The sequence below is a fragment of the Lonchura striata genome, chromosome 10, assembly GCF_046129695.1.
Source record: "Lonchura striata isolate bLonStr1 chromosome 10, bLonStr1.mat, whole genome shotgun sequence".
Lineage (NCBI taxonomy): Eukaryota > Metazoa > Chordata > Aves > Passeriformes > Estrildidae > Lonchura > Lonchura striata.
In genome coordinates this window covers 26,922,906-27,044,550 of record NC_134612.1, presented here as the reverse complement: position 1 = coordinate 27,044,550, position 121,645 = coordinate 26,922,906, and the positions used below count along the sequence as shown (strand labels likewise).

The 121,645-nt window shown below is 42.8% G+C and overlaps 4 protein-coding genes and 1 long non-coding RNA gene across 6 annotated transcripts; 2 read left to right on the top strand and 3 right to left on the bottom strand.

Annotated features, from left to right (window-relative positions):
- Positions 1–661: 661 nt before the first annotated feature.
- On the bottom strand, positions 662–44,160 carry WWTR1 (WW domain containing transcription regulator 1). Of its 2 annotated transcripts, none has more exons than XM_021544926.2 (6): positions 43,718–44,160; positions 21,497–21,633; positions 10,690–10,886; positions 5,954–6,087; positions 5,289–5,401; positions 662–4,221 (listed from the first exon to the last, which is right to left on the bottom strand). In XM_021544926.2, exons 1-6 carry the CDS (start codon positions 44,104–44,106, stop codon positions 4,037–4,039), a joined length of 1,155 nt encoding a protein of 384 aa, XP_021400601.1. In that variant the 5' UTR covers positions 44,107–44,160; the 3' UTR covers positions 662–4,036. The 2 variants fall into 2 exon arrangements, with proteins under 2 accessions (XP_021400601.1, XP_077641904.1); XM_077785778.1 differs by having other exon boundaries at positions 662–4,143.
- Positions 44,161–46,708: 2,548 nt separating this feature from the next.
- On the bottom strand, positions 46,709–51,831 carry COMMD2 (COMM domain containing 2). The gene is made up of 5 exons (XM_021544935.3): positions 51,732–51,831; positions 51,569–51,646; positions 50,902–50,984; positions 49,482–49,655; positions 46,709–48,996 (listed from the first exon to the last, which is right to left on the bottom strand). The coding sequence occupies exons 1-5, from the start codon at positions 51,796–51,798 to the stop codon at positions 48,799–48,801; spliced, it is 600 nt and encodes a 199-aa protein (XP_021400610.1). The 5' UTR covers positions 51,799–51,831; the 3' UTR covers positions 46,709–48,798.
- A 416-nt stretch (positions 51,832–52,247) lies between these two features.
- RNF13 (ring finger protein 13) lies at positions 52,248–72,419 on the top strand. The gene is made up of 10 exons (XM_021544936.3): positions 52,248–52,350; positions 55,793–55,920; positions 58,711–58,791; positions 62,923–63,048; positions 65,405–65,492; positions 67,231–67,321; positions 67,820–67,925; positions 69,951–70,044; positions 70,396–70,476; positions 71,750–72,419. The coding sequence occupies exons 2-10, from the start codon at positions 55,807–55,809 to the stop codon at positions 72,112–72,114; spliced, it is 1,146 nt and encodes a 381-aa protein (XP_021400611.1). The 5' UTR covers positions 52,248–52,350; positions 55,793–55,806; the 3' UTR covers positions 72,115–72,419.
- Positions 72,420–75,262: 2,843 nt separating this feature from the next.
- PFN2 (profilin 2) lies at positions 75,263–80,464 on the bottom strand. The gene is made up of 3 exons (XM_021544937.2): positions 80,281–80,464; positions 79,110–79,302; positions 75,263–77,295 (listed from the first exon to the last, which is right to left on the bottom strand). The coding sequence occupies exons 1-3, from the start codon at positions 80,410–80,412 to the stop codon at positions 77,198–77,200; spliced, it is 423 nt and encodes a 140-aa protein (XP_021400612.1). The 5' UTR covers positions 80,413–80,464; the 3' UTR covers positions 75,263–77,197.
- A 328-nt stretch (positions 80,465–80,792) lies between these two features.
- On the top strand, positions 80,793–116,218 carry LOC110478368 (uncharacterized). The gene is made up of 5 exons (XR_013340538.1): positions 80,793–80,892; positions 102,715–102,798; positions 108,813–108,967; positions 114,570–115,175; positions 115,958–116,218. It is a non-coding gene; the product is annotated as an uncharacterized LOC110478368 (long non-coding RNA).
- Positions 116,219–121,645: the final 5,427 nt, after the last annotated feature.

The window sequence follows — 121,645 nt, the reverse complement described above, 5'->3', positions numbered from 1 at the left end:
ACAAGGGATGTTTTCTCACATCATTCCAGTCTTGAATGTTCATCACCTGTCCAGTTCAACTTTAGCTCCCTCTTCATGGATTGTACATCACTCATAGTATAACCAGCTGCAAGGCAAACAATGTCAAACCCTGGAGCCATTCCAGCTGTCAGAGGGTGGGAAGGCTGGCTTCTTCCACTACACTGACATCGGTGGGGTCTTTGCCTCCATATTCTAATTCAAATGTATATTGAATTGAATATACATATTGAATATGTATAGACATATGAATAATTGACTATGCAATATAAAATTGAATATTTTAATACAAAATGTATACCTTTTTCACAAAATAATATGTCCTCACCTTTATTCTAAGCAGTTTTTTACAGTTCCCTGGAAAGCCCATACTAAAATCCTCAAACCCACCACCTCCCCTAAAGAAATTATTTTAAAAAAACAATATACATCCAAAATCTTTCAAGTTCATTTGTATTTTTTCATGTAAAATATCAAAGAAATAATTAAAAAAAAAAAAACAAAACAGAATCAAACCCAGGATATAACAGTTTGATCTGATTGCCTCTAGTACAATCTATTACAAGGTACTAAAAATTAAAAATAAATGCTCACACAAGTCATATAAAAAATGAAAAAAGTAAATAGATAAAGAACTAACATGTACATGGATGTATGTATTAGGAAACAAGTTTATTTGGACAACCACCCACATCTTTCTGTAACTAAAATAGAGATTTAAATCCTTCCCTTCCCCTAAACAGTATTTGTTGACAAAAAGTCAAACCCAATCCCTCCCCAGATTACATTCTAACAGTATTACCAGAATACAAACTGTAATTAACCATGTCCCATTACTTCTGTATCACCAAGACTTACATATGCCCCCTCAGGGATAGTCACAGCAAAATTGTCCAGCTGGCACATTGGTTGTATTTATACTACAAATAGACAGTGTACAATTTAGTGCAGTAAATGCTCAAAACCTGAAATAGTACAGTGAAACACTGTCAACAATAAATTTATTTTCATATTACATATACTTTGAATACTGAAAAGTTCTGCCATAAGCCTGTTTAAAGCCAGAAACTTTTTTTAAAGGTAACTTTGAAAAATAGATTTTATTGTCATTGCACTTCATCGGATACATTATCTCCATAACAAAAATTAAAAGCTGACAGTGTAAAGAATCACTTTAAATTTAACCAAGATTTGTTTCATGACTGAGTAAAGATCTAACCTATGATTCTGGCAGCTGTTTCAGCCTGAAGTGCTACCCCACACAGTACCTTCCTGTTTCAGAGCTGCTGCTGGTTTACTATGGAAGTAACACAGAAACACAATTTATGATTGCTTTATCCTTTTAAGGTCTTTGCACCAAGACACTCAACCACCAGAAACACAAATAAAAAAGGAATTGAGCTTGCAGCTTCACAATTCTGATAAATGCCAGCTGTGATTTCACTAGAAAATTGCATTAGTTTTCCCCATACCAAAACAGCCTTTGGCTGACAACAATGCACGTGGCTGGGCAGGAATCAGCGCTAGCTCTCTCACAGAGCTGCGAGCCAACCTGCCCGGAATATCTTCTGTTACGACAAACGTACGCGTTCAATGGTGCAGAGTTGTTAGCCAATGTACAAACTGCACTCTCTAAACACAACCTGTGGATAGGCACTCCCACCTGGATCACACCAGCACCCAGGTACACAGGTGCTGTGGCTCATTCCAGCACCAATTGCTGTCAGCTCCTTATGCCAAATGAACAGTGATGGTGACGTGGCCTTGAAAGTTGGCCAGAAAATCTCTAATTCTTTACCAACATCAGTCATGGTACTAAAGGACAAAGCCTTAGGACCATCTATTTTTCTTTTAGGCTGACAACCCGAAGAAATTCTTAAAAGAAAGAGATTAAAACTAATTACAGTAATATTGGTCAGCCCTGCCCGGTCCCCTGTTTATTGAAAAGAAGTTTATGCTATCTGAACAGTTAGCAAAACTAGCAAGAATAAAAAAAATACCCAACTAATAACGCCTCAAAAGAATAAAAGAAACACAATGCCCATTCAGCAATTAAATTCTGTGCAGACACAACTCTGCTGTTATATCTCTTTTTCTATTAATAAAAAAAAACCCCAAAAACATTTTTAAAAAGCTACTTTTTACTATGTCATCAAGCGTCACAACTGTAGGTCTTTGCATAATATCTCTTTGTTCAAAATTTCAGTGTGTGTGCTTTTTATTTTCCATCCTGTGACACCACGTACACTTAGAAGTTCATCACAGACATGGTAATTTCCTTTACTGAGTGCTTCTCTTCTGTTTTTCATTGAACACCGGAGATTCATTTGCTATGTATCCCTGTCTGCAGTCATCCTTTCCAGCAAGGATCTACATTTATTACCTCATCATTCATCTTCCAAATCTACTCTGTATTCCCACCACTTCATCACTGACCTTTTCACCTACCTTCACCCAACCAGATGGAAAAAAAAGTCTTTAAGGGTCAATATTCTGATGCATCAGTAAGGTCTTGCTAAGTGTTATCAGACCTGGCAAACACACATTTACACTTAGTGCTACATCTCTTCTTCTCTTTACACAGCCTGGATTAAGCTTATAGAAAAGTTATAATGCCTTTCATAAAATGACCTATTCTTCAATACAAAATGCTTAAATCCATTAATTATAAATAAGATAATTTCAAAACATTTAAGAATATTCGGGACTTCATTTGCATTTCAGGGGAACTGCAGGCTTAATGTCTTGATGTCTTCTCAGTCCCAAACCTCTGATAAGGAAGTTTTGTAGGATATATAACAGATAAAAACACACAGCACATGCCTCATGTCCTGTGCACCAGTTATGGTAAGTGAAAGACATAAAAACTAAGCAGCTTTACCAGGTGAGTCCCAATGCTGCTTTAGCAGTGCCCTGAAAAAGTTCCTGGTTCTTTTTCATGTATAGAACTACATGTAGTTTTACATTGTCAGTTAAAAACATCACTGAAAACAGTATGAGGAAGATTTTTCTCCCTCTATGTATGACATTAACAAGTTGTGCCACATTTTCCAGAACTGATTTTAAAAGAATATTTTTGCACTTAAGATACTTGCCATAGATTTTATACATTAAAAAAATTGTTTGTTCATGTGTTAAGTTAAAAAACTGTAGTGCTTAATATAATAAACTAAAAAAAACTAAGAAGTTTTTAAAAATGCTTGTTTATAATACATTTCTTTGTTTCTAAAAGGCAACAGTCAGTACCAGCCTGGTTTATTTTGTAACAATATTGTAGTGTAAAAATGTTGCTAAATAATTCTGGTACTTTGAGACTAGAAGTAATTATTTTCTGAAAACTATACAGTAATTTACTGAAAAAAATAAACTGCTATAGTATTGTTTGTGCCTTCACAAATATATAATGGGAATTGTTATGCTTGATATGGATCATATTTGAACTGTATTCTATACAGAACAGTTAGTCACTAAGAACTAAAAAAGCTTTTTAAGGCTTAAGTAAGTTGATTTAAAAAAAGCTTCTGATACTATTGTCATAAACATAATAATAAAACTACTCTCATGCCCTGATGCTTTGCACTTTTTTTCAACCAAGTGACCTTTCCTGATTCACAAAGGGTCTCTGATGTCAATCAGTACCCAGGACATCAGTCAGGGATATGCAAAAACATCAGCCACTTTCTGTCCTAAAACTGAAGCATTTCTGCCTGGTTTGAAAACGTAAAAAAGTACACAGATGTGTAAAGTGGTGTGGGTTTTTTTTAAGAAATATATATCCATGTATGTATTTTTTTTATATATATATATATACACATATATATATATATATATAATGTATTTCATACTTAAATTAGTATCAATCAAATTCAGATAGATATTGAACTGACCATAAAGATGATGTAACAAAAGTCAATAAGGCAGTATGTTGTATCTCTTGAGGATATTCAGATATTCTATGCCTACCTCAAGAGGAAAAAGAAATCAGAATTGCACTGTAGGCCCAACAAGCATTGCTTGATTACAGCCAGGTAAGGAAGGGCTCATTTTTGTTAAGCACTGACTCCACGTCGTTGAGAATAGGGATCAAGTCTTCTGACTCTAGAGTCCCAAGATCAACGTTTGTCCCTGGAAGACAGTCGAGGAAATCAGGGAAACGTGTTTGTTGTGGATTTATGTTCATTGTTGTCTGTGCTATAGTTTCTCCTAGGAAAAGTAAAGAAGAACTTTTGAAGTACCAAAGTCTTATTGTGGGTAATTTAAAACAACAGAATTGACATAAAAATTTATTCCCCCTTTCTCACAGGCACTTGTGAGCACTCCTACTCAACACAAATGCTATCTCAAAACTGCATTTAGGTACAGAGTACATATTCTCCTAAGAATACATTTCACATCCTTGCTTTGATCTCAAAAGCACAAAAGATCCTTTCCAGCATTGCCCAAAGCATCCAGCTCTAGTCTTCCACTTGGGAAGCATGACAATTTCAAGTTTGTTTCCTGGTGTGCCCAGAAAGCAGCAAAGGACCCTCAGGTACATCTCCATCCTGATCCCTGTACCAGGGGTAATGCTGTCTGTAGGAAATAACTGAAAAAAGTGCTTTACAGCAATTTCGTTCTGTAATATTACTATTTCCCCCCCCCCCATAAATTAATAAGAACAAGCATGAAAACCTTTCATAGATAAATCTTTCATTCTCTGCATAATACTGAATTTCTAATGACTTGAAAAGGAAGTTTAGGTGAGGAAGTGCTGAGAATATCACTCTCTGAAAAAAACCCTTGATTTTCTAGTAAATTATTTCAGTATTTCAAACATCATGAGGACACTAACATAAAATAAATATCTATCAAAAAGTAAGCTAGCTAAATACATTCTGTTTGAAGGCAAATGCAACTTTGCCAATGTAAGAGACTTAAAAGCAAGACTGATTTCTCAGAGTTAGGAAATGTATTGATTTTTACATGTAACCCATAGCAAGCTTTTTAGTCCCCCTACCATAGACAATAGTATGAAAAAGAAATTAAGGCTTGCATTTTCCAGGTTTTATTTATTCTGTTTAATATCAGTCTGATGTGAAAGGGCAGAATCTGGATCTAAGTTAAAGCTGAGAACCTTCTGGGCACTAAACACCCTCTAGGCATTTTCTCCCACAGTGTTGGTCTGTTCTCTTGATTAGGAAAGTTGAAGATTATCATTCAGTTATGCAATTATAAAACATTACTAGTCATAATATATGAACTATACTTTAAGCTAAATCCAAGTATTCTACCTGTATCCATCTCATCTACGTTGCTGAGGAAATCTTCAGGTGTCGTTGGTATACTGTAGCATCCTAATCCCAAGCCACTGTCTGTACTCTGCTCCCTGGAGTGGTAAGGCCCACTACAAATTGAAACATGAGAAAGACTCAATAAAGAGGCTCTGATAGACACAGTTCCTGACCACAGTGTTAGAAGAGAACACAGGAGGTTACATATCAGAAATAGATACTGAGTCATTAAGCCTCATCCTGTAACTGTTGGCCACTGGTCAGCCAACATCATATTTGGGTCACATCAGCCCAAAAAACAATTAATTTAAGTAAGGTCGCTCTTAAATTTTGAAATACACACATGCATATATAACTCTTCAGCTGAAATCAGTTCTGACAGCCTAAAAAGATGAATGTATTTATACTTAGGTAACTTACCTATTCTACCTAGTCTTCTACATACACTAACAATAGAATTTAAACCACCTGTTACAATTTATTGCTTTTGTTAAGATTCCTCCTTGAAGCATAAACTGAAAGAATTCAGGGCAGCCACTCAGCCATACCCCCTGTTTACAATAAGTAAAAAAAGAAGATGGTATAGGGACTATTGTAGAGAGATAGCTGCAACAGTCTAGAGAAGGCAACAGAAGCAATTGCCTAATGAAGAAGAATGAACTTACCTGTTCAAGAAAGGATCAGATCCGTTATTTGTAATAGGCCTCATGTCCTGTGTCATAGCAGGGGTGTTCACAGCTGTCTGAACTGGGACCATGTTTTCTGAGTCCATAGGAAGTTGTCTGCAAAGAGCAGCTTCCTGAAAAGACAAATAAATACATGGGAAGGGTTATTCCAACAGCTCAGAAATACCGTATTCTTGTAACAAGTGAACACATAACATATACACTGAAGGAAAGTAATTCTGAGTGATGTCACTGATTAGTGTTTACACTGATATGAAGAAAACTATGATGCAGACAGACAGTGTCTTTCATGCCCACCTGCGCTGGCTTAAAGCACCACAGAATCTAGCTGCCAGTTCTACCATATCTGGAAGCCAGGCTGTAATTCAGCTACCACAAGGTACTTAGCATGTTACAAGAAAACCACTGGAACCAAGACTGTGATTCAATAATTTTTAGAATGAACAGTCTGCCTAATAATAAGTAATTGCTTAATGACCGGTCTCATGTCTGCTATCTGCAGGATGACGAACAACTAATCAGAGCCAAAGGAAACTTATTTTACAACTCTTCCTGAAAATAAATTCTTCCAGCATTATCTCTGTGAAACACACATGACATCTAGTGGTACAGAGTTCAGTATAGATGTTGTCTTGACTCCAATTGGATGTTCCAAACAAAAATCCTAAGACCTTAAAATAATAAATCTCTGTCTATTTTTATCCTAATTAACTCAACCTACGTTTTTTTTTAAAGAAACAAGCAAAGTAAATATTTCATTTAAATCCCAGTAGAAAACTTCTCTCCACTGATTCAATCATTCAGTCTCCCCAGTACAGAAAGGACTAACAGGTTTTCAAGGCTAGAACATGATGTTTTACTATGTTTTCAATTATTTGTTTCATTGAGGAGGAAGGTCTGGTCTCTTTGTGAATAATGTTACACATGTTGGTGCCCATAAAAACAATGCTTCCTTTATAACAAAATTATCAATATATTCATTGATAAATTATAATTTACATTAGATGGTATCTGTATTTAGCAAGTGTTAAGAACAAACATTCTTGAGATTCTTAGTAGCTTATGTATAATAGATTTATGATTAAATTAGTCAAGTAACAATTTTAATGGTGATATTTCTACTTCAAATTTAATTAACTGGAATCTGAAAATGTACAAACCTTAGAGAAGGGGAAGGTGTCTACATGCAAATATATTTTTAAGCTGTCTACATGCAGATATTTTCAGTACTTTGTTTTTAAATATAAGAATGAGATTTAGACAGGCCTTCCAAAGCAAAAGATCTGTAAGCTGAAAAGCCTGCAGCACCATGAAATAAAACTCCCTCTATCAGTTACATTATCTACTTTCCTATCTCTTCTTTGTTGCAAAAACCACCATATTTATTATAGAGTTATTTGATTGACTCTCCCTTGGGGAATGGCTCACTTCCCATTATTTATTTCAACATATTGCCTGTTGCTTGCAGTATTAACTCCATGTGAACTTTTAAAATGTGGAACAACAGACTCTTGCACACTGGATTCAGATTTGGCTGGGGAAGCAGAGTACTGGCTCCACCATACCTGACATATGTTCTTCTGCTGTAGGTCATTAGTTCAGAAGTCACATTGCAATTTTAGTACTGCTACAGATGTCATATTCCTTTGCTCCTTTGACATTATTACAGCAATGGTAATGGAGAAAAGGATCAACTACACAATACCCAAAGCTTTATGATACCCTATTACATCTTGTTCTCCATTCTAAGCATGACTACAAGGTTTTTAAAAAGAATATTTGTAAATCTCCTTCCTTAGGATGAAAGTCTGGCAAAAAATGGCAGAGATGTCTCACAGCCCTGTGAGCAGCAATATCAGTCTCAGCCACATCAGTGAGCTCTCAGTCTTTGAGAGTAGGAAGGTGCCTCTACTTTGGCTGGCAGAGACCATCTCTGGCATTCAGCTAAGAAAGGGCCAAATGCCTTTAATGATCTGATTGGCACTATGACACACATAAACCCAAAGAAGACTTTCAAAATAAGTAACAAAATAAAACAAATTAAAAAACCCCATAGTATTCTGACATCACAAAGTCATGTAAAAATCTTCATGTGTCAAAAATGTCAAAACACTTTAAAGCTTCACAGCATTACAGTGAGATGAATGATTCATTGCCTCAGAATACAGTTCTGATGTAAACCCTTTTTTAGCAGTATGCCAGACAAGCACAGAAATTTCTTGTCACATTTCCTGGAACTCTTCTCAGCAGAACTGACCTGAGGTCCACCCTTAGTTGCCAAACTCTCATTTCCAGCTGGGGGAGATGAGAGAGAGAATTTTTATAGTGCATTTACGTTGCTGGTAGATGCAATTCCTCTTCTGCCGGTCCTCATACTTAGGGTGGAAAGCAAGAGACGTAGACATTGCCTGTGCCACCAGTAAAGCACACCCTCGGCCAGTCTGTGCTGTGGAAGGAGCACAGTGGGGCATTTTTCTCTTCAGGTTGTAGCAGGCCAGTAAAGGCCTATTCTGCGAGGACAAAACAGTGATAAATGTTCCTCTGCATGCTCCTCCACCTCTTCTTCAGCCTCTTCTAAGCCTCTGTAACCTGTGGACAACTTATGCAATAGCAGCCCTGGACCAGAAAGAAGCCTCTGAGAAGTGTTGCCTTTTTGGGACTATTTGTACCCTTCAAATGTATGCACACAGTGCATAACAACCCTGGTTCACACACAGGAGTGCTGGGGCACCTTTTCTGCAGGACTGTTCAGAGATTTCTGACTGACATTACCTCTACCAACTTCCATTTCCAATAAGCTTTTAAGTAGCAAGCAGATGCTCTCTTCTCCTTTGGAAATCTTGCAAAACCAAATTAGCATAAAAGAACATTAACTCCTTATAGAATGATAAAACTGAGTACAGAAACCTTTAAATAGATGCTATCATGCTGGTTTTCTGAAATGCTGCCCTTCTGGCATGTACTCAGTCTAGAGTTCTAGGGTTTTATCAACTACATGAAGAGGAGGAAAAAGAAGGAAAGAAATTCCCCAACCCAAGAGCTTCCAGAGCTATGACCTCTTCCTGGCTGGGCATGCTGCTCCACCCCAGCAGCTGCTGCCAGGAATGGCTGTGGGAAGCCAGCAGCTGCTACTGGGCTGAAAGGCTTGTGACCCTCCAAAGAATGCTCCCCCTCTCACTCAAATGCTCTGCACCTCCTCACAGCTGCTACAGCAGCATACACCCTTACTCAGCATTTTCCCCTTAGATAGGTTACACTAGAAAAGCAAAAACAGCAAGGGAGGGTCAGGACAGCAGTAACTGTACTTGGACACTGATGACCCAAGAGGATAATTGCACCCTCAGCTGCCAGGGTTCAGGATTCTGAGGTTACTGGAAGGAAGTTCCAACATTCTGTTAGGAAGAAGATTTTGCATCTTGCTTTCCTCCCTAAGAGTTACACCAGTTGTAAAAACTTCAGTAATGTGAAGTGATGCTGTACTGCTTCATGCAATGCAGAGCTTCCAAAAACACTACAAGGGCAGGGTGGTACTGGGCACAGTAAGTGGAAGTCTTGACAGAGTATGGCACAGCTGCAGTGTGTGAATGTATTGGTTTCAAAGGCAGCAAAGCAGCAAAAAACCCTCCCTTGTGTTAATGGTACAACTGTTTTGAAGCCTAATTTGCTTGATTTGAATCAAGAATAGAGCCAAAGAGTAAAAATAGCTAAACATGTTGCTGGCATGATGACAATCATGACTAAGCGCGTACTAAATACTTTCACTCTCCTCTCACATCCATCTCTGTCATGAGCTCCTGATGGGAAAAGAGAAGCCACACAAAAGACTTGAGACCATTGTCCATGTCAGAGACCACCACCTTAACCTTGTGGAAGTTTTTAAAGGTATTTAGAACTGGTAACTGCAGCATCTGCAAGGCCACAGTAATGGTATGTTTCTTGATAAAGTGGACTTCTTTCATGCTGTTTCTGAGAGAAACAGATTATCTTTTTTTTCCACTAAGGAATCTGATTAATACCCCATACAAACACAACACCACTTCAATTCAAGTCCACTGGTGGACTTGTCTGTAACAAATGAAATACAATTTTTAAAACTTTGTTTTCTTAAGGGAGCATAAAGGAAATCACATATCTATTTTGTACAGTATGAGTCATTATATAGAGCTGAAATGTAAGAAATAGAACAATAAGCAAAACATCCATAAATAACCAACTCTGAAAAGGCTTCAGATCAGAGGTATTAATGTAACATGTGAATATGATTTTATTTTAACTAAAAGGCAAATGGTGAAAATTAAGAGAGTACAGACTGTAGTCAAGAACAATTCCATGTGTTCTTCCTTTATCTTCAGTGAAGTATGAACATGGTCTCCTATGCAAACCAAGTTAAACTGCACCTGAATCAGTGTTAGATACCCTAGTTGCTTACAGACAGTCACAGAACAGAATTTGGCCCTTACATGACTATTAAGGAGGACTGGTAAGAAAGATGGCAGGTCTGTAACTTCTGACTGATGGCAATCCTATGTTCTGTTCAGTGCTAGTTTTGAGGAAAAAAAATGAAATTATCTGTTTACATTAGCTTTTTGGTTACCCTTCTGTAAACCCATAGTTAGTCTTGACATAAAGTAACAGAGCTACTAAGTGTACTTGTTAAAAATTTGGGTGCATTGAGCTAAAAACTCTTGAACAAACGAAAGTATCTTTGGTGTTACCTGTCGCAGTAACTCCTCCTGACGCATCCGAATTCGCTCCCTCTCCATCTGGATTCTCTGGAGCCTCAGCTTCTGCTGCTGCTGCTGCTGCTGCGTGGTCAGAGCGCTGGGCAGGGTCAGCAGCGCCGGGGGCTGCGGGGGGCGGCTCTGCTGCAGCAGGGCTGTGCTGGGGGGCAGCTGCGGCTGGGCATTCATCACTGCGGGAAAGACAGAGCTCATGGAGCTTGGGCAGAGCTGGATTTTCAGATTACACAGGGCACAGGACACATGCTGCTCACTCACAGGAATGCATTATTAGAATTACTGTATTTCAAGTGATTGAGAGAAACTACTCCATCTGGCAAGATCTGCATTAGCAATTGCTTAATAAATGATTTTTAATGTTCTGATTGTATCAAACAGGAATACTTACAATACAACAAGTATTTCTATTTACCCTGGTATGTTCAAATATTTACCTAATTAACTAGTAGAAAACATTTTTTAAAATTGAAAATTCCTAAATATGTGCGCCTATAATAGATAATCAGCTAGTAAAAATATTTCAACTTAACATTTTCTTTATTGACAGATTTAAATCAATTATTATTATTACCAGAAGTAATTTCCAATTAACAACTGAATTTTCTTCTGTTAGGATATGACCCATCAGTCCTCCACCTTTGGTAGGAAATTCTCAAGGTTGCCAGGGGAAGAACATCGTAGATGGCAGGGTTAGAAACAGGACCTTTAATAAGCAAACCTGAGTTATACCCAGGCAAACCCCTTCACTTGCTGACAGAAGGCTGTTGCTGAGGAAGTTAATGCTGCCTAGATTGTTAATGTTTCTTAAATCAGCATAATCCTTTCTGTTTAAATTCAGAAACTATAAATCAGAGCAGAATTCTCTGTGAGATAGACATTTTTATTCATAGAACTGCTATGAAAGAAACTGTATGTCTGAGTAGCTCTCCGTGTGTCACTCTGGTGCCAACATGTCACAAAGCTAATAGAATGCCCTGTCATCTCAGACAGGAGGTATCTTACCAAGATAAATTAGCATAAAAGAACATTATAACTTACCAAGACAAATTTCTTCTGTTTATGGTGCTAAGAATAGCGTCCAGCATTGAAATCCTTCAGACAAGCCAGGAGTGAAACATAGTGAATTTTCGACATTTTAACTCTATGGTTTGTTCAGGACCCACGTTAGATTTATTACTGAGGCAGATCAGGCCCAGCTGCATGGACCAGGTGAGAATTAATCCTGGGCTATCTCCAGGGCCAGTCTGGATCTAAGGGCAACTTTACTACCTGTAGGTGGTGCAAAGCCCACTCTAATAAATCCTTCTGGACCTTGTGAAAAGCATCCAGGCAGATCTAAACCATCTTTGCAACTTGCTTCCAGAAGCAGGTGTTCTGGAGAGTACTGCAGATTGATGCCAGTGTGCCATCCCATGGGAAGTTTAGACTGGATATTAGGAACAATTTCTTTGCCAAAAGGTTTGTCCAGCTCTGGCACAGGCTGATCAGGACAGTGATTCCTCCTTGAGGAAATTAAAAGCTGTGTGGTTGTAGCACTTGAGGATTTGGGTCAGTGGTGGCCTTGGTAGTGCTGGGTTAATGGTTAGACTCACTCCTCTGAGCTTTTCCAACCCAAATGATTTGATGATTCTAATTCTGTCAGATCTGGGCTAGATCTTAATACAATTTCATATGCAACACTATAGGTAATGTCAGGTAGATTTTGTCCTGAAACACTACCTATTTGGGCAAGCCCCAGCACCCAGGCAGAACACTAGCCTCTTCAAAAGAAGTGTGGAAAAGTGTGATGATACAGTTATTACAGGACTAAGACTTTTTACTGCTTTACCAATTTTTACTGTGTCAATTTTTCAAACAACTAGAAAAAAAATTGAATAAACTAAGTTGCTCTTCTTAATGGTAGAGTTACAATGATATGTATAGGGAAAATGGAAAAATATTGTATCTGCAATACTTTTAAGCATGCTTGATAGATCTGATGCTATCTAGACTTCAGTGAATCTTTAAATGCACTGGTAGAATAAAAAGAATCCCAACAATGGACAAATTACCCTTGTGGTATATACTTGAGCTTAGTTTGTGAAAAATATTTTACCTAAGTAAATATTTTACCTAAGTGCTTTTCCTGAGGCTGCTCAACTGAACCAGAACTGAACCAAGGCAGTAAAAGTGGGTAGGTATACAGCTGGTAACTTCTTGTCACTATGGTCCGAACAAGCCCAATTAAAGTCTTGTGTCAGCCCCAGTGAGCAAACAGTGACATCCCACAAAAGTCTGTTCCTCGTGATATAATCATATGGCACATCTGTTGTGCTATTTATGAGGTTTTAGTAATGCATGCTTTAATTTATGTTTCAGCTCTGAATTTGTATTTGAATGTTATGAGGAACACAATGGCATTTGGATTAAAAAAGAAAAACCTGCAGTTCACATTCCAGCTAGACTGCCCAACACAGACCCTACTCTGACACCATCAGACACACCAGGGACCCTTGACAGCTCATCTCAGCCAGAGCTCTGCAGAGCCTTGGGATCATTGGGCTGGTTTTGAGAAGTCAAAAAGTTACTAAAAGAAAAAACAATTGGTCTTCAGTAAGCTTCAATTCACTAGGCAGGGTCTGGGACTCCAGTGTAACATTTCTAAAGTTCTGCAAAGAAAAAAAATATTCAAAAGCTCAAATCTACCACTCTGTGGTAAAGGAGACTTGCTCTAACATAAGAGGAGAAAAGTATCATCATTACAGCAGACAGACTCAGGGTGGCCTTAAATTCACTTATCTTGGGGAAAACTTAATTTATTTTGCAAAATGAAGTAATGCTTTCAGTAAACAGCCATTATGCAATTGAATGAAAACAATTAAAAACATGGAGCTAAGTTCTAAACCTGAACTATGTGACCACACTTCCATTGCAGCCCATGAAATTGCAACTATTTAGTTTACATCATTAGATCTATGTGGTTTTATTTTTCCAGTTAGAAAAAAAATAAAATAATTCTTTTATTGCTTTTGTTTGCCTTTAAATTAATAATGATATCCTAGTGAATTAGGCTTTCTGACATTGTAGGAAACCTTTCTGTTTATGACTTTGCTCGCTATATACTAGGCAAGGATCATTTTGTGGACAAGAGACACTGCAAGTTGCAGAAGCCAAAACATGCAAGTGTCAATCATTTTTGACATATGCATTGAACTGATTGCACCTACTTTTATTATTTGTCAGAAGTGTCTGGATGCAACTGTGGGTCTTTCTGCTCTGTTTATAGGCAGCCCAGAACCAAATTCAGATGAACTAGCCAAAGCCAGGTCTCATGCAACACAGTCTGATGAAAAAAAAAAGTCTACAAAGGTTAAAAAAAAACCAAAAACTGAAAAACCAGCCATACTACAGTTCTGACTTAGTCACGACACTGTAAAGAAAAAAAGACTGGGCTCCCCTCCTTTTCTCACTCCACTTCAGCCAACAAAGAAATGCTTGTTTCATTTATTTCCCAGAAAGAAGCATTAGCCTTCTAACAAGGTCAGCAAAAAATGCTGCTTTTCAGTTCGGGTGCATTTTGTTCCAAAAATCTGTAAAGTATTAAAGCAAAAAGTTGCACTATTCCAGTGCACAGAGACTCCTTTATTCAGATTTCGGAGCTGAAAATAGCTATATAGAAATTTCTCAAGTTTCAACTGTTAAGGTCTGTGATGCCCACATTTAATTAATCTTTCCCATCTTCAGTGATTTAAGACTAAAAAAACCAATACAAACAACCTGCAGGTGCAACATCAAAGCTATGATTTAGCAGGAAGTAATTTAAAAGATTGGAGATTTACTCTGCAAGCACTTCTAAGAGTAAATCAGTAACAAAAAGTGATGATGGGAGCTACTTCAGTGGACAGATAGCTTTAATACTAATGATTAATTTCTGATGACCGTTAGATTTAAAATATTTAATAAATTATTTTTACTTTTGCTTCATGCAATCTTCAGCTTTTACATTTCATCATCTTTGAAACTGTGGAAATGACCCTCTACTCTTGCACTGGTACATGTTAGGACTACTAACCTTGAGGGGAAATGCTTACACCAACAGGAACTTCTTTGTTTCAAAATTAAAAATTACTAGAATTTGAAAAAATGCCAACATCTCTCTTGAATACATCAAACTTTAGCATTTCAGATTTACTAGTTGGTCAGTTGCTCGTTTAAAGGCATATGTCCTTTGATTTAATTTATCTGATACTGAAGTTAATTCCTATTAGACTCTGTACCTATTAACCACTGTCCTTAAATATAAATAAATTACTCCATTTGAAATCTGTGTGATAAATTACTTGTTAGAGGCTTTAATTGCAAACTACCAAAATCCCCTCATTCTTTTGAGAGCTGCATCACAAAACACTCATTCCCACAGATGAATGTGCAAGTCCTCTATATTGCTTTCAGGACTCAGAAAGCAGTTATCAGAAACAGGTGCCAAGATTATTCACGCTGACCACAAATGAATTGTGTTTGCTTCTTTCAGGATATCCAGTAATTAAAAATGATCTGGAACAGGAAGCCTTTCCACCACGCAGGTGATATGAGGGCATAGACTAGAGAGGGAAAAACATGTTCCTCTCAGTGTCACACATTTCTAGCCAAGTCAAGCCAAGACTTGAGGAATCCTGGACATTAGTGAACACTCTTCATGGACATCAGTGAACACTAAAATACATATCATCTGGTTTTGAACACTTTGAGAGTTTCTGTGTTCTTATCTCCAGAGACTGCTTTGACATAGTTACCAAAACTGCCTTTTATCATCCTTAAACAATAGTAGCTACACCTCTTTTATCATGGCAGGATATGGAAACTTTGGTTCACATGTTTATTGTTCCTAGACAGGATTTTGGCTCTGGCTTTTTGATTGGATTTCCTGGCTAGTTAAAAAAAATGAGAGCAGAGGTAAAGTGCTATAACTCCCAGTTGTCCAGACCCATTTGCAATACCATTACCAATACAGCTGAAAGCTAAACTTAGATTCATGGATGATTTTCTATTAAACAACAAGTGTCAGAGGCTCTTCACAATAAAAAATTCTAATCTGTAATATCCAATGTCCTACATCTTAGGGAACCAGTAGATTAATAGTGAAAGCCATCCTGCTTGTATCACTTGGGTCATGCCTGCTTGTGGGTCTTGACAGAGTACCTTCTGAAGTAAGGTTCTCTTCTTCAGAAGGGAAAACCAAAAATTAAATAGTTCTTCACCTGGAGTTTGACACAAGAAGTAAGCATGGTTGAATTCTCAGGATCAATGCATACAGGGACCCTAAACAAATTAACATCAGGCTTTCCACTGCTTCCTGTCCGAACTGGTTGATTTCTAATATGAAGATAAATATTACCAGATTCTGCCAGAGATGAGCCATGTTATTTTTCTGATAGTTAGTATTTACATAAAATCTGATCAGGTGAAAGTGGAGATATCAAGAACAAACTAAAATACATGTGGCACCCTTCTCCCTCTGCCAGAAATTCTTCTCCATTCTTAAGTGTTTGTGTGTGTGTGGGGGTGTGGGACATGTTCTGACACTGCTCTACTCAGTGCTGATGATAGAACATCCATTTCCTTCGTGGTGCCAGCCCCTTTCCTGATGAACACATGAGAACTGCACCAGGACCTTCTTCTCTGTCACAAAGGATTTCTACACTTGTGTAAAGAAAGTCCCGAGCTTTTGCTCTGGTGCCACCACTGATCCTGCTTTCAGCAGAGGCTAGGTAAGAGCCCTTGCAAGGCCCCTTCCCACCTAAACTATTCTGTGATGGACACAACCATAACTTGTGCAAGGCCTCAGCCGTATATGGAAATCATCCAGGAAAGACGTCCTTACCTCAGAACAGGCATCTGAACCTTTGTGAGCTCACAACATCAATGCTGTTCTCCCAGCAACTGTGTTCCCATTTAGTACACCTGAATGAGTCCACTAATGAGGTTCTTATCAAACCTCCTTGAGGATGTGACTAGCAGACAGCTGATAAACCAGTATCACAGAGAAAAAGTAATACAATCTGCTCCAGATATAGATAGACTACAGGAACACTGAAAATCTCAGGAACTGTAACAATATTTTTTATTTTTTTCCCTGCAAACATGCATATTAATGGCAGAAGCTAAGAGAATATATATTTATAAGTTACTTTGTCAGTGTACAGAATTAAAAGTGATCCAGGTACATTTTCTGAAGGCAGCCTTATCTGGGCCAACAGATACTATATATTAATCATCGTTGCAGAACAGCCCCAGTCAGCAGGGACCTTGAAAGACCATCTTGTAAAAGCTTACATGGAAAATAAGATATTGCAAGGGAGAAAACAGAGAGGGTAATAGAAGATGGCTCAGCTCTAAGCAGAAGATTCACATGAACACAGCTTGCTCCTGAGCTCCAGACCTTGTCACTCCCTCCCTGACAGCCAGGTCATAAGTAACTACAGCATTTAAAACCATTTCTGCCCATCAGTCCCATCCCTGTGCACAGTCTGATGAATCACACAAGTTCCCTTTTACCAGAAGGGGTAAAACCAGATACACCTTTCTGTAATTGCTGCTGCTGGAGTGTCCACCGTGAAGAAAGGCAAGGGGACAGTAGCAAGCACCAGGGACACCCCACCTGGCTGGGCTTTGGCAGCATGAGTTAGACCAAACACCAATTTTAACCACAGCTAGATAAATTGAAAGCCCCTATCCACACCCAAACAAACTCAGGGACTTTTCACATAGTGGCAGTGTCCAAAACTCACAAACCAGCAAACTCTGGGCACTGCTTAACACACATTTCTGTCACTCACATGGCACATAGAGTAACTGCACCTCGCAGCCTGCAACTGCTGTTTGCTCCAAATCCCACATCCAGCTGTGCCACAGGGTGGGCAAGAATTCTTCTCAGTTTTTTTGCAGATAGTATGTTCTTTTTGTATGAGCTTTTTAAGGAGTTCACATATAAATTCAAGCTAAATTATACAGAAAACATAAATGCTAATAGAGGGGTTCATTATTTTATGGCAAAGTAAATTGCAAATTGTTAAATTTGGAAAATATTTAAATGAAGACCAGATTGCGTATGCCCACTGGATGAAGAGTAAAATCACAAAAGAAATCTGTTTAGAACACTTTGAAGGGAGAAGGATGGAAATAACAATGGCTTTGAGTGTTGCTTAATGTAGAATAGAGAAAGACTACAAAACAAAGTAGCATTTAATTTAAGAAATCTTGCAAAAAAACTCCTGTAAGGACCTAATTTTTCCTCTAAATCTTGCTACATGTAGTCCAAAATCATCCTCCACAATATGTTTACAGCAGGGAATGCCATGAAGGCAGAAGGGCATATGCAGCCCAGGCTGAGGCAGCAGCGTGACCCTCAGCACTGCGGCTGCTCTTGCCTTCCTCGGGGCACAGGATCCCTCTCCTTCTACAGGGACCTCGGCCTGACAACTGGGACTGAGTAAACCTCCTTCCACAAATGGCCCTTGATTCTACTGCATTCATTGATTGGCACGAGATAGGTAATACCTCATCCATCAGCAGGAAAATACTCTTTTAAAATGGGTGCAAAATTAGGATCTCTGCAGAATCAGCATCACGGAAAATGAAGTTTCTGAAGATGCAAGAAATACACTGTTTCTGCTTGTTTTCAGTCTGAGGCTGATCACTTTCCCTTTGCTTCCAACAACAAAACATACACAAACATTCCTATTAATGCTGTGCTTTCCTTAGTATATACATCTACAAATCATCTTAGAAGAACAACAATGGTAAAATGTTAAGAAAAAACAAATTGAACAAGTCTAAATATATGCTAACCTGCAAGAACATGTTTTCAATCTATGTGACAAATTTTCCTTTTCCTTCGTGAAATGTCACTGAATATAGTTGTGGTGTATAAATGAGTACAGAAACTTGCCTAGCATGTATTACTTTCCTGTAAATTCAACAAGATACAGCAAAGGGAAAAACACCCAGTGGCTTTGTTCTGTAACATTTAAAAGGCAGTGCTTTTAATGTTAGTGTGAAAACTAACTAATGAAGTGTTCACCTCTAGGCATCATAAAACCATAGTAAGAGAAAAGCTAGAAAAATACAGCAGATTTTTTTAAACTATGACTACTAACTTCAACCAGCTTTCACTACATGCTTTTGTATGCCTCTAACACAGGCATACTATGATTTGGTATCACTTGGTCACACTCTGTGCTTTGATAAAATGTTTAGAAGTGCCTTTGTACAATTCCCAGCAAATATTGCTGAAAGTTTATAAACCAAAGCAACAAGCTGTACAAAACAAACCATATTTTCCTCCTCTTCATAAGTACAAGGAAAACACATGTGCTAGTAATTGGAAGTGCAGACCAGTGTGCAGACCTGAAATACTTAAATCCTTTTAAGTGGCACATCTTCAAAAGAAAAACTTCTTTTAGTTCCTAGTGTACAAAACAAAAAAAAACCAACAAAAAAAAAAAAAAAAAAAAAAAAAAAAAAAAAAGCTAAGGCAAAAGACAGATGCACAGCCTCATTTGCTGCAGGGTCACAAAATTAGGGCCATAAGAGCAGTATGGATGCAGCTCCCACTGTTCCTGTCATGTTTGCGAGCCATGGGCTCCTTCCCCTCTCCAGCCGACGGAGCAGAGCCAGGAACATGGGGCTGAGCAGCTGCACTGCCAGCACAGGGGAGCACAAAGGCTCTTCCTTTTGGCCACGGCATTTTAAAAATAGAGACATTCTACTTTAGCACTGAAAACGACAGTCACATATATTTTAAACTGCCATGTGAAGTGTTCAGAGGCTGCAGTGTTCTGTGTGGATTACTGCAATCTTTCTGTGTAATTACTCTATGTGTATATACATGCATATACACACAGTTTATAGATTAAATCTTACAAGATATATGTTTTAATAAAATAGTGTCACATTCAGTGTGCCTTTGAAAGCCATCAAAATAAGATAAAGCTCACCAAGACATATTGGTGGAATGTTTTTCTGGATTAAATAAATACGGATACTGTGCAGATTTTTACATACTATTTCTAGTGGGAAATTCAATCACATATCTGAACCACTATGCCAAGAACTGGATATAAATCTACACAAAAAGTAGAACCTCATATTATATATATATATATATATATATATATATATATATATATATGAAGGATACTGAATGAAATACAGACTGTATTTAATAGGAGAAATTTTGAAGTCTGTGGAAATACCCTTACTAGGCACATGAAATACCTTCAAGAACAGACTTTTCATTAGGTATAAACTTTTCTTTCTAATCCTTTGAATCTCAAGAAAGACCCTCCTCTAAAATTCAGTATACATGGTTTTTAGTCCAAGATTTGGCTTTCATTCACTTCCACTAATAAACTGAGGGGAAAAATATTCTGTACAGTGTCCTGACTTATAGCACTGCTGTTTTTTAACTAGGGACAATGCAACAAATGTTAAAATAAGTGGAGGAGTTGGTATGAACAAAACCCTGTTGTCCTATTCTTACCTCTCAGGCATTCCAGCACTGCTATAAACAGACTGACCCACACGCAGCTGTGGTTTGAAGCCACAGCAGAGCAATTGTTAGGTTCACCATGTGCTACGACACTGCAGATACCCGAACCTTTCAGATTTTATTCAGGCTTCTGCAGATATCCACTCTCACATTATGGTTTGCTACTGCCCACTAAATCTTGTAATGTAACCAACACTCTTACTGCACGTATCCAAGCAAAGTAGTTGAGACAAAGGTAGAAAAAAGAATGGAAGCTAATTATCTCAGAGATCCTAGGTGTTTCTTATAAATTTACGACCGAAGTAAATATTGCACTACTTCTATTGGTGATCACTAGCAGACAAATGTTCAGTGTTTTCTTGGCATGTGAAGAGACAGCATTCATGAAAAAGTGGACAATCAAGAAATCATGAGATCAACTTATCAAAAATTAACCAGAAAAAGAAGCTGCTATGTGTTTTTAAGTCTCCTTTTTTGACATCTTGAGCCTGTAAGCTCATCTTTTTGAGTAGCAGGAAAGTTAAAGCTCCAGAAGTGAAACATCAGGGATTATCAGTAATTGTCAATTACACATGGAAATGTTTTCTTCAATTTACAAATTTGCTTTAAAATTTCCAAGTTTTAATGGCTTTATTTTCACTAAGGCTTAAATCTGGCAATATCAGATGTATGTAAGTTGACAATTAAATTTACACTTGAAGTGCTAAACAGAAACAGCAAGGGAACCACACCCGTTAGAAGAATTTTGTGGGTAATTCATACTGCTAAGACTTTTTAGTAGTTTGCAAGTTGCTTCCAGTGCAGAACCTCACTATACAAAAGCCCCACCACCATAAACAAACTAACAAGCAAACCAGCTACACCTTCTGACCTGAAAAAACACAGGACTAACCATGGACAAGTTATCCAACAGTTGGACATAATATGGAGGGCTTGTGGGGGTTTTATACCACCTCAGAACAGAAAAGCACAGACAGAACTTATTTTTCTATGTCTAACACTACGCCAAAAAGCCATGGAGGCTCTAAAATATACCACAAGATGTTAGAAAATCACCTCAAACAGTACAAATTCACTTGCTGCCAAGTCTACAGAGGGGGAAATTAAGTAAATGAAGGGGAGAACACACTGTTAGGTCTGATAACAGAATCAGTGCTGCCTTCTTGAACCAAAAATTATTTTGACAAACAAATCAAGTGGCGTCTCTCGTATCTCTTCTGTGTTTTCACCAGAGAGATGCCATCCGATACTCACTGAGATTTGGCTGAGACATTGCCATGGTCCTCTGCGGTGCTGGTGTGGACATGGCTGCAGGATGGTGGCTAAGGTGATTCAGTGCCTGGTTCATAGGTTTTCGAGGATCTTGCCATGTTGTAATTTTTTCTATATGACTGAGAAAGAAAAGATACAAGTTTAACAAAAAATACCAGGTATATTATATAGACAGTTAAGCATAATGTCATGAAAGTCCTATTTATTTTTCTTATTCCACATCTGCCCTTGTCATCTCACCCTCACCCACTTCAAATTATCTATTCTCTGGTTGCTCACTTTTTCTTCTGATCTTTTGCCCCTGCTGTTCTAATTTCTTTTTGCTCTACTCCTGAATAATTACTTTTACTTGAACAATTCTATTGTCATACTGAAAATATGTAATACACACTCATCTTCAGATTATTTAATTGTCTGAAAGTTGTTTACTCTTGTCCTACTAGTCTTTTCCTACATATTCAATATATGGCCATTCCTCATCAGCAGTGGTAATTTTCCCGAGTACTGAAAAGACAAGTATTTGTCTTGCCAAATCCAACTGCTTTCTTGCTTTCCACATTATGAAAACTAGTCTTGCTATATGTTTCCAAGAATACCAGCATATAATCCCACTACCAAACCAGGCAGATTACAGCCTCATGACTCATGTGTAATCACCAATATCTCTTCATTTATTCAATGCAGTTAACAACATACCTACCATTTCAGTATGTAAACTCTCATATACTTGCATTCCCCTGAAAACAGTGGAGTCATGCACAAATCCACATCAATTTTACAGTGAAGTAACAATAACAATGGTCACTGTAAAGTATTTTTGGCCACACAATTCAGCGGTGAAAGAATTATGGTTTTGCTGCAGCTGAAAGTTTACACTGAAGTACATCTGTTTTGTAAGAAATTTAATAGGAGAAGCACTTTAAGGATGAGCAATTATTAGTCTAGTAACTCTCAAGGGATTGTCTGGCTCCAAGCCCAACCACCTAACCAGGTTACTGTCTGTACTTGAGTGGGTACTCCTCTATTAGCTTTTTTGTTACAAAAAGGTAAGTCTTTAAGAAGCACATGTCAAGAGGCATAAAAATTTAAACATTCTGTGTCTGGAAAACCATTTTGATCCAACTTTCATAAAAGAACAGCCTAAAATTTTTACTGAGCTCCACCTTAAACTTGCCATTGCTTCTGCAGACCCCAGTGGCATGGCCACCACGGCCACTCAGTCTATATTGTGATGTACATCTCAGGTATCACCAAAAATAGTGTGAATTACAAGAGAAAAAAGAAAATAGCCTAGATAATTTTTTAAAGAACAGAAAAATGTGACATCTTTATGCAGCCTGTAGCCATTTTCTTCTCCTAATATTTTGCATTTAATGTACAGTTCTCAAACAGATCACACTTTTACATGAATGTTACTCGGCCTCAAACTGCTGAGTCACTTCCTTTCTTCACAGCTTCTAGAGTATTTGTTATTATTCACAATGCTTCTCTCTAGATTAAAACACTTTATTATCCCATCACTGTAGCTTTTTATTACATTTTAGCTTTTATTCTCTTTACTCTTACATTTCAAGTATAATGATTCTTGCATACAGTGCATGAAGTCACAGAGCCTCAAACTTTAACAATATCTTGCCTCATCTATAATATTGAAATAGAACTATGTAGAGAAGTAAAGAACTTCTATGATTTATTCTATAACTTTTGTAAGATTCTTGAGGCATATTCAAACATATGACAAGGCAGCCACAAAAATCCATACTAAAATTCTCACTTTCAAGTTTTTCTTATGCAATTTTTGCATCTCTTATTATTATAAATCCTAATATCAGAAGTGGCCATTTTTCAACAAGGTCTTCATTCATAAACAAGCAGAACAGAAAAGTAGAGATGTCAATTTTAGCTTCTGTTTCTGCATCATGAGTGAGACTGATGAGGGTTTCCATACACCAACAAGAACTTTACATGTTCCAATAAAATCAGAGAAAGTTAAATATTTACAAACTCAATGATAAAAAAACTTAAATGAGATACACAAGAATCTGACAAATAGGACAGAGAACATGCTACCATAACTGCTTCTCCAACGTGTTCAGATCATGGCATTCCCACCCATAAAGTCCTGCAGTGCTCCAATTCAGCAAGTGGCAAATTGTATCCCATTAAAGAAAAATTTAAAAATCCTCATTAAAGAAAAATTAAACCAAAGCTCAGATCTAAACTGAGTATTTTACTCGGACTTCAGGATTCTGTTCCACCTGTTGTATTTATAGGCTTTTGTTAAATGTCTCCTGTTTGGGTGTCAGCCTCCTGCTTTGAAATGTCAGTGTTCCTCCGAATTTGTGCTGCTGCTTTGTCCTATTTTGTAACTGCAAGGCTCTAATCCTTGACTTCCACTGCAGTCTTGCCAAGACATACCAGTGATTTTAAATCAGCAAGCAGCAGCATGAGGAACACCAATTCTCTTTCTGCTTGTATGCACTCCACTAACCAATGTATCTCAATGGGTTCTATTTCCAGACCTTTTTTGAGGTTTTTTTTTTTTTGGTTGGGGTTTTTTTGTTTGGTTTTTTGTTTGTTTGTTTGTTTTTGTGGGTTTTTTGTTTTGTTTTTTGTAGTTTTAATTTTTTTTCTGGTATTAGGAAATTCAGAGTAACTAATGTAAAAAGGGGAATTGAAAAAGACAAACTAATTATTCTGTAAGTGTACCATCATCAGAAATAACACAGAGTTTGACCAACAGTGTTGAGCTTTTTTGGGGTACTTTATCAGGGCTTAAACATAGGGCTGAGTTTTGTGACTAAGCCACATCAAAGTGAAGCTGCTGCTGAGTGGGAAGCTGGTGACTCACCACAGCACAGCTCTGACTCAGAGCCCCTGCGAGGGAGCCACACTCACTCTGCCTTGGAGCACCTCCAGCCATCCAGAGACAAACATTGGGAAATCTGTTTACATCTCCCAGAGCAGAGCCAAGGCATTGCCCAACCTTCTCTTTGTCCCTCTGCTCCCTGTAAACAAAAACAACACAGAAAGAAAGTGTATTGGAAGTCAGAGGCATTCATACTGCTCTGACACTGTGTGATGTGGCAGATACGCCTTTACACAGATGGGAAGATTTTTAAATTTAAGAAAATTACCTCAGGGACACAACATTGCAGTCCATTGTCTGAGCTTGCTCAGGGTACTGCAGTTCAATTTCTGGTAAAACTACAGCCAAAGTCAAGCCCGACATATTCCAGTAACCACCACCATGCAAGATGCAGCAGCAAAAGGGGAACTGTGTTCAAACTCTCAGAATATTGGGCATCTGTAAAAGTCTAGTGTCATCTACTTAAAAACCTCACCTTTAGTATTCTTTTTTATGCTTTCTTTTATCTCTTACAGTCACAGGTGAAGAAAACACAAGATGTGAATGGGAATGATTTTTTGCTTCAGAAACAATTACCCTATGTGCACACGTCCAATTCTCCCAGAAACAAATGGAATTTTGTGTACATATGACACTGCACTATGAAACTGGTCTGAATGCTTAGCAGTTACACTTATTGGGACATTTAGAGACCTCCAAACCCCCTGCTCACCACAGAAACCACCTCCTCCCTAAGGATGGCAGCAGCAGTGGTGCCACTCTCATACCTCCAGGAGTGCCTTGCCTTTAGGTGCTGAGTTTGGCCAAGGGCAGGGCCAGGAATCTCTGAGGGGGATCAAGAGGATCAAGAAAATGCTATAATTAGGCGGTACTTCACAGCAGCTTATGGCAGCTGTTGGAACTGGTGGGAGGACTGGCTGGGGGTGCCACAACAACTGCTGCCAGAGCGAACACAGCCTGTCACCCTCAGCACTGCCCTGCGCCTGTCCCACCAAGGTCACCTTGTGCCAGCACCTGCTGGCTCTGCAGACCTGGGGATGCACTTCTGTTACTGCCATCCTTCCAGTCCAAAAGCAGGAGGAATTTATTGTTCACTAGAATCAATAGGTGAGAAACATTTTAGATTACCTCTTATCAAAAAACCTGTACATAGGCTACGTATTTTCCTGAAAGAGAATTTGTGAATGCTTCTTGCTGGGAAAGGCAGGACGTGATCCAACAACTGCATAAGAATACACTGTTCTGTCCTTAGATGCAGTTGGATGTCTTCCTTTGCCGTGCTGCTTTTCACCTTCTCTCACCATAGACTGGAAAATTTCAAGACCCAAGTTCTGCTCTCATTGTAACATGAAAAGACTTCACAGAAAGCACAGCACCATGTCCTAATGCCATGCATTCACCTGTACATTCATTAACTGTAATTCTTTAAGCAGACTGCAGCAGTCCCTGTGATGTAGAAGCTACTTTCAAACACGTAAGAGACAGTCACTTCTCCTACAAGCCTATTCTTCAGGCACTTCCAGAGCACTTGCTGGCACTTCAGAGTAACCTGGTGTGGCCACTGTGTGTCCACAGTTGCTGCAAAGCACTCAAGGTGCCCTCACAGACAACTCAAAACAACCAGTGGCTCAGCCCAAACAGCTGCCTCGGCAATTTAATCTTATGCCAATATTACTCACTGTTAACAAGGAATGGACAAAATTTTGCCTTATTCAAAGCCAAAATGTTAATACTATTTTGCAAAAATCGTGTACCCAGTATGTACATATGAAACTTAGCTATTAGTTGGAAGAGCTTAGAGATGCATGCTCCTGATTCCGTTTCTGCTGTTTAACACTTGGAAAGAATGAGACTATATCATTCCTTGCATCACTAAAAGCACACAAATATAAAATCGAGTATTTCTCAATCACTTTCCTTTAGAGGGTAGAAATTAGTAACACAATAGTTCAGCCACTTGCAGTGTGGGAGCTCAAGCGACGCTCTGCAGTACTCTAGCTCACAAGTTTGAGCTAATCAAATTCATGGCACTTGCTTTTTTAGAACCAATAATGTTTCATGAAAATTACATGAAGATTTAACAAGGAGCCACAATGTAATTATTAAACTGATTGAACCATGGACTTTGTTTTCCTGCTGTGTATTCATCATCATCTCTGATCTTGAAGCTGGAACATTACATCTGTATTTGAATATTTATTACACTATGCTAAGTAACTCCTTCAGTGAAGAGAGTTGCTCTTTTCCTGAATTAGTTTCAGCATAATTTGCTGTGAAGAGAACTTCGAGAATGTCCTGCTCAGCTCCCCTGTAATTGACTGATTCCATTGTTGGTGTACAGGGAGACCTTAAAAAACATTAAACTAGTTATACAAACGGAAACAAAACATCCTTTGAGTTCTATTGACAACTTAACCTTCAGAATTTGGATGAAATCCCAATTCTTGAGAGAAAGAAAAAAAAGGTACTGAATGAAGCTATTATATAGAACATTCATTGGGTTTTTTTAAGTATACAGTATATAATAGCATTAATACATTTGTTTACTTGATGAGTGCCTGTGGCACTCATATTTAAAGAGACATATAATGATTTTATTAAAACCATTTATTTTATTTATGGGAATATATATCAATTTCAAGACAAAGTATTCTTTTATGAGCGATACATGACATTTTCAGATGTGTGCAGTTTCTGAAATTGTTTAACAGGTTATAGAATGAAAGACTCTATCTGTTCTCTACTTGAGCTAGAGGGCTATCACCAGGTCTTGCTGCAAATGTCTCACTTTACTAGTATAAAAGCCATGTCAAAAGGGACCATATTTATGAACAATCAGGGCTTGCATACATGAAATATAAATTGGTGCTGTCTTGCAACAAGAATGGGAGAAGTGGACCAACCTAATAAACATTCTTTGACTACCAAGGTGGCATTTCTAGACAAGCTGTTATTACTTTAACATATTCTGCATTCTAGTAGAAATTAATACATAAACAAGATCTCCCCCTTCAACTACGCAGAGGGCCCTTATAAGGACACATTGAAAATCTTCCCCAGGCAAGAATAGATGGTAGGATAGAAAAACAACCCAGAGCAAACAGGACACAAAATACTTTTGAAGTTATAGAAAAAACACCTAATGTTATATTCTACTGCACTGGCCAGAGGCAGAGAAATGTGTGACTCCACAGAATTTAGTCTCAGAATTCTCCTCTGTAATCAAAACTTTTATTTCGTGTTTTGCTTTCTGAGTCTCTCAGAAAATGACTGCTAATCTTTCCAGAGCATAGTGCATTTTGGCATGTTCACTAACATAAAAAAATTAAATTAATTTTTTAAAAAATCAATTTTTTTTTTTCTAGCACTGGTGCCTTTTTAATCACAGAATTTAGAGGATTAAATTAATTGTCGTAGGCCCATCTGCAATCCTGCCTACCTTCTGATTTTGAAATCATACAGAGAACAGCATTTCTTCAAAAGACAAAAAAATATTGTTACCACAGTCTCTAGAATTTCTTTCCACAAATGCACAGCAGTTGTTCTAACTTTTTCCTATGACAAGCTTTTGAACTACTTGATCAAGATTTCTGAACAATAACACAGATTGGTTTGAGGAATACCTTTCCCAAACAGACAACCCTCCTTCAGTAGAAACTGAACACTGGTCAAAATACCAACATTTCTGCAAAGCAGTTCCTGGTACTGCAGCTCTCAGTCAGAGATCATTCTCACAACCTCATCTTTCAGATCAGTACATTTATTAAGCTCCAAAAAAGCTAAAATAACTTCTGTTCATTGAACTTCACAGACAGCAATATTTATATTTTAATATGAATGCCAGTATCTACAGCACAACAGATATTTATAGCCAAACTAGATACTATTTTTTTTTACTCCATGACCCAAATCCCTAACTCTTCAGATCAAAATTTACATCTTGTAAATAAGACCTTGGTCTGCCAAGAAGCAAATGCAAAAGCATTTTCTCCTATGATTTAGTTACAACAAAACCAACTAATAATATTGTTTAAGCATAAAATTTAATTCAATATATCAATGACATAACTATTTAGATGAATAAAATTATTTTGGGTCTATATTTATCTACCTCAATAGTGGTTATGAGGTAGATAGAATTATTTAAAATATCAAGCCACTCAAATCTTTCAGTATTGCAGAAAATAATTTGTTATTGAAATATCATCAGGAACAACTTTGTGACTGGTACCTGTAAACACTGAAGTTTTATTCACTTGCTCATGATTCATCACACTTCTATTTTTATCCAACCACAAATTCTGGTTCTTGGTCCCTGCTACCCTTTCAAGTGTTATTAGGTGCAGATTAATCACAGAATTATAAGAACCATTGTTTCAAAGCTACATGTTTAAAGTTAAATAAACACTACAAATTTCTTTTCCATGTGCACTATGTAAATAAGGACATGAACACATGGTTATTTGATGGAGTTGTACTGCCCAAGCATTTCTGCAAGGTCTAAAAAACCTTCACCCAGGTCTCTACTGACCGCCCTGCGAGTCAGTGGCACTGGTGACATTCTTGCAGACACAGAGGGGGTGAGAATCCAGACCTATCTAAAAAACCACCAACAAAACTGCTTGTTGTTCCCCTCCAGCCCCAACCCTTACAGACCCAAAACTTTCAGATCTCATTCCTATAGCAGAAAAAGGCTCCAGACACCACAGGCAGAGAAAGCAGTTATCAGGATGTCTTTGGCATTTCCTCTGCAAAATAAATTCAATAGGAAAAAGACTGCTTCACTTAAATGAATGCTGAGACAACCATGACCTTGAATGCATCAGGACTTATCTTACTTCCTCCATTTGGGCCATTTAATCGCTACTGAGAACACAGTAAGGGAAACAGACAATTCAGGAGATACATAATTCTTTAACAGACAAAAGGTAGAAAATAATGTTTCCCTCTTTGTAAGTCCTCAGAAGATGAGGAAAAGGAAAGCAATCAGCCAAACTCAACTGCTGGAGCTAAGGGATGTGGAGCATGGCTCTTTCCTCTTCCCTGAAAGATTAAGAAATCTATTAGGACTTCTGATACTCAAACACATCCCTCACTTTCAGGGCCTGAAGAAATGCCTGATGAATTCTATGCAAATAATGACAAAACCCTGTCTTTTATCAACATCAGCATCTTCTCTACTACTCCCTACTGCTCATTTAGAGGGTTTCCTCACAACATGGGAAAATTTCTACAGCTTCAATCTCTTACATGGCATATGCACATGAAGGAAATCCCATCACTTCTTTCAGTGGAGTCACAACAAACAAACTAAAATTGGCCAAATTTCTATAAACATCTGTTGGTTTAACTGTTTTTATTACCCTCTTAATTTTGAAGATCAGCTTAGAATATTTAAAAAAAGGTCTAAAAGAAATGGTTCTTTTCAGTCAGCACTAGTTATCCACTTCTTTCTGTTCACACAGCTTAGAGTTATGTGCTGTGAGGGTCTCAATACCTCACTCTAAGAGACAAAAATTGGATCAGGTTATGAATAACTTTTTCAGAAGCTTCTTACAAAACTCTGACTCCAAACATATTGGTTCCAGCTGTTCAAAAAGTTTTACTATAGAAAGGTCAGGAGATGTTCTACTTGGATTATTTTTTTCAATATGATTCATGGTGGAGGTGATTAGCTAGCAGATGAATTTTTCTTGGACACTATTTCTACCTTCCATATGAGCTGATTAGTTCCCATGGAAGAAAAGGCAGGACAAATAACCACACTAATCGCCAGAGTTCAGAAAGTTGACCTTTTACTCAAATCTCAAAACTAATGTGTATCCAGGAAATCCTGCCAGACAGTCACTGTTTGCAAATGGTTGGGAAATGTGATCATTTGCCATGAAAAGCAGATGAAAAGCAGGAGCTGGTTAAAAGACCAAGTCTTTTCTCAAACAAAACATTTCCAAAATAAAGAAACAATGTCTGAAAACTGATAGTTGACCTGAGCTTAGGAAAGGTGACAGCTCTGCACTGGTGTTCTCTGTACATGAGAATTTAAAAATGAGACCAGAATTTCAAATAAGATTTAGCTGAACATAAGGAATTTCTATCATTTCTGACACTGCAGTAATTCCAATCAAACACAGTCTGTTTGAAAAGAAATATTTTTAAGTACAAATGTTGACAAGCAAGGCTTCCCTTAAGCTCCGAATAATTTATAAAAATAACAGATATTTATCAATGTAGGTGCACCTTACTGATTTCTAATGAGGTGCAAGGAACATGTGCCTGAAGATTACTGATATAAGATGGGCACATGTCACAAGAATACACTGTGCTGTATTCAAAAGAAATAATGCCAAGAAATGGAGGCAGCACAGATTACACATATTATTAGCAAGTCAGATGCAGCCCCTAAGTCTGCTTATTTAGGAGTGCAAGAGAATGATTGATCATGCAATGTTTAGCCTAGACATTTAACTGGGCTAACAAATACACTTTTGACTGGGGAGTAGAGTGGGGGGGTGTGTCTGTATATGGAGTGGTTGGAGAAAAATGTTAGCTACCCTCAGAAAAGGAGTGATTTTTTTAAATACTAAAATGTTGCATCATAGCTATAAAAAATGCTGACACTGACTGAAAAATATAATTTAAAAGGCAGTGTCCTAGGTGCTGTAAGATTTCCTAATACACCATTTAAAACCTGGTACCTAACAACTGGGTTTTAAAATCTAGTAGGAATGAAATATTTCAGACCAGTTTCTTACCTGAAAAAGTCTCCCTGTATTTCAACTGGACTTCTTATTAAATAAATGCAGAATTATTTAATAGAAACATATAATACCCTGATCTGGAAGGGACCCATGAGGATTATCCAGTCCAACTCCTGCCTCCACGAAGGGCAGCCTAAAAGTTAAACCAGCTGAGAGTCATCCAAAAACTTTTTGACCAACAATGGGCTTGGGGCCACTTCCCTGGGGAGCTTGTTCCAGTGTCTGACTGTCCTCTCAGTGAAGAGCTTTAGATTGATGTCTAGTTTGAGCTTCCCCAACACAGCTTTCAGCCAACTGTTGTGTCCTATCCCTAGGGATGGGGAGAAGCGCCCAGCACCTCCCTCTGCTCCCCCCATGAAGAACTCACAGGCAGCAGAAGGTCACCCCTAAGCCTCCTCCTCTCCAAGCTGCACAAATCCAGTATGTTTGCCCTCCTTTACAATTTCACATCAGGAATATTTTGCTGGACTGTATTTTATTATTATTCAAAGACTTAAAATCCTTAATGGTTTTTCAAAAGAGGCCAAAGACTTTGTAATATTCAAAGTCAAAAAGTAAGTGAAAATGAACCTCTGACCAAAAATAAACAATAGGAGGCAAAGGAAACTTAGTGAGAATGCAAATTAAGATATGACCTGCAAGGTGTTCTCTCATCTTAATGAGTATCTGTGATGTTTTATTGGTATGCTGAGTTAAGGGAAGAGTAAAAAACCAATCCTATTAAAAATTTAGCTCGTAAAATGTAACTACATGTTGACAGTTTCATAATTCACAATAATAAAAATAATCAGATTGTTACCTGAGCAGTAAGAGCAATAGTCTATTTTCATTTTCAGCTCAGCTTACAACAGCCAAAACAAAATCAGTCTTTTTTCTTGGATACAACTGAATTGGGACTCAAGGCACACGTCAGGTTGGTGCTAAAGCCACAGCCCCAGTTCAGGTGAAGCCAGAGGCTGCTGCCGCTGCTGCTGTGACAGAGCTCTGTGCAGCTGTCTCTGTTCTTGCACACAGAGAACAGACAGAGAACAGACAGAGAACGGGACAGAGAGCGGGACACAGAATGGGACAGAGAGCGGGACAGAGAACGGGACACAGAGCGGGGCAGAGAACGGGACACAGAGCGGGGCAGAGAACAGACAGAAAACAGACAGAGAACAGACAGAGAACAGACAGAGAACGGGACACAGAGCGAGGCAAAGAACAGAGAACAGACAGAGAACAGGACACAGAGCGGGGCAGAGAACAGACAGAGAACGGGACACAGAGCGGGATAGAGAACAGACAGAGAACAGAGAATGGGACACAGAGTGGGACAGAGAACAGACAGAGAACGGGACAGAGAACGGGACAGAGAACGGGACAGAGAACGGGACACAGAGCGGGACAGAGAACAGACAGAGAACAGAGAATGGGACACAGAGCGGGACAGAGAACAGACAGAGAAGGGGACAGAGAGCGGGACAGAGAACGGGACACAGAGCGGGACAGAGAACAGAGAATGGGACACAGAGCGGGACAGAGAACAGACAGAGAACGGGACAGAGAGCGAGACACAGAATGGGACAGAGAGCGGGCCAGAGAACGGGACACAGAGCGGGGCAGAGAACAGACAGAAAACAGACAGAGAACGGGACAGAGAACAGACAGAGAACGGGACAGAGAACGGGACACAGAGCGGGACAGAGAACAGAGAACAGACAGAGAACGGGACACAGAATGGGACAGAGAGCAGACAGAGAATGGGGCAGAGAACGGGACACAGAGCGGGGCAGAGAACAGACAGAGAACGGGACAGAGAACGGGACACAGAGCGGGACAGAGAACAGAGAACAGACAGAGAACAGACAGAGAACGGGACACAGAATGGGACAGAGAGCAGACAGAGAATGGGGCAGAGAACGGGACACAGAGCGGGGCAGAGAACAGACAGAGAACGGGACACAGAGCAGGGCAGAGAACGGGACAGAGAATGGGACACAGAGCGGGACACAGAAGAGGCAGAGCTGCTTCCCTGCCTCACTGACAGGGCCAGAGCAGAGCAAGAACAGCAGGAGCTGCTCTCCAGCCCCTGCTCTGCAGCAGAAGCAGGAATGGAGATCGAGCAGGGATCTCTCTGCTCCACCCAGGGAGGAACTGAGCAAAAGCCAAGTGAGAGCCAGAGCATCAGGAGCCCAAGTACAGCCCTTGGGCCCCTGCCAAGTGAACCCCCAAGAGGAGGGGGGAAATTATCTTCTACATTTCCCTTAAAATCTGCTCTCATCTTATTCATCCACTGGGTTCAACCACTATACCTGATTTGGTATCATTTATTTCCCATGTCACAGTATTTTCCAATACCTAAGATGTCGTTTACCTGTTATTTTTATAGAAGGCTCTGTCTGTCAGTGCTTACACTAAGTCCTATCAAAACAAAGGTGTCAAAATAAAAGTTGCACAGGGAACTAAAACCTGCACCAAATTAAGAGCAGGAGGCATGTCATTTATCAACCCTAGATTTAAATTTGTAGTCCTTTTCATGGCACAGTTAACCCAGATATCTGAGGTTTGACCTCATGCAGAAAAGCTGTGTGAACTGAGGAACAGCTATGCGTGCCTCACCTATGTTTAAAGTGATCATCCTCTTGTTTTAGATTACTTTAAATAATAAGGATGAAGTGAAAGCACAATTAAATATTTTCAAGATTTATTTAGGCCTAGCAGAGATGATCTGGCAGGTCAAGACTCTTGCATATGCCACCTAGAATAACACTATCAAAAGAATAGTTAGTCAAATGTCTCAAAAAAATAATTCAGTTGTAAACTTCAAACTCTCAGGAGCTAACATTAAATACATTTTTTAAAAAGTTGTGGTTTATGTAAAATGTCACATATAAATTAAATTTTAGAAACTGACATAGCTTTGTCTTAAAGACCCTATGGTGAAACAGCTTTGCAACTTTTCTTTTTGATAAAACCACCTGGAAACTGAATGACTAGAAAATATTTCCCTTCTGCCAGTATCTAAAATGCAAGCTGCAATAGGGACCTGCCCAACAGAGTCAGGAAAAATTCAGGTCTGTTTCAGATGGGATTCTTGCTGTGATATGCTCTTTCTATATGGCCCCAAGAGGAATTTTAGTTCAGAGTTTTCTTCTTTTCTGTTGTTCCTAGTACAGCCATCAAGAAAAAAAAAAATAAAATGAGACAGAGGCATTGCTGATGGTTCTGCACTTCACAGGTGCCTTATAAATAGAGTCAAGATAATTCTTCCACACAGTATTTTACTTATCTGCAGAAGACAAAACTGAAATTAACATATTTTCAACAGAACGATTTCATTACAGTACTGAGGAAGTTCATCTCCTATCTGTCAGTGTACAGAAGTGTGAGAATAACAGAAGTCTTTTAGCTTGACTTCCTTAGGATGCATCCCTCTATCGTGAGGATTAAAACATGAAGGATAAATCTTTAAATTTTCACAGTGCTTGTGTTAAGGGAATAATTTTTCAATAATTTCTAATTTTTCTATTTACAGTGAAGACTACAGCCCCCAAGAAGAAAAGAATAGTAACAAAGGTACAGGGATGAAGGACCAGATTATTCACAGCAAGGACAAGACCAGAACCAGTGATACAGCACAGCATCAACACCTCACCCTCACTTAATACTTGGGATTGCATGCATTTAGAACCATAATCCTAATGCAGTGATTACTGTGGTATGGGATTTGTAATGCTCCACTTCCCTTTTAACTTAGTCATTTGGCTTTTTACAGGTGCAAAATGTCTGTGGATATTTCCAGCACCTAAGAAGGTCATAATAACAGATCTGCATGCAAATCTGAGAATAATCTGCCTCTACGATCAATCATTTCTACAGGGAAGAAAAAAAAAAAAAAAAAAAAAAGCCATGCTTAGTAACCTGATTATGAATATGCAGAGCTTTTCAGTTTATTAAAATTAATTGGAATATTTTATCCATTAATCATGTCATTCCATTTAAAAAATATTTCAACCTCATATATGCCAGAAAAAACTCCCAACTTAATTTCCCCATTTGGTCTTTTCTCTTGCTTTGGAAAGTAGTTGTGGTCAAAATCCATCAGACTCAGAGCAGCAATAATGAACAAGGGCACAGGAAACTCACAAAGGTGCAGAGTCTGCATGCTTTCAAAATACATGCTTGTTGTGCTGAAACTGCTTTCATCTGAAATTTTCATATGAGTAGGTGTATTTTGGGTCTTAGGGTTTTTTTAACAAAATAATCTTAAACTGTTCATCAAATGAGGTTCAGATAATAGAAGAAAAAACAGTGAAACTGTAATATCCCCTTAGAATCTAACAAAGAGTTACTTCCAGTTTGCTTTATACCTTTAGAAATTACATTTTAGGTAACAGCATGTATTTCTTTTCCAGTCTGTCTACTTAACAGCTTCCTGTTTTTTCTAGAAAAATGAATCAGACATTTGTTTCTCTAAGATAAAAAAAAGACCACTGGAAATATTGTTCTAGTAAAAGCCATCCTGACAGAAAAAGGAAATGTTCATGAGACAATATCCTCAGTAGAAGGCATGCTTTTAGTAAAGCAAACCAGGCAGTATCACAAAACGACTCATATAAATTGAAATAAATATGTCAGTATCTGCAGGAAAAGTAGCACAAAATGGAAGCTGACAGTGGTCCTGTGTTTTAACTGCATCCCAGTTTGTTTTATCTGCAAACTTACGGTCTTTTGCCCTTTATTGTCCAACTCTTTTTTACAAGAAAGATCTGTCATGATTGCTAAAAAAAGACCATGTAAAAAGCTTAAAATTTAATGAATGTCTTGAGCAGTATTTGACCATAAATATACAGCATAAACACCAGGATCATTCCAGTGCCTAAGTTTTGGCAATTATTTGACAAGAGAATCAACACAGGAGTTGCTTTTTGGAATGTACAGCACCTGAAAGCACTTCTGTTGCAACAGCCTGCTCACTCATTTCCACGCTGCAACGCAAAACAGGGACCTGCCATGGCAGCACAACACTTCAGCCAGATGTTTGGCAATGGAGCATCAGAGCAAATCTGCCAAATAATTCCCAAGATATATATATAGCTACACAGAGTTTATGGAATCAAAGTTAGATCTTCCCTCTGTCATCAAAGAAAGACTACCACAAAAAGAAAACAAACATAATAAAGTAAATTATCTAGTCACGGCAAATGACCGCTTAAAATAATATTTCTTCATATATTTGGGTGAGCATTAGCATAATGCTCACTCTTGGTTAATACCAAGAGCTATTTTTTCACTTACAACTTATGGACTAAAATTGCTAAGGTTTTTATAAAGTTACAAATCTCAAACCAGGACCTCTCCTAGCTTTGAAAATGTACGTTTTACAACATACATACCTTTACTGACTAGTCTCACTGCTGAATCTTTAACAAAACCTTATTTTCTTTTACATATCAATGATTTACTATTGCCCTTTCAGTAAGTTGTAAAAAGTCTCACTAGAAATCTCATTTACTCTAGTTATTAAGTTTTACATTGTCTGCTCTCTTGCAGTAGCATAATTTCATTGATTTTCTATTTCCACAAAGTCTTCCAGTAACAGACAAATATCAAAGTGCTAACTATAGAACATGAATGAAGTAGTAGAGCCCCCCACCACGTCTAATAAAAATTAAGCTTTATCTAATATTTTAACCTACTATTGATAATGTCAGAGCTGAAAGACAGTGATGGCAGCATCTGTGAAAATACCATCCCATGATTGGAAAAGTCTTCATCAAAGAAATGGCTGTCAAAACATTATGCCAGGTATATCCTCTGCAGTGTGAAGGGATGGCAAGGATCACTGGCATCACTGTACCCCTCCTGCTGGCAAGGCTGCCCTGTCAGCTAGAGCTGTAGGTTGCAGAGACACACATTTATTCAAAATGAAAATGTGGTCCACAATTTTCACATTACTCACATCAAACCATCGGTTTTGACATGTGGATGCAATTCAGCCTGCTTTGTAGCTTTAGAAATTACAGTTTAAGTAACTGTAGGCATTTCTTTTCATCATCTTTTCTTCATCATTTATTTTCCTTCATTTGCAAAAAGTAGTTTTCCCAATCTCTGAAGCAAAAGCACTTACATTGCTGTTTAAACATATGCAATAGAATGAGTAAAACATGAAATAGAAAATGCAGTATCAAAACCAAATGTGAAATAAAAAAACCTTCTGTGAAGAATTCCTACACAAAATTCTGGTTGTCAGCTCCAAAAGGCTGACCTTTTCTACATTCCCCACAGAGCTGCACGACAATGCCCACACAGCACAGGCTGCAATTATTTACTGCTTTGTTTGAGCCCAGAGACACCTAATGTAGGTAAGGGCACTGGCAGGAGGCTGCAAAGACAGGCATCCACATGACAGACCTGCCTGTGTGCTCTGAGATAAACCATATGGAGCACATTTCAAAACTAGAAAAGCTGCTTTTGTCCAAACAGTCTAACTAAGCAGACAATCCAAAGCCTTTCTCATATGGCAATCACTTCTATTCCTGAAGCACTTGAAAATACACGATTTTAACAAACTTCTGAAAACAACTTTGGCATTTTTATCTTAAGAATACAAAAGGCTGCTTAGGCAAACAAACAATACCCAACAATTCCATTTTGTTCTTTTTTTCTCTCATTATTTTTAAAAAAGGTGACTAACAACCTACATTGGTCAGATGATTTTATCAGGTGAAGAGACCTTGGGAAATATGGTCTGAAAATCTAACAAACTCCAGCTGGGTAAGGTGCCTTCATTGTACATACCCCTTGTATATATATATATATGTGTGTGTGTGTGTGTGTGTGTGTGTGTGTTCTATCTCCAGAAGTCTCAAAAGTTGCTGTAGTTTGTACAAACTATAGCTAGCTTTTGTAAACAAGCTGGCAGCAGAAGTGTATCCAAAGAGCAATCTGTACTCTTTTCAAGGATTTTGAACTCCTGTTCCTGGCAGCAATCAATCAGGAATCACCAGCCACTGCCTGTGATATTTTGGTGATAAAGCCTGAGCTGATTCATGGGAACACAAAAGGATGTAAACTTGCATGGTAAGAAACAACTTCCATGAAGCAATATTTAAGTTTTATTGCTGTACACTGTCTGTTTCAATACACAGAAGTCTTTTCATGGAGAAGAACAGATGCTGAAATGAAGCCCAGAAAAGAAGGCACACAGAAATGACGTGATTCCAAAGAGACACTCTTGGCAGCACAACAGGAACTGCGTTTCCTTCAGCCTGGGTCTGCTTCCCAAGGATTCCTACTTCCTTCTGCTCAGATGCTGCTGTACTCAGGGGCCTCAGAGTGCCAGTGAAGACTAAGAAAACACATCAATCAAGAAGTTTTGAGAACTTTTTTAAAAGCACACACAAAATTTAAGGCTCACAGTTCAAACACTACTTTTAAGACACTTTAGTACAACTTCAATAATTGCTTGTCTGAGGACTATTACTGCATTTTGTAATGCTTACACCTTTGCTCACCAATCCATCATCAAAAAACAGGAATACAGAAAATTTAATTAAAGAAAACAGTAGACAGACAAGGAAAATTGATAACAGGTAGGAAAAAATGATTACTTGTGGTACAAGAAAAATCTCAAAAGTACCATGGAAGCATCCTGCTATTCTCAAACCTGGAAGACTGTCAGAATAATGCATCCAAAAATTACCAGGGACAGATCAATACTTAATAAATAAAAAGGAACATTTTGATCATGCAAACAGAGAGGGGTCAGCAGACATATGATCAGAGAAACAAATCACTGCAGGAAAAGCTGTGTCTGAGCTTGCAGCTCTGCCACTGCTGTGCTTGTGCTGCGACAGCTGATGCACATGCTGCGAACCACAAGGACATGTGAGCAGCCAACTCCTCCTTCACATTCCCTTTATACTACATTATTTTCTAGTAGTAGTCTAAGCAATTATTTCAGTTTTAACACAATACATTCTGCTCAATTCTCTTAGCAAGTCTGTATCTGCCTCTGTAGTGCAGCTTCCATCACATCTGCCTTTAAAATAGTGATAGGCAGGGAAAACTGCAGGTCAGTACAGTGTTCCCAAGTTCTCCATTCTTGAAGAGTTCTCTAGGTCTGGACTTTGAGTTAATCAAAGAAAATAAAAAGATACACGAACAATCCCCAAATACATCCACCCTACATCATGCTGACCTCTCCTTCCCTAAATTACGACGGAAAATGCCAAAAGTCTCTATGTTGAAATTCAGCCCACATGACATTTCCTTTGGATTTAATTGTTTTGATACAATTTGTATCTGCCAATCAAGCAAAGCCCCTGAGCACTGAAAATTCTGTTACAAAGAAACTCTTGTCCTGTAATAGGCCCCAACATCAAAAAGACAGAATTTTCAACTTCAGCCAAAGCATCCAAAAGGAAACAAGTCAAAGCCCAACCACTGACTCTTCCAACACTATCTGAAGGCGTGAACAGCAAAAAGCTTGAGAGTAAGACTTTACAGATTATATATTGTCAAGCCTGTTCAAAATTGAACACATCCATAATCTTCAGAAGCAGACAGATCTCCACAATGTCATCTACTAATTATGGAGTAAAGATGGTCAGGCAGACCAGCTTTTAGATGTTGAATATAGCAGCTCACAAACATGATAAAAATAAATCTACTATTAATTTTCTTTCTTTGTGCAACTCAAACCATTTGTAAAGACAAAACCCTTTCAGATGGTTTCAGAGAAATTATCTAGTTTTCATGGTAGCATTCTTAATTAACACTTGTATCAATTCTATAGATATCTTTCTAAGAATATGCTAATTGTTACTATTTCCTAATCATTAATGCATAAAGTTTTGATGTGTGCATTCCAATCTCAGAACTTCCTAAGTATCTCTAAAAGGAGTTATAAATGTGAGTTATAGTTGAATTTCTGACAATTAAACTTCAGTGGTGTATCACAGCTTTCTTGCCTGTTAAGAACTCTTTAAAGCACGCAACAATTTTGGATAAAAGCCATTGGCAGTAATACGTCTTGGTACTGTCTAGCACGTTACAATTTATTTTAAATAAAGGGATGCTGGCAAGGTGAACAGTTCAGGCTCTAAGTCCCACAGCAGTAACTACTGGAAACAGGGAACAAAAAGAATTCCCTTAAGGTGTGGACTAAATGCTCCAAAAGCTCCTTGAATCTGTGAAGTGTCTCTCTCTAGTGCCCGACAAAGCCAGCAGGGATGCAGAGCCTCTTGCCTTGCACCGCTCTTCTACAAGGACCAAGGAAAGCCAAAGTCACAGGAGCCCCCCTCGCAGGACACTCATCCTGCCCACGAGTGACTGAGCTCACACCTGTGGCACAGCACTGCAGGGGCATCAGTGCCTTCCACATTCTCACCAGAACCTGAGTTACCTCCTCAAGCACTGTCTATCTCCTCCCCTCCTCCCAGCTGTGTAACTACATTTCGAAGATGGAAAGGTTTCTCTAGGATGAATGCTCTACAGGACCAAGCACAATGTAAATTACCAATGTAAAATAACAACAGTCTCTACAGAATTAACACAAATGCTTTTCAAGGTAAGTCAGTATTAGAAAATCACTTCAGCGGTTCACCTTAGTACTATTTGTTTTGTCATTCTCAGGAAAAAGTTTTTCATTGAATTTGTATTATTTTTATAGTATTTATATTGTTTATATTACTCTTCTGCTGTCCTGCTGAATACACTTAGTTATAAAAAACTGATCCTGTGTTAAATCAAACTCTATTCCAACAGAAAGCAATAAGAAAAAATCTGAACATTTTGAGTAAACTAAATATTGTAAGTAATTAGCCTCCTTATCCCCGAGAAGAACTTACTGGCAAATATGTCCTGGTATAGCAAATGTTTAGGGTAACATTTTAAAAATAAAAGTGATAAAGGTAACAGTGGCAAAAGTTTTACAAATCTGTTCATGAGAGTCTGACCAAGAAGATCTCTACACACACTGAGAAAACATGAAACCCTCAGTCTTCATTTGAAATATGAGGCTGTACCACCTATACCCAAACTGGTATAAAGTAATACTTGAAACATTTTTTTTACAAAATATGTATACGTAGCCCAGCATGTACTTCAATATGCAACTGACAGTCCCCACTCACAGGCATAAAAGCAGGCAGTAGGCCTGTCTCTACAGAAATATTTTTTATCAGAAATAAATCACATTTTTTTTCACACATGCTCACACAGAAAAATGCTTTAGATAACATTGCTGCAAGTGTGTGTTCATTAGTCTGTTTTCCAGCCCCCACTTATGCGGTTTGGTATTTAATTACAGGGTGGAGTGGTCCCCAGGCTACTTATGTTTCTTCCAGTCACAGCCAGAAAATTTCTGCAGGAGCTGACATGCGGGACTGCAACTGCTTCAAGTTGTAGCTGGTTCCCTGTCAACAAGGTTAGCTCACTGTTCATTGAAACTTACTCTAATACTTCTGTTAAATAATTATTGAAAATATGTTTTAATACAACAAATTGCATTCCAAACTTCAACAGATAATAAAGGCTTTAATAGGATCCAATTTGGCTATTTACTTTTAATTGGTTTCTCAATTTTTTTTTTTGCTAATGCCAAGAAACAAATCTTTATAATTATGCTGGAAAACACTGGCTTTTCTTTTTTTTCTTGAATATAGGGAAACGTAACCTTGTATGCCTAGCTTAATCAAATATGATTTTTAGCACATCACCTGATTCAAATTCTCTATTATTTTATTGCACACAGCTTTAAATGCTGCTTTCCATAATCAATCTTAAATTATATTTTCACCTGAAGAATATTACACCATTTGTAACATACTATAAATCATGTGCGAGCATTTTATAGCTAAATATTACTCCCCAAAGCACTGGGGTATAACAAAATACATTAAAGGTATAAAGAAATGCATTATTCCAATTAATTTTTATATAAACAAGAGAAGTTCTATTGGGCAGATAAAACTGGGGAAACAAAACAAATATTAATTTAGGTAACAAATTACAAGCACAATGCATATTGTATTTTATATTAAAAAGGATGCTGTTAATCAGAGTATTACTGTTGACAGGATTTGGAAAAAAAATTAAAACCACTTGAAGTTTTTACCTACGCTTTTCATTTACTGAAGGCTTTGTATTTTTGGCCTAAGCAACAAGAACCTAATGACTTGGAAAACTCTACCTCTGGGTCAGAAATGCATGACAGGAAGGTGAAACCACATGAGCTCATTTTGATATCAGTCAAAAAACACAGAGCATACAAGGATTATATTATGGAATTTTTAGCCAGAAGCAGCTGAAAACACGCCCTGGCCAAACCCTAGCAAGAATTTATATTGAATAATTATTTATGAATGGCCTGTGACAGTGTTCCTGTCACTCAGCTACTTCTCTGTAGCTTGTTCTATTAAGAAAAATACATGCAAAGTGCAGACACAAAATCTTCTCATTTAGGTGATAAACCAGATAAATAAAAAACGTCTATGTTTGAACCCTGGGACATATGCACACAGTATCATAAAAAGCATGCAGTGACATACAGAAAGGTATTTACATGCTTTGCTGGTAGCTCAGAAATGTGACAAAAGGCAAAAAATCTAAACTCTGCAGAGTTATTCAGACACTGGGCTCTTGAGTAATCCATTAGAGATTCCAAACCCACAAGGCAAAGAAGTCATTATACAATCAAGTAAATTTTTTTTTCACTTTTCTAAACAGTTTTATCTCATTTTCCCCTCACACATTGTTTATATGACATTTATGATGTCTGAATACCCACACATGGGTGAACATATGTGATTTCAAGATTTTAACTCTTCTGATCAAGAAGGCTGTAGTGAGCAAGTAAAGGACATCCTGGAGCCCTGGCAGTTTAACTCCCTCAATATCCTCAGGTAGATACTTCATTAGTAAATGTTTTATTTTATTAACAAACATTTTATCTTATTTACCAAGTTAATGCAGTATGACTCAGTTTGCAATGAATCTCTAGCTGGCGTACAGAATCTACGAAAATAAGGCACTGTTGCCTTACTGCTTATTACAGCTATTATGTATTTTCAGGCCTATTAAACGGCTTTGAATCAAATGTCAATTGTCATAAATAAAACACTCTGGCGAAAATGACCGTGCAGAGGAGATATCGGCAGTCGTGTTACCACAGTTCTGAGAACCAGTCGCTAAACAAGGCGAGCTCCTGCTGCGTCCCCGCAGACGGGGATGCTTCAGGCACGCCGCGGCCGGAGCCGGGCCGGGCAGCTCCCAGCCTTCCACAGCCCTTTCTGGGTCACGGACATGCAGAGCTCTGCTCTCACCTTCCAGAAACTACTTGGACTAACTGTTTCTGAACTTGAAAAAAAAAAAAAAAAAAAAAAAATCAGAATCTTGGACGTGTGGCCAAACAGGAAAGAAATGCGACTTCTCCCTCGCCTCCCTCCTGCCACCGGGAAGGGATTTTCCCCCCAGAATGCCGCATACGCCTCGGAGCCGGAGGCCACCCCGCCGCCTCACGGCGCAGCTCCCTCCCGGCGAGCGCCCCGCGAACGCTGCGGGGCCCGGCCGCCTCCCCGCCGCACTCACTTGAGGAAGTAGCGCTGCCCGGTCTGCGTGAGCGCCATCTCCCAGCCCGGCGGCAGCGGCCGCTCGTCCGCCACATCGCAGGAGCGCTGCCGGAGGTGCCCGTGCTGCGGCGCCGCGCCCGCGCCGGGCAGCGAGGCGGGCGAGGAGTGCGAGCGGACGTGCACGGGCGCCAGGCGCGGCGGGGGCCCGCCCGAGTCGGTGCTCGACTGCCGCGAGTGCGAGCCCGAGTCGGGCTCCCTGAAGAAGGACTCGGGCAGGATCTTCTTCCGCCAGGAGCTGGGCCTGGGGTTCATCACCGCGTTGAAAAGCGCCTCCAGCTCCGTGTCCAGGTCCTGCGTGACGTGGATTACCTGCTGCCCCGGCGGCGGGGCCGCGGCCGCGGGGTTCATTGTCCGCCCCTCCGGCCCGGCGGCGGGCGCAGCCGTCCCGGGACGGGCGGTGGCCGGGGCCGGCCCCGCTGCCGGGCCGCCGCCAAGGACGCGCCCTCCGGAGCGGGCGGGCTCGCCGGGAGCAGAGCGGACGAGGCGGGCGGACGGTGCCTCTGCGCCCCCGCCAGCCGCGCCGGTGTCCCGGGCGGGCGGGGCGGCCCCGGGTAGCGCGGCGCCCTCCCCGCGGCGGGCAGCGCCGGGACGGGGCAGCGCCGGGCCGGGGCAGCGCCGGGCCGGGGCAGCTCCGGGACGGGGCAGTGCCGGGACGGGGCAGTGCCGGGACGGGGCAGCTCCGGGACGGGGCAGTGCCGGCGGCTCCAGCCCGGCCCCGGCGGCTCCAGCCCGGCCCCGGCGCCGCCCCGCCCGCAGTTATGCAACTGCCGCGGAAACTTTGGCACGGGACGGCGTCGAGGCCGGGCCATGGGAGCTCTCCCGCCCTCGCCCCCTGTCGCACCGTGCTCGCTGTGCCGCTCCCAGCCGGGGCATCGGCTGCTCCGTTCGCCGCTGGGACTCCGCGGGGAGCCGTTGCCCCCGTCCAGCCCCAGCTCGTGGTGCCCAGGGAGCCTTCGGACCCCTTTGTCTCTGCCGAGCTAAGGAGCTTTGCTCCAAAACCGTTGTTCAGAAAGTTAATGGGCGATACTAATTTCTGGAAGCAAAATAATGCTTAAATTGGTTCCCGTACAAGTTTAATTGCATGATTTAATAATGCTGTGGGGAGGAATGAAGCATTCGTAGTGACACGGACAGCAACCACTTCGCTGTGATTTCGAAAAGGTTTGGCCCTTTGCTCTCAAGTAGGAGTCCTGTGCAGAGCTGTTATCGTAGGTCCTTCCAGCTCACTGTCCATAGGGGTAGTTCAAATGCAGGCGTCAAGCTTTGTGGATCTCTGCTGACCGCCCATTCAGTCACTTATCTTTGATTTAGCCTATACTAGAAACGAAAGCTGTTGTCAAAATACAAACCTGAGGTTTCCTATAATTAATAAATACAATTGTTTTTTTAATCTTGTCTAATTTTTTGGTGAACTTGGAGTAACTTTTGAATGGCAGTGTGACCAAAAATTGTTTAAATTCAGAAGCTGTGTCTATAAAGATTAATATTGTTTTCCAACTTAAGTGTTGGCTTTTACAGAGGGAAGCATTCACTCTTTTTATGACTACACACGGAGATATCACACACTGGCAAAACAAATGCATTTTGTTATTTTATTTCTGTGTTTTGGACAGACTCCAGGCTATGCTGATTGATAAGAATACACCCTCCTCAGTAATCAGAATCTACACTAAAAAAGTCTTAAGGATGTAATTTTTTCCTGAACTTTATTCCTTATTTCTTTAAAAGAAGCATGAACTTCTCTAAACTTAATTTGGCTTCTCTAGTGGAGAATGTGGGCCTGACTGAACAATCCTTGTCCCTCAAATCAATGTTACATATAATGATGGTTATGTAGATTCTCAGAGTTGCAGTTTAAAGCTGTACACAAACTACAGCTAGCTCTGTGAAACAGATCGTGTGCATTTCATGATGGCTTTGCTTCAACAAATATTCCTTGTCAGTTATGTTTCATCACATTTCCTGTTCATATTTCCATTGGCTTGGCAGATCTCCTCGAGGTTTATTTTATTGTTCTTTGTTTTTGTGAGGGTCTGGGGGTTTTGTTGTTATTGAGGGTTTTTGGGGTTTTTTTGGTTGTTGTTATTTTTCCTGACATCTGCTGTTTCTGATCAGGAAAACCAGTACTCCTGAGACTTGTTTGCATTTCCCTTCCCAAAGAATTTTTGTACCATTCTTCTACTGCTTCATACTGGGCTCCTTGCTGCAACAAGCTCAAAGAGCACTGCTAATCACAGCACCTGCTCCAGGACTAGGCGGGCATCACGTATCTTTTTTTCTTTCCAGCAATATCCTTATTTAAATCCTTTGCATATGAGATTCTGGGTATGTGTGCATATGGTTGTTGCACAGATAATGATCTGAACATGAGTGATTTTTCATACAGCCTTTAAAAGGGTGTTTTTAGTTTTCAGGGCTCTCTATCTTTGAGTAAAGACAAACCACACACTCTCTACCTGTTCCATTCCCTTCCAGGTGACAGGTCGATTCCAGGGAAGGCTTTGACAATCTCATGCAACGGGCCATCTCATCTATGCTAATTAGACCACTTTCATGAGCATGGCATTTTACAGATAAGTACATACACATCTGTCCTAAACTTAAACCACATTTATTACAATTAGAGCTGTCTTCTTCAACAAGATGTATTTCAGCTGCATTTTTTACTGAATAATACAATTATCTGCTATTGTACCACTTGGTATAGGCTAAAGATTTTTCTCCAATAATTTGGAAGTGATTAGGACTGTAAGAATAAATTTTCATAGTATTGTTGTCATTAGTCTTCATTTAGAAATACTAACTTCCTTATTTGGACCAAAAAAAAAAAAAGACCACCAGCTTTCAGGGCAACTGACTCAATATGCTTGTCTGTGGAAGATGAGGGTTCCATCACAATGGGGTTGGATTAAGTGATAAAGAAACCAAATCACAAGTGTGACATAGAAAGTTCCTTATCATTATTTCTTTGTTCTCTTTTCAAGAATGTACATTGTAAAAAAGATAAGACAATAACATTATTTTATCTCAATTTCACATAGTGCTCAAATGTTTTTGAGTAGTACAGAGGTTTTGTGTTCATCTGAAGGATTTATAAAGCCCAGTACTATGAATATACCCTTTTTGTTGTGAATTTTCTAGCAGCAAGTTCAATCTCTTCTTCAATGAAAACCCAAGCAAACAGCTTAGAAGTAAGTGCACTTTTAAAAGTACCCTTGTATGATGAGCATCAAACGACTTAAGAAATATCACATGTAGTTTTTAATCTAGATCTATCACTGCTTTACATCAAAGCTCTTCATAGATTAACAATTTTCTGAGAAAACCCACATAGCTGAAGCAATACCTGTGATGTCTGTGATAAAATAAAACATTCAGGGTCCCTGGGCAAACCTTGCTCTTTCTCAGTAACCAAGTGACCAGCACACAGCGCAGCCTGGGATGGTTCTGCCTCTGCTTTGGGTTTGCTCTGTGCAAGGAGACTCTGAGAAAGTAGTAACTACAGCTGGGTGCTCCGTATCCATCTGTGAGCAGCCATACAGGAACAGAAAACTTGTATTCCTCTGAACTAAATGGTGATGGAGAACAAAGAACACAATGGAACAGCAGTAAATTTTTAAAACCCCATTAAAAATAAAATGGGTTAAAAGCAGCACCGTAACCTTTTTCCAGTAGCTTGTGAAAAATGCTTTGTAGTCTTGTCATGTCCAAGGGTTTCCATAAAGCGAGTGCAAAATAATTAGAGAAGATGCATTAAATGTAGCTTTATATGCCACCTTTAATTTGGGAGTTTACAACAAAATCCAAGTCCGTATCCAAGGGTGAATTCCTACTTTACTAGTATCTCTGGGCTACTGACACATGTGCCTTTTCACTCCCAGCCTCACCTGCCATACAGAGGCACCACTAGTCAGTGCTGCTTGCTGTGCAGTCACACTCACCAGTGGGCTGGAAGTGCTAAGCCCTCAGTAGCTGCCCTGGATGCTGTGAAGACAAGAGAAGCAAGAACTTGCAGGGTGTAGACCAGTTCCAACCTCACCTAAAGGCAAATCTGCTTTTCTAATAATTAAGCCCAAATCCTGCTGCCGAGCAGCTGCTTTTCCAGGCCTAGTACTTCCCCTAGTACTTCAGAACAAACTGAAAGGTACAATTTAAAAGTAAGAGGTTGGGCATAAAGGATCTTTGCCTCCCCTCTCACCTCGAATCTGTTTGTGGATCACTGCCAGAGTTTGACTTCTCTCAGTTTCACCAGCTTCCAAGTTTACCTTTGACCATCCTTAGTTGAGGTAATTTTTTGTAAAAGGAAACAAAACCATTCAGTTTTGCAGCTTTTCCTTCTTCGATATTGCAAAACACTGCACAAAGGAACACGCAGGCTCTCCAGTGACATTCTGCATTCTCAACACCTGCTTTCAACTGCCCATTTTACTCAGAATGCCCAAAGAAAACCCTCCCCCTTCTCAGTTGGCACATGCTTCAGTATATGACCCACATATAGACTGCCAGCACTCACTGTGATGCCAATCAGCTCTACAGCAGCTGGATTTTTTAAAATGTTTACGAGAGAAAAAGGCAAGTATGTTCAGATTCATCAGGCAGTAGTGAGACGACACAGAAGGTTTCTAAGATCTCTATCTAAAACTTCTGCTTTGCTGCCCTGAGTTCCAGACTATGGCTATAGTGAGGAGAGATGGAATGAGAGAAACCACTCATCTATGTATCGGCCAATCTTGTGTTTCACCTGAAAACAGAGATAATTTACATTAAAAATACCAGTCAAAAATCCCAAGTAGTAATATTTGATCCCATTTAATTACCATGTACTATATGTGAAGATGATTGTGTGAAAAAGGTCACCACATATAGATGTGCAAAGCTGGCAGCCAAGGATATTTGGCCAGTATATACTGGCTCAAGATCCTGGCACAGGAAAACAGTTCATCTGACCCAGATGTTTATTTTTCCTCAAAATGTATTTGTGAGAAGTGTTTTGAGTTTTTTTCACAAACTGCTTAGTAAGAGAGCGGAGGAGAACCAGGGTTATTTCATGTTGCGCACTATTCTTCTGCAGTGGTTCATCTTCATCTCCCCCAACGCCTGCTCCAGCTGCTGGATAAGGTGGAGAAGGGTAGCAGGGTCAGTTTGCAACACCTGGGCAGTTTGATCTTCATTTTGATTAAGATGCAGCTTCATAGTCACCGCAGGTTTGATCTGTTGTCTCAAACTTCTGCTTGCAAGCTGCAGGAGGGGTTCAGTGGAACAAGAACAGGAAAATGATAATTGGTTATCAATGTTTGTTCTTAACAGTTCTCAATAGCTTTGTAGAACCTGTTCAGAAACCCTTTTCACCCACATTAAAAGATACACACAAGCTACTATTGTGTTTTATAATTAAGGAATACTAACCCACTTTAATCAATGCTTTCAGAATATTTCTGAAAACAAGGTGATAATCAAGACCAAATATGATTGTTATATGTTAATATTTTAAAAACATCAACAGAAGCATGAATTCAATTTTCATCAGGCAACAAGTACTTTGCATCATTGCATATCCTGTTCATCTCACAGCTGGCTGTCTGTGGGATACTAACAAAGTCATGTCACTTTTAAATACATGAAGTACTGCTGCCTCAATTGTTTTTACATTGTTTAGCAGGTTTTTATTATGCAAAAACTATGTGAAGGAAAGGATGGAATACTAAAAACATCAGGGAAGTCACCTGCACATCCAGTCTCCACTCCAGACTATGGTAGCTGGGAAGCCTTGGTGCCAGCTCTCCAAGAATGCTCCTGATCTCTTTCCTGTTGTCAAGGTACAGCTGGAGCAAGGATTTGTTCAATTCATCTGAGAATCCCAAAACATGAATGGAATCCTGGAAGTCAACCTCAGAAATCTAGAAATAACAATTTAGGCCAGGTAATCATTTCCTGAAAACCACATAAAATTGTAACTAAACATCACACATGCTATGGTGCAGTTATTTTCTTGCAAGAATGTCCAAGTACAATTCTACACCTTGGACAAAACAAATATCCAGGTTTTAAAGGATCTACAGATGTTCATGTGTTACTGCAGATTTGTATGAGATTCAGAAACAGTGTGTTTAAAGAACACTCAACCCCCTCACAAGTAAGCCTTCACATCAAAGACCAAAACAGCATGAGGGAGCACCTCAGTTGTGTCACAAGGCACAACATGCTGTGTGACTCCATCTGTCAGGGTGCTACTGTGCACCCTGTCACCAGATAATCAGACTACAAACACGCAGCAGTGATCTGCACATGAGAAGCACACAGCATCATGCTCAGGCTCCTGTCCCAAGGGCAGAAGAAGCTCCTCAGGCCTTTGTGCTTGCTGCAGCAGCCCGGCCCAGCACTGGGGAAGCTGTTACACACTCCAGAGAAAACACACTCGTACCTCTGCAAAGCATCACCCCGCGATAAGTCTGTAACCAACCATGTTCTACCACAGTACACTGTAACCTGACAGTCAAGAGCCCTTGTTTCAAGGAAAGGCTCTGCACCATTTCCATCCCCTCCCCACCTACTCTTGGCAGCAACACTTGCCTGAGTTTAATCTGGCATTCCTTGTCTCTGTATCCCTTCTCCATGTAGTCATTGCTCAAATATTCTACTATATCAATAGTTACTAGTCTTTCTGATGGAAACAGTAATTGTCCAACTACTAATCTTTTAGTATCTGTTTATACCCACTCAAACTTTTGATGCCAAGAGCTGAAAAAGCTCTCAAACCCACCACACTGGAAAAAGACAAGGAATGCTGAACAGGGGACTAGTCTAGCCCACGTCCTGTGCAGTAGCTGAACAACAAACTCTTCATTTATGTTTTATTATTTAGAGCTTATCCTGAAGTAAGCTTCTCTATATGTAATAAATTACTCTATTAAAATGTTGTCAAGTTTTAGCTTTAGCTACTGAATACAAATTCCAGAGTCATACATGGAGACCCAATGTTTCAATGAGACAACCATGAGACACCTCTTCTGAAACTAAAACAACACCTGTCATCATTAAATTTTGAGCTATGTTTTCCCCATTCCCAGTATTTTTAGAGGTCTAAGTGTCCAGAAGACATTTCTTGAGTGTATCCCCAAATTCCTCATGAAAAAGTATACTTGCCATAAGCTTGGAACTCTCAGTAAGAAGATACACTAGTCCTTCTACCCCGTGCTGAATGATGTCAACGCTAATGTTCAGCTTTCCTTTAAAGAAAGCACAAAGTGCTTTTTACTTGCTAACTGCCGCAGCAGTGAGACTCAAAGCTGCAAATTTACCCAATGCTTAACGTGCAAAATATGCTTAGGAAAAAAAAAAAAAAAAAAAAAAAGAGAGTTTTGCAACATTTAAATAACAATGTACAGCATATTAGCGGAAAAAAAAAAAAAAACTAAGAAAAACACAAACCAATTTCTTATGGCATGGTACAGAGAAGGGTTTGTGTTGGAAAAGGGATGTCCGTAGCCCACCCCACAGCGGGCACGAAGCACCGACCCCCGCGGGGCTGGAGCTCCGTGCCGCCAGCCCGTTCCCTCGGCCCCGCTCCGCGGCGCCCCGGGGACTTGGGGGTCCTCAGTGGCCGGCGCAGAGCCCACCGCGTTCCGCCCTCCTGCCGCCAAACCACCACGGCCCGGTCCGCTCCCCACGGCCCGGCGCCACGCGGTCCCCCCGCTCCCCCCCGCTCCCCTCGGTCCCCAGCCCACTATCCCCACTCCCCGGCCCGTTCCCCGGTCCCTCGCTCCCCGCCCGCTCCCCCCGTTCCCCGCCCGCTCCCCGGCCCGGCTCTCACTGGCAGCGGACTCGCAGGCCCGCGGTGCCGCTCCCCGCCGCAGCTGCTCCAGCGCCAGGCGCCCCAGCTCGCCAAGGGCTGTAAGGACAGAGAGAGAACAGACTGCCCCTGCAGCCCCGCCCGGCTCGGCTCCCCCCGCCCGCGGACCCGTCCCGGCCCCGACCTGCGCCGCCGGCCCGCGGCAAACAGCCCAGGTGCGCCCTGTGCTCCGCCGACAGCACCAGCAGCATCGCCGCGGCTCCGCCACCCGCACACAACCGGGAAGGGGCGGCGCCCCGCAGGCGCCTGCGCGGGGCGGGGCCGCGGGGACAGCCGCGGACAGCCTGGGGGGCGGCAGCTCCCAAGAGCTGTCCCGGGGCAGCGGGGCCGGGATCTGCTCGCGCAGCTACGGGAGAGCGCCCGAGGGGCTGCACCGGGGACGGACGCAGTGACAGGTCTCGCAGGTGTACCCCAGATGTGACCCAGCCGTGCCTCAGCCCTGCCCCAGATGTGCCCCAGATGTGCCCCGGATGTGCCCCAGATGTGCGAGGCGTTCCCGGAGGCTCCGCTTGGGCCCCGGTGGCGCCGGGTGCCCCCTGGCGGCGGGGCGGGAGCCGCTGCGGAGCCACGCCCCGGCGGGGCCGGGCCCGCCCCCCGCACTGAGTGACAGCCGATGTGACCAATGGGCTATCGCGGGCCGCCGCCCGGCACGGTGCGGCGGCGGGCGGGACTTCCGGCGCGGCGGCGATCGCACGGAGCGCGCCATGGCGTCGGCCTAGGCCGCTCGGGGCCGCGGGCCGCAGGTGAGCGGGCGCGGTGCCCCGGGCCGCGGGTGAGCATCGGGGCGGTGCCCCGGGCCGCGGGTGAGCATCGGGGCGGTGCCCCGGGCCGCCGGTGAGCGGGGGCGGTGCCCCGGGCCGAGGGTGAGCGGGGGCGGTGCCCCGGGCCGCGGATGAGCACCGGGGCACCGCGCCTGAACGCTCATAGGCCTGCTGCTCCATGGCGCAGTGCTTATTCGCCTCCACCTGTGGAGGGGCGAGGCGGGGCCCGGTTCCGCGGGCGCTCGAGGCCCAGCTGGGGCTAAGCCCGGCCGCAGCGGCCGCGGTGCCGGCGCTGCCGGCAGCCGCGGGAGGGAGGTGAGCGGAGCGGAGCGGAGCGGAGGCTCTGGAGCGCTCGGCCCGGTGGAAGCGCGAGCCCGGTCGCGCGTTCCGTCTCTGCCGGGTGTGCGATTCCGTGTGTGATTCCCGAGGCTGAGCGGAGCTGCTGGCTGGGTTTGCACCATAAAGAGCATTGTGAAGTCTGACTGGCTGAAAGCCAGGCTCTTACTAAAAATGTTAAAATAAATTGAGAAGAATTGTTTCTGCGTCTTAACGGGTGTGAATGCCGATCTTACTTTGCTTGCGTCAGGGTCCAGTTTTGTGGTAGGGCTGAGATGGAGATTTGTGTCAGTAATGATATGATGGCATAATGCAATAATTCAGATATGGGGAGTTTAAAGGATGTGATTGAGAATGACTGTTTTTAGCTGTCTAGTTTTTGTTCATCCTCTGCTTAGGAAATTTTGGAAATGCAGCGCAATCTTCTAAAATACTTGGAATTTGTTACAAAGTTTCTGTATGTTCGTATGGGTTTTTTTTTGTGATTGCTGTAAGATTTACAATCACATTTGGCTTTAAAATATTAGAATTTAGATTTGTTTCATACTGATGTACAAGTTATTTTTTTTCAGAAGCGGGAGGGAAAAGCTGGTTTATTGATAGAGTTAAAATGTAAGCACAACCACACGAACATGGGATTGCTTTGTGTTGTAATATGCTCTGAAACACATTTTGAGTTGATTGAGATACAAATATCAGAAAATTTCATATTTAGGTGTAGTTTGTGAAGCCTGATCTGTGCATATTTGCCAAAAATTGTGAAAGTTCTTGTCTCTGTCTCGTGTTTTGTAAGGTCTTTGTGACCTCTGTCTTGTATGTGCTTAGTATCTTTACTCCAGGGTGTTTTGCTACTCATAGCTGTGCTGGTCCAGTACACCCCACATTTTCCCCTCCTCATTTCAGACCAATGACAGAGGGATGCAACACCTGAGGTACAGTTCAGTTTCTGCGTTCTAGCATGGAGAGTGGAAATAAATACTCAAAGTTATTTAAGGGCAACTTTGTCTGTACACACTGGTAAAATAAATCAGGTGTAAAAGTGTGGAAGCTTACTGCGAAGTCAGGTTTGACTTGTTTTGTTTGGTTTACAGTATAGCCCTTTTCCACACACCTGCATTTCTGTGTGCTCTGAGCTGCCTCCCTCAGCTGAGAGGGGCATGCTTCCCAAAGAGCCTTGGAATTTCAGGAATTGTAAGGCTTTCTGACTTGCATTTGAGGCAGCAGATCCTGAGCACAGAAGAATTTGTGTGCGTGTAACTTTGAAGGGGAAGAGTGCACGCTATTTGCATTTTGTTTGCAAGGACCACTTTAATTCTTGTGTTTTCTAACCTTGCTTAATACTCTTGTAGTGCTTTTTTCTGTGCTGGATTTACTGTGTTGGTTAAAGTGCTCTGGTAGCTTCAAGTGTATTGTTGTTTTCTGCCGTAGTAAAAATGGCTGTATTTTTGAAACATTGGTTCTTTTATCATTCCAGTTTCACTGATGTCCTCTTTTTTAAGGCAGGCTGATGAGAGAAGGTGATAATCTTAATTTAGTAATAAAAATCCATTAATTTTGTAACTCACTACTATTTCTTTCCTGTGAGTGTAACTTAATTTCTGTGAACCAGTTGAAAATTTCACAAAGCATTATAGGTCTGATTCTGACCAAGTTGGAATCATGTTGTTAATTAACAACGTTAAGAGTTGTTAATGTCGTATCAGTTTTGGAGAACACAGTAACAAAACTTTCAATACTACAGTTGAATGTATCGGTATCAGCTGTTTCCTCCAAATACCAACAATAAATTCTAATTATCTTCATGTTAGTTTAAATCAAGTCTATCTCTCTGGTATTTTCTTTAATTAATGTGAGAACCTCACATCATGGGACAATGCTTTTTGCTTGAAAAACTCATGAAGAATAGGTCAGAAGGACAGGAATTCTTACACTTTTCTTAATTCTGAAAAAAAAAGTAGTAGGGTTGGCTGTGATTTCTCAGTTCTATGTCAACAGTTTTCAGAAGAAATATCTACAAATGAAAACAAATTCACATGAATCCATTTGTATAAGAAGACACAGTTTGGGGGTTTTTGACAAAAAATTGTTTCAACTAACATTTTGGATGACCTAAGCGAGTTTTTTGTGAAGTACTTTTAATTACTCCAGTAAAAGAAGGTACAGGAGATTCACATGTTCAGATAATTACATTAGGTGCATACTGTCCACTTTTGAACTTGTCTGTTAATTATTTTAATTCTTATAGCTATGTTGGTCCCAGAAATGGACCCACTGTTTTGTGTTGTGACTATTTTATGTCATTTCTTACTTTGAGGCTGGAAGAATCTCTAGAGAGATTGAGACGTGTTGACCATCCAATTCTCTTACATTCAGGAGTGAAAGTGGTTACATTTCCTGCTGAATGTAATGCTTCATTGTTGCTTGTTTTGTACTCATGAGTAAGAGGTATACTGGATCATGTGTATTTAAATTCTGAATGTTGGGGTTTTGAACTTGATCCCGTTCAGGTGTGAGATTTTATAAAGGGAATAAGATACTTCTGTGCCTTCTGTGTTCTTAAGGGGTTGCTTGCCCACAGTCATGTTGTAGCGAAGCCTGAGGGAAATCTGAAGTTCCTTCAAGTTGATATCACATTGCTTTTGCAAGTGTATTTTTGGAATCAGTACTTTTAGTGGAACTATTCAAGGTACATCAGGAGTTTTGCTGATTGGGATTTGTGCTAGAAGAAGGGAAGTTTAAAATGAAGTGTCTAAGGATGACTGATGTAATGTGATTGATCTTCCCTTTGTACCCCTTGCATTGCTTTGTGGTGCCTAAAGCCTTTTGAAGGCTTGCTATTGCCGTTTTTGTAGTTTGTATGTGCTGTCACTCCATGGAAGGACATGCTTCTGGCAAAAGGAACTTCTAAAATAATCATGTAACTTCTAGAATCATCATATAACTTTAAGATTACTTGTTTCTCAAAGGTATACATTAAATAACATTTTGCATACTTCCTTAGCAGAAAAGTTTTGAGTGACCAAGAGTCCTGTAAAATGACACAGGAAAGTATTTGTTTTGTGCTTTGACTCTGATTCTTTTCTTGCAGGTATTGAATAAAATATGCTGTTGTCAATAGGAATGCTGATGTTGTCTGCCACTCAGATATACACTATTGTGACTGTGCAGTTGTTTGCCTTCCTGAATCTTTTACCTGTGGAGGCAGATATTTTAGCAGTAAGTATAATAATATTTTTCTACATGGGTGAAATATCTATGAAATTGAATAATCTATTCAGCTATTCTATTAATGAATCAGTTAATACAATGAATACTATAGCAGATTGCTTGGAACAGAACTGCCTTAACAGTTTACTTCAAGAAACAATTTACATTTCAAAATGAGCTTACAGGTGATAGGTACTCAGATACTATGGCAGTGAAAGCACCTAATTCCCTTAGTCATATACAAAGCTCCCGATGTCCTGGAGCATGTTATAACCCTGTTAATTCCATTCTTTAGTTTAGACAGCAGTTTGATTTTTGGTGATGGGTGCCATTTTGTAGGGCTACTGGATTTAAAAAATCTTCTATGGCTAGTATAATTAATTTGTGTGGACTGGAGGCCTTGTCAGTAAGAGATTTTGTGTATCTTATACATAGGTGCAATTTCTAAATAGCTGAAAATATCTGCTGTCATAAAGGAAAATAATAAACACTATAATAAACATAGATCAGTGGTAAAAGCTGTTGCTGTGCTGTTTATTACCACTTTGATATATTGTGGCATTTTAAGGAGGAAATTATAAATGTCTTTAGAGGATCGAGCTTAAGCTACTGAAATAATTAAACCTAATTACTGTAGCCTCTTGCTTGTTCCAGTGATATGCAGAAGAGTTAATAATGTCATATCAGTTTTGGAGAATAGAGTGACAAACTCTTGGAGACAAATTTTAAAATAATACTTTGAAGTTTGTGGTAAAGTAGGGTTGATGAATACTAAAGTACGATATTTGGATTTTCAGATTGTTACTAGTCTATAAACACTTTTTGAAGAAAAAAAAATATAAAGAGACAATGCAGATAGATAATTGCCTTATTATGACACTGACATCACTATTTTATTGTGAAATTTTAAACTTTTTACTATAAACACAATTTCTCTTTTCTCTGTCGCCAGGCCTGAGCTTCCTCTTTCCATAAAAATCGAACTCGTTCTTGCTTCTTTCTCTCTTAGAAAAGTTACTTAAAACAAACAACCCACCCCAATCTCAAAAAATAAAAATTGGGCACTTTGGAAATTTAGTTTGATTTTTTTTTTTTCTATTTAAACTTTGTGTGTAGCATTCTAAAGCAATACTGCATAAAAATGAAGCATTTTTTATTCTTGGATATTTGGAAATTGCAGATTTATTCTGATAGTATCTTGAAGTAAGAAATTAAGAGATGAACTAGATACTAAACTGCTATACAGAGGAGCCAATTTAATGCTTAAAAGATGCTCAGAAGAGGGAATGCTTGCATTGTGTCACATGGAATTGCTGGTGTACACATGACTTACAGTCTTGAGAGATTTCACAATTTAATGATTAACCATTTGCTAGCAAAACTCTGGCCACGGTTTGGGGTTCCTACCAAGGAAAGAAGTTCTTCTTTCCCCTTTAAATTTAGGAGTGGTTTTATGTTTCTGTGTTCTCATATAGTTGCAGCCTGAAAGGATAATGTCTGTGTAAAGTGCAGTTATATGCATGTGAGAAAGAATTGGTTATTTTTTTAAAAAGGGATAAAAAGAAATCAACTTGTGTCAAGCTTCTGGCTTAAGCTGGGGCTTGTCAAATGATTCGAGGGCAAACTGACAGTAGCCCGAGCTCAGGACGTTGTGGAGAAGGTGGATGGAAAGTGGTGCACTGGTGGTGCTCTCTGTGGTAGAAGGTCAGGAGGAAAGATTGTGTGGCGCACATAGGTTACACAGAATAAAGAGGCTTCCTTGAAATTTGGTTCCATTCCTACCTCTTTCCCCTCAACATCTGTGGGAAGAAAGCTCTCTCTAAACATTGCTCTTTTGGAAGATTTCCTATAAATCATGGCAGTGTTTTTCTCTGAACTGTAGTTTGAGCTCCCCTGTCCAAGCCTGGCTGGTAGGAAACCTCTCTCTGAAGCAAACACAATCCTTCCTTGGCTGCTCTGTGTGACAGTTGGATGATATGATGAATAGACAAATATTTTTGACTCACTAAACTGTTTAATAAAACAACCGATGCACGTTCAAGTCTGTTAACTATGGAGTTCACAACTTTTGCAGGAAACTTTTTTTTAAATAAAAAAATACGCCATATATACACAGCACTTTTTTCTGTTTGAATTCTGTGTTGGTCAGTCATGTTATATTGCCAGAGAAGATGAACAAAGAGAGGGGAAATAAAGCTTGCACATATTTAGGGTCTTTTACAGTATTCCTCTGTCTTAGAATTAAAGTTCATAGTTATTATAAAACAAAATGTAGAGATACTTTTCAGCTACTAATCTGAATGTATAATAGGGAATTGGGAAGGGATTGCATATGGAGGCTATTCTTTGTCTACAGGAAAACAACTCTTAAAAGTGTTCTTTCCCTGTACACAAATGAATTCTGGACAAAACACCCACCACTATCATCCAAAGAAAACTCCACATCCAAATGTCCCAGCTCTTCAGATTTTTGCTTGCTTGGTTTGTTTGTAGCTTCTGTTGTGCACATATGATAGTATTTGAATTTTAGTAGAAAGAAATTTTACCATATAAACAGTTCAACAAAATATCTTACTTTCTTGTTTTGACAGCTAGATAAGAAAAGAATGATGTTAACATGTGAGTAGAAGGCAGGTGGAATAAGCAGTTTTATGATTTCATTGACATGGTCACAAGATATCCTATGTCTGATAAATATTTTATTCCAAAAAATACACAGTGATGTTTGGTTTTGTTTATACTTGTTAACTACTTCTGTCTTGTTGTAAACCTAATTTATTTAAAATATATTTATTTTAGTATAACCTTGAAAATGGAACCCGGACATTTGATGATCTACCTGCAAGATTTGGCTACAGACTGCCAGCAGAAGGCTTGAAGGTGAAAAAATTTATTTTCTTCCAGCGTCTGGTATGGAGCTGTGTTTTGGATTTGTGCTGAACACAGGGTTGATTATACAGAGGTGATTTTGTTATGGCTGGGCATAGCCAAGGCCTTTTTGCTTCCTCCTACTGCTGCGCTGGTGAGGAAGTTGGGGGTGCATGGCAGGCTGGGAGAAGACACAGCCAGGACAGAGGAGCCAAAATGATCAAAGGGGTATTCCAGACCGTATGACCTCGTGCTCAGTATGTGAAATGGGGGGAAGGAAGAGAAAGGACTATTGAGTGTGGTGTTTGTCTTCCCAAGCCACTGTTGTGTGTGATGGGACCCTGCAACACCTGTCTGCCTGTGGAGGAAGTGAATTCATTCTTATTTTCCTTGGCTTGTGTGTGGCTTTTGCTTTTCTTATTACCCTGTCTCTATCTCAGCCCACAAGTTCTTTAGCTTCTACCCTTCCAACTCCCTCCCTGGTCCTGCGGGTGGGGAGTGAGTGAGCGGCTGGGTGGGGTAACACCCCCACGATCCTTTTTGGCACTCAGTGTGAGGCATAGAGGGTTTGAGATAATGACAGATTTGATTGGGAAGTGTGGATTGAATTTGAATGTTGAATATATTTAAAGAGACCTGTATCTGCTTGAGCATTTCTTCTGTAAGCTAAAAAAGATAAAAATTACAGGAATGTAGTGCCAAGGAAAAATATAGACAGAAATTATTAATCAACTGCTCAAACAGAACAAATGTGCAAAGGATTAGATGTTTCCTGTGAAAAGGCTGATTCTTCTCCTAAGAAGAGACTTTTGGTAGTCTTTGCTGGAATTTTTATCAAATAAATTAAAAATAGGTAAATAATGGAAATCTAAGACATTTGCATCCTGCGTTTTGATGGCAATACTGATACATGATGTCAGTTACCTTGCACTGGAATCAGCAGAATACAGTGCTGATACAGTTTTTTGAAAAACTTATTTGGAAGATTCATGGTCTCCCTACAGTCCTACATTGGAAAACCCTTTCACTCTGTGAGGGGTGGCACGGCAAGAGAGACTATTTCCTTGGGTGTAGCCCAGGTTACTTACGCTGTGGAAAGGAACTGTAGGTCACTTTTTTGGGAAGTTGTAACTGCTGTCTGTTTGCTACACTTGTTGCATTGCTCAAGCAGCGGAAGGGAGAAGCTCAGGGGCTGCAGCTCTGCTGTGGTGACTGTGTGCTGTGCCCAGCGCTGGGGCCCAGGGCAGGGATTGTGATTGATCTGTGCCCTCTCCTTACAGGCTTTCATTTCAATTGCATTCCACACCCTCTGGCAGGTGAGAAGGTCTGTTCCCCCCCCCCTCCTCCCCCCCCCCGTTCTCCCAGTGCCCCTTAAGGCGTGGGTTACACTCGTGCTATTTTATTTTACCCTGTATCAGTAAGTGGGGAAAATGCAGATACATATACACATTTTTGTTACTAATATGTTAGAGTGTCTTCTTGAAATAGTATCATGTTGGGGTAGGGATGCTCGGCCGTGACCTGGAAACTCGTCATAATAATATCAAGAGAAGGCACTAAGAAGTGCTGATCTATTGAATTAGCAGAAAATGTGCATGTGGCTTTTAATTTTTTTTAAATGTTATTAATCCTGTTTTCACCGACATGGAAAAACGTGTAAGTATTTTACCATATGGAATTGTAAAAGTCACCTAGTATTAGAGAAGACAGAAGTAAGATGTAAAGGTTTGCAAATGTTAGTGGAACTGGAATGGGAAAAACTGTTGAATTCATGCAAAATGATTAATATGCAGAAACTGTCCAAGGTGGATATGGCCATGGGAGTACAGGTTAGGCTTTATCATTATTTTGTGCTGGATTAGAAATTCTGAAGACTTGATGTCTTGTGAAATACAGCAGAAAGAATGTTTTGTACAGCAGGATTTACTACTACTTTTCGTGTCTTTAGTATGGTCAGTACAATGACTTGGAACACAGGAAGATCTGTAGGTGAACTGAGTGAAATTAACAGAAGAGATTAAGTTGAAACTAAAATGGGAAGGAACTGTGAGAGGTTAAATAAGTGCATCTTGCTTAGACAGCAATGATAAGGCACATTCTGCTCTTTTCTGGCTTCTGCTGAGGTAGTAGCTGTCCAGACATTCTGGTGACAGTAGTAACTGTTGTGAAGGTTTTTCTTCATAACTTTTATCTCTGTAATATAAGATATGGGAGGTAGAAACTAAATTATTTAAAAATAAATTTCCTATGGTGATGTTAATGCTGTGAACTGGTGTCATAGTCCTGTTGCTTAGAAAAGTACTTAAAAGCCAGGTGAATATCCAGTTCAGTTCTAGTCTTCACATTCTCTGAGGTAGTTTGTTGCTGATCTTATGCGTTTTGGTGTGCTGTGCTGTGTTCAGCATCAAGGGGCAGGCTCCCTCTCTGTGGCTGCCTGATCTGAGGTGCTCTGCAGTGACAGGAACCGTTTGTTTCCTTTAGAGTCATGTTTGTACAAGTCAGTGTCAATAAGTTTGTTCATTTTTGATAAAATGTATTTTCTCTTCCACTCTGGGAATTGAAGCACTTGTCCATGAGAAAGGAGGTTGTGTCTGGCCATCCAGGCAGTTTAGGGCTTGTGGGAATTTCAGGCTTCCTTACATTTTTTTTTGCTGTGGAAGTGGCTACATGGACTCAGTCACGTGGCAGTGGTTTGTCTCCTGTCCCCTTTGAACAGTGTATGAAGGTTTATGACTGAGATGTGTATGCTTTTACAGCTTAGAATTCTTATACAAAAATTTAGGCAGACCACCTTCCAAATTCTGGTGAAGGGGAGTTTGTATCATATACATCCCCTGGAGACTGTGAATAGCCCATGGGGGCAGGGACTGGTTTTTGTGTTTCTTCTGTCTGTAAGCCTGTATGGCCCCAAAAACTGGCTCTGCAGCATTGTTAATGTTGCTGTGTTGAGAGTAACCCCCATGCAAAACAAAACAAAACAAAACAAAAAAAAGCTGGTGATAAGGTGAAAGGGTGGATCGCTCTTTAATTCCATGTTGCCCTTTTAATCCCAAAGGGTAATAAAGTACTGCAAGAATTCCTGTAACTCAGGAATTTCTCTGCAATTCCCCTCAACAGGCTTAATTTCCATGCCCAGTGGGTGTTATCATGGGGAGAAGGTGTGTTAAAGCTGCATAGTTGTTTACTGACTATATTGGAAATCAGAGGGTGATTAAGTGACCCAAGTAGTGAGCCAATTTAATACACCAGAAATAGATATAAGGAGCTTTGATTCTGACCTTTTTAACTGTTAGACAGCTCTTTGTCTTAATTAAGATAGATGTCATCACACCTGTAGAAATGGAGTTTTTGAAATTAATATGATACTAAAACTTTTTCTTTATATTAAGATTTTAATTATGTTTTAAAAATGCTGTGGTATTTGTTACAATAGGATGAAAATTGTGTACTCTTTCAGAGGTTGTGATTAAGATTTATTAGTATGCAAGTTATAAAAAACTGTTAGATTCTATAGTAAGTGGCTACAGACTGCTGGCAGAAGGCCACCATCTCAGCCACCTAAAAACAACTCAAAGACTGCTTCAAAGTTGATATTGCCAGAGTTTCCTATTTTTTGAAGCTTTCAGCTGTAGCTTATTGAGTGATCTTTACTTACCATAGCAAACCAGCAGTTTTGTTTGCTAGGTCAGTACAGGGGTCATATAGATGGAACTTTGCTTGTGTTCTCTTATTAATTACTGAGTGCTGAGTTTGTGTTGGTGTTTCTTAGGCTGTTGTATTTCTGGTTTCCTGATTAGTCTCCATATGTCCTACAATAATGGTTAATATTATATTATTATTAATAATAATATTAATGTAGTATATACAGTCTTTTTTTTTCTTGGATTACACTGCAGATGAGTATGATGGAATTAGAAAAACTGTAGTTTCTTCTTAACTTTCTAATTCTTTACAGACATAAAAATTCTGATGAATCAAAATATGTAGTCAGGGAAGTAGCAGAAATCTTACTATGATATAGGACTGAGCTGATAATAAGAATTTTTTCAGGTATGAAAATGTGCAGTTTTCTTTCCATATACTTGACTACTGACCCTTTTGTTAAAGCGAAATGAAACTTCTTTTTTTGCTCTTGTTTTCTAGGGATTTCTAATAAATTCAAAACCAGAGAATGCATGTGAGCCTATAGCCCCGCCTCCACTGAGAGACAACTCCTCTGGTGCTTTTATTGTGTTAATCCGAAGGCTGGAGTGCAACTTTGATGTCAAGGTAAGATTTGATTTCCTCCTGCCCTCTGTTTCAAAGAGTTTATTGGTGCTTTGGAAAACTTTCTGTAGCTAACACTGGAATATATACAGATATGAAGTGGAAGGAGAATTTTATTGTCTCCAGACAGATAAACCAGAACTCATCAAGTCCAACCAATGACTAACCACCATTATGCCAGCTACACCAGAGCACTGAATACCATGCCCAGTCTTTTGTTAAACAGGGATGGGGAGACTACCACCTCCAATGTTTTATCACTCTTTCTGTGAATAAATTCTTCCTGATGTCCAACCTGAACTTTCCTGGTCCAGCTTAAGACTATGTCCCCTTGTCTTACTGATGGTTGCCTGGGACAAGAGCCCTACCCCCACCTGGCTGAACCCTCCTGTCGGAGTTGTAGAGAGTGAGAAGGTCACCTGTGAACCTCCTTTTCTTCTGAGCCCTCAAACTCACTCAGCCACTCCTTGTACTTTATACCCTTCCCCAGCTCTATTCTCTTCTCTGGACATGGTCCAGCCACTTTATTTTTAAGATTCCTTCCAACCCTTAATGTTCTATGATTTTAAAAATGCAAAATTAGAGTGATTTGTGTTTGACTGTGATTTTAATGAAAATTAACCTGTTACAACAAGCCAGCCAAGGATATCTTAAGGAAAACAGGGCTCTTCAGTTTGTTGTTAAGTTTCGTGAACTAAAAGGAAATTCAGCTGTATTTGCTTTTGCTGCTTTTGTGGTAAGTTCAGTTATGTGGTGATTGAACCATATAAATTCCACCTGCAGAGGCAGGTTCACTGCATGTAATCTGCCTTCACGTCAGACTTGGGAATGGCACATAGTCTGTCCTGGGAATCCTGCCACCGTGTGTGCATATGGCTCAGTGGGAAAAGAAAGGGGGCAAATGAGTACTTGGCCTTTTTTTTTCATGTCTGTTTTGTCTGTCTAATTGTTGTCCATACACTGATGGGACAGTATTGCTTCTGAAGAGATGGTTAAAGGAATGAGTCTGAATTTGGGAGATTCCTAAATTGCTGTTGAGGGATTTCCATAGTTAGTCCTTTAAGGATTATGTTGCATTAGCTCTGTATGTAAGAATTTTTGGTTTTGTATTTCTTAAAATACTAATAGAAAAGGGGGTTCTCACTCATTTCTTGTTAGACAAAGAGCAAAGTAGCAAGTGGATCAGCATGTCCAAGGTGAGCAGAGGTATCTGCATACCCTGCGCCCAGTGAATCCACATCTTTAGTATGTTAATACCCTGCAATATCACATTATATAATTGCATGTGCAGGACAACATTTTGTCTTAAAGTTTCTGCCAGAAAGTGGCATGTGTGCTGAGATGTCAGCTGAATTACCCATTAGCTGCTTGACTGACAGAATGCATATTTTAACAAAAATTAAATGTCCTCTCTCTACTTCTGTTTTATGTTGAAAATTGCAAGTGTTACAAGTGCTGGTACATAGCTATTTCTTGATTTGTTTATGCATGCACTATGGATATTTTCTGTGGTGATGCAATATTCCCAATCATGCATGTATGTTAACATTTCTAAGTGGATTTTTTTTTAATGTTGGGATTTCTCAGGGTGTCTACATTCTGCATCTTCCAATATCATTGTTCTGCTGTTTGAAATAGTCATTAGCAATATGGGAAGAGAATTGGTGTTGTTGGGATAAAACCCCGAAGTTTCTCAAGATGCATCTTGTATGGTGATTTTTATCCTGTGATGGATGCAGTAAAAACAATATCCAAGATGAACAGTTGCAACTTAGCTATATTTATGTTGGTAGTAGTTGCTGCAGTGAATGCCATTTACATGGACCTTGGGTTTTCCTTGTATTGATGAAAAGGTGAGTCTATATTAGAAATGTAACTGGTACACAGGTTAAGTTTTCGTACCTATAGTTATAATTTTGCAATTTTCCATGAGAAAACTTCTTATACCTGGGCTTTCAGGTGAGATACTCTGCATCTCTAAAACACAGAAAAGATAATACTCATCTGACTTGATGAACTCTCAAGTGGTAATATTTAGATTACCAAAGTGAGTTGGTGCCTTTATTTTCAGTTGCAATCAAATATTTTTAACTACCTGTAGAAAGTTAATTCTATTTGTGATATATATAGTCTGTCTGCAGACAATATTAAAATGGCTTTCTATAAAAAAAAAAACCTTAACTACACGAGTGTAAGAATAATCACATGATTTTGCTTTGAAAGGTGACACATGGCTTGTAAGTGCAAATTATGTCTGTATTAATAACTTTGTGGGAGTGCACCTTATCTAAAAAGCACAGGCAGACTACTGTATCTGGAAGTAATAGTCTTTCCAGTAAGCATTTTATGTGGCTTACAGGTCTTAAATGCCCAGAGAGCTGGATACAAGGCAGCTATAGTTCACAATGTCGATTCTGATGACCTCATAAGCATGGGATCCAACGACAGTAAGTACAGGTATCACTTCTTCTCTCCTGTTTGAATATCATTTCACCCACTGGAAACAGCAGCACCACCAAAAACACCAGAAAAACCTCAATAAAAAAACCACCACTACAAAAAAACCAAAACCAAACTAAACAGAAAACCCAGATAAATCCTCCTGCTTTTAAGATTTAATAACAGGAGATTTTTGCATAAGAACAAATACATTGACTTGTGCCTTCTCTGAATTTTTCTTTTGGTTTTCCTTCAAATTTCAGTTCAAGTGTTCTGGGCTAGATTTGTATTACTGTTGTGGAAAATAGCTGATGTATTGTTAGCTAAGTGGAAATATAGGAAAAGTAGAATACACACATTTGGAAGGAAATCAAACTTTATAATATAACATTTTAGCATCTAGAATTATAGAACCATTTAGGTTAGAAAAGACTTCAGATCATGAAATAAATCTGTGATAGTCATTGCAGTTTGTTGTTGCACTATTGGGTGCATCTTCCTGTTCCTCTGGACAAATGGATTCTAGCATATCACATGCACTAATTTTCAGTTGGAAAGAGTATTTAGAGACCAGTGCACCATTTACTATTTGTTTCTTGTGTTAGCTGTTCCAATTTTAACCTTCATGAAGTGGATATGTTCAGAACATCTTGAAATCTAGTCAGAATATTGGGCTTGTTCTGTGGTATGTGCTTTGTGTTTCTAGTGCTGTTACTTCTTTCTTTATGCTATTTCTTTATTTTGTTCAGTTTTCAATCTGTTCAATATAGAACAAAAAAATAAATAAGAGGAAAATAAATTATTTTCCAGTGGAAATGCCATTGAGTAAACTTTGACAAACTACATAGGAGCTGAGTAGCCTGGGCAGGTACATGAAAGTGGGTTTAATGAATTCTCAACCCATGTGAATCTTATTTTCAGGTTTCACTGAGTAACCAAAACATAGAACAAGTCCACAACAAACACAGACCTCATAGAGTGAGCTGACGTTCAGCCACATGTGCTTTTGCCTTGGGGAACCTGACTGCTTTGAGATGGACTAAACTCAGGTTACTTTGAGTCTTTAATGTGAAGTATTAGGCAGAAAATCAATATGAAGTGAAGCTGAGGAGAAGGTTCTCTAGAATATGTGATTTATCTTTCGATAAGATAGATAAGTTCGATAAGTTTTCATTTATTATTGCCTTCATTGGTAGACAGAGAAGACAACAGTTCATCCAGTTTCTTGAGACTGAAATAAAGGTGTGGGACTTCTTAATTTTCTTTTTTCTTCTTTTTGACCTTATCTAGCCACAGTTGTTTCCAGTATGTTTATTTATGTTTGGGGTGAAAAGGAGGGAAGACAGATTAATTAAAACTTATAGAACCAGTTTGCAATATCATGTAAGTTGCCAGAAATTCTGGAAATTAATGGAGCTATATGACTTGCTTGAATCTCTGAGTGAAGAATGGTGTTCTAGTTAAAATTATGATCCCGTTTCATCAACTTATTTTGGTTTTAGGCTCCCTTTATTCCATTAGGAATTTTGATTTTTCTACCTGCAATAAATTCTCTAGAAATTGAGCAGGAAAAATAATAGTACTTACATGAAGTAAAGCTGTAACATGCATGTGTGTTGGTCGATGTCACTGTGTTAAAATGTCTTCCTGTTGTGATAGTCTCATAATGTTCAGGTCTTGTATCTTCAGTACCCATAGATTGTCCATGTAATAATAGTTTTGTTTTCCTACTTTTTTTTTATACAGTTGAGGTTTTAAAGAAGATTGACATTCCTTCTGTCTTTATTGGTGAGACATCTGCTAATTCTCTTAAAGAGGAGTTTACTTACGAAAAAGGGTAGGTTAACTCACATGCAGCTGTATTACTCCTTGCATTAGATCATTTTCTCTTTTGAATATTTATGGCTTTAAAGTAGGATGCTATGATGAAAGAGGTTATAGGTGTTTCAGGTGAAGTCTTGTGCCTGAGAGCAACCTGTAATGCTTTAGTAAATAAGAATAATTTCACTGTATCTTTTGATAGTCATGTTATATTTTTTCCTTCTGCTGTCAAAGCAGCTATGAGGTGGTTTTCCTGGTTTCTCTAGGTTTGATTGAGGTCAGTAAGTAGTTTTAGCTCAAAAAAATGTTCTAAGGAACAGTGTTTTATAATTTTGATTATCTTTACATTGTGTGGGTATGGACTGAATTTTCTATGTTGTTGTGCATGGGTAGGGTTCCTGTAAGTGTGTCTTGTGGGACAATTTTTGTTGTATTTTTTAAAATTCTATTTATTCCTCAACTTGTTCATTAAGTTCTTATTAATTTAGAAGCTGTTATCTCTTCCTCCTCACAGTGGCCACATTGTGTTAATCCCAGAGTTCAGTCTTCCTTTGGAGTACTACTTAATCCCTTTCCTAATAATAGTAGGGATCTGTCTAATTCTCATCGTCATATTTATGGTAAGTTTCTTCTTTTTAATATGTTTTTCTTTCAAATCATCAGGGAACTGTCACACACAAGTTAAGGGAAAGTGTACAGTAAAGGAAGAGTGAAGCTGTCTGTACTGCACATATCTGTACCATGCTTATATGTAATCATTTAGTTTATCAATAAAACAAACAGGTGCGGGATTTTGTCAAAGGGATATCAGGAGCCTTTTGGATGTTCTCCCTAGCGTGTAACTGCTTGTATGAATTGTCCTCACTGCCACTCTTTAACACCACAAGTGCCTGTTTTTTGGCCCCACAGAGTGACCTGTCCTTACACTCTTGTACACCGAGAGCATATTCTGCCTTACCAAAGTTAATAATCATTAGTCCCATTGCTCCAGGGTGCAGAGCTCACTGTTTTGTACTGCACTTAGGTGTAGCTATGAGTGTGTGAGCATGGAGCATCACAGCACAGAGCACTGATCTCAGCACATGCATTGCTTCTAGGGCTTCTCAGCTGGGACATCTCTCCTTGAAATGACAACTTAGCATAGCTACATATTTTGAGATGCTCAGCATCCCATTTTTTTTGTAATGTGTGCCAAATTTTTTATTTTGCCTTCTAATGAAAAGCAAATAATGCATCAACTGTTGTATAAACACTTACTTAAAATATTTTTCTACATTAGTATTTTTTACACTGCAAGTTACGTATTTCATTGACAATCTTGGGTATGTTTGGCACAGTTGCAGTTGCAGCAGCTCTCTGAAAACAAAACAGAATGATCACCTGAAGATCAATTTTTTTTAGCAAAATTTTTGCTACTGTCTTTTACAGTGTCCTCCTGAACAAAGCCACCCTGTGAAAGCTAATTGTGTACACAGGCCAGTGGGTGAACTGTGCTCAGGGAGTTGCAGGGAAGGGTTAACACCTGGCTGGTGCCTGGGCTGCAGTGGTGCTCATTAGGGTTTGGCTTTACGGCCAGTTCTCTGTGGTTGTTGCTATCAGCAACCCGGACAGAGGAGTTGAATACACACTGAGTAAATTTGCCAGGGATACTAAACTAGGAGGTACTGATTCCGTGCATATAGAGAGGTCTTCACAGAGACAGCTCAACAGACTAGAGCACTGGACAATTAATTGGTGCGGTGAAATTGATCCCAGGGAGGTTCCAGGTTGGATTTGGTCCTCACTCTTTCCTGATTCTGTTCCTGCTTCTTAGAGACAATCTTGTTTTTAACTAGGAGATTTACATGAGACTCTGATTGTCACTAAGGATCTGGATTACAGCAGAAAAACTGTGGTTTGTGCACACTGCTTATTGTTTAGCTGTGGTGAAAGGGCCTGAATGAACAGTTTAGATTCAAATATGCTTTGTTCATTTCTTTGCTTGTTGTCATATTTGAAAAAATGTCATATTGCAGGTGCTAGATCTAGAAATTGAGCAGAAATAGCATTCAGAACTACTAAGAAAATGGAAACAGACTATTTGTTATACTTACTTGGAGAGCTTCATATTAGTAGATATTTAGGTTTTTTTTTTTTACTGAGTTATCTTGGTATGGCCTAGTATAACATGTAACAATGACTCAAAGTAAACCCTTTACTCCTTAAACGACTCTTTTAGTTAATATGGAAACATTCCTGAGGAATGTGGGAATAATCCACTGAAAGAGCTGTAATAATCTAAATCTCTAAGGAATACTGTTCAAACTTACTGAACTGTGTTTTGCTCTGCAGTATGCTTCCTGCTTTTCACAGGCCTCAGTAGAGGATTGCAGCAATGGCCATTATTTTATATAGGATACATACCTTTTTGTTTCTCTTTCCTCTCAAAAAAACCCTTGTGTATTCTCAGTTCCAAGTGCCATGTTCATGGAGAACATCCTTTAGGCTTGTTTGGCTTCATCCTTGTGTTAAGGCAGGGGAAGAAGTTATTCTCTGTTAGCTGGGGTTCCCTTTTGACCAACTTACTGCAAAGCTTCATAAATCAAAACTTTTATTGTTCTTTTATTGGTATAACTTACTGTTCATGTTATCTTGTCTGTTTCCAGATAACAAAGTTTGTTCAGGACAGACACAGAGCAAGAAGGAATCGGCTTAGGAAGGATCAGCTTAAGAAACTTCCTGTACATAAGTTTAAGAAAGGCAAGTGGATCATTCTTTGTCTAACTCACTGGACCATATTGTTTTTAAGTCCAAAAACCTTGTAAATCAAAGGAGTATTAAGTTTCAGAGATAATTTTGAGTACCTTGAAATAGATAAAGAGTTTTGAGTGAAAGCATACAAAACGTTTGGCTTGACCCTGTTCTCACTGAAATAGAGGAGTTCTAACACTCCTTTAATGGGAGCAGAATAGACTGTGGCTGAGCATTAAAACATTGCTTAAAAAAAAATCAGTGCAGAAATTGCATGAAAGTTCCCAACCCTGTGTGCGTGTCAGGAGGATCTGCTGCAAGTCCTTTAAAGTCAAACTAATTCTCAATTGCTCGCTGTAGGAGATGAATATGATGTGTGTGCCATCTGTCTGGATGAATATGAGGATGGAGACAAGCTCAGGATCCTTCCGTGCTCTCATGGTAAGCAACTGTGTTTTAGGTTTGAATTTAGATTAAAACAGCTTTCCAAAACACTGTCCAAAACCTACAGTTCATATGTTTAGTAAATGATTTATAAAATTCCATTTGCTAATATGCAAGAATGAATGTATAAAGTGGGAGAAGTGAAAGCTTGCTTTCTCATTTTAAAAGCTAAAAAGCTAACATTCCCACCTTGTATTTTCCTTGGATATACACACGAAAGAAAATCAGAGCTTGATGCTGTCCCCTGAATACCCATATTTATTGTAATACTTTTACATTTAAATAAATAGGCCTTCACTTTCCTCAAGACAAATAAACCACAGAACTTAATTGAGCTCTTGGTGGCTTAGAGGTGCAGCTGAAGGGATGAATCTGTCCTGGAGTCTGCAGCCATGCACTCCACTGCCTCACTGCACTTGGAAGTCAGTTAGTGAAATATTTTCCCTGTGACAGTCTTTCTCAAGTCCAGCCCACTACAGACGTGTTACAGATTTCTATACACTACCAACACAGCAGGTGGCAGGCTGAGCTTTTTAGAACCTCAGTCATAAAAATAATTTCAAACTAGGCTGACAAACAATGATTTCTCAGAAAGAACAAGTCCATGGCATCTCTCCAGCTGGGGGGCTGCAGAGGTAACTTAACTTGGAACACCATCAAGCCCCACCATCAATTTGTGTAGAGAACATGTTTCCAGTGTGCTTGACCAGGTACTAAACATGGCATTGCTGGCCCAGGGAAATACAAGCTCTTTGCCAAGTAGAAGTCTCTCACTACAAAGAGCTGAATTTTTAATACTATAAGTGAGACAAATACTTTTTTAAAACATGGCCAGTCTATTTGCAGTACCAATTGCAGATCTAATTTAAGATCCACAAATTCATGCGATAATGTCATGTAATAATGAGGTGCTTTGATACATGTTGGTGTGGAGGCGAGAGGTGATGTGAGGATTATGATGGTGGGCATGCCTGCTGCAAAGTGGATGGAATTGCTCAAAAAGCTTTAAGGTTTGTCATCAGACATGGCCTGTTGTACTACTGCTCTCATTCACTCAGTAGAAAACACAGGTATTCATTGCATATACCCACATGACTCAGATCCTGTGCCATCAGGTGTTTTGTACAGGCTATGTACCAACAAATTTGGCACTAAAATTCTCTGGGTTAGATTCTGAAATTCTCTTGTGTCACTGAACAGAAACGGTTTAGGAGGTTTTCCTGTCCTTTTCACGATTATAATTATGTCGTTGTATTTTGTTTTCTAACAGCATATCACTGCAAGTGTGTGGACCCGTGGCTGACAAAAACAAAAAAAACCTGTCCTGTGTGTAAGCAGAAAGTGGTCCCTTCCCAGGGGGACTCTGACTCGGAGACAGACAGCAGCCAGGAGGAGAACGAAGTGTCTGAGAACACTCCTCTGCTCAGGCCTTTGGCCTCGGTCAGCACGCAGTCCTTCGGGGCTCTGTCAGAGTCCCATTCCCATCAGAACATGACCGAGTCCTCGGAGTACGAGGAGGATGACAATGACAATGTTGATAGCAGTGATGCAGAAAATGGGATGAATGAAGAAAGTGTAGTTGTTCAGCTGCAGCCCAGTGAGGACAGGGAGTACAGAGTGGCAAACACTGTCTGAGACTACTTATGACCCATAGGTATATGAACAAAAGGGTTCTTAAGGCTATTTACAAACCTTTGCGTAGGGAATCTTTTTTAATCTGTAACCCATTTGGTTTCTTTAATAGGAGCAGCAGTTCATGTAGTAGTACTCTGGTTAAATCATTACAGGTAGATTTATTTTTGATTCAGGTATTCAGTTACACATTCTGTCTTCTCAAAACCAACAGTTAAACTGGACTTCACAATGCTAATGAATAATGTTAATAGTTTATATAAATTGAAATATCGCAGAGACTCTAAATGTCTCCTGTTGAAATGGGATTTCTCTGAAAGTACTTTTATTTCCATTTTGTAGCTACAACTGGGTCATCCTGAGAGCAATATTTATTAAATGTAGATATGTGTTACCCCTTAGGCCCAACAAGAACTGTATTTGCATGTTTGTATAGTTTTCCTAAAAACTGTCACCACTGCTGAAAGGAAAAAGTAGAACAGATCAATATTCTATGTGCTGGTATGTTAAAACAAAGCAGAAGAAATTCCACTTTTATCTCAACACAGTGATTCCAAATAATCCTTTGGAATTTGCCATGGTAACTGAGTTTAAGCAGTTCAATTGAGCAATTCCCAGGATGAGGAAACTTAGAACATATGTTTAGTTTTTGAGCAATTTACAAGGTCAGGTCCACCATAAGCACATTATTATCCCTCCTTGCTACTACTTTGTTGTCTGATTTCCAGGGAGGAGGTGGGAGTTGGGAGATAACCGAGATAGAGGTTTTGTTCCACATACAAAAAGAAGTTTAGGCTAAGTATTGTATTGATCCTTGGCTCATATACCTCTTACTAAGAGCATTTTATGCTGCATTAGTCTGCTAAACTGTATATAAAAAATTGTTCTTTTCAAATACCTAATTTGAAAACAAGTGCTTACACCAGTCTCACAGAACTCAGTACTTACCAGTGTATCACAAAAAAGGTAGATTCTATATAATACCTCTGTAACTATGTAGAAAGTAAAACCATGCATATACTCAAATGGAGATTTTTTTATATGGCCTTGACTAGGGAAAGCTTGAAAGAATGTTAATAAACATGTTTTCCACTTTAAACATCAGAAGGAGTTTATTGAACTTTTGCATCACTTGAGACCTTGAGTACTCCATTATTGAGGGTGAAGTGCTTTTGAAGATGTGTAACATGGAACTGGTGGGAGCCCAAGTAGATGTTTCCTGCATCATACTGTGAACCATAGTACAAGGGGTTGCACTGACCAGTTCTACGTGCAGGGGTCTGAGTTATGCAGAAAACCTTCATTTTTGTTCACTTCTAGCTTGAGGAGGAGTTTGGACTGTCCAGAGTCTGTAGTTTGCCTGGAGGAGTGGAAGGAAGAGCAGGGTGCTCTGAACAATTCCTACCCAGCTGTCAGCACCTGCAGAACCACAGCCAGAACTCTGGAGAAGCCATGGCAGGTGAGGTGGTCCCAGATGTGGTTCCTGACCTTGCACTCTCTGCAGCCACACACCCTGCAGTGCAGATTTGTTTTCTGGGCCTGGCTGAGAGCAGGAAAAAGTTTATTTTGCACAATGAGGCACAGCAAAAGGATAATAATGAAAGAATGCTTCATGTCCAAACCACTGCTGCCAGCAGCCATGGGGTCGTAACAGTCAGTGTAGTGGTTTATTTTCACAAGGCAAAATTCCCCTTCGGTGTGTATATGTCTAGGTGAGTCCAAATGGGAAAATGGTTTCTGAAAATGTAACTACTATGCTGAAAGATGTTTCTTAAAATACATCCCTGCTGTTGCTGTGAGCGTATATGATTATTCATTATTGTATCCAGGAGCAGCCCCCAAAATCTGAAGAGTTCCAGAACCTAAACTGACCTAAACTTTGTAATACGCTCTTACATAATTCTAGTGCCTGCAATCAGTTGCAGACAGTTATGCTTGGAAAACTCACCAACAAATGCATTTGAAAAAGTAATTTGAACACCACCTAATTCTTAACCAAGCAGAAGTATACAGGTGACATACACCTCAGGAGAGGGAAATTGTTTCTTTCTGACCAATGTCACACTAAGGCATGTGATGACAAGTACCTGGTGTGTGCTGCCAGCAGCTGCTCTGTTCTGAGGTGCTGCTCTAGTCAATTCCATCCACTCTGGCCTTCACATAGAAGCAGCTCTGGGAATATAATATCCTCATTCCTCCTAACTAGGGAGAAACAAGGTTCTGCAGTCTGGTGAGTGCAACTTTGTTCAGATACTGAGCACAGCTGCACATGTGTTTTATGAGGGAAGCAGGTTTGCATCATCTGTACCAGTTACTACTGAGCAGGAATTTGCTCTGTGCTCTGGGTGTGTTGGTCTGCTCTAACTCCGGCACTGGGAGATCCAGTTCAGATGCAGAGCTACTTGGCAGTGGGAGAATATGAACACTATATATAGGAAGGTTTTAGTTGGATCCATGTCTAGTGCCAAGCAGAGGAGCAGGTGCAGCTGACAACAATGAAGGTGTGGGGGAAGAAGGGGAAAACAAAGGTTTTCAGGTCCTGTCCAGAAGCACCTGACTAGTTTGAGGGCCCAGGAAGGCAGATAAGGCAGATGTACCTCCCATGATCTGGGTTCAGCTATCCTCCTGTCCCACAAACTCTGGGATTTGCCATGACACACCTTGGGCCTGTGTTTTTAGGAGTTCTCAGCAGAAGTAACAAATACAAGTGCAATCCTTTAAGGTAATGGGGACCTTAAATCTGCCCCTTCCCTGGGTGAGAGGAGCACATTCCCACCCTGGCTGTACTGACTTGGGCCGGCCACCACAGCCTCCTTTGCCAGGCCTGATGCAAAGCTGCCTTCAGATTGTTTAGGAACGGTGTACTGGGCAGTCAGAGGGCAGGAGAACCCCACACCAGAGAGCTGGGTAAACATGGAATTTAGAGATGAGAAATCATCTCCTAATTTAAGATCTACCCCAAAGACTGCCTGGCTTTTGACTGAAGTCACATTATCACACTATTTATCATATCATACCACTTACATTATCACACTACTGCTGTCCTGCCAAACTTAAAACTGCACTTTGACCTCCTGCTAATGTGGCCAGCCATGCACTGAAGAGCCTCAGGATTTCCTGGATGTGAGGCAAAAAAATTACAACAGTCTGATTTTGTTTGGTTGGAATAAATTTATTTCATCTGTCTGTAAACAAGGTGTTTTTAATAGTTATGGCATTTTTTGAAATGCATATTAAATCAGATGAGTTAGACTGTATCCCAGATGTAACAAAGTGCAGGGAAAGAAATGGACAAATCAGCAACAAGAATTTGTTTAAATCTGTACATTATCCACAAGGCCCAACAATAGAAGCAAATACTAGAATGTCCCTAAGGTAGTGCCAGTCAAAAGAAACCCTCAGAGTCAGTTAAAATCCATCTCACAATAGCAACAGTTCACTTTTTTTTTTTTAAACAATAGTATGGCACAGAATACATATTAAAAAATTCATCACAAGACAGCCAAGTCAGTTATTCCAACCACTACCATCTCCCATTTATTCTTTAGTATACAGAGTTCTGCAGTTCTTGCAATGGACATACAGGTCAGAACCGTGCCTGAACTGAGTTTGGTTACAGACATTTTCAGATGACTCGTGCACAAGGCAGCTCACTCCATCATTTCTGCAGCGAGGGTGTGACAGGCCAGATGAATATTTTTAAATTTGAAATGGTATTTTGACAGTTTAGCTTACAAACTACCAACCTTCATCCAGACAGTGGCTTCAGAGCAGCCAAACTCTGCACCATTGAGTGATCTGGCAGAAAGACTGAAGCCAGTCAGAGCTCCAGGGTAGCTGAAGGTGGCAGTTTTCCACAATGACATTGCAGTTTCATATTAAAAAACAAATACACCATGCCCACCCCCCGACCCCCAAGCTGCAAATTAAATTGGTCCTATGAGAAACTGAAACCAGACACACTCCAGCTGGTTATACCAGGCTAGCTAATGGCCACAGTGGCAGCCTTGCACAAGTCAACTACAGAATAGGAGCTGGCAAAAAAAAAAGTGCCCGAGCTATTGTAATGATGGAATGTCTGGGAAGTCCTTAGGATGGTGGTTTAAGGTCATGGGAGGAAGTACATGTGTACCCTTTCATAGTTTTGTGATTGCACTTGTTAAGCAGTACAACCTTCACAACATCAAGAAAAAGTAAGAGAGTTAAGCCTACAGTGAAGTGCAATGACAAAACTAATGTGACATTAATAGCTTTTGAGTGGCAAATTGGTTAAACAAACCAGGCACTATAAAAATGGGTGTAAGCAAACACATGGGTTTAAAAAATATAAACAAAGACAGGGACAGAAATGAAGATATGCACACACTTTTTTCCTCCCAACCGTGCTCTGTGAAAGGAAGACTAGTGAGCTGTGACTTGCTCAAAGTGCTGAAGAGGCATTGATCAAATTAGATTGTACAATCGGCACCTTGTTTAGTATCTCAGTTGGTTTAGCTGTCAATATCATACTAATTGCTAAGACAAAGCAGAGCCTACACTTGGCATGTTCCCCTCCCAGGTTTCAAGTTATCATGCATATCATCGTCATGCTGGTGCCAGACGGGCTCGGTTACCTACAGTGGTTACAGAGATGAACAAAGGGGAACTGGAGTTATGACAGTAGGAAATGGGTAAATAAAAAACCACAAACTACCATCTACAGTCTGGTAGCACTGAGCACAAGCGGGTGGTGGTGCAGACAGCTGCTAGGTGGATGGGGAGAGGCTGCTCAGACATCAGACCTCCTCAGGTATAAAGCCAGTTCATATGCTTTCCTGTTGAGTGTCCCTCCATGGACACCTTCCTTTCCCATGACTATAACCAATGCTGGAGTACACAAGGAAACAAAACAGAAATGAAAAGAATTGAAGGAAAAAAAACCAAAAACAACACCTTTCCCCACCAACAAAGGGATACAAAGGAGACACAGGTTCATACCCCATCACCCTGCATTGCTAGTAAAGTTTCCAGAATGTAAGGTTTAAAGCTCACCGCCAGGAAAGTTTAATAGCAATCTTCCCCTAATACTTAACAGTCTGCCTAACAACTAGAACCCAGAGTCTCTCAAGTATTTTGCCATTGAGTATGCCTTCTTATTCAATCCGCCTCCATGGACCCCTTCTTTGCCCATTACAAAGACCAAGACTGAAAGAGAAAAGAAAAAAAGTTTTTAAAAGAGTGTATTAGACATGGAAATAATACAAGTTTTAGGCAGGGCAATAAACACCCTCAAATTCAAGATTTAGTATTTAGGTATTAAGCTAATTTAACAGTTTTGTTAAAACACAGATGTAGATAGGGCTGGGAGAAGGTACAAGCTATCCTCAGGGATTTTATCTAGCTGTGGAAGTTTTAAGTGTTCACTGCTAAGAAAAATGGCACCAGCTTTACAGTGCCTCTCACCATCAGTCATCACCCAGCAAGGAAATCCCAGTGGCAGTTGAAACACCTGTGGGAGTAGGGGTGCACTGTGTGTGCAAGCATGACTGGAGAGTGGCAAAAGAAAATTCCTATTATTTGGAACCAGAGTAACTGCCCTGATGCTGGTAAAAAACCCCAAAGAGTGAGTTGGGCTGAGACTTTCCACGCAGTAACACAACTATAAACCACACTTTTTACATAAGACAAAACACAGGGACAATTGTCATGCTGAGGCTCTCCCCACTCCCCCAGCAAGGTGCCCCAGGTTATCTGGTGAAAGGAACACTGGAGGCTCACCAGCAACTGCCACTGTGAGCTGCCATCAGATATCCCCCCAGCTTTCCCTACAGAGTGGGACACAATGAGCACTGGGCTGCCACAGGCCAGGGACTGTTCACCAAGCTGGGAATGCTGCAGTCAGTCTACCTACACATGATCATACCCTAGGGCCTGAGGTTGCACCATGGAAGGTTTAGGTTGGGTATCAGGGGTTGTCCAGCCCTGGCACAACTGCCCTGGGCAGTGGTTGAGTCCCCAGTCCTGGAGGGATTTAAAAGCCCTGCGGTTGTGGCACTTGAGGACGTGGGTCAGTGGTGGCCTTGGGCGCAGCGGGAGAAGGGTTGGACTCTCTGATCTTGGAGGGCTTTTCCAACCTTAGTGACTCTACAATTCTATCTCCATAGAAATTTGCTGATAAAAGCTTAAGACAGTTCTCATTGTCATTTCACAAGTCAGAACAATGCTAGTTTCTCTGCAGTGCTGCCAACCCTCTTCCTTGCATGCCTGCCCTAGGCTTTAGCCTACAGACATCTGCTCTGCCTTTGGTTTTACACCTATTAGCCAAGGTCCTGTCACTCGGGAACCTGTTCCACAGCCAGCCCAAAAACACTAGCCCAGGTGTTCCCAACATAAGGCACACCACTCCCAGACAGTATTTCATATCCCAGATGGGTGGCTGCCCCATAATAGGTTTTACTGGAAGTTAAATGGAGAGTGCAAGGAGCAGGTATCTGAGAATGAAGAACATTTCTCAGTGGTACCAAACTGGACAGGCTTTTTCTGCCTGGACAGACTTCAGCAGGCTCAATAGGAAGTGCAAGAAGAGTCTGTGTAGAACTTTTTAAGTAGGAGCAGCTCCTACATGAGATTCACATCTTTGCAGAATAAACTTCCCATCAAGCAACTTACAATGAGAAAGCTTGCAGTCAATGGCTGTCATTAACAGACCCCTCCTGAGCTTCAGGTATGAAGTGATGGAATACCAGCTAAGCCTGCTTGGAGCTGCAGCCTGCTTTTTCCTGCTTGTCACAGACCTGTTCACTACTGCACAGCCTGGTGCTGGGCTGGGATGCAGGTGGGAAGGGGGATGTGTATAATTCTCAGTCAGAACTCAGCCAGAGCACTGCCATCCACTTCCTTGCACCACTTCCCAAAATTAGCCATCAAATACAGTAGTTTGGTTTTTCTAATAGCTGGAGTCTATGCTTAGGGTCATATTCCTAATTTAGCTACCTGAAGGTAGAGAAAAGGATGCTTACCTCGTCCAGCTCTGCCTACAGCAACATTGTATGTCGGCTCACCACCTTGACTCTTTGTCCTGATGTCCATTGTGCAGTCACCATCGACATACAGGCTATCTCTGATCACAGAGCACTTCTTTGCACCAAGGGTCAGACCATTGGTGAAGAAACCCTCTCGGTCTTTTCCTACAATCATATCTATTTCTCCTGGCTGTCAAAGGAAAGAGTTCAGAGTTAGCACGGAAGGGTATATTGCCGTAATTTCTATTTAGAACCGCTCCTGTCTCATGCGGAGAGGCAGAGGCCGTGATTTCCCCTCGCTGCCCGCAGGAAGTGCTCCAGAACACAGGGCTTTGTTAGGCGCAGTCTGCGCTTCTCCGCGGCCGCTGCGCGCGGGGGAGCCTCTGCCGCGGCGATTCCGGGCCCGAGCCCGTTAAGCGGCGCAGGGCGTCTGCTGGAGCCTGGCCCCGGGCTGGCGCGGGCTCTGTCCGCACCTGTCCCGGGAGATCAGCCCGGGGCCTGTCCGCAGCGGCGGCACCAGCCCGGCGGCGGCACCAGCCCGGCTGCGGCCCGGACTGCTCCCGCCGCCGCGGCCCCTCCGCCTCCCCCTCGGGAAGGGCCCCGGGCCCGGAGCCGGGGGCGCGGCGCGGGCCCGGCCGCACCGCGGCGGCCGCAAAGTGCAGCGTCACGGCGGGCCCGGCCCCCCGACCGCGGCCCAGGCGGCCCCGCTCCGCCTCGGCCGGGACCGGGCCCGCCGCGCCCGGGGCAGGCCCGCGCGCGGCCGGGGGAGCCGCGGCGGCGGCCGCGCTCGGCGCTGCTCGCGGGGCGGCGGGGCCGGGCGGGCCGGGGGCGCGGGCGGGCAGGGCGGGGGAGCATCAATGGCAGAGCGCCATCTTGGCGGAGAAAACATGGAGCCGGCGGCGCGGCGCCGTCCGAGCCGCCCTGCTCCGCCGCCCGCGCCGCGCCGGGCCCGCCGCCCGCACCCCCCGCTCCGGGCCGGCCGCCGCCCCCGCCCGCGGCACCGGCCCCGCGCCGCTCCCGACGCGCACAAAAAGGCGGCGCGGGCGGCCGGGCCCGCGCCCCTCGCCCGCAAGGTGCCCCCGTCCCCCGGCCGCGGCCCGTGGGCGCCGCTCCCAGCCCCGCTCCCAGCCCCGCTCCCGCCGGCCGCGCTCCCGCCGGCTCCGCTCACCGTGATGCTCTGGAAGATGCCGCCGGCCGTGGCTGCCCAGACGTACTTGGCGTCGCAGTAGCCCACAATGGCGGCCTCCTGGCAGCAACCATCGCACATCAGGTTGTCCACGTAGCTCTGCCAGCCGGCCATGGTCGCGGGGCGGCGGGCGAGGGCGAGCGGGCAGCGGGCGGGCCGGGGGCGCGGGGCGGGCGGCGGTCCCGGCGGTGCGGCGGCGGAGCGGACCGAGCGCTGCGGCGGCGGCGGCGCGGCCCAGCCCAGCCCTGCGCTGCCGCGCCGGGGGCGGGGGGAGGAGGGGCGCGGCCGGCACCGCCCCCGCGGCCGGGGGGGAGCGGGGCCGGGGCCGGGCCGGGGCTGCGGCCGGCGTCGGGGGCGGTGCTCGGTGCCCGGTGCCCGCTGCCCGGGGCCGCTCGGCCGGTGGGTGTGGGCGCGGCCAGTCCCGGGAGCGCTGTGGGTGCCGGCCCGGCCCGGCGCGGCCCGGCGGCGGTGCGGGGCGGGCGGTGCCGGACCCTGCCCTGCCCGCTCGGATCGCGCGGGGCCGCGGCGCGGCGGGGCCCGACGACCGTGCGGCCGCCCCGGTGCCCCGCTGGAGGCCGGGAGCGGCCGGGATCGGTGAGTAGCGGCGGCGGCGCCTTCCAGCCGGGCCCGGGGCGCGGCGCTGCGCTGCCTGCCCGGCGGGCGGACCCGGGGGAGCCCGGAGGGGCCGGGGCTGCGGGGCAGAGCGGTGCCCGCTCCGTGCACGGCGGGTCCGGCGGCCCATGCTTGCCGTGCCCGCTCCGCTGTGCCGTTGCGGCCCCGGGCAGTCGCCGCATTTGTGCTGTTTGTGTAATCTCACCCCTGCTTTCGCGCCCCTCGGACAGGGGTTCAGCCCCTGCCTGCCTCGCCCGTGCCCTTCATCCTCCCGGACCTCACGGCCCTGTCTCACAGACCATCATCTGCTACGTTTTTTTTCTACACGGGGTTGTAACTGGCGAGTTTGGGGTTTACTGTTCCAGATATTGCCAAGTTTCTATTGCAATAATTTAGTTCTACATTCCTTTACAACACCGCAGGCTGGTGCCGTTGGTTTGCTGCACTGATACTGGGCTCTGCGCAGGATGGCTTGGCTGCTCCAAGGCTGTCCTGGGTCGCAGGAGTGTTCGCCAGCACCTTAACGGTGTGTTTTGAGGCAATTGCTCTGTTTTCAGTAACATTGAAATTAGTGGGGCGATCATCTTACTTTTGAGCAGGGTGAGTTAGCTTTATGGGATGACTATTGTGCTAGCATCATTATCCTTTGATTAATAAGAGGTGTGCTTCTCTTGGACAGCAGACTGCTTGGTACAAGCATGCAGATATCTCACACAAGAACCTATGCCTTTCCAGGGCTTTGGACAAAGGCTATGCCCCTCTTGCCTGAAGGGATCTCACCCTGCAGCACAGTTGTCCATTCCCTCTGCCCAATGAGCATCTGTGGCCTCCTGAACCCTTGGAGCCCAGCATCCAGTCCTGTGTCACAGCCCAGAGCTGGGCCAGGCTGCGGGGGCAGCTGCTGCTCCCCCAGAACCCAGAGCCACGCTAGGCTGATGTGGGGTGCTTCAGTGCTTTGCCTCTTTGACAAGTGTATGTCAGAGTGCAGAGAGGCCCAGGTAATACAGCTCCTGCCTCACAGGGAATATTACCTTTTGTGATAGCTGCACAGACCAGGTGATCAGTGGTGTGAGTGCTGTTTTGATGTGTAGATTGTATTAGCCATGCAGGGAATACAGACATCTGCTCTGAATGACTTAAACTGGAAATAACTGCATGGAAGTCTGGGATCTCCTTAACACAAATGGTTGGATCAGAATAGAGGATTTCACACCTGCTTGATAGCTCAGCTTCTATTCATGTTATTTGTGAACTAACTCTAGTAATGTATCTAGAAAGTGAAGTCTGAATTGGGTTGCTATTATTTAATGTTTCAAAGTTACCAGTAGCATGTATAATTTGCAGATTCAGAAGTCACCAGTGGTTCTGAAAATCATGATTCTTTAATTTTATTTTCACTCTTAGGTGCCTCATTTGGTTGTGTGCTGTGTTATACAACTGTTTGTGTAGACACTACTGCAGCAGCACCTTTGAGACTGCTGGATTTAAGAAAATGAGGGTGTGCTCTGTATGTTAAAGATTGTAAGAGCAGGGACCTCCAAGGTTGTTGTTTTTTTTTTTTTTTTGCTATAAGAGTTAAGTGGAAATTGAAACATTTCTGAAGCAAAATATTTATATATGTATAAAAATATCCTTGTTAAAATTGATAGCTGTTGTAGGTCATTTTAACATCAGTGCCTAGACTCACATATGAAATGGACTGCTTGTAAGCTGTAGCCATATAGTAAATAGTTGTGAATTCATTATTTCTTGCATTTTAGCCTCTTCCTACATTTCACCTGGTAGTTGTTTTTTCTGGAATTTAGTTGCACACTTCAGCCACAATTTGGTAGGATTTTGTGCAGCTTGTAACAATTCCTGGTCTTTTGCTTCTGTTCAGAACTTTGTCTAAAATTGATGTTGGATCACATCTAAGAAAAAGAATAATTTGGAAGAATTTTAAAGTACTGGCTGTGCTTAACCAGAGTGTACTCACTATTTACAGCTTTGTGAGAAACTTGACTGCTTTTATGTTGTTAACAGAAAAACTAAAATTGGCCAAAGACTTGGGGGAGGGTTATATTTTGTGAGTCATGTAACTTGGGTCTTCCTGTCAGGCCTTGTAGCTACCATACTGCTGCTATGCTTGGAATGATGACAGCCAAAGGCAGGACTTCTCACAAGAGGATTGTTTAGGCTGGGAAAGATCTCTGGGATAATTTAGTCCAACCATTATGGTGTCACAGGTTCTAAGTGTCTTTCACCAAATTGATGTTTTTCACCATTTGGAGATTACTGTAAACAGCACTTATGTACAGTCAGGAGGGCTTCTTTGTGGAGATGAACTCCCCAGAAGCAGAGCTCGCTGCAGTGCTGGGCTCTGGCAGATGGTGCCCGTGTCGGCAGTGACCACGCTGGGCTCCTGCTGAGCTGTCTGTCTCTTCACCACTTGTGCTTCTGGAAGTGCAGAGGGAAACACCAACACACAAGTGCTACAAATCAGTGGATTCACGTCTGGTGGCAGCCAGGAGCAGTGTGTGTCAGCCTGGTGAGGGTCAGGCTGGGCAGGGTCCTTCCACAGAGGACTTGGCTGAAACCCCGGAAGCCACCAAAGACTGGGATGACTGTTAGCTAGAAATGAATTATGGAAATGACATATTAATGTGGGGAAAACGTGAAAATAGGTTTAAAAATATGGTAATTCAAAATGCAACATTCATAAAGACCACAGTCCAGAGTTTATTGCACAGCTACTAGAGCTGTACATGAAGAAAGTCCTGTCCCATGCTAGCACAGCTGTGACTGCACTGCAGACAGCCTTGTACAATGGCACTTAAACCATCCAGACAGTTCTGAAAAAGAGGTGTGCCGCGCTCCTGCCCCGGTTCCCTTTGTCTCAGCCCCGGCTAGCTCTCAGTCTGGGGCGAGAGTGGGCAATTGGAGGCACCCTCCGCCGCTCCCAGCTGGGGTTTGGAGAGTGCCTTTGTGGGTTCCGGGCAGCGCTAGCAAGCCTCGCGGTGGTAAATGAAGAGCGGATCCTGCTGGGGGCTAAGTCCGAGTTTATTGTAGCCCAACGGGGCTAAATATCCTAGAACGGTGCCAGCCAACAAGAACAAGCACAAGGTGCTTGCACTGGCTTATAAACTGTAAGGGAGGGGTATCCAACGACCAATGGGGATAGGGATAGGGGGTGGCTCCGGGATGGGGGGATATGGTGGGGTCCAATGGGGGAAGGATATGGGGGGAGCCCCAGGTCCTCGCCCAATCACCCGGTGCCCTGAGTGGAAGCTTCTGGATGGATGGGAAGGGGCACCGAGTGATAGACAAGGCACCCGGGGGGGGTAAAATGCCTCTTTCAGGGTGATGGATAGATACTGGGAAGGCGGGAAGGGCGGACAAGGCGGGAAAACTGGGGATAAACCAAGTTGCACACGGGGGTACAAAGGAATAAACCAATACATAATACAGGGATAATAAAACATATACATAACGCAACTCCACAGAGGTGCTTTTCTGGTGTATCTTGCAATGTTTGGAACAATGGTTTAACTCCATTATGAGAGTTTAATCTCCTTTGAGGATTTTGGCTTGGTATGGTTTTACCAGTAAGATAGCTCAGCAAAACCTTTGTCTTCCTATGTAAGACAGTTATGTAAAGAATTCTGAGGGGGTTCCCTTGCTTATTCTTTATTTAACCATCTAGTTCAAGCAGAACAAACCCACAATGAAAATCAGATGCAGGTGTAGGGATATGGCTATGTCATATAAGAGCACGAAATTGCCTCTGTTTCAGTGGCTTCCAGAAGTACTTAAAATAGGAGGAAGGACAGTTCTTTGGGCACGTGATTTACAGACTGGCCAAAGCACTAAAAAATGTGTCTAAAGTCATGGAACTTTGCTCAGCTTTAGGATTTTTATCTTGCTGGTGGCCAACAGAAAAGAAACCTTATTCCTAGAAATTAAAGTACGCTGTATGTAAATTCTTAATTGGAGAGAGAGTCTCTGGTTCATAATGGTGTCTTTGATGAGTCCCTATAGGAGTAACAAGTGGAGAATTAGGCCTATGTGACACAGCCTTCTGTGCCTCACAGTTACCGAGCAAACTCCTCAGTGTGTTTAGATCCTGCAGTATTTTGTTTTGCTTAAAGTCGAGCAAACAGAATCCAAATAGGTGACTGTTAACTGTTCAGTTATGAAATAAGGGTATGAAACTCTAAATTTCTTTAAGTTTGTAGATAGCTTGGCACAGTGTTGGGAAGGTGGAAACATACTCAGTCTAAGGCCTTTTTGTTATTTTGCCCAAACTCATGGTGACTCATCTCATGCCTCTGGCAACTAGCTGTTGCTGTGGGTGAAAGGCTGTGGGGAATTTAATCTTAAAAGCCAAAACTAAGGCTAAGAAATGCAATAAGAGGGTTGGAGAAACACAAAGAGGTAGAGAAAGCAGAAAAGTGGAAAATGAAGCACAGCAAGCCCAGGCTCTTGACAGTCATCTTTGTGTAGTGGTTTTACAGGGACAGTTAACATTCTTACTGTGGTGTAAAATCTGAACCTGTGACCCCTGTGCATGCTTCACTGACCACAACAAGAAGTGATAGGAGATGAAAGAGAATTTTTAACTTTTCACAGGCTTCATCTGCTTGGCTTTTTCTGTGTCACAGTTGACTGGTAGAACAAATTTATCATTTTCATAGCTGGTCTGCATGTTTTCACTGTGCTAGCATGCATTAAGAAGAAAAGCCAGTTCTGACTGTTGTGTTGTGTTATGGTGCATGGCAGGAGCATGGGGCCCTGTCCCGTGGGACACCATCCCAGGCAGCAGCTTTGCCCCAGCTGTGTCTCGGGGACAGGCCTGACATACGTTGTGTTTTTCTAGCTCACACCTACTGTAGGTGATTGTTTCTGCACTGCTTTCTGCTGCACGTCCAGTCACCCACATGATGCAGCTGGGGAGCTCTGGAGCTTTGTTCAGGGTGTTATTTTCTTTGTTTAACTTGCTTTCCCTGACAGGATCTGTAAATATGTTTGTCTGCGTGCTGTTTTCACCTCTGATCACAAATGATTTTGCTGTTAATGCTTGTTACTTGGTAAAAATCCAAAGGATTTTTGAATCATGGATACATAAATTTATCTGTGATACACAATTTCTACCTATAATATTAACTGTCTTCAAAAGCATTTAATAATAATTCTGAAGTCTAAAACCCCATATTTTTCCAGAAAAATGATAACATTCTAACCTTATACCAAATTTTTCTTTGGCCACAAAAAGCTTGATCCTAGCTATAAGCAGCAGTCAACTTGCCTGATGTTAGCTCGTCAAAGAAGAACCAGTGTATATTTAATATTTAGAATATTTTGTTGTGAATTTTTGGTAGTTGAAGTACTTCTTAGTTTCATCATGGAGAGAATTAATTCTGCCATAGGTGTAGTGCTTTTCTCTCAATTGCATCCACTCAAATAAATATCATATTTTTGAGGAACACATACTTTTCAAAGTACGTGAAAATATTTTCTGCTCAAAGTTGTTTATGTAATCTTAGAAAACATATATTCAGTCTGAAAGTCTAATACTGTGCAACTGTAGAGCAGCCACACTGGTACAGTGAAAGGAAACATTAAGAATATAAAAATGGGAGGAGTGGGAAAAAGTAGAAATTAACAAAGGGGAAAATAGCCTAAGAACGATGCAGTTTCATTTAGAAGGTTTTATCTTCTTTCAAAATACCTCCCAAAAGATAATAAATCATTCTGTCTCAGCCAAACTGCGCATTGTGGAAGGTGAGCGTGCGGCAGGCCTGGCGAGCAGAGTCACTGCTGGGGCTGGCAAGCTGGGGCAGCTCCTGCAGCCTCACTGGAGTGGCATCCCCAGAGAGCTGGTGGTGCTCCAGGAGGTCGTGATCTTGCTTGTACCCCCGTGCCATGGGTGGGCAATCCCCCAGCACCACTGCTGTGACCATACAGTGAGTGTGCAGGAAGCTCATCTCAGGCAGGGAGCTGTTCTGGAGCAGACAATGAGTTTTTGCTGCCAGCCTTTACCCAGCTGCGAGCAGAGTCATGGTGGTGATGCTGTGAAGAAGAGTCCAGTCATCTGCTGTGTAACTCTCCACCCTCACCTGTCTGTATTGCTGACATCCTCAGGCATCACCAGCTGGTGCTGGTGTGCCTTCAGCTGCTTGCCCATGCGGTTTGGTCCTGTGTGGTTTGAATGGTGGCGTTCCCAGTCTGTGCTCAGGTTATGTGAAGACAAATGTGGGACAGATGCATCCAATACAGTTTGTCTGTACTCTGTGTCCAGTTGGCATAGTGCTTTTTAAAGCTTTATGACTCAGGTGGGTTACATTTAACGAGGACAGTGAAAGAATCCCTCCCATTACAGTTTTCTTTGAAAGTCAAATCTAAAACGCACATTGAAGACCACTTGAAAAAACATGACTTCCACATGTAAAAAAACTTCTAACATTACTGCTTTGATGAACTATCTGAACAGCTGTCCTCTACTACACAAACATCCTCCTTGTTTTGAGTTAGAATGGTGTGTCCCAGCTTATAGGAGCTGGGACATGGAGCATGGCTTTGTGACAGAGCTAGGAACAGGTGCAGTTCTAGCACTTGCCATTGGAAAAAAAACAGAAAAAGAGAGGAAGGGAACATTAGCGCCAGCTAGACTATTTTGTGTGTTGGTAATAGACACCCATTTTCTGTGCTCCCATTAGTAGGTGTTTGTGGAGGAGATGATGACTTGCTAGCAAGTGCTCAAGCCACGTATTAAACAGCAAGGGCATTTCAGAACCATTGGTGGCCTGGTTTTGGTTAGAGGTTAGCAGGGTGAATTGGGATGCACCAGCAGCATCCTGGTTCCCTGGATCCAAAGAGAGGAGCCGTGTAGAATGTGATGTTGGTGATGGAGCAGGGACCCCTCTGACCGCGGTGGGCTCATGTTTCAGGTGCTGTTCCCTGTTCTCTGCTTGGCTTAAGGTCCTGCAGCTTTTAAATGAAGCCTTTATACACCATAAGAGCAATTCTGCAGTGCACCTCCATGCGAGCTCTGGGATGCCAGGCTGGCTACTGCTCTTTGGTAGTTCTGAGAATGGTTGCTGCTTTTGGAATTAAAATCTCCCAGTAATTTCGCGGCCCCTGGCACTAGATGGAGCTTTAATCTACTTGCACTTGGAAGTCTGTTAAGTTCAATGACAGGGTAAAAATAGAGAAGAATACTTGAAGATATGTGTGCCTGCTGCTGCACTTACAGCACCTCTTTTGTGTTTTTTAGCAGAGTGGTGTAAGTCATAATTTAAATTTAATCTAAATGAAAATTAAAATATTGCTGCAGAATCTGCTTGTTCTAGTGCATGCATGATAATCATTAGCACCCTTTAATGTACTCTCAGGTTCTCGGTGAAAGTTGCTGTAAGTAAAGTGTACTGGAACTGTGCTGCAGATTTAAGCTAATGCCTGGGCTGTGCTGAATAAAGGCAATGCCTTCTCTGAACAAAGTGCCTGGTTATATTTCAGGATGTGGTGGGGGATGACCACCCTTTCTGTTTGCTGTGCTCATGCAAGAATACATTTGTATTTTCACTTTGTGCTACCAAAGCTAACATTTCAGAGTCATCTGTTATAAGTCACTTCATTTTTCCTTCATGTGTTACCCTTGAAAATATTGAACAAATAGAAACATATAAAAATGAGCTTTGAAATGTAGTGTTCATTCTTTACATTTAGCAAGCACCATGTCACACAGGCCACACACACATATCAGAAATTCAGACCATCACTTTCTTCCACAGAAGTGACTGGAAGCATATTTAGTTTTGTTCTTGGGTGCCCATGATCTTATCAGCAAGACTGGTTTATTCAAAACTCTTGTCCAAGCACTGAAGTAGTCATAAAAGAAACTGAAGTTAGGAACCTAAATGGTGACACTCATAACAGATTTTGTCATTAAAGCACTGAAATATTGTTTTGTTTTTTCACTACAAGATCTGACTTTGAATTTCAGTCTTCTTCAGAGGCTTTGTGCTGACCAGTAGGAGTATGGGACAGGTGGGGTGCCCAGAAGGCCTCAGGAGGGCAGGGAGCATTTGTGGGGTGCCTGAGGTGTCCTACAGAGATTGCACAGAAATTGTCATTGTGTTCTCTTAAAAAAAGCTTTTCTTATATTTTTTTAATAAATCTGTTACCTGCCTCAGGAATGTTATGCTAGTTATGCTTGGTCTGAGACATTAGAGGAAGGTATTTTGAAATCTCACACCTAAACTTAGGTGATAGCTATTCTATTATTTGCCATTGCACTATGTCTCTCACTCTGTAGCCTTCCAGAGAAGTGGAGCTTCAATACTTAGTAATTTACATAATGTTCAACCATTTTGATTCATTTTGATTTCTTTTCATTGAACAAATGAGGATGTGTGCCAAAATCTCTCATCTCTATCACAGCTGAATATTAGTAGGTGAGCAGACAGTCATTTTCTCATGTTGTGCCCCTCTGGCAGGGATAAAACCACTCCTTGAATGCAAGAGGCATAGGCAGGATATGGGCACTGGGCTGCCCTGCAGCAGCAGGACAGATGTGCTTCCCAGGGTGTTCAGAAGATCTTTTTCTGTCTCTCTTGAGACTGTAGTTGCAGAAACATGGGCACTTTGGAGGTCAGGCAGCTGGCAAACAGGAATGCTGGAGCTCCAAGTCCCTGAAGTGACCAGACCCTTCTGGAGGCTGTTGTGAAGAAGAGGACATTTGCCAGAGCAGGAATTGGATTCAAGTGAGTCTAGTCCTGCAGCCTCTGATGGCTGTTCTCTTTGTCTTCTCAGGTCACAAACCACCTGTGTTTGAGCTAGTTCCAACATGACTGGCATGAGAACACCTGCCAGGAGCACGGCAGTCGTGTGCTGTGGGTAACTTCCAAGCCAGCGTTTTGCAGGGAGCTGCCACAAGAGCTGTGTGTTGTGCCATGGCATCAGCTAGACCCAGGTGATGAGTGGGGCAGTGCAGCAGGTCTGCTCCATACCCAGGGATGTGCTGCCTTGGGAAGAGACTGCTGCTGGGCCTGGGGGGAAGCTTTGGGAAGAGACTGGAGGCAGAAGTCTGGCTCTGTGCACTGCTGGTTCCTGTTCCTAGCCCAGGCAGAGCATGGGTTAGTGGCTAGGGTAGGAACATAAGGAGACATCAGGCAGACACCAGGGAGCGGGACAGGGCTCTGTGTGTGCTGTGTCCTGCAGCCAGTGTCCTTTCCCTCCTCTTGGAGAGGCTCTGTCCTGGTGCTCCCACCTGGTAAGTACACAGGACAGAGCCATAGCAGCAGCAATAGCTGCCAAGTGCTGTGGCAGTGCCCTTGGAGTGCAGCAGCTCTCCTCAGAAAGACAGGGACAGCCACGGTTCCATGAATAGCAAGCCAAGTGACCTAATTCAGCTCTCATGGGCAGCCCTCAGCTGCTCCATGGCTGCTGCACTGGAGCTGACTCATCACTTCCAGAGTGGCAGAGATTGGAGCTTTCAGGCCCTAAGGATTTTGCTGGATTGTTATTAATTTTAAATTGATTAAAATGAATTTTTAAAATACCAGGAGACACTTGCCTAAAGAAATGGTTATTAAAAAAAAGAAGGAAATAGTTGGTCTGTGGGAGTTAACTGTGTACTTAACAACTGCTGGCTCCTGCAGCTGAGGACACCCATTGCAGCTTGGAGGAGTCTTTTGTCCGTTGTTCTGTCCTGGCAGATTAGCAAGAACAGGATTAATCCATCATTATTATAAAAACCTGAGAACTAGAAACTGTCCTTGCTTATACCCAGAACAAGCCCCTGGTGTCCTTGTCCATGGCAGAGTGGTATTACAATCTCACCTACACAGCTTTGTCCGGAACTCAAGATCTCCTGGGGATGTGCATCCCTGCAGGAGCATCCCATTCTCTCCAACATCTCCTGGTGTCTGATGAAGCTGCTCGCGTGGTCCCGAGACTCTGTGGGGTGGCCTGTAGGCTGTCTGTACTAGGAACAGGCTGTGTGTCCCCTGCCGACCGCCTGGGGAGGGTGCCATAGCCAGGGTGGGCAGGACAGATGGGTGGAGGATCCTTTTTACCACTGTCAGAGGGCAGTTCTAAATGAGCTTCTCCCCTGGGATGTTCTCAGTGCTGTGCCCGCCTCCGCTCTGCCAGGGGGAGCTGCCTTACCCTGAGGAGCAGGGAGATCATTCTCCCCAAAGATTTCCATTCGCTGCAGTGTGACTGCACAAGTCAGCTTATGCAGAGGTGAAGCTTCTCCCTTCTGCCTCTCCCCTTTCCCACTGGTGGGGCAATGGGTGCAGCCCACCAACCAGCCAGCAGCCCAGGGGTGCTCATGGACCCACCCAGGCCACTGCCAGTAAGGATCCTTCTGTGCTGTGGTGGGCTCCAGACATGCAGGAACCCCCTTCTTGCAGGCTATAGAAATAAGGTCAGAGCTCAAACTCCGTAGGGATTTCCCCTGAGAGTTCATCCTGGGGCCACCACCCCTCTGCATTCTTCCCACTGCTCTGGAGGGGTATGGGGCTGCATGGTCAGGATGCCACGCAAGGTCTGGCCCTGGTGTGTGGGTAAGGATTGTGCTCAATTCCAGTGAAAGCCAAGGTGACCTTAGGCAGCATAAATTGGTGTAGTTTTTTTTCCCAGTAAATAAACACCAACAAATGAAAAATAAAAAAATATGGGTAGGTGGAAGGTTCCATGGTACTTCAGAGAAGACAGAGCAGGAAGGTGAGAGGCATGAAGGAGCAGAATATGGAATCCACCTGGGACAATGCAGCAGCAGACATTGTCTGTCAGTCTCTTTTATGTCTGTCTTAAAAAAGAGACCTGTTCTTTCAGTGAAACCAAAGAATGAAAATTAAAAAACATAACAATACAGAACAATAGAAGACTTCTGCAAAAATAATTTGACACTTCCTATTGATTGAAGTAATGGAGCAGCAAGTTCTACCAACTTGCATAAAAACACCTTTGGTCTGCTTTAAAAATCCATGTAAAAGCTACAGTGATGTCACTCCTGTGCAGTTCACCTGTCTGTTGTCACCTCTAGGTGTCAAAAGCTGAAGTGGTCTAACTCCGTGTGCCAAAGCAGAAACTGGTTCTGCCTCTGCCCTGCACTCAGCAGTCATCCTTGCCCGTGGTGCTGTACAGAGAGCCTGGCTCATGGAGCACAGAGAGGCTCTGCTCATTAAACGTTGTGTCAGATGGGGTGGCTGGAGAAGCCCATCTCTCTCCTTCATCCTCTCAGACCAGGTAGGATGGGTTCCTCCTTAGGGCTTGGTGTCCCACCGTGTTCTGGGTGGTTCCCACTTGCTGTGATGTGCTTCCTTTGGCTTCACCTCGGCACCTAAGAATGATGACAAAAGAGCAGTTTGTGTTGTGTGGCATGTAGACAGATGTTCTATCATAGAATGACTTATGTGGAGGTTTTAACATGTTACAATTTCTTTCCAATCAAGCTTTTCCTAATTAGTAAGTTATATGAACACTATCTTTTTTGTGCTCAGACAGAATCAGATTTAGTGTTTAACTCAAATTAGAAAAGTATGAAGTCAAGTAGGAAGAACACTGGGTTACAAAATGTTCTTGTTTCATTCATTTTGCCAGTTATAATTTTATTTTAATTATTTATGGCACTCCATAATGTTCTAGTTAATTTACAGTAGCATATTTTGGTGTAGTATTAAAATTAGTGACAGGAGAGTTACTGCAATGCTTGCTGTTTACCATTTGCTGAGTAATATACACATTAATTATGCATATATTAGAATGGCTTTAAAGTATGTTTAGCTTCAGCTGGAGGGTTAAGGTGTTTTAGACAGGCTGTTTGTTCTTCATATAGTTAAAAATACTGTCCTCTAAGACCTTATCCTAAAGTAGTACATTAAATCAGTGCCTATTCATGGAAGGAAAGTTCTGGCAATGTGAAAATTCTTTCAGTCTTTGTAGGGCCAGGCCTTATCAAGCAGATATAAAAGAGCGCTTCACTGCTTTAAGGGCAATATTCTTATATAAAGTTATTCCATTCCTATTTCTTTTTAGATGAAAGGGTCCAACAAGCCTGCCTTCTCAGTCCTGTGCAAGCTGCTGCAGAATCTGTTTAAGCACTGCTGCTGCTTATGAGAATACAGGTGCAGGCATATGAAACATGACTTTGAGAAAACAAAATGCTGTCAGGTTCACAAGGAAAATAGACATGAAAATAAAGCAAATATTTTTTTCACACCTAAGTTTTATCACTCAGCTGTGCTATTTGTAGTAGTTGTAGACATAACATTTTGCAGAAACAAATTTGACAGATCTATTCAGCTGGCAGTACTAAGTTTCCCTGTACTGATACCACATCTTGCCAACAATCTTATCCTGTTGTGGGAATTGTGTTCAGTTACCTACAAGACAACTGGCTGCCTTCATTATGCATTTCCATTTTTTTGAGCCAGAGATAAGATATGCCCAACTAGACCAGGAATTAAAACAACCCAACACGTCCATTCTTGTTTGGTGAAAATGCAGCTCATGTTCTTAGAGCAAAGCAATTATATTCTCTGTATTTTCATAGGTTCTGCTATTTAGTGGTAATAGCTGTTAAGCATCAAAAAACCCACAATAAACAAACCAAACCAAACAAACCCAACCAAGTGTCCTACCGTACTCCCTATTTTGCTTCCTTTAGCCCCAGGCTAAGGGTACTGCTCCTGAAACAAGAATGATTCACTCCCTTGAGCTCTGCCCACAGCCAGACTGAGGGCTTAGTTTTGCTGCTCACCCATAATCTGTGCCTCCTTTCTGTCCCTCTGCCCTTGGAATCGAGCCTCTTACCCCAGAAGCCCAGTGCCCATCATGGGCATGGCGCTTCCCCAAGGAAACTTGAGAGACACAATATGCATTTCCTTAAGTTTCCATGGAATCGATGTGCAGGGTAATGTTTGGCCCATGGTGTAGTATGACACCAATTTGCAAATAATATTGCTTCTAGGCATAAAGGCTTGGGGAAATCAAAACTTTTCCTGTTCAGGAGAAATCTGCAACACTTATTTGAGCAAACCCTTCAACATAAACTTAGGCAGGACTTGGTCAGTCCAATTGGCAGATGCAGAGTCCTTCAGTGGCTGTTGTCTTCTACATTTCTTTAAACATTTTGTTGTGTCTGTGTATTGCAGAAAGGCAGAAAAATCACTGGAGGAATTACTTTTTTTTTTTCTTTTTTTCTCCCTTTTAATTTGCTCATAAGGAAATTGAAAGTAAGGAAATCTCACCAGGAGGAACACCCACATGCAGGTACCACATGCCTGCATGCACCTACATTCAATTGATGCAAAGAAGCTGAATTTAAAATGTGCTACAGAACAAAGTAGGGCCAGCTGGAGGATTTCCTGCTGGAGAAAGGAAAAGCCTGCGGAGGCAGTGGGTTGGAATGCTGAGCAGTGACACATTCCTGATGGCTGTCTCTGGGAGGAGGGGAATGGGAATATCTTGATTAGGTTATTTGGATTAGTGAGCTCTTCCAGTTAATGATTTTTTTCATTTAGGATTCAAAATGCTTGTGAGGTTTATATTTCTTTATGTCTATTAAAAAATATACATATACATATACATATACATATACATATACATATACATATACATATATTTAGGGTGGGGTTTAGTAATCATTCATTATAAGAGGCCCCAGAAGTACTGTGTGTCTGTCTTTTGAGCACAATGAAGCAACAGAAGATACAGAAAACAGTATCAGGGCAGCTCTGAGCTGGGTGCCTCATGGCTGAGCAAGGTGTCAGTGTTTCACCTGAGCAAGGCTTTGGTTGTTGAGCACCACGGCTGCTGCTGCAGGGATGGGAGATGGGGCCGTGGCTGCCCACGGCCTCTCCCCACTAAGCTGGGAGTGGCGGCTGGAGGAAGGGGAGGCCTTGGGGAAGTCACCACGACCATTCCAGGGAACTGGAGGAGGCAAAGGCGGCTGCAGAGGCTTTTGACAGGAGCCCCGGTGCCGCTGCGGGCAGGCACACGTGTGTGTGGCACCGTGCTGCCACTTCTCTCTCTGTCCAGCTTGCCTTGTCCTCCCGTGCCAGCACTGGAGGCAGGGGATGAGTGACCAGAGAGTGACGGGGAGCCAGACCCATGGCACCTGCCCCGTGTGCCTCCTGTGCTCTGTCACTGCTGGCTTTCCTGCAGTGGTGACGGTGGCAGGCGGCATTTGCTTCATGAAACACCTTGTGGATTTGGCTGTTTCACAGACTTTGAAAGTTGCTAGTATTTCATTTACCAGGGACTAACAAAAAAAGCTTGTTGGTATCAAGTGGAAACACATTTAATTCAGTACTTCTCTTGCAAGTCTAAATCTCACCATACCTCTAATTTTAACTGTAAGCTGAATAATTTTCATCCTACTGCTTTAAAATCAGGGCTGTTCTGCTATGTTTGGGAAGTACAGTGCTTTTTCTCTCTCTTAGATCTGTCCTGCCAAGCTTCTATTGCTCAGTGCTCTTGGATGTAAAAATAACATACAGCCAAGGCTTATTTGCAGAGTTAGTTTTATTACTGTAAGCAAAATTGAAACATAAAGGATGCCAGCATGCATTATGCAGATTGATTTATAAAAAAAATATTAAATGTGAAATGTTAGTCCCAGTGAAATATTTAACCTTTTTCTGATATAATTCTTCAGGGCACAGTTTGCATTGTGTGTGCAGTACAATCATTTCTCAATACTTTTCTCTGGGTTTTGTTCCTCTGTGGCTTGCTGGTTCCTCATCTGCCAAGCCTTCTGCTGAAGCTGCAGTGGTTAATGTTTGTCTAATTAAATCTTATTCCCTGTTCTTTAAACTACCTGATTTGTTTTACACAAGTCCAAATATTTCCATTTGAGATAGAGTCTTGGCATGACAAATACAGGTGTAATAGTTGTAGTCTGGCAGTGCTATAAACCATGGAGACAGCTGTGAGGTGCAGCCCTGAAGGGCTATTCCAAACACTGCATCTGCAACACCCTTGTGCCTGTGGGGAGAGAGAGCAGAAGTACCAGGGAAGCACCATGGTATGCGTGTGATTGTAGCGCATCAGAAACATTGCTCCCCTGGGTCCCTGGCTTAGGATGAGCATGGCAACACTAGAAAAACACTGAAAGTGGCATGAATCCAAGGTTGAAAAAACTTGGTCTGTTTATGTACAAGATCTGGGTTGATCTAATTTTGCATTTAGAGTTTGGCTTCTTCACATGAATTTGAATTGTAAAGCAGTGACTGATACTTATTTATTTTTACTTTGAGTTAATTTGAATCTGCATCTCGGCAACAACTAGTGTCTTTGGCGACGCTGTGCTGTACGCTTCTGTAACAGAAGTGTATAGAAATACATTACACAACTGATGTAGAGTTGTTTCACCTCTCAGTAAGGAGAAAGTGTCAGTGCTGCCATTCCACCTGGAAGCGGAACCACAAAACCCATCCTGCCCTGCTGTGGGGCCGTGCTGCCAGAGAGAGGGTGTTGGAAGCAGTGAGCCTCCCCTGGGTCTCTGCTGAGCAGGGGGATGTTCCTCCCAGCTGGCACGTTCCGCTTGCTAATGGTATGTGCGGACTTTGGCCCACATCATCTTTCCTTGTGAAGCTTTGCTTTATTTCCACTATCAAAAAGGCAGAACAGATCTCTGCTCTCTCTCAAGTATGAGTCAGTTTGCACAACCACAAACCTCCAGTTTGCCAGCCTAGTTCTGGAGAGCCTTGGCAGTAGTCCCTGCTTATAGAGACAGGCCAGCAACTGTCAGCCATGTGATGTTTTACATAAGAAAAGAAAACTTGGTTTTAGTTGGCTTTGTCTATCTATTTTCTACCTTTGAGTAGTTTCAACCCCAGTTTACCAGTCTGCTAGGTCAAAGTGAAGCACCTTTCAGTCAGCTGTTTGCCCTGATCAGCCTGACACCAGCAGGACCAGCGTCAGTGATCTGTGGTGATTATTTGTGCTTCCAGAAGCTGTGGGATCTCCCCAAAGATCAGCCCTGTGGGATGGAGCACTAGACAAACACAAAGCAGGCATGTGGGCAACAGGAGGTGTCTGTGCATGGGTGGTTTGTTCACTGACTGAGTGCAAGGCTGTGCTGATCAGACTTGTCCTGCAGCAGCTGCATCATCTGGTTGTGCCTTTCTGTCATCAACAAGCAGCTGTTGGCCACAGAAACAAGCTGTGCTTCATTACCAGCTCCCTAAAAGCTGCCACCTGAAAAGCTAGTTGTGTATTTGTAGCCATAGACTTACCTGCTGTTGAAAAAAACCATGTGTACAAATGTATGCTCACCCAGTTAGGCAGCCATAAGTGTCCGTGTTAGTTTGTTTGCTGCCCTAGTGACTACTGCCCTGTTCACCCCATATTGCCCACAGAGCACTTCCAACTCTTGCAAACAGCATTGACTAATGTCACTTGTCACGTGCTTCTGAAGGACAAGATGGGGCTCAGAGTTTGGAATACACTTAAAAGAATACCTTCGCCTAAATTCCTCCATGGTTTCAGCACAACAGTAGAAACATCTTAGCAGAAGCACCTCTTCCTATATTGAAGGTAAATTTATTAAGAAAAATGTAGACTACAATGAAGGATTACTTAAAAATATTAAAAAGAAAACAAAGATGGATTCAGTGAATAGTCTGTGTCAGAGCAGGGCTTCAAATAAGTGTTCCCTTTGTGCACCACCTCAGCCTGGGTAAGGTACAGAGTTTATTCAAATTGAGTTAATTCAGTAACTGATTTGTCAGAGAGGCTCTCCAATAACAGTGACTGATCCAGGGGTGAGATGAGGTGTGGCTGTTCAGGGGCAGAGGGGAGACTGAGTCACTGACATGTGCTCAGTGCTCAGTGGGATTAACATGGTAAATGGGGAGCAAACACAAGTGATTATTGGTATTCAAAAGCAGTTAATCTGGTCACTTGGAAAGTGCCAGTTTGCATCCTTGCCTTCTGAAGTGGTTCATTCTCCTGTCTGTAAAATGGTAATGACAGTCCTTGCTCAGCAGCCTTGCTATGCCATGCGTTAGCAGTCATGGCTAATGTCACTGTTTGAAGTGACTTGTCGCTGTTGCTTTCCTTGGAATTGCACTATTTCTGCTCAGCAAAGGTATAGCTAACCTAAAAGTAAAGAAGTGAAAACGGCAAGTGTGAGATTATGTGGTGCACAGGAAGAGGAGGCAGCTCATTCCAATAGAGCATGCAGTGGCTTGTTGAGGTGGAGCTGTGAATCTCAGCTGCAGGATACGATCTAGGATCTGCCTGGGTTTTGAAACTGGATGTAGCAATCAGACGACAGTCATGTTCTCCTGCTGTGGCTGGCAGTATTTTGAAAAACAGCTTTGACACAGACGTGCATAACTGATTACAATGGCCTTGTGAATATAGATACAAAACAACCAACCCCGACCCCAGAATGCAGCAGGTGGTGACTGATTTCTCCTTCGTGGAAACTCATATTTATTGCAGCGGAGGCTGAGGCCTGTGTTCCAGGCACAGCAGTCTTACAGACTCATAGAAATGTTAAGGTTGGAAGAAATCTGTAGGATTAAATAGGCAGTTTCCAGGTATGATCTGTGGTGTGTTCTGATCCTGAAGTATGGACGTGGGGGTAAGATGTGCAAACTGGAGCCTTCTGTTACAGAGCAATGGAAGCCTGCTGTGGTGCAGCAGCAGAGCTAATGGCCTCCTGAATCCACCCAGAGGTGTCTCGGCTTTGGACAGCAGCCGAGGCTGCCCTGTGCCGGTGGACAGGAGCGGAAGCGAGCGGCTGCGTGTCCCTGCGGTTAGATTGGGAGGGAGCGGGGCTGGAGGTGTCGCAGCCCCTCTGCTCTGTCAGCAGAGCCAAGGAGCGTCTGGCCACAGCTCCCGCTGAGCAGGGGCCCAGACCTGCTGGGTTCCAGCGGGTTCACCTGGCCACAGCTCCCGCTGAGCAGGGGCCCAGACCTGCTGGGTTCCAGCGGGTTCACCTGGCCACAGCTCCCGCTGAGCAGGGGCCCAGACCCGCTGGGTTCCAGCTGGGTTCACCTGGCCACAGCTCCCGCTGAGCAGGGGCCCAGACCCGCTGGGTTCCAGCTGGGTTCACCTGGCCACAGCTCCCGCTGAGCAGGGGCCCAGACCCGCTGGGTTCCTGCTGGGTTCCAGCTGGGTTCCAGCTGGGTTCACCTGGCCACAGCTCCCGCTGAGCAGGGGCCCAGACCTGCTGGGTTCCAGCTGGGTTCACCTGGCCACAGCTCCCGCTGAGCAGGGGCCCAGACCTGCCGGGTTGCAGCGCGCAGCGGCTGCTTCCCCGCGGAGGGGCTCCGTGCCCGCGGAGGGGCTCCGTGCCCGCGGAGGGGCTCCGTGCCCGCGCAGCGGTGCCCGTGGGCAGCTCGGGGTGTGCCGAGGAGGCACTTGCTGTCTGGCACGGCGGGGATGGTTTCAGTGAAACTCCGGTGATCGGTGCCCAGCTGGCATCCCGCCGGGCGCTGGGCTGGCTGGAGGGCCGTGCGGGGATAGTCGGCACCGCCGTGCTCCTGCTGCCAGGGCAGCGCACGGAGCTGTGGGTGCGGATTTCTCTTGGCGGGTGGGCTCTGGGCTGTGTCCTGTGCTGTTACCAGGAGGAGCTGCGGTAAAACATCGCTGTGCACATCGCACACGCTGCGACAGGGGCCGTCTTTAACTGTGGGAGTGTTCTGCACACCAGCTCCAGACCAAACAGGGCGCAGCCGCCTCCTCCGCTCATGCAGGGATGTTGGGAGGAAGAATCTCATCAGGTGTACTGCATCCAGACACCTCACAGGCGTTCGATTACAGTAGTAGCTGCTTCGTTCAGTGCCCAGAGGGATAAAATAACTAAGGGGATACTGCTCTTTTTTTTAAACGCTGTTTCTCTTTTATTAGAGTCTTTGTTCCAAGCACAGTCCAAGCCGCCTTTGAAATCAGCAATGTAACTGCATCCTCATGGACGGCACCATTTCTTTTCTGTTTCATGGTCTCGTTCCGTTTCTCCCTTCCCGAAGGCGAGAGGCTCGGGGCGCTGGCAGCGCTGCGGTCTGACGGAGGCCGGGCGGCGAGCCTGCGGTGTCAGTCCCTCGCAGGGGCACGCGGTGAATCGCTGGTGCTGCCAAGAATAGCGCCCCGGCTCTCTTGGCTCTCCCGAGCCCACCCTCAGCACTCCAGCCTCCTCTCCTTGATCAGCATGATCTGATTCATAATGCAGCAGCTCTGCTGTGAGGCTGGCTACCTCTGTGATCCTGCTGCGGCTACAGAGGAAAGCAGCCAGGCTCAGGCGGCAACAGAGACTGCACATGCCTGTTAGCAAAAAGTCTAAATCCCAGAAATGGTATTTAGCAGCTTATCTTATCTACAGATAAGCTCATAAAATGTACTGACTGGTTAAAAATAGGTTTTAAAGTTTTTGGCAAACATCTTGGGCTTTTTATTCTTTGTTTTTTGCTGCAGTACAAAAATACCATTTCTATTATTCCTATTAGCTTTTTCTGGACTTTTTGGAAAAGGACCAAATTATTGATGGGTGGTTTTAGCTTTTAATTGTGCCTCATGTGCTAAACTTATTCCTGCTATTTGTTTGCAATATGTTTAGGCTATGTTTAGGCAAATGCAAATGTAAGTGGTTATTCAGTGCCTTTGGCACTCTGAACAGAATGTACTGAGCTCCTGGGGCTTGGTACAAAGCCTCAGCCTCCAGCACTAACAAAGCCTGTGCAGGCAGCAGCTAAAATAGGAGAACTACCTAAGCTTGACAGAGGGGGTTCGGAAGATCTGGGAAGACCATGAATCATGTGCCTAGCTTTTGTTCTATGGACTGGGTAAAGGAAATAAGGGCATTTTTGCCCATGTGCTGTTAGCTGAGGGTGCTCTGGAGGTCTGGGCACGATCAGACTGTACTGCTGGAGCCTGTGCAAGGTACAGTTCAGCAGCAAGGTTGCTCTGGATGTACTGGCAGTCCGTGTGCTCCTGAAGCATAATGGAGGCTTTCCTTGGCCAAACGCCACAGTGCTGGGAGCGCAGCGAGCCAGCACGCTGCCGCTGCCTGCTGCGCGGTCACTGGCAGCAGCTCGGCATTTCTACACTTGTTTGCCTGTTACCCAATCTATTTCAAGCTGTGATGGAATAAGGATGGCATTTGATTGCAGTACTGTGCACAACTGCTTGGCTTTTATAACCCGTGTTTTAAATGGGAGGTTTTTCTATGTGTGCTTTGTCTTCAAATAACTTCAGACTCGTAGGTTTAGGCTTGGTGCTCTCTGCTGGCCTTTGCTGTGGCCTGATGAGATAACTTACGGCTCTTGCTCCAGAGGGTGCTGGGTTACTGAGGTGAGAAGCCCTCCAAGGAAGAGGGTAGTGATGACTGTGGGGCACATAGACCAGAGCCTGCATCCTGGGTGTAGGTCTCGTGATGGAAGTAAGGATGTCTTTGTAACTCTATTTTTTTGTTGGGCTTTATTTATCATCTCTACAGTGTGTCTGTGTCTCCTGATCTTATGATCTAGAGGTGGCATACTTTGTAAAGACCAGATACTGTAAAGTGTCTGGTGCTACAGGATAAATCTCTCCTGACATGGCAATGATCAGCTGATAATACTGGGTCTAAGACTGTTTCCCTGTGTTCATGTGCCTCTAACAGTGGAATGAGTGGCCTCCATTTACCACATAACACCTAAAACTGGTGCTTGGCCCCAGAGTTTTCAGTGGGTTAGGTACATTGGTGGTTATAGTTTCATGTCACTTGTTTCGGTGAGTGCAGCCAGGAGATGGATGTTTGCCATCTGGGAGGAAAACCAGGACTGGCATAGCAGGTAGTCAGTCAGTCACAAGAAAAGGTAAAAAAAGCACTTAGTGGAGAGAGAGATGAAGCACAGAGAGGCAGAGAGGCAGGGATCAGTCGTAGATGTCTTTTGTCTCCTTACATCATAACTTGAGAAACTCTAGAAAGCAAATGACCAAAGATGCTGCTCTAGTCTGTCTTTGGGTGAAAAAGAAAACCATGGGACATCTCTGCTTTATTCTGAGTGTTTTTCAAGGCCGATGTTAATAACTGATATTCATAAAACAAATATGCATTGGTTGTCATTTGAAATTAGATTTCTGCCCATATATTCTTTTGCTTTCCTGTTTTGATGGCCAAGTTTTTTAGAAAAAAACTTCTGATTTTATATTTCCAAGCTGCACATACAAATACTAGATTTGGGGCAACTGTGTACCTCATTGATGCACACAAATATCTGATACCCATGACACCCTAGGACTGGAACCCTCTCCCAGCCTTGAAAGCCAGAGCCCAGGGGCTGCTGAGCCATTGTGCAGGCTGGTGCTGCATGCATGAGAGACAATCACCTTCTGCACAAAGTGAAATTTCAGCTGATGAAACCTCCACCTGTGTATACTGTAGCTTAGAGGGAAATCTGGAATGGCTGGTATGTTAGAATGAACTGAAGTTTGTGCTGTTGAGGCCCCAGGGATGGCTCATTACTGCAACTACTATTTCCCCAGAAAACCTTCCCTTGAAGTAAAGAGGCAAATTGTAGCAATTTGGCCCAATGCAAGTACATGATGCCCCAAAATCTAAATGTGCAGTCACTAAAGAAAAGGCTGCTTTAGTCAGCTTTCAGTGAGAATTATACAAAGAATCTGATCCTTTAAAAAATCTAGCTAATTCATTGTCTAATTTTAGAGTACAGCTCCTCTACTACAGATACTATCTGAGGGACGGCTCCAAACCATTGAAGCCAAGGCTAGCATCCTATCTTATCCTGGTTTTACTAAATCAGATTTAGGGCCAATAATATTCTTACACATACTTTATTGTTGTGTCCTTTCTGTTGATTTTAGGGTTATGAACCTTTCTGCAGCAAGATTTGAAGCAGCCAGATTCCAGTTTAAATCCAAGTCCCTAGGACTCACTCGTGATTTCCGGTAAGGCTTCTTTATGGTATTCCTGATTCACATGTGAAGTCATAAGGTTTTATTGTGTTTGAAATGCCATAGGAATTTATTGCTGACCTTTCAAAAACTTGTTACATTTCAGTGTCTTTTGCTTGTGATTTTCAAAACAATCTGTGTTCTGTAAAAGCAATTCTTCACAAAGCTTTGGATGTGTTTTCCAGCACTTCCTGAGGGTATCCCTGATCCAAGCTCTGCTTTGGTGTGAATGCATGAGAAGCTGAGAGACTGATTGCTTACTGCAGCCCACCTCCATTTTTCCTCTTGTGTTAAGGGCCATAAAGCAGAAAAGTAATTGAAAAATGGGAGCTGAAGACAGTGCTGTGTATGTTCCTGTGAAAGCTCGTTGCCCTTCTTATTCCTTGCCTCTTTACTCAGTTGTTATGTATTTGGATTGAAAGTGGAGGATTTTTGTCTACCTGAGGCAGGCTGGCTGCCAGCTGGTGGCCGCCAGTGGCCCAAGGGCTCCTGGCCATGGGCAGGCCATTTGTCCTGTGGTACTTGGAGCAGCTGGCTCTGGATGATCAGCTTGCTTTACTTAGAAGGCTGATACATCCATGGGCTGTGACATGATAAACTGAGCAGCTGATTGTTTTGGAGCCAGCAAAGCACAACAGACACAATTGAGTTTGTTGCATTTTGAGCCTGTAGAAGGCAAAAGTAGCACTCTGGCATTCTTTATTTGTGTGGTCCCAAGATGGAGTATGGTGAGTTGCAAAGCGTGGCGGGAGCAGACAATGCTTGTGCTGATAGCAGAGGTTGAAGTGTCTCCTGTCATGTAAAAGATGAACAAGCCAGTTGCACATCAGCTTTCTTTTCTGAGACTTGTGAGTACTGTCAGTGTTGCTGCTATTTCAATACATGAGGTGCTGCCCTGTGTGGGATTCACACCATTGCTGTGCAGGGTCCAGTGTCACCTTCCCAGAAATGGATGAAGGGATAAGAGTGCATGAGCCTCCCAGTGCTCTCTCCTCCTGTCTCCTGCCCTTCACAATGTGCTGTGTTAGGAACTGCTTGAGCTACAGCAGGGGCAGGAGAGACCAAGGTGACAGCAAAAGAGGAGAGCATAAAGGGACCAAGAGAGAGGAGATGCACGAGCCACAGGTAGAGAAGGCCAGGATGCCATCCTTTATTTGGCCATGGTCAGCCTGTGCTGAGGAAAGAGCAGGCCTCCAGAGGTGTTCCCTGTTATGCCTGGCCACAGTAACCCATAGTTTGAGCAAGGAAAAAGCCATCCCTTCCTCTGATGGGTGGAAGAACCTGTCCAGTTCTGAAGATATCCATCCCAGGTGTGTCCCCTGTAGTCAGTGCTGCAGGAGTCAAACTCCTGCTCTGGCAAGCTTAAAGGAGTGTTATCAAAAAGGTCAACAACAAGCTCACCTAATGCAGCTCTGGGCTTTTGGAAGCTCATGCTCCCAATCAGACATGATGTAAAAGCCTTATTCTACAGGCAGATGATGCAGTTCCAGTAAGTGAAGTCTCTGAAGGGATGGAATTGTTGGCTAAATTCTACTGCTGGAGGCCTTGCACACATGGAAGACACCAGCTATATTTGCTGGGAAAACCAATAGGTGCAGGACCATCCCTCTGACCAGGAAGCACTGAACATTAAATAGAAGAACCTGCAGATTCTTTCTGAGTTTTTATTTTCTTGCTACAATTGCAGGCAAAGAGAACTAGATTTTTCTGGAGCATACACCTACAGTGGAGAGCCCTGCGTCCATTTGTCATTGCTATGAACAATTAATATCAGGGTTGACTGAACAGCAGTTTGTGTGGATGCACCAGGTGTTTTATGCACAAACTTGGAGAACAAGATAGTGATTGAGCCTAAGACATTTTTTTTTCACAGGTGTTCTGAACAGGGCAGCTGGGACAGAAATCTACTTTGGTGAATCTGAGACACCTGGGTCTCTTTTATTGTCAAAGAGGGAATATGGCCTAATTAACCATGCTGTTGTCATTGTCAACACCCATGGTACATCTCCTGAGCCAACAAATAGCCCTTGCAGTGGATGTCAGTGGCTACAGAACTGGACTGCTGAGAAACTTCTTGGAGTTTCCTTTCCTTTTGCTTCCGTGGGAGCAAGATCTTCTCAAACCACCCTTAGCTAGCATGAACTGCTCTTCTGTAGAGTGGTGGATCCTTAACAGGCATGGTTGGTCTGTTCCCACTTCGTTTCAGCTGTGCTATCCAGCTTATCCAGTGATACAGCTTTCTACAGCTTGGTACCTCTCAAGTACGAGGTAGGTGCTTCAGGAAGAGAAGCAGTGATTCAGTGCTAAATCTGCCCATTCTTTATACTCAGGCTTGTTCCTGTGTGTGTTTGGACAGTCATGCATATTTCCTCTCCAACATTTTACATCCCTCTTCTCTTTAGTGCTTTATCTCCCTTCTGCTCTTCAGTGCTCGTTATCTCTTGTCAGCTCTCTGCTCCAGAGAGGGCACTGTTTGAGGGCAGTGCTGTGGATCAGCCTCATCTGGCATCTCCAGGAGCGCTGTGCATGTGGTGGTGGATGTTTCATGAGAGTCTGCCTCTCCTCCCACAGCTCTACCATACATCTATGTTCTTGCTGCTGCCCCCTGTAGCACATTCCATGTGCTTTGGTCTTCCCATCCCTGCCTGGGCTCTCTTCTGCAGGGAGCTGCTGGTGAGTAACCTGCATCCACTGTCCTGATTTTGTTTTCTCTGCCATTCATTGATGGGTGAATACCTTGTGCAAGTTCCATACCCACATGTCTGGAAATGTTCTCTGTGTCTGGTTGTGAGTGAGATCTGCATTTTTGGTTCATCTTCCATTTCCTGGCTCTGATTCTCCTCCCATTCCTGAGCAGCATACATGGCTCTGCTGCACACATGAAAATTGTGCTGGGGCCAGGCTGGAGTGAGCCAGGAACATCCAGCCCCCAAGTGCTTTACACTCCTCACAGGGACCTGAAGGAAAGTGGCTGGTGTCCTGCATGTGCAAATGCAGGTGTGTGACAAATGAGCCTGTTGCCCATTTTTTGGTGAAGTGAGTAAAGCAGGTATATGCAGACAGGCCGGGTTCTGCTGAGGGACCCTCCTTTGTGCATGTAGCTGCTCCAGTTTGTCCGCAGTGCCACATTACTGCCTGTGGGCCTCTGCCCTCATTCTGTAGTGAGAGAAGATGAGCAGCTGGCAGGAAGGTAGCAAGAATGTGCTACTTAAACATAGGTTGCTAATGGCTGTGTTCCCAGTCTCCAGATGTGTGGCTGCTCTGGGATGCTGGGGCCTCCCTCTGTGCTGTGGCAGACAATTCCATTATTAGCTGAGTGGCAGCTTTCCATATGCCAACACTCATGACTGCAGGACTGTTTAATTTTCACTACTCTGAAGTATTTAATTTGTCAGTTGTTAGCTTCTGCTTTGTAAAGATCAAATGCCAGTGTCCTTACCTAGATTTTTACTCAGTTAGAGGTGGAGCATGGATCCTGTATGAACAGACCATCAGACCTAGTCAGGGTAAGGGGCAGGATCAGAGGCAGCATAAGGTCTTGAATTCAGAAAATTAGTCACTTCTAGGCTAATAAGTAGAAACCCCTTGTATTCAAGGATGGGTGTCTAATCCTCATTCTTCTGTTAATTTTTATTTGGAGAAATGAAAAATCAGTACTGCTAAAACTACTGCCCACTCACATTTTGAAGCTGGACTGTGCAGATGAGGTGTGCCTGACTAAAGATTTTGGCCCCTCTCTAGTGTGGAGAGCTGCTGCTGTGAGCAGATCATCCTGCAATTCACTGCTGGGGGCCTCTCTTTAATTATTGAGTGCCAGAATAGATGTATATTGAGTTACCTTGCTGGCAAATATAATCTCCAGCATCTTGTGTAACTGCAATATTCTCAGTTTTCCTACCTGCATAACATGGTCTTCTTCAAAGAATCTAAAAGAAGACAAAATATGGTTTTATATATTGCTTGTCTAGTAGTACATGTTTCCAGAGAACAACAGGTTATACTCTGGCTTTGAGGATAGCCTTCCCTGGCAGCATAGATTGCTCTTATATACAGTCAAGCCTGCACTTGGATGTGCAGTAGAATGAAGCAGGATGTGCATGGTGCACTTTTAAACCAACCAACCAAACCAAAAAACCAACCTCCAAAAAATTCAGAAAAAAGAGAGAGCAGCCTAAGCCAGCACAGCTTTATGAGAGGAAAGTCCTGCTTATCAAACCTGATTTCCTTTTATGACAAAGTAACCACCCTAGCTGATCAAGGAGAACTGCTTGATGTAATCTTTTGAGATTTCAGTAAAGCTGTCAATACTGTCTCTCATAATATCCTTCTGGACAATCTGTCCATCTCACAGCTGGATAAACTTGTCATGGGATGGGTGAGCAGCTGGCTCCCGTGTCAGATGCAAAGGGTGGCATGAGTCTGGCACCAGTCACTCAGTGGAGTGCAGGGCTCCACCCTTGGTCCTGTGTTCTTCAGCATCTTCATAAATTACTTGGATGCAGGACTGGGTGGGATACTAAGCAAGTTTGCAGATTATACAAAACTGAAAGGAGTTGTTGACTTCCTGGAAGTCAGGGAGGCCTGCAGAGAGACCTCAACAAAATAAAGGACTAGGCAATCACCAAGCTCGTGAAATTCAACGAGGGCCACTGCTGGATTCTGCACCTGGAATGGGGCAAGCCTGGGTCTACAGACTGACTGGGGAATGAGATGCTGGAAAGCAGTGCCTGGAAAGGGTCCTGGAGCCCTTGTTAACAGAAGGTTGAACATGAGTCAGCAGTGCCCTGGCAGCCAGGAGGGCCAACCATGTCTGGGGGGCATCAGGCACAGCGTTGCCAGCCGGGCAAGGGAAGGGATTGTCCCGCTCTGCTCTGCACTGGGGCGGCCTCACCTCGAGCCCTGGCAACAGTCTTGGCCACCACAATATGCGAAATGCATTAAGCTGTTAGAGAGTGTCAGAAGGAGGGCAATGGAGATGTGAAGGGCTTTGCGGGGAAGCCAGATGAGGAGAGACTGAGGGTTAAGCCTGGAGAAGAGGAGACTGAAGGAGACCTCATCACAGTCTACAGCTTTCGCATGAGGAGAGGAGGAGGAGCAGAAGGTGATCTCTTCTCTGTGGTGAGCAGTGGCAGGGCCTGAAGGAATGGCCTGAAGTTGTCAGAGGAGATTTAGGTTGGATATTAAAAGAAGTGTGTGGTCAGGCATTGGAACAGGCTTCCCAGAGAAGTGGTCACAGTGGTCAAGCCTGACGGAGTTCAAGGAGCATTTGGACAATACCTTCAGGAACATTGTGTGACTGCAAGACCAGAGTTGGACTCCATGGTCCTTGTGGGTCCCTTCCAACTCAGCATATTCTGTGATTCTGTGGATTTTGCTCTCACTGCTCTGAAATACTCAATCTGTGAGCTGTTGCTGTAGAATACCTGGCTGACATGTCTTGATGGAACTGCAGTGGAAGTTCTAGCCAAATGGTGCACGACTCCAGAGGCTGCCTGCATCTGTGCTGGCTGTACTGGTGTCACTTGCAGGAGCACTTGGAGGTGGAGGTGGGGAGAGAAAATCAACATACGCATTTATAATTTTTCCCATCTTGCAGAGGTGCAATGGCCACCAGTGTTCCCTGATCTCTTCTCTGTCCTGCTGTCACACACAAGCTGCAGGCATCAGAGCTGCGAGCTGTGGTTGAGGAATTAGCCATGAATCCTCTGGATAAGAAGTCTCCAGTGCTCACAGCCATGATACAAATATTACATATGTTCTTTCTAAGTATGGCAAGCAAACCTTGCCATTCCTTATTTTGCAAAAGAAATAAAACTGGTGAATTCCATGTAATCCTGATAACAGTTAACAAAAGAAAGAAACATTACCCAACGCCTCAATGGAAGAAAAGGCAGCATTGTGGTTAGTAGAATACTTTTGTTAGTCACAAGTCTCAGAGAATTTCGTGAGTCAGGCAGGAGCAGTGAGCCCGAGCTCCCTCCTGTGTGACCCCGCGTTTGTCCCTGCAGCAGCGCTGGCAGGTCCTGGCAGGGTGACGGCAGCGGGGATCTCGGCGCTGCGTCCTGGCGAGAGCAGGGGAGCCGGGCTCCATCTACCGCTGTGCCGGCAGAAGGCAAAGCCAGCCAGGACGGCATTCCTCCGCACGGGAAAGCCACGGCGCACGGTGAGCTAATGCTTTTCTTTTTCTCTTTTTTCTCTGGCTTCTTTTTTTCTTTTCCCGTGCGGCTCCCAGAGCCCTTCACTTCCAGTCCAGTTCCCTGACTGGGACATTGTGCAGGTCTGTAGCTGGGGACAGTCCCCACTTGTTCATCATGTCATGTGAGGCTGGAGAAAACAGCAAGGAAACAAAGTGACTTGAGCACTTGACTGTGCTTCTTCTGAGACGAGCCCTGATTTCCAGTCTGTTCATCTGACAGGATGGGGATCATGCTCCAAAACATGGTGAATACAGAGGGCTGCAGGAGCAAGAACAGGGTCAGGATAGTGCATCGTTCTGTGGCTTCTTCCTTGTTCTGCCAGTGCTCTGCCTCTGAACCTCCTGTTCTTGTAAAGTCAGGGACAGGTTTCTTTACTTACCTATACCCAGGCTTTTATATGAGAATAGAGAATGAGAATTTATGAGAATGGAGTTCTGCATGAGCCATAGGTCCTCTCTGCCAAGCTTGGGGATGCAGTGAGAGGTGTGAGTCCTGAACTCAAGCCTGTATGCAAGTTCTGCAGGCAAAGTTCTTTCTCAATACTTTCAGCTAAAATCCTACTCTTTGCCTTGCAGATTGTAGCTGAATAGTGTGCCAGGCTGCTGTGGCTGCCCATCCCTGGAAATTGAATATTTCCCCCTGTCCTTGATATTTGCAATCACCTGAGTTAACCCCACTGTGCTGGGTGAGATACTCTTTTATATAGCTGGTACTGCCCAGTTTGAATAACTCCTGAAGGATAATGTGTGCAGCATCGTTCTAGAATAAAAGCCAGATTTTAGTATTTAGAATACTAGGAAAAGGTGCTAATTTCTCTTTGCAAGTGGTACTGAGAACCCATTGTTATTCAGTACTCACAGGGAACATGAGGAGTGTCTGGATTCTTAGTCTTCCACAAAAAAAGCTTAACTGATAGTTCTGCACTGATGGCAGGAAGAGTTTGAGCTTACATTATTTGACTGGGAGAGCTTGTCTCAAGTTATGAGAACAGATGTTTCAGATTTGAATTCAGCCGGCAGAAAAGGGAGATCAGTCTAGTCCCCTGCATTTCCCATTTTTGCTTTTGTTTTTTTTTTTCCTTTTAACTGGATTTTTCTTTACTGTGAAACCAAAATGCAAACTCCTGGAAAGGAGGAGAGATTCACTTTCATCCAACCCACTACCTAAAGCTTTTCACCTGTTTGCTCAGCTGCCTTTTATTTGTCAGCATTTGCTTGTGTGGAGCTGCAATTATCTCTGAAAAACATGACAAACAGTTAAACACCCAAAAACCTCCCTCTCAGAAGACATGGTCTGCTTTCCACATTTTGGTGCATTACACAGCCAGGCAGAATGAACTCACATGTTTGGGTTCAGCCAGTGACCCTGCTGGTGGAGCTGCTGACTAAACGTAGCCTCAACAGCATCTCAGAGGCCGTGAAATCTTTGGGGCTGGAGGAAGTGGAGCTGGAGCTGAACACCTGTATGTCCTCCTTGGAGCTACCACAGCCAGTGCAGCAGAGCTGTCCCCACGCTCAGGACAGCCTGGCCTCGGGTGGGAGCTCTCATGGCAGCATGGGAGCACAGGAGGAGTTGGTTGATTGTAGTCCCTTGTTTACAGGGTAGCAGAGTCAGGCTGTAGGCACAGTGCAGACCCTGGAAGTTTGCTTAGGCCCTCAGCTTCCTGGGGATTTCAGTGCTGTGTGATGTTGGAAGAAGTAGCTCACCCTTTCCTTGGTCACCCCTTTTTCCCACAAAGCATCTGCTGAATTCTGCCAAATTAATAATTTATTCAGCTTTCTCACACTGCAGCCTGTGGTAATGCATCCCATTAACAGCAGCAGGTTTGAGTAAGGCTGGGAGTTCCCCAGGTCCCCAGAGAAGACTGGAATTGTCCCGGTTGCCTGGGGAGAGCGTGAGCGTGGTGGGAGATGGGGATCTGCAGGGCACAGCAAGCGGTCTGAAGTGGCATCTAAAATAGCTGAACCGTGACATTTTCTCTTGACAGAAGTGGTGAAAGGCCACAGATGCTTCCTTTCTGTGACTCAGAAACTTGCAAATCTTCTTTGATTCGCACCTTATAAGTAAAATTAGCCTGTGCCTCACTGCTGCCAAACTCTTTCAAAGCAAAGATACTTGTACAAAGGAATTCAGTAACAGAAATGCAATTCACTCATTTCACTCATGGATCAGATTATTGTTATTTCTGACTGGAAGTGGTACCAAAAATGCTTGCAGGGATTTCCACTTTGCCTTTGAAAAGATGTGCATATTGTTGGTAGAAAAATATCTGCTTGGGAGGATAGGTAACATACGTTAGGGGACAGGGAGGGGAATGGGCCCCACAAGGCTGCTGCAGTGATGAGTACAAGAGTTCAGCTTTGGCTGTAATGCTCAGTCACTTTGAAACAGGGATCTTCAGCTGTTCTTATGGGGAATGTTGTGATGTGAGCTGCAGTTGCTGCTGCTCAGGAGGACATTTCCAGCCCTGGGTCTGAGCTTTCACACAGCACATGGGCCTTATGCTGCTTATGCCTTGTCATCCCAGGGAGCTGTCAGACATGTTCCTTGCATGTGGGGATTCTCCAGGTGAGACTTAATGGAGGGAAGCATTTTGTTGATTCTTAAGGCAGCGATTGTTTGTGACACTGAGGAATGTGATGCTACCTTGCAATATGAACTCACCATCAGCTGGGAGCATCAGTCAATAAAAGATCTGGCACTTAAAATCCATGCTGTTCACAGTCTGTATTTTGCAGCCAGTTGTTAGTGAAGCCCTCAGCTCCTGTGACGATGCTCCTGGGGATGGCATCTGCAGAGGGGGACATGGAGGCCACAGAGAGGGGCTCCAGCCCCCTGCCCCTCTGCCCATGGACAGCAACAGTGGAACACTGTGGTCCCCTCAAAGCCAGCACAGAGCAGACATCTCCAACAGGGCTAACTGCCTGGGACAGCCAGAGACAGCCGTGAGCTATGGACTGGTAATGCAGAAACTTGTTTGCTCATAGTCTTTGGGCTTAGTTTTAGAGCTAAGCCAAGAGTGCTCTGATTGTAGCCTGAAATACTGATATAAATGGTGGAAGGAATGGATGTCTGTACTATATACACATGCAGACATTTTCAAGAGTTTTAAACCAAATGAGTACAAAAGCGATTTATTTAAGAAAAAGTTAGGCACGTTGCACTGGAAATAGGACTGGTTATACTACTCTACCCCAAAGTAATATATTTGATATCTTTGGGCGTCAAGTGAAGCCTTTCTAAACAGTGACATGTTTTTGTGGCCATCTTGGCCAGGTTTGTTCTTTCTGCTTGATGAACTATGCACAGAGAAGTGGATCTCCAAGGAGTGAATTTTTTTGCTCTTTGGAAATGTGTGTGGAAGGGACAGCAGCATATGGACTTGGCATGCCCCAGGCATGGCTGCGGGAGCCTAAGAACATTTCGTGCCTGCAGCAAGTGTAGGAGAAGGGAGGAGGAGCGTGGAGCAAGCGACTGCAGTGAGCTGTGTGGTGATGGCAGTGAGTTACCCTCTGTGAGCAGGAGCAGCAGGGGGTCCAGCCCTGACCTAGTCTTCATCACAGCTGAGGTGAGGAGCAGGCCTTGTACCATGTCCCTTCCTTGCCTCATGGGTCACAGCAGAACTGGGAGATTCTCATGAAGAGCCACAGGCAACATCTAGACCAGAGAGTGCAGATAAAATTGCTGGCCACAGCAAACTCACGCCAGGTGCTGAAGGAAGGGACAGAAGATGGGCTGGCTTTGGAAGCACAGCTTTGTCAGCAGAGCCTTCAGTTGTGAGTGGAGGCAGAAGCATGCTGTGAATTTTCCCAAAGTACCACCATCAGATGCTTTTTATGGATCAGAAACCCCAAATGTCGTACAGAACAATGAACTAAAAATGAGACCATAGAACTCTTGCACAAATTGCAGATGAGCACAGCACAGCCAGACAGGCACACACAGCACACATGCACAGAAAGCCTGAAAGAGGCTGCAGGTGGGCAAATCCTGCACAGCAAGTCTTCAGCACATTGTCTAAGGCAGAGCAATTGCTGCTTGCAGTTGTAATGGCAGTGCATTTGGTCTCTCACTATGGATCTTGGACAGCAACCCATTCAACTTGTAAATAACATCTACAGTTAAATAGGGTGTGTTCTTCTGTGCCCCAAATGTGTGATGCACCCCAGGGAGGTCCAGTGAAAGGTTCACATGCCTTGGTGTTATTGTCCACCTTAACAGAAGATGTTCTAATTCACTTACAAGAAGTACTGATAGGGGCTGGGCCTGTGTCCCACTCTGACATCCTGAGCAGATGCTTTTAGTGCCTCACTTTTTGATGTTGGTATCTCCCTCTTTTGCTTGGAGCAGCAGCAGCAGTGGTCAGGCATCACTGCCAGATGTAGCTGCACGAAGGTCCAGGTGACACAGCGCCATTGCCTCTCACGGTTTCTGTTGGATGGTGTCTTGTGTGTTTTCATGCACTGGTGATGGTTCCCATGCCCTGACAATATCACATCTCATTTTTGTGAAATGATGCTGATTTGCAGATACACAGTCTCTTCCCAGACCTGTGCCTGCCCCAGTAACTGCTGGGAACCCCACAAGCCCTGGCAGAGGTGCCAGGCTACCATAGCGCTTGCTCATGGAGCAAGGAGAAGCATGAATGGGAGCAGATTTTAGGTTTATTTTAGTCAAGAAAATTCAGGGATGTTAAGTACTTAGTTGTCATCAATTTCAGTGACTTTGCAGAACCCAATTAGCCTCTAATTTTAGTTTCATGCAAATGCCATTGTCAGCTCTTTCTGTACCACAGGTGAGGCAGCTTTAGATGTGGCTCCACAGCTGCTTTGTGTGGGTGGCTGCTTCCTAAAACCTGACACCCAGCAGGGAAATTGGGGCGTTTGGAAATGCTTTGAAAGGCCCTGGGGTTTTTATGTTTTGTTTTTTTTTTTAATTGCTGTCCCACTGCTGGCACACACATGGCTCATGTGGGTGCCAGCCCTCATGAGGCACAATTTTCCCTTGGCTGACACCCCACCTGGCAAAAGAAAAGGCTCAACATCGTCCTGTTGGGGGTCTGAAGCGGGGAGGCTGCTAATTGCAGGATGCCATAGACATGCACCCTGTACCTGTAAGCAGCAAGGAAGCACTGGAGTGTTCTGTAGGCAGTGGCCACCTGTGGCTTTTTGGGAGACACTAGGAAGGGTGGTCAGCTCTGTGCCACTTGTGCTGGCATGGTCTGAGTCAGCCGGGTGCTCTGAGCTGCAGTAGCACTTAGCTCAGCCTGCCCAGGATTCCTTGGCACTGGCAGCAGTGGGAAGGTTGGTTCTTTTCTGGAGAATACCAAACACAGATGGGAACAAATGGGAGATGAGTGCCAACATCCGTACCAGGAGCTCAGCACTTTTACTCAGTGGAGCCACAGCATGGGAAAAATGTCCATAGGATGTAGAAGTTTATTTAAACATGTATTTAATGTTAATGAGTGGACCCACAACACAAGTTTTCTGACTTGGAAGCCAGTTGCTGACATAGAGCAGCTGAGCTTGATTTGAAGATAATTGTTGTTCTCCGGTGGATTTGCAGGTGCAACACAGTGACATGTTAACTGTTTGAGCTTCCCTGTTGTGCTCTCAGCCATCCTGGAGGATACACAAAGGCTGGAAGATGACTGGTATGCTTCAGAAATCTCCACTGGCTCATGCTGCTTCTGAGACTGTCCAAGCTGATGGTTACAGCTCCTTTTGAAGGTTTGAAGGCTTTGTTTTCCAGCAGAAGAGCTTTTCTGGGCATTATTTGTGCTGGACTGACCTTCAGATAAAACTGTTACTAAGACCTGACAACAGAGTAGGTATGACAGCCCTGTCAAGGAATGGATAATCTCCTGTCTTTAAATACACTTTCTATTTATGTTGGCAGTGTACAGGCATCTCAGGATTTTACCTGCTATCCCAGACTTACATTGCAAAAGTGCCACCAAGGAAACTTCTCTGCATATCTGTTTCTATTTCAAAACTTCTTAACTGAATAATGTGAGTTGGCAGATACATCACTGCCTGTTGAAGCTCACGGCTGAAGAATGTTCAAAGGGAAAAGAAAATATCTGGAAAGTATTTTTTTACTATCAAACAGACCTGGAAATTGTATCAACTGAGGGGATATACCAGTCGTTCCTGCAGATTAATTTTCATGGTTAGTCTATTTTTCATGTTTATCAGAATGTTTCAGTTCATACCTCAGACACCTCAATCTCTGCAAGTGTCAGGGTCCCCTGGAGGGCCAGCAGCTCTGTGTGCCCCTAGATCAGCTGGCAGACATCTGTCTTGTGTTAGGAGAAACATGATCTTCACGCTGGCTTGGACCCGTGGAAGGGGGTGGGAACACTATGAAATTGCTGCATAAACCAACACGTAACACAGCATTTCAGAATAAATAAGCAAAATATACAATGAAATAAGTTGCCTGCATTTTCTCAGAAAAAAAAATATAAGCATTTTCAGGAAACAATGGTGCTTTTCCACAGCCTTTTGTAGAAACTGCTGTGGATGCCAGGTCAGTTGTTACCTGTGGGATTGGCTGCTGGGGACTAGGCCACAGAGGGATGGTGGAGACTGCCTTGGTTTTGCCATCTGGCTTCTGGCATTCTCTGACACTGCCAGTGCAATCAACAGGGCTTGGCTGGAGTTAATTGAATTAAATGGGACACTTGCCAGGGACACCAGTTATCTCCTGCAGTCATTAGCACAAGAAGGGTGTAAGGATTAGCTCTTGTTTGCTGTCTCAGGTGTTAGTGGTGATACCAGCTGACATGTTAAGGTCTTGTCAGCAGCAGCATGTTCTGGAAGAGACAGCAGCCTCTTCAGCTGATAATACTTGTATAATTTCTTTTAAATGCAGGTATTCTTCATTGGAGTAATGTTTTTTAGTCCTTGCTTTGAATACTTTAATGAGTTTCATTTCATCTCTCGTTGCAGGGGGTCAGCAAATATGTAAGACAGGTACACTTACCTCTGACTGATGACACTTCCCAAAGACTCGCTCTCCAGCCCTGGGAACCTGCTTCACCAGCCCTGGGAGTATGGCCATGGTGTGGGTGAGTGCTGCAGAGGAGTCACTGGTTCTGGGTGTTGCTGGTATCACATGAACTCTGCAGTGGGAGAGGAAGGACCTGAGCTTTTGATTTCTGAATGATATTGCTCTGATAAATAAAGAAAATATTTAACTACTGCAAGAAAGTGTGGAGATTTGCTCTTTGGCATTCTGGATGAGAACTTTTGGTCCTGAAGGTCTGTACAATGACTAAGAAAGCAGTGGGCACATGCCCATGACTCATCTGCAGTGGTGCCCACGTCCCATGTGCCAATGTCCCAGCCAAAGCAGTGCCTGTGTCCCATCTGTGACAGTGCCCACTTCCCTTGGGCCCACGCTCCCCATGCCCATGTCCCACCCACAAAATGTGGTGCATCCTCTTGCTGGCTCACCTGGAAGTGAAGCACTGCTGCTTTCTGGGGATGGGGAGCACTAATTAACAAGCAGAACTGGTGCTGAAGTGCCTCAAGCCCTGCTGAGCTCAGACATTTCTCCCATCCACAGTGCGTGGCGGGGGGGTTGCAGCTTCTGCAGAGGGGCCTTGGGGGGGTGCCTGGGCAGCAGAGCAGCCATCCCTGACCAGACAGGCTCCAGCCCTTCTGGATGTTTCCACATGAGGCCTCTGGGTGAGTGTTGCCCTGTGCAGGGCTGGCAGGGAGGTTCTGCAGAGCTGCAGGGGCTGGGCCCTCGGTGGGTGAGAACAGCCAGCACAGCAAACCTCGACTTGGCTCATTCTTGCATTCATGTGGCCACAGCTCCTTGCCACAGGCAGGCTCTGTGGTGGCGCTGCCCGTCCACATTCCACACAGCCCCTCTGCACGTCTGGCTGCTGGGAAAGGCCCCATTTTAAACTCTCTTTGGGCGGTCTGAAAAGTTGCTGAACTTTCAAACAAAGTTCTTGTGATTGAATATTTATTGTTAAACTCAGCACGAAATGTAAAACAAAGCCTAAAACTAGGGATGCTTTTGATTTTAGTGTAAATGCTGACAGCATTTTTAATTTATAAAGTATTTTAGTAGTGAATGCTTAAAATATTCTGGCATTTTGTGTCCTCAGCTGCTTTTCTCTCTGCTGTGGTTAGCCCTAGAGTCTGCGTTGGAATGAGTACCATGCTGAGATCAGAGATTCACGACAACCTCAGCCTAGAGTGGTTGAAGACACGTTAGTGTAAGGTTTTCTGGCAGTGCCAGGGGGTTAGAGCTGCTTTATGGCCCCGTTACACGTCAGAAGAGTGGCTGAGGCATTCCTTCGTGCTCACAAGACTGTAACGGGGTCAGCTTTCACCTGGTTGGAGCCTGCCAAGATCACCAATTTGTGTCCATTCTGCCATTGGAAAATTGTTCATTTTCATGGATAAGTCAGAATTAATGTTGTGTGGCAGTGAGAGTGCAGTTCAGTGCAGGGTCAGTGAGGTGCTGACCAGCACTCTGGGGCTACTGGCCATGACCTTGGCACAGACTGCCAGGGCCAGTGCTGGTGCCAAGGCACAGCTGTTAACATCTCCTATACTCTGCAGTAGTATCAAGGAATACAAATATACAGGACTTAGGCAAATCCAAAATTCCACAAAATGCCTTTTGCTCTCTTTAACAGAGTCACATCACTGTTTCTTTCCTGTAAAATATCATGGGACTTTGCTGCTTCCACAGTGAAGTGCATTCCAAACACTAACTGCAATAACTAGTAAAGAATTATGAGGCATGGGAGCAGAGCTGGACTCCTACTCTCCTGCAGCAAAGGTTGCAGCTCTGCAGGTTGGCTCTGGTGCACTTGCACTGCACAACCATCACTTTCTCAAACAGATATGTCACTTATGTTTTCCTTAATGAAAATTTCAGCTATTCCTGCCTCTTCACATGCCTCTCTGCACGTGTCTGACTGTGAGCACTGCCATGTTTGGAGCTGTGTGGTGGCTGTTTTCAGATCCTAGGAATGCAGCCTCAGGAACAGAACCCTGCACAGGCAAACTTGGCAGAACCTGGGCAGTGTCTGGAGCAGCAGTTAGGAATCTGGGACTGGGAGCTGACTGTACTTGCATTCCCAGGAGGACAAATCAGGACCTTGATTGCCAGGTTTGCAACTTTAAAAAAGCCTTTAATGAATGTACACCCTGTGTCATTGTTCTCTTCTCCATTCTGGGTTGTTTTTCAGAAAACAAGATCAGTTTAGGAAATTTAAATATTTTAGAAATTTTATCTAGAGAAGTCTCTCTGTGCTTCCATTCTTAGTATAAACCAAATTTATTTACTTCTGTAGTTGAAATTGTAAACATAAAATTTCTTTAGTGTTGCTTAATATTTTTTGTCTGGTTTTGAATGGAAATTGGGATTATGTGATCATCTTGTGGTTGTAACACTTGTCAGATCATTTAAATTAATGTTTTAGTTTCTTATTTATTATCACAAAGTTTATTGGTTTGTTAGGAATAGTACCCAGATTTATGATGCTGAGAAGGAAAATCTGCAGTGTGAGCCCACCTAGAATCCTTGTCATAGGAGAACTGCACCAGGAGCAACCACGGACAGGCAGGTTCACCAGCACTCCAGTGCTCTGTGTGTTTGATGTTAATGAGCAGTGTGTTTGAAAACCTCAGCTGTTCCCAGGACACAGGTGAATGATGCAAACATGGCACAACAGGTGACACATGGAGATGGGCATCTTGGAAAGAAAACATCAAAGGAACCATACAGTGATGGGAGAGCAATTCACAGGGCCAGGGAGCTGGAGATGTGTGTAAAGCCACCCTGTTCTTCACTCGGTGCCAGCGAGCTTCAGTTCACAAAGAAAGTAGCTGGAAAAATTACCCAGAAATAGATGACCTTTCAAAAGGCCTCTGATATACAATTACCTGATGTTCACTGAAGTGGTTCACGTGCTTCCCACTCTAAATGATTTTCTAGGTTCACCCATGTGTGAAAAGGGGTCTGATTTTATGGAGGAGGGCAATGGAGGAAAGAAACTTCAGACTGGAGAAAAATACGCCAGGGAATTTTACTAGTTGTTTGCTTCAAGGGAAGAAAAGGGCAAATAGATGCAGCCACCTCAACGTCACCTTTTGACTTTGAACTTTAAAAGAAAGGAGCATGGGAGAACGCTCAGGAATTGGCAGCACTTGACAGAAAGTGTTCCATGGAGATAGGTAGGAAATTTAGAATCCAGTGGAATTTGCTTTCTTAGCCAGATGACAAGTTCTTTTTTTCCCTGCAGTACAACATAATTATTACAACCCCTGTTTTCCTTGCTGCCTTTTCTTTCCTTCTGCCCTGGGTCATCTGGCACAGGAGATCCTTGCCTGTGCTCATGGCAGGGCTGGCCATGCCCCTCTTCAGAGTTTCAGCTCTGATCCTGGACCAAAACAAGTGAATTATCTGGGGCTGCAATATATAATGAGCTTTAGGTTAAATACTTTTTTAAGGAAATTATTTCTGTGGTTGGCACAAAAGTGCCTCTCCCTTGCACCTTTCCAGTGGCAGCTGTGCCCAGGTGCTCAGAGCAGTCTGGCTTCAATAGCTCAGTGCTCTCTTCACTGCCCTGACCCCCAGCAACAAAGGGGGAAGGGGGCAGAGACCACCCCCCTGTTGGAAAGCAGCATTCAAAAACCCAAAGACTTCTTGAAACCAGGGAATGGCATTTCCACATATGATGAGAGAGCACAGTGGGCTGGAATGAAATGGAAGAAAATTATTTTGTATAACCTTGGAATGTAAACATTTTGATGAACAAAAGCAAGTGACAGTCCCTTCCCCCATCTGCATTATCAGACAAAACAAAATCCCTGAGACAGGTCAGACAGACAAGAGCATCAAAAAAATTGCACTTGTAGCATTGAAGCACTTTTCATTTGGTCAAGTATCTAGGTATCTTTGTGGGGAAAAAAACCCAAAGTTGAGCTTTGGATCCAAAGCATTAGACTTGCAACTCCACTGAATTTTGTGATTTTGGAAATGTTCTATTGTTTTTCAGTACGCGCTCATGAACCTGGAATGAAATTGTCCTTTGGGGACAAAAAAAAAAAAAAATAGATGAAAAATAAATGCTCATGTCAGGTCTGGAAACCAAGGGAGTTCTGAGCCATGGTCTTTATTATGTTTATTTTCCATCAAGTTCAGGAGTGGCTTTGAGCAGGATTTGCTGCAGTTGTGGGAGACAGGAAAAAACATATTAAAAATAAAAGAAGAACCCTGAATAAGATTTTTCAAAAAGCCATTTATATCTCCTATAAGACATCCAGATGCAAAATTGAATGGTGAGTCAGGAGTGCACTCAGGCACACAGTTCCAGCAGCAGCTCCCAGGCTCCTCTGACTGGCTCTGCTGGAAGGCAGGTCAGCTTGAGCTCACAGCAGCATCATTGTGGGATGATGTGGAGGTCCTCATGCTCCCGCCTCCTCCTTTTGGAGGCTACACAATGTGCACACGTTGTGTTCCTGAATTCATGCCTCTTCTGGCAATTTGTTTGCCTGATTCTTAAATTTCTGTGTTCATCTCCAGTGCCCAGAGCTCTGCCAAGTCTCCCACAGCTTGCTGAGACCATGGGCAGGTGCCTCAGCTCCCCACAGCGACTGCGCCCATGGCTCTGCTGCCGCTGATCCCGAGGGGCTGAGGAGCTGCCACCAGGGCGTGAGGAGTGCAGCCACACACAGCTGCACTCCCCGTGCTCGGAGGGCAGGGTGCTGACAAGCTAACCATGGCAGAGACTGAAAGATGGAGAATTTCTCCTGGAGCCTGCTTTTAACTCTCCATGGCCCTGCTTGGGAATGGGCTGTAGTCACTACATGCCTTTAGCTTGAACTTGCACTTAATCAGTCTGGGAGGAAGAATGGAAGAAATGTTCTGAGAGAAAATTCCATTTATGTCTTCTGCCACCTGCTAATGGCATATGTGAGCTGCTGCATGCCAGTAGCTGATGGCAAAGATAACATCAGTGTGGAGAAAATTGTGGTGTTGAAAATGAGACTCATGTTCCAGATGACCCGATAGCTCAGCGCCCGCTGGGGCCAGGTGTGGGGCCAACCTCTGCTCACCAGCACTCACACAGACAGTGTGATGGCCTTGCTGGAATCCCAGAAATCACAGTTTTTAGGGCAAGCAAAAGGACAAAAGCTGAAAAGCTTCTATTCACATCCAGCCCCAAATCAGGCTTTGCTGCATATACCTCCAGCCTAATTAGTATGAGCCAGGGTGAGGGAGGCTGGCAGGGAACAGCTGCCAAAGTGCCCGGTAAAGCTGCTGCTCTGGGAACTGACATAATGGCCGAGTAGACATAGTGGGCAGCTCTTCAGAAGTAAACATCCATTGACAGTAGGATCATAGAAATATTTGAGGCACTCAACAGCAAAGTCCTTGTTGCTTTTGACCCTCGTTCCACCTGGAGTTCTGCTCAGTGAGGGAATTCATAGTGTTTTGTGTGAACAGACAGGTAATTGCGAGCAACTACTTAAATAGCCCTAATTATGTTTAGAGAAGGCTGGTCCCTGAAAGCAGCTAGGATCTGTGAATAAACATATTGACACAGGTGACCACCTGATCATGCATATGGACCTAAAAAAAGCCACTTTGCCAAGTTTAAATAC

Coding starts and splice junctions, on each gene's coding strand:
- COMMD2 (XM_021544935.3), bottom strand. CDS start 51,798: ATGCTGCTGGTGCTGTCGGCGGAGCACAGGGCGCACCTGGGCTGTTTG. Junction 50,985..51,568: donor GGCCTGCGAGTCCGCTGCCA/GTGAGAGCCGGG, acceptor CTTTCTTTAAAG/GAAAGCTGAACATTAGCGTT. Junction 49,656..50,901: donor CTGAGAGTTCCAAGCTTATG/GCAAGTATACTT, acceptor TGTTATTTCTAG/ATTTCTGAGGTTGACTTCCA.
- RNF13 (XM_021544936.3), top strand. CDS start 55,807: ATGCTGTTGTCAATAGGAATGCTGATGTTGTCTGCCACTCAGATATAC. Junction 55,921..58,710: donor TGGAGGCAGATATTTTAGCA/GTAAGTATAATA, acceptor TATTTATTTTAG/TATAACCTTGAAAATGGAAC. Junction 70,045..70,395: donor TGTACATAAGTTTAAGAAAG/GCAAGTGGATCA, acceptor TGCTCGCTGTAG/GAGATGAATATGATGTGTGT.
- WWTR1 (XM_021544926.2), bottom strand. CDS start 44,106: ATGAACCCCGCGGCCGCGGCCCCGCCGCCGGGGCAGCAGGTAATCCAC. Junction 21,634..43,717: donor GGGCAGCGCTACTTCCTCAA/GTGAGTGCGGCG, acceptor TTTCTTTCTCAG/TCATATAGAAAAAATTACAA. Junction 4,222..5,288: donor CGTAGATGAGATGGATACAG/GTAGAATACTTG, acceptor TACTTTTCCTAG/GAGAAACTATAGCACAGACA.
- PFN2 (XM_021544937.2), bottom strand. CDS start 80,412: ATGGCCGGCTGGCAGAGCTACGTGGACAACCTGATGTGCGATGGTTGC. Junction 79,303..80,280: donor GCATCTTCCAGAGCATCACG/GTGAGCGGAGCC, acceptor TTCCTTTGACAG/CCAGGAGAAATAGATATGAT. Junction 77,296..79,109: donor TGTAGGCAGAGCTGGACGAG/GTAAGCATCCTT, acceptor TTTCTCTTTCAG/TCTTGGTCTTTGTAATGGGC.